At 42.9% G+C, this 109,698-nt stretch overlaps 4 protein-coding genes across 8 annotated transcripts; 2 read left to right on the top strand and 2 right to left on the bottom strand.

The window, feature by feature from the left end:
• Positions 1 to 12,220: 12,220 nt before the first annotated feature.
• LOC106604177 (THADA armadillo repeat containing) lies at positions 12,221 to 28,283 on the bottom strand. Its single transcript, XM_045695744.1, has 7 exons — positions 28,214 to 28,283; positions 27,137 to 27,276; positions 15,552 to 15,679; positions 13,720 to 13,825; positions 12,860 to 13,110; positions 12,580 to 12,649; positions 12,221 to 12,417 (listed from the first exon to the last, which is right to left on the bottom strand). The coding sequence occupies exons 1-7, from the start codon at positions 28,281 to 28,283 to the stop codon at positions 12,247 to 12,249; spliced, it is 936 nt and encodes a 311-aa protein (XP_045551700.1). The 3' UTR covers positions 12,221 to 12,246.
• Positions 28,284 to 49,685: 21,402 nt separating this feature from the next.
• On the top strand, positions 49,686 to 98,950 carry LOC106605150 (adhesion G protein-coupled receptor E2). Of its 5 annotated transcripts, none has more exons than XM_045719882.1 (16): positions 49,686 to 50,263; positions 50,609 to 50,738; positions 81,872 to 81,958; positions 84,783 to 84,827; positions 86,598 to 86,731; positions 86,945 to 87,086; positions 87,192 to 88,047; positions 89,071 to 89,171; positions 89,987 to 90,190; positions 93,941 to 94,213; positions 95,028 to 95,174; positions 95,256 to 95,413; positions 96,041 to 96,159; positions 96,337 to 96,442; positions 97,425 to 97,620; positions 98,868 to 98,950. In XM_045719882.1, the coding sequence occupies exons 9-14, from the start codon at positions 89,989 to 89,991 to the stop codon at positions 96,344 to 96,346; spliced, it is 909 nt and encodes a 302-aa protein (XP_045575838.1). In that variant the 5' UTR covers positions 49,686 to 50,263; positions 50,609 to 50,738; positions 81,872 to 81,958; positions 84,783 to 84,827; positions 86,598 to 86,731; positions 86,945 to 87,086; positions 87,192 to 88,047; positions 89,071 to 89,171; positions 89,987 to 89,988; the 3' UTR covers positions 96,347 to 96,442; positions 97,425 to 97,620; positions 98,868 to 98,950. The 5 variants fall into 5 exon arrangements, with proteins under 5 accessions (XP_045575838.1, XP_045575855.1, XP_045575861.1 ...); XM_045719899.1 differs by having other exon boundaries at positions 97,553 to 97,620; positions 98,868 to 98,925; XM_045719905.1 differs by lacking the exon at positions 98,868 to 98,950 and having other exon boundaries at positions 95,028 to 95,069; positions 97,425 to 98,042.
• Positions 62,824 to 66,015, bottom strand: tacd2 (Tumor-associated calcium signal transducer 2). Its single transcript, NM_001141460.1, has 7 exons — positions 65,806 to 66,015; positions 64,827 to 64,928; positions 64,365 to 64,623; positions 64,073 to 64,138; positions 63,807 to 63,969; positions 63,414 to 63,653; positions 62,824 to 63,215 (listed from the first exon to the last, which is right to left on the bottom strand). The coding sequence occupies exons 1-7, from the start codon at positions 65,861 to 65,863 to the stop codon at positions 63,192 to 63,194; spliced, it is 912 nt and encodes a 303-aa protein (NP_001134932.1). The 5' UTR covers positions 65,864 to 66,015; the 3' UTR covers positions 62,824 to 63,191.
• Positions 98,951 to 105,043: 6,093 nt separating the features above from the next.
• Positions 105,044 to 109,164, top strand: LOC106605143 (calmodulin-1). The gene is made up of 6 exons (XM_014200496.2): positions 105,044 to 105,195; positions 106,018 to 106,048; positions 107,904 to 108,047; positions 108,140 to 108,246; positions 108,325 to 108,460; positions 108,554 to 109,164. Exons 1-6 carry the CDS (start codon positions 105,193 to 105,195, stop codon positions 108,580 to 108,582), a joined length of 450 nt encoding a protein of 149 aa, XP_014055971.1. The 5' UTR covers positions 105,044 to 105,192; the 3' UTR covers positions 108,583 to 109,164.
• The last annotated feature ends 534 nt before the right edge of the window (positions 109,165 to 109,698 follow it).

Below are 109,698 nucleotides of genomic sequence, written 5' to 3'. Positions count from 1 at the left end.
GCACTGGCACACGCAATTATCCCACCAGACATACCTACAGGGGTCTTTTCACAGTCCCCAGGTAAAGAACAAATTCAACGAAACATACAGTATTATACAGAGCCATCATATAGCACAAGTGAACAGCAAATCTGGTTTAAAAAATAAAAAAAATAAAGCAAGCAACACCTCACGGCACAAGGCTTCTCCCCCTGTGACCTACGCGTTGTGTGCATGTACTGCAGTGGTGGCTGCTGAGGGGAGGGCAACTCATAATAATGGCTGGAACAGAGCAAATGGAATAGCATTGAACACACGGAAGCCATGTATTTGATACAATTTCACTGATTCCGTTCCAGCCATCACCACGAGCCTGTCCTCGCCAATTGACCAACAACCTTTGATGTACTGACATGTATCTGTAACGGAGATGTAAACACACACACATACACTACATGTTTTACATTTATTTAAATTGTATAGTCTTTTGTCTGTAATGTCTTTTCGTTATGTGTCGGACCCATATAAGACTGTCGCCACTGGCATCGGCTAATGGATCCTAATAAAATTTTAAAAAGCAGGCAGGCCCAGAACAGCTGATTATTGGAAAATGATTGAAGTCATTTTTATATGCTTAAATTGACCAGATGCAGTTTAGATGCTCAAGAAGCGACGACAAGTCGCTGGTCTGAGGGTAAGGTAGGGTGTGTCTAAAGACAGAACAGGCTGTGTGGACAGGCAGAAGGTGGGTCTAGGGACTTTTTTGTGTTTACCTCTTCAGGGAGAGAGCGGTGGTGATGGAAGTGATTTTGAAAGAATGCGAGGCGAGTTGGGAAACCAAGGCAATTGTGGCCGTTAAACAGTGGGTCGGCCTAAAATGAAAGCTTTCCGCTAAACGAGGGCGGATGCTAATTGAAGACAGTTGCAGCGTGGTGACACACACATATTCACGTTGTTTTTCACTACAGTAGACACACAGTAAACATGCCATTCCTAAACACTACCTCCAGGCCCACATGCATGCTGGGAGCACTGAGGGACAGAGTGGGTTGGCATGTGTGTGCCTGGATGTTAACAAGAACGTACAATTAACTGGGAGTGTGTTTTACTGGTATTACGTTCAAACATGTATTCAGTGAGTGTGAGGTTGTGTTTACATATGTTTCTGAATCTCTCAAGTGAGGTGTAAGATGGACATTCCTAATTCCCAGGCGAGACGTTTGAAATGCTTTTCTCCCCCCCCTTTTGCAGAAATGCCTTCTTGAACATATGAACTTTCATGTGCCTTAATAACTGGCCACCCCTCATAGCCTGGTTCCTCTCTAGGTTTCTTCTACACCGGCATTGCTTGCCGTTTGGGGTTTTAGGCTGGGTTTCTGTACAGCACTTTGTGACGTCAGCTGATGTAAGAAGGGCTTTATAAATCCATTTGATTGATAGTAGGTGATCTGTAAAATCTCACAGAGAAACAATTGATTCTTTCTGGCTAGCCTTAATTGGCTGAGATCATGGAGGGGCTGCATGCTGAGAGATGAGTCCTGATTGGTCTGCCATGCCACAAGTTACTGTCTATAACATAATGGGGTGTTCCCTGATCAGTTTACAACAGATGCGATGATTCTTGGAATATTGAACACAGTCAATGTGAACTGGAGCGACATGACAAGGGCTGCGGCGGTCATGAAATGTTGTCAGCCAGCTATTGTCATGCAAAAAGACTGCAGGTCTCACAGTAACTGACCATTAATAAAACAAACACATTTAGCATCTCCAGGCCTCCACGCATACAAGCCGCTGATGCTCGCCTTTGGAACATCTACATTTAATAAAGTCTAATAATTTAATATACACCATCACAATAAATCCATTATTTTAGTCAGGTCTAAAGAAACATTATGATATGAAGGAAATGTATTTCAGAAGAACAGAATATGAGTTGGCCTACTGTATGTTATCTGGCTATGCACCATGCTGTAGGCTTGTTCATTTCACAGATAGCATTTGCTCATAAATTCCATGCCACTATATCATATGATTTTATATAATTGAATTTAGCTGAATAAAATAGAAAGGACATTTTTCCCCATTCAGGAGCGAGAGTGTGCGAATATGAAGTGGCTATGTTTGAAACAGGTTCTATACGGTTGATTGAGTTATTTGGCAACTTTAGTTGTGAATGATACAAGCCTTATATGTTTTCATTTCTAAGATATTCTATGGGCTGCATGATGTGACTATAGGCCATTGATGATTTGAGAAAAGCGTGTGCTCTGTTCCTTGCCTCAGGCTGCACATGCTGTTCTCTCATCAAGTGATCATATTTTCACACTTCAGACTATTCTCAATTTAATCTTGTCTTTACTAATATGTAAAATTAGTTTAGACTTAGAATGGCCCATTATCCAATGGGCAAGAACAAGGGCAAGACAAAAAAAAAGACAGGCCACTTTCCCTCCGGTACGTTTTTCACTAATGTCTTCCACTCATGTCGGTTAGGCTACTCCGATAATTTCACTGCCCAACAGGTAATAATTCTGCCCAAACTCTGTATGCCATGGGTCCTCCAACCCTGTTCCTGCAGCTACCCCATGCTTAATTTGGGAAACCAAGTGAAATCTGTTCATTAAACTGTTGACTGCCCCTCTCTCTGCACGCTGGAGAAAAGAATGACGGAGAGAGACGGAAACTCACTGTGGTGAGATATTCTGTAGCTAAAACGGCAATGTGTCAGTCTATTAATTATTATAGTAATTTTTTTAAAGGCCCTATTAGTAGGCTATTCGAAATAAAATACAAATTCACTATAATTGTAGACCAAATATGAATTTAATTTTTTTTTAGGTTAGACCAATTATATCTTAAATCAGTATTTTGTTAGTGTTTTTCTGAAACGTGTAATATGCAGTAGTCTTTGTATTTTATAACGTCACAAATCATTCATTTAATTCATATTTTTTTTTTTAAATGTGATTTGAATGCATTTGCATTGATGTCAGAGTGGTTAGAGGGACAATAGAGCTCTGAGCACCAGGCCATTAGTGATCTGATGAACATTAGCGAGTTGGGTACTACGAACGAACGCATGTCCAGAGTGCATAAGAGGAGATTACCGCGACTCAACAGTCACGTAGAACTTTACTGCGGCCATGACTCAACTGCCGGTGTGGCGGTAATACGGTCACCGCAACAGCCCTAGACATGACACAACGTCCCAAAAAAGCTGAGCAGACAAAACGCACACAACAGAGGACCTTTTACTTAGCCAAAGGAGTTCCAGTCTGCCGTGAAGCATTGATATGGGTAAGAGTCTAACATTGGCTTCATGTAAAGATAAAGATTCATATCTCATTTTGTTATAAAGTCATTTGCATTGCTAGTTAAAGCCAACCGTTAGCTAGCTGAATGGGTAGCTAACATTAGCTAGCCAACATTTAACCTAGCTAGCTAGCTAAAATCAGTTGCTTGGTATCCAACGCCAGCTAACGTTAAAAATCATCTCATTTTGTCAAAAATCTGTTTGCATTGCTAGTTATAGCCTACTGTTAGCTAGCTAGTTGGTTAGCTTTACATGCATATTAATACTACATCATTTCATGGTGGCTGGCTAGCTAAGTGTATGAGAAAGTTTATTGCTTAACTCTATTGGTTGGGATTATGGTTCATGAACTTGTTTAATTAGCTACAGTGCCTTCGGAAAGTATTCAGACCCCTTGACTTTTCCCACATTTTATTACGTTACAGCCTTATTCTAAAAGGGATTAAATAAATATATATCCTCAGCAATCTACACACAATACCCCATAATGACAATGCATAAACAGGTTTTTAGAAATTTAGCAAATGTATTCAAAATTAAAAAAACAGAAATACCTTATATACATAAGTATTCAGACCCTTTGCAATGAGATTTGAAATTGAACTCCGGTGCATCCTGTTTGCAGTTGACAGTGCATGTCAGAGCAAAAACCAAGACATGAGGTCGACGGAATTGTCCGTAGAGCTCAGAGACAGGATTGTGTCGAGGCACAGATCTGGGGAAGGGTACCAAAACATTTATGCAGCACTGAAGGTCCTCAATAACACGGTGGCCTTCATCATTCTTAAATGGAGGAGGTTTGGAACCACCAAGGCTCTTCCTAGAGCTGGCCGCTCCAAGACAAAAAGTTAGCAATCGGGGTAAAGGGCCTTGGTCAGGGAGGTGACCAAGAACCTGATGGCCACTCTGACAGAGCTCTAGAATTCCTCTGTGGAGATGGGGGAACCTTCCAGAAGGACAACCATCACTGCAGCACTCCACCAATCAGGCCTTTATGGTAAAGTGGCCAGACAGAAGCCACTTTTCAGTAAAAGGCACATGACAGCCCCCTTAGAGAGTTTGCCAAAAGGCATCTAAAGGAGTCTTAGACCATGAGAAAAAAGATTCTCTGGTCTGATGGATTGAACTCTTTGGCCTGAATGCCAAGCGTCACGTCTGGAGGAAAACTGGCACCATTCCTACGGTGAAGCACGTGGTGGCAGCATCATGCTGTGGGGATGTTTTTCAGCGGCAGGGACCTGGAGACTAGTCAGGATCGAGGCAAAGATGAACGGAGCAAACTACAGAGAGATCCTTGATGAAAACCTGCTCCAGAGTGCACAGGACCTCAGACTTGGTCGAAGGTTCACCTTCCAACAGGACAACGACCTTAAGCACACAGGCAAGACAACACAGGAGTGGCTTCGGGACAAGTCTCTGAATGTCCTTGAGTTGCCCAGCCAGAGTCTAGACATGAACCTGATCAATCATCTATGGAGAGAACTGAAAATAGCTGTGCAGCAACGCTCCCCATCCAACCTGACAGAGCTTGAGAGGATCTGCAGAGAAAAATGGGAGAAACTCTGCAAATACATGTGTGCCCAGCTTGTAGCGTCATACCCAAGAAGACTCGAGCCTAATCACTGCCAAAGGTGCTTCAACAAAGTACTGACTAGAGGGTCTGAATTCTTATGCAAATGTCATATTTCCACTTTTTATTTTTAATACATTTCCAAAAATGTAAAAGCTTTTGCTTTGTCATTATGGGGTATTTTGTGTAGATTGAAGAGGGGGAAAAAAACTATTTAATCAACTTTAGAATAAGACTGTAACCTATCAAAATGTGAAAAAAGTCATGACTACATGACCCATATATTTAGCCAGGTGTGTCTGGGGCTGATGTGGCCATCTATTGTAGTTCATGAACAGGTCTTGACAAGAGATTTGATATGTCGTGCGTTTACCAGAGACAAAGTTTAGAACATGTTAGAATATAGGCCATGGACTAGATAGTGTATTTTTACCTGTAGGTTTTCCTTATTGAAGGCTACTAATTTCAACACTAGACAACCTTAAAAAAAAAATCACACAATTAGCACATGGCCTCATCTGAATACTTAAAGAGATGGGTGGGGCTAAGGCTTAAGAGGGTGTGAACGATGCTGAATGAGCTCATCTACAAGGTGGAATAACAAGTTTATCACATTTAAAATATGTATAAATTAACCATGTTTCCCCAAACTGCAGTGTACGACATACTATTTTGAAGCGCTGAGTCTGTATTTTTCTAAAATGTACGAAAAAGCCAATCTTGGAAATGGTACATAAGACTCAATTGGTAAATGTAGTCACATATACTGCTCAAAAAAATAAAGGGAACACTTAAACAACACATCCTAGAACTGAAAGAAAGAAAAAATCTTATTAAATACTTTTTTCTTTACATAGTTGAATGTGCTGATAACAAAATCACACAAAAATAATCAATGGAAATCCAATTTATCAACCCATGGAGGTCTGGATTTGGAGTCACACTCAAAATTAAAGTGGAAAACCACACTACAGGCTGATCCAACTTTGATGTAATGTCCTTAAAACAAGTCAAAATGAGGCTCAGTAGTGTGTGTGGCCTCCACGTGCCTGTATGACCTCCCTACAACGCCTGGGCATGCTCCTGATGAGGTGGCAGATGGTCTCCTGAGGGATCTCCTCCCAGACCTGGACTAAAGTATCCGCATGTCATGAACAGTCTGTGGTGCAACGTGGCGTTGGTGGATGGAGCGAGACATGATGTCCCAGATGTGCTCAATTGGATTCAGGTCTGGGGAACGGGCGGGCCAGTCCATGGCATCAATGCCTTCCTCTTGGAGGAACTGCTGACACACTCCAGCCACATGAGGTCTAGCATTGTCTTGCATTAGGAGGAACCCAGGGCCAACCGCACCAGCATATGGTCTCACAAGGGGTCTGAGGATCTCATCTCGGTACCTAATGGCAGTCAGGCTACCTCTGGCGAGCACATGGAGGGCTGTGCGGCCCCCCAAAGAAATGCCACCCCACACCATGACTGACCCACCGCCAAACCGGTCATGCTGGAGGATGTTGCAGGCAGCAGAATGTTCTCCACGGCGTCTTCAGACTCTGTCACGTCTGTCACGTGCTCAGTGTGAACCTGCTTTCATCTGTGAAGAGCACAGGGCGCCAGTGGCGAATTTGCCAATCTTGGTGTTCTCTGGCAAATGCCAAACGTCCTGCACGGTGTTGGGCTGTAAGCACAACCCCCACCTGTGGACGTTGGGCCCTCATACCACCCTCATGGAGTCTGTTTCTGACCATTTGAGCAGACACATGCACATTTGTGGCCTGCTGGAGGTCATTTTGCAGGGCTCTGGCAGGGCTTCTCCTGCTCCTCCTTGCACAAAGGCGGAGGTAGCGGTCCTGCTGCTGGGTTGTTGCCCTCCTACGGCCTCCTCCATGTCTCCTGATGTACTGGCCTGTCTCCTGGTAGCGCCTCCATGCTCTGGACACTACGCTGACAGACACAGCAAACCTTCTTGCCACAGCTCGCATTGATGTGCCATCCTGGATGAGCTGCACTACCTGAGCCACTTGTGTGGGTTGTAGACTCCGTCTCATGCTACCATTAGAGTGAAAGCACCGCCAGCATTCAAAAGTGACCAAAACATCAGCCAGGAAGCATAGGAACTGATAAGTGGTCTGTGGTCCCCACCTGCAGAACCACTCCTTTTTTGGGGGTGTCTTGCTAATTGCCTATAATTTCCACCTGTTGTCTATTCCATTTGCACAACAGCATGTGAAATTTATTGTCAATCAGTGTTGCTTCCTAAGTGGACAGTTTGATTTCACAGAAGTGTGATTGACTTGGAGTTACATTGTGTTGTTTAAGTGTTCCCTTTATTTTTTTGAGCAGTGTATATTAATCGACATGGCCAAGGCTTTCGACTCTGTCAATCACCACATTCTTATCGGCAGACTCAACAGCCTTGGTTTCTCAAATGACTGCCTCACCTGGTTCACCAACTACTTCTCAGACAGAGTTCAGTGTGTGAAATCGGAGGGCCTGTTGTCCGGACCTCTGGCAGTCTCTATGGGGGTGCCACAGGGTTCAATTCTCGGGCCGACTCTTTTCTCTGTATATATCAACGATGTCGCTCTTGCTGCTGGTGATTCTCTGGTCCACCTCTATGCAGACGACACCATTCTGTTTACATCTGCCCCTTCTTTGGACACTGTGTTAACTAATCTCCAGACGAGCTTTAATGCCATACAACACTCCTTCCGTGGCCTCCAACTGCTCTTAAACGCAAGCAAAACCAAATGCATGCTCTTCAACCGATCGCTGCCCGCACCCGCCCGCCCGTCTAGCATCACTACTCTGGATGGTTCTGACTTAGAATATGTGGACAACTATCAATACCTAGGTGTCTGGTTAGACTGTAAACTCTCCTTCCAGACTCACATTAAGCATCTCCAATCCAAAATTAAATCTAGAATCGGCTTCCTATTTCGTAACAAAGCATCCTTCACTCATGCTGACAAACACACACTCGTAAAACTGACTATCCTACCGATCCTTGACTTCAGTGATGTCATTTACAAAATAGCCTCCAACAGTCTACTCAGAAAATTGGATGTAGTCTATCACAGTGCCATCCGTTTTGTCACCAAAGCCCCATATACCTCCCACCACTGCGACCTGTATGCTCTCGTTGGCTGGCCCTCACTTCATATTCGTCGCCAAACCCACACGCATCCACACGTAGCACGCACTCCAGCAGGTATATTTCACTGGTCACCCTCAAAGCCAACTCCTCCTTTGGCTGCCTTCCTTCCAGTTCTCTGCTGCCAATGACTGGAACGAATTGCAAAAATAAATAAATAAAATTACAACAACAACAAAAAAAATCACTGAAGCTGGAGACTTATATCTCCCTCACTAACTTTAAGCATCAGCTGTCAGAGCAACTTGCTGATCATTGCACCTGTACACAGCCCATCTGTAAATAGCCCACCCAACTACCTCATCCCCGTATTGTTATTTTTTTGCTCCTTTGCACCCCAGTATCTCTACTTGCATTCTTCTTCTGCACATCTATCACTCGTGTTTAATTGCTAAATTGTAATTATTTCGCCACTATGGCCTATTTATTGCCTTACCTCCCTAATCTTCCTACATTTGCACACACTGTATATATACACTTTTCTATTGTGTTGTTGATTGTACGTTTGTTTATCCCATGTGTAACTCTGTTGTGTCGCACTGCTTTGCTCTATCTTGGCCAGGTCGCAGTTGTAAATGAGAACTTGTTCTCAACTGGCCTACCTGGTTAAATAAAGGTGAAATCATTTTTTATTTTATTTTTTAAAACAGGGTAAAGGAGAGGGCACTGAGTTCATGTTTCTGTGTGTGTGTGTGTGTGTGTGTGTGTGTGTCACCTGCTCCTCTGTGATGAGCTCCTGGTCAGAGTGTGTCGGGGGTCTGTACAGGGCGGCTCTGACACACCATGGATACCTCCTTCATTCTGCTCCAGCAGCACACCAACATCATCTGAGCTGTCACCCTGTAGCCCTCGCAACTACCACCTACAACTCACACTAAACACCATCTCATTGTCAAATCCATAGGCATACAACTCACTATTTACAAAAAGCCTTCTAGAATGTGTCATGCCAAACAAATTGTTTTTTTCACTGTGCTTGTAAACATTGCCGCACGAGAGCGATGCGCGCCATGTTGGTGGTGAACCAGTATCTCTACGTTAAACCTCTCCATCGTCCAGAAAACTCCCATTCACCAGCTCTGTAAGCGTCATGTCAAAATAAGTTTGTTGATCACCAAATATGGTGTTTTGCTGAGCAACCATCTTAATTTGCTACTGTTACAGCCTGTATGTACTTCCAAAAAAAGGTCTAAATACAAATTTACAAGAAACCGAAAAAAATGCATATTTGACTGCATTTCACACTACTTTTGAATTATAATTAAAATGTAAGGCTCATATGAATGTCCTGCTTGACAAAATGTTTGTGTCATCATCGCAAATCAACTACATTATACTTAAAAACGTCTTCAACTAGTAAAATTGCTCTTTGGCTAGCTTTTGCTACAGCCTTTGTCAATGACTGGTACCATTCCAGCTAACAATTGCTGCTTCCAAAATAGGTATTTTGCAAAGATGACAAACAAATACAATCTTAGCAACTGGTCAAGCAATAACCAAAACAACATTGTAAGCATGTAAGAACCCCAAAAAGTGTTTTTGTTTAGAAGTAATAATTACGTAAATGGGGGCAGATTGGATGGCTGTCTTTCTGCATCCGTACTGATAAACTGTCAATATGGACTGTGTCGTGTAGTATCCACTCTAGTGCATAACACTTCAATATCATCAGTAGGCGGTGGTGAAACACTGACCGCATCAGGACATAACTGGTACTGCAGCTATAAAGCTGGCTACAGTACCGGTTCTGTCCTGATGGGGTCAGTGTTTCACCACTCGTCTACTGTTTCTGAGGTGTCAGGTTTAGGGAAAGTGGATACCTGGTCAGTTGCACAACTGAATGCATTCAACCGAAATTTGTCTTCCACATTTATCCCAAACCCTCTGAATCAGAGAGGTGCAGGGTAAGGCCTTAATCGACATCCATGTCATCGGCACCCAGGGAGCAGTTGTTGTTGTGGGTTGACTGCCTTGCTCAAGGGCAGAAGGGCAGAATCCCTGCCGGCTCAGGGATTCGAACCCCTGGCCCAACTCTCTCAACCTCTAGGCTACCTGCCGCCTCCTAACACAGCAGAAGTACAAGATTATGATATCATATATACTAGTTCAGTGAGTCAGTGAGGGGAGATGTGTTGACATGTGCTGTCATGCTGTGGTTTGTCTGTGGGAGCTGCAGGTCCGTTCTCCTGTCCAGACTGATGTGTGTCCAGCTTCCTGGTGCTGGTTTAAAAGTTGTTGGTGTCGTCAGGCTGGATCTCCTGCAGGATCCTCTGCAGACCAGCGGATGTCTCTGAGAAGACCCTTATGTAGGGCCAGGAGTTTTTCCTTACTAAGAAAAACTCTGGGCACTAGTTATGAGGCATCCTCACTCTAGTCTAGACCAATCAGAGGTGCTGACCTGAGTCAGTATCCATGGGGATGAGGCCTTCAGTGGAGGAGCTCTGGACAACAAATGACACTATGTCAGACATCCTATAGGACACTGTGATGAGCTCTGACAGCGCACTACTCCACTGGCCTTTCAGAGTTAAACACCTGGACACACAGAATGAACAATACACACCAAAGACTGGCATGAATGTGCATGTGTGTACTCAACTCACCTGGTGTTGAGCTGCAGTAAGGCAGCGGTGATACAGTCAGCTCAGCCGTAGGGAGGTGAGGAGGCTGCCACCAGCAGGGGAGACGACTCTGCCTTCACCTCCTCAGCCTTCAGACAACAAGAACTACACATCTGGACCTCGATTTGTGCACGGGGGCATTATCATGCTGAAACAGGAAAGGACCTTCCCCAAACTGTTGCCACAAAGTTGGAAGCACAGAATCGTCTAGAATGTCATTGTACGCTGTAGCGTTAAGATTTCCCTTCACTGGAACCAAGGTGCCTAGCCCGAACCATGAAAAACATCCCCAGACAATTATTCCTCCTCCACCAATTTTTTAAGTTGGCACTATGCTTTCGGGCAGGTAGCGTTCTCCTGGCATCCGCCAAACCCAGATATGTCTTACAGATGGTGAAGCAGGATTCATCACTCCAGAGAACGCGTTTCCACTGCACCAGAGTCCAATGGCGGCTAGCTTTACACCACTCCAGTCGACACTTGGCATTGCGCATGGTAGTCCCATTCTGTGAGCTTGTGTGGCCTACCACTTCGCAGCGGAGCCATTGTTGCTCCTAGATGTTTCCACTTCACAATAGCAGCACTTAACAGTTGACCGGGGTAGCAGGGCAGAAATTTGACGAACTGACTTGTTGGAAAGGTGGCATCCTATGACGGTGCTATGTTGAAAGTCACTGAGCTCTTCAGTAAGGCCATTCTTCTGCCAATGTTTGTCTATGGCGATTACATGGCTGTGTGCTCGATAATATACACCTGTCAGCAACGGTGTGGTTGAAATAGCCGAATCCACTCATTTGAAGTGGTGTCCACATACTTTTGTATACAGTGCATTTGGAAAATATTCAGACCACTTCCCCTTTTCCACATTTAGCTACATTACAGCTTTATTCTAAAATGGATTAAATAAAAAAATGTCATCAATCTACACACAATACCCCATAATGACAAAGCCATTTTTTTTCTCACATTTATAAAAAATAAGAAACAGAAATGTACTTAAGTATTCAGACCCTTTGCTACTCGAAATTGAGCTCAGGTGCCTCCTGTTTCCATTGATCATCTTTTAGATGTTTCTACAACTTGGAGTCCACCTGTGGTAAATTCATTTAATTGGACATGATTTGGAAAGGCAAACACCTGTCTATATAAGGTCCCACAGTTAACAGTGCATGTCAGAGCAAAAACAAAAAAATAAGGTCAAAGGACTTGTCCGTAGAGCTCAGAGACAGGATTGTGTTGAGGCACAGATCTGGGAAAGGTACCAAAACATTTGCCACATTGAAGGTCCCCAAGGACACAGTGGCCACCATCATTCTTAAATGGAAGAAGTTTGGAACAACCAAGGCTCTTCCTAGAGCTGTCTCCCGGCCAAACTGAGCAATCAGGTGAGAGGGGACTTGGTCAGGGAGGTGACCAAGAACCTGATGGTCACTCTGACAGAACTCCAGAGTGCCTCTGTTGACATGGGAGAACCTTCCAAAAGGACAACCATCTCTGCAGCACTCCACCAATCAGGCCTTTATGGTAGAGTGGCCAGACGGAAGTCACTCCTCAGTAAAAGGCACATGACAGCCCGCTTGGAATTTGCCAAAAGGCACCTAAAGGGCTCTCAGACCATGAGAAACAAGATTCTCCAGTTCAGCATAGCCAGGGCCCCGTGACACAGGTAGAGAAACAAACCCGTGGGACGGCCACTGTCATATAGCCCCGTACAGCTTTGTCTCAGCCACACGGGGGCGCACTCACCAACCTGTTCTGAACCTTGCAGGAGACCTGCCGCCTGGATAGGCAGATGGGCAGACAAAAACATACAGAAAGAGAGAGAGACAAAAAGTTCGCGAAATCAACATCATGGCCATTACTATCAATGAACAACGAAAATGAATCCAATCAAAATGAGTCATTCAGTGTACTTGTGAGTGTATGGGGTGTAGTCACTCACCCCTGTGGCCACTATCTCCACTCCCCATGACACACCTGGCCAACCATGCTCTGGACCGACTGCACAAATTCTATAGAGAAAAAGAGAGTGGCGGGGAGCCTACTCATTACTTAAAAGCTGAGTGCTCACACTTTATGAGCTAATGTTGAGTAACCTGGAGTGTATTCATTCAGACCAAACCATAGCAAACCGTGGCAAACAGTTGCAAAAGTTTTGCAACGGAAACCGTTTACTCCCAACGGAAATCATTTTACAATGAAAACGAGAGTTTCTATTGGACAAATTCAGGTCCCTCCCCGTTTCTGTTGGTTTCCTAGTGAACACACCCCTGGTGTAGCATACACGGTCCTCACCATCTGTGAGGATATGTGTGTAGCAGTCCAGTAGGCCACTAAGGGTCAGCTGCAGGGTGCAGTAAAGATGGGTAGCCTGTAGGGTGGCGCTGATGGGCTCCTGGGACCTCTGCACTACCAGCATGGAGGCCTTGGCCGCAGCTAGACACGAGCTAGGCCTGTAGCACATGGCTTCCTGCTAGCTAGACCACTAAGACAGCAGGGGGCGACATACACACACCGGTCAGTCAGTGGCCACGCAGCACACGTTTTTCCATCCTGAGACTTTGGTCCGGTGCCCTTTACACATTTAATTTAACTACCCAACTAATTAAGTCCTGGATTAGTTGAATCATGGGTGTTACTACCGAGCTGGAACAAAGGAATGCCGTCCTGTGGGTGCAGAGGACCAAGGTTTAAGAGCATAGGCTGTCTTAACTTTTCAGTTGGAGATATTCACTTAATAAGGCCTTCTGGAGGAACTGTAACACTGGAGAGAAGAACAGAGGTAGAGGCATATTATCTAAAGACATCAATGAACTCCGGGCAAAACGTTTCTGTGTTTGAGCTCATCGTCCTGAGCAGGTCTGATAATAACCTGAAGGAAAACAAAGCACTCACCTTCTGTTAGCAGACTGTGTACACCTGTGACCTGAAAAGCAATAGAGCATTCGGTATATAATGAACTGTGGATGAAGTGTATCTTCTAAAATATTATACCAAAACACAAGAGACAGCCTAAGTGAGGAGATTCCATACGTACCGGGAGGGAAGCCGCCTAGGCAAGATGTGATGGAGTCTATCAGGTATGGGTATGCGGTGTGGTCTGAGCCGAGAGTGGACAGACAGACAGGCACCCGGACAGCCAACCAACAGTCTGCTCCTGCAGCCAGTCTGGTACAGAGCTCAGGGCACTGCAGATTGCAGAGAGAACATGTAGATTAACCTGTTAGGGCTAGGGGGCAGTATTGACACGGCTGGATAAAAAACGTACCCGATTTAATCTGGTTCCTACTCCTGCCCAGTAACTAGAATATGCATATAATTATTGGCTTTGGATAGAAAACACCCTAAAGTTTCTAAAACTGTTTGAATGGTGTCTGTGAGTATAACAGAACTCATATGGCAGGCCAAAACCTGAGAAGATTCCATGCAGGAAGTGGCCTGTCTGACAATTTCTTCCCCTTCTTGATTATCTCTATCCATTACACAGGATCTCTGCTGTTACGTGACACTTCCTACGGCTCCCATGGGCTCTCAGAAGGCGGCAAAAAGCTGAATCGTGGCTTTGCAGGCTCTGGCTGAAAAAAAGTAGCGCGTTTGGGTAGTGGCTGGTTACAGTACTGTGAGACTCAGGCGCGTGCCCGCGTCGACCGAATGCTTTGTTTTCTTTCCTCTGTTTACCTAAACGCAGATTCCCGGTCGGAATATTATCGCTTTTTTATGAGAAAAATTGCATAAAAATGGATTTTAAACAGCGGTTGACATGCTTTGAAGTACGGTAATGGAATATTTAGAATTTTTTTGTCACGAATTGCGCCATGCTCGTGACCCTTATTTACACTTCGGATAGTGTCTTGAACGCACAAACAAAACGCCGCTATTTGGATATAACGATGGATTATTTTGGACCAAACCAACATTTGTTATTGAAGTAGCAGTACTGGGAGTGCATTCTGACGAAGAACATCAAAGGTAATCAAACTTTTCTAATAGTAAATCGGAGTTTGGTCAGGGCTAAACTTGGTGGGTGTCTAAATGGCTAGCCGTGATGGCTGGGCTATCTACTCAGAATATTGCAAAATGTGCTTTCACCGAAAAGCTATTTTAAAATCGGACACCTCGATTGCACAAAGGAGTTCTGTATCTATAATTCTTAAAATAATTGTTATGTTTTTTGTGAACGTTTATCGTGAGTAATTTAGCAAATTCACCGGAAGTGTTCGGTGGGAATGCTAGTTCTGAACGTCACATGCTAATGTAAAAAGCTGGTTTTTGATATAAATTATAACTTGATTGAACAAAACATGCATGTATTGTATAACATAATGTCCTAGGCGTGTCATCTGATGAAGATCAAAGGTTAGTGCTGCATTTAGCTGTGGTTTTGTTTTTTGTGACATTATATGCTAGCTTGAAAAATGGGTGTCTGATTATTTCTGGCTGGGTACTCTGCTGACATAATCTAATGTTTTGCTTTCGCTGTAAAGCCTTTTTGAAATCGGACAGTGTGGTTAGATAAAGGAGAGTCTTGTCTTTAAAATGCTGTAAAATAGTCATATGTTTGAAAAATTTAAGTTTTTGTATTTTTGAGGAATTTGTAATTCGCGCCACGCCTATCATTGGATATTGGAGCAGGTGTTCCGCTAGCGGAACGTCTAGATTTAAGAGAGTAGCAATTCTATAACATGTTCGCTAATCTACTGGAAAGACAGAGCTGTGGTCACAATCCCTGGTCCTGGATGTGCAGGCTTTGGTTCCACTTCCAACCCAGCCGTAACACCTGTTCAACTCATCAAGGTGTTGATCAGCAGTTGAGTAGTTGAATCAGGTGTGGTTGTGCTGGGCTGGAACAAAAGCCTGCACACCCTATGAGCCAGGGCAAGAGACCGAGGGAGAGGAGGAGGTGGTGAGATGTACCTGGCCCTACGGAGGGGGTTCTTGGCCTGCAGGGAGGTGTAGATGAGGGCCAGCATGTGCAGACAGTCCTGGAGGAGAGACCCATGGGAAGTTTCCACCTCACTCAGCTGCTCCACCTGAGACCCTGCCTGGAGAGACACAGACATAATTAGACCAGCCAGGAGAACATAAGCTGTACCTGCACTGCAACATATGGCTTACAATATCTCTACGCCGGGACAAAAAAAACAGCAATACTGTCATCCAATTACCTCCTCCACACACGTTCTAATTTATAATCAACCTCACACATTTGCTAGGGTTGGGCGTTAACCTGTTGGGGGTAGGGGGCAGTATTTACACGGCCGGATAAAAAACGTACCCAATTTAATCTGGTTATTACTACTGCCCAGAAACTAGAATATGCATATAATTATTGGCTTTGGATAGAAAACACCCTAAAGTTTCTAAAACTGTTTGAATGGTGTCTGTGAGTATAACAGAACTCATATGGCAGGCAAAAACCTGAGAAGATTCTGTACAGGAAGTGCCCTCTCTGACCATTCCTTGAGCTTCTTGACTCTGTTTATTGAAGACTGAGGATCTTTGCTGTAACGTGACACTTCCTACGGCTCCCATAGGCTCTCAGAAGGCGGGAAAAAGCTGACTGGCTGAAAAACATTAGCGCTTTTGGCAAGTGCTCTATCAGAGGACAATGGGCTGAGGCGCGTGCACGAGTCGACCCCATGTTTTATTTTCTTTCGTCTTTGAACCTAAACACGCTTTCCCGGTCGGAATATTATAGTTTTTTTACGAGAATAATGGCATAAAAATTGATTTTAAACAGAGGTTGACATGCTTCGAAGTACGGTAATGGAATATTTAGACATTTTTTGTCACGAAATGCGTTGTGCGCGTCACCCTTCTTTACCATTCGGATATTGTCTTGAACGCACGAACAAAACAGAGGATATTTGGATATAACTATGGATTATTTTGAACCAAACATACATTTGTTATTGAAGTAGAAGTCCTGGGAGTGCATTCTGACGAAGACAGCAAAGGTAATAACATTTTTCTTATAGTAAATCTGATTTTGGTGAGTGCTAAACTTGCTGGGTGTCTAAATAGCTAGCCCTGTGATGCCGGGCTATCTACTGAGAATATTGCAAAATGTGCTTTCACCGAAAAGCTATTTTAAAATCGGACATAGCGAGTGCATAGAGGAGTTCTGTATCTATAATTCTTAAAATAATTGTTATGCTTTTTGTGAACGTTTATCGTGAGTAATTTAGTAAATTCACCGGAAGTTTGCGGGGGGTATGCTAGTTCTGAACGTCACATGCTAATGTAAAAAGCTGGTTTTTGATATAAATATGAACTTGATTGAACAAAACATGCATGTATTGTATAACATAATGTCCTAGGGTTATCATCTGATGAAGATCATCAAAGGTTAGTGCTGCATTTAGCTGTGGTTTGGGTTTATGTGACATTATATGCTAGCTTGAAAAATGGGTGTCTGATTATTTCTGGCTGGGTACTCTGCTGACATAATCTAATGTTTTGCTTTCATTGTAAAGCCTTTTTGAAATCGGACAGTGTGGTTAGATTAACGAGAGTCTTGTCTTTAAAATGGTGTAAAATAGTAATATGTTTGAGAAATTGAAGTAATAGCATTTCTAAGGTATTTGAATAACGCACCACGGGATTCAACTGGCTGTTGAGTAGGTGGGACGATTTCGTCCCGCCGACCCTAGAGAGGTTAAATCATGGTGACAAACAAGAAAACTGTAAAAGTGGAGGCTGTGGTCTTGAGGTAAGCAGATGGAATTGGTGTTAGCGCCTGATTATTTTGCCTAAACACCAGACTGTTACCATGGCTACCAGTCTGATAGAAGTCACTGTAAAGAAGATGCAATAGTCTCTACAAGCCAGAATGTTGAATAAATAGATTTGAGTTTACTCTACCGGTTGTACATGCTGTTGGTCCTTTTGGCAGTAGGAGGTGGATATCGGGTATACACAGGAAAGTGTTGTTTACCCAACTTTTTGCGGCGCCGGTAGTTTCTGTCACTTGTATTTTCAATCTCTTGACTCATTGCACGTGATGCACAATATGTAAACAATAAGAAGCCCGTTTCTTCTCAATCAGCTGGAAGATTTTGCCATTTGGTCTGTGATTCGGTACAGACCAGCGTACATAAAGTCGGGTTAATTACACTACTCTGGATATTTAAGCAACATTTAGGGGGTTCGGTTGAGCTCGACTGCAGGATTGCGTGCCGCGCCACAGCTTATAACTAACTATATGTTAGACCGCTGTGGCACTCACTAGTTAAGGCACTGCATCAGTGCTAGAGGCGTCACTACAGACCCTGGTTAGATCACGGGCTGTACCACAATTGGCCGTGATCAGGAGTCCCATAGGGTGGAGCACAATGGCCCAGCGTCGTCGGTTTGACATTTCTTTATTTTACCTTTTATTTAACTAGGCAAGTCAGTTAAGAACACATTCTTATTTACAATGACGGCCTACCCTGGCCAAGCCCTAACTCAGACAACGCTGGGCAAATTCTGCGCCATCCTATGGGACTCACCTGATCAAGGTTCTTGGTTACAGCAGATACAATGAATCCCTTCCTGAATCAAGATCCATGCTGCCTAAATTAGATTTGTCTGTTTTAACATTTGGAAATACCGTATACCCCGTATGGTACTGGAATGATGGTATGAAAATCTGGTTAAACCTTTGACAACAACCAGGGTTTAGCGTGAGATATCAAGCTACAGAAGTTATACTGTTGGGAGCACAGTTGAGTAGTTGAATCAGGTGTGGTGGTGTTGGGCTGGAACAAAAGCCTGCACACCCTGGCTAAAGCGCTCCTGGAACAGGATTTGTGACTGGGGGTGTTGTGGTTGACCATATTACCGCCGGCGGTCGAGTCATGAAGGCAGTCAATTTCCACGTGACCGTTTAGTCACGGTAATTAGGCTTCTCCAAGCTCTGATGCTCCTGCTGGTCATTAGTAGCCTACCAAACTTGCTAACTGCCTGGTACTCAGCACTCGAATGTCACTTATGACCGACATTGCAAATGTAAATGTAAAATCTAATAAAACACTTAATGAGAACCCATGAGCTCATGTTGTACAACATTTCTACAGGCTATGCAATTGCGTGAGAAATCAGTGTGATGGCCTCTTAAGAAGAAGATCCCATCAGCTTTCTATAGGCTAGGCCTACTATATTTATTTCTCAACTTTCCTAATATTAAGCACATTGCTTCTCTTTACAACAGTAGTATGGCCTACATGGCTGGCATGAAAATTAACCACGGGAAAAGAGTCCTCCATTCGCTATTTATGTCACACCCTAATCTGTTTCACCTGTCTTTTGCTTGTCTCCACCCCCCTCCAGGTGTCGCCCATCTTCCCCAGTGTATTTATACCTGTGTTCTCTGTCTGTTGCCAGTTTGTTTTGTACATTTCAAGCCTAACAGTGGTTTTCCTGTGCGCCTGTCTTGCTCTAGTTCCTGCTCTCTAGTTTTCCAGGTTTTGACCATTCTGCCTGCCCTGACCATGCCTGCCGTTCTGTACCTTTCGGACTCTGCTCTGGAATATTGACCTCTGCCTGCCCTTGACCTGTCGTTTGCCTGCCCCCGTTTTTGAGCTTTGACAATTTAAGTGCATAGATGACATGTATTTTTCCCCCCTCTTTCGAGACAGGTGCATGATAACGGTCCATTCTAAATCAAAACAAATTTCACTCATATTATTTAGTATATCTAAAGACAAGATTAAATCAAGAATTGACTGATAGGTGACAATATTAGCTAATGGAACATTCGCGCTTATAGCCTACTGCCATGTGCGCATTGCCGCGCTTATAATGTGAAGAAATGGCCTAAATGATTATCAACATTTTACGCTAAATGTTCTGATCAGTTTTTTTTATGTATTCATTTGGGATCGACCGCATCCGACAACTGTCCCAGACTATGTTTGGAATATTTATTTTTCGCACAGAATAGGTATTTTGTACTATGGGGATAGTAGATTGATATAGGCTTGTGTTTTTGCTGTTCATTAGGCTTTCTCATCTTGTTGGCTGACAAAAAGTAAATATGGACAATTCTTCCAATATCTTCAATATATATGGAATTGGATAAGGACGTGCACAGTTGCGTCCCCGCTGTGTCTGTTTTCACTTGTAGCCTGTGAGAAAGACCCGATCACATGATGGAGAGCCATTTGAGTGAGAGGTGCTTCAGAGCACGCAGCACTCAGGGAGAAGGGAATTATAATTACTATATTTAGCCCAAGGGCACAACAGCCACTGGCCGCAAATGGCCTGGATTTTTTTAGGGTGCAACTCGGCCACGCAAAGGGGATGCCGCTGGGAAATTTGAGGCATTATCAAGTGCATGTCAAATTGTGAATGAGAGACTGATGAAGTGTGTACAGCCTGAAGAGAAAAAAAAGCAGAGCTCGCGACTTTTTTCAAATCAGAGTCGCATCATGCAATCTTCCAATGTATGAACAATCAAAACATACAGTGCATTTGGAAAGTATTCAGACCCCTTGACTTTTTACACATTTTCTTACATTACAACCTCATTTTAAAATGTGTTAAATTGTTTTGTTTTTTTTCTTCTCATCAATCTACACACAATACCCCTTAAAACTTCTCTAGGGTAGGGGGCAGTATTTTCACGGCCGGATGAAAAACGTACCCAAATTAAACAGCCTCCTACTCAGACTCAGAAGGTAGGATATGCATATTATTAGTAGATTTGGATAGAAAACACTCTGAAGTTTCTAAAACTGTTTGAATGATGTCTGTGAGTATAACAGAACTTATATGGCAGGCAAAAACCTGAGACAAATACAACTAGGAAATGGACATCTGATGCCCGTAGTCTTTTCAAGTCCTTGCCTTTCTAACACACAGTGACTTAGGGTTCATTTTACACTTCCTAAGGCTTCCACTAGATGTCAACAGTCTTTAGAAAGTTGTTTGAGGCTTCTATGGTGAACAGAGAGCCAACAAGAGGACATGGAAGTAGGTGACTCAGAAAATGACATGGGTTTCTGACGCTCGTTCATGTGAGAAGGTAGCTGTGTTCCAAAACGTTTTTCAAGAGATTGCAATCGTCCGGTTGGAATATTATTGAAGTTCTAAGATAAAAAGGCTCTAAAGATTGATGCTATACAACGTTTGACATGTTTGAATGAACGTAAATATAACTTATTTTTACTTTTCGTCGTGACATTTTCCACGCGCTTCCTACACTTGGAGTAGCTTACTGAACGCGTAAACAACAAGGGGCTATTTCGACATAAATTATGGACTTTATCGAACAAAACAACATTTATTGTGGACCTGGGATTCCTGGAAGTGCCTTCTGATGAAGATTATTAAAGGTAAGTGAATATTTCTAATGCTATTTAGGATTTTAGATGACTCCAAAATGGCGGGTATCTGTATCGCCTGATGTTTTTTTCTGAGCGCAGTACTCAGATAATTGCAAAGTGTGCTTTCCCCGTAAAGTTATTTTGAAATCTGTCAAAGCGGTTGCATTCAGGAGATGTTAATCTATAATTCTTTGAATAACAGTTTAATATTTTATCAACGTTTATAATGAGTATTTTTGTAAATTGATGTGCCCTTTCAGCGGAAGGTTTGGGGGAAATACATTTTCTGAACGTCACGCGCCAATGTAAAATGTGGTTTTTGGATATAAATATGAACTTGATAGAACAAAAAATGCATGTATTGTCTAACAATGTCATAGGAGTGTCATCTGATGAAGATTGTCAAAGGTTAGTGCATCATTTTAGCTGGTTTTCTGCTTTTGGTGACGCCTGTCCTTGCATTGAAAATGGCTGTGTGTAATTTTTTGTCTACGTACTCTCCTAACATAATCTAACTTTATGCTTTCGCCGTAAAGTCTTTTTGAAAATCGGACAACGTGGTTGGATTCAGGAGAGGTTTATCTTTCAAATGGTGTAAAATAGTCGTATGTTTGAGAACTTTGAATTATGACATGTTGTGGTTTTTGAATTTGGCGCTCTGATTTTTCACTGGCTGTTGAATCGTGTGTCCCGTGGGTGGGACGATAGTGTCCCACCTGCCCGAGAGAGGTTAATGACAAAGCAAAAACAAGATTTCAGAAGTTTTTGGTAATTTACACAAAAAATATATACATTTACATAATTATTCAGACTCTTAGTACTTTGTTGAAGCACCTTTGGCAGCGATTACTGCATCGAATCTTCTTGGGTACGACGCTACAAGCTTGGCACAACTGTATTTGGGGAGTTTCTCACATTATTCTCTGCAGATCTTCTCAAGATCTGTCAGGTTGGATGGGGAGCACTGCTGCACAGCTATTGTCAGGTCTCTCCAGAGATGTTTGATCGGGTTCAAGGCCGGGCTCTGGCTGGGCCACTCAAGGACATTTGTCCCGAAGCCACACCTGCGTTGTCTTGGCTGTGTGCTTAGCGGTCGTTGACCTGTTGGAAGGTGAACCTTAGGACCTCATACTGGGGCTGAGCGCTCTGGAGCAGTGTCTTATATCGGCTGAAAGCTTAAATTCTTGTTAACCTCTTGGCGTTCCCCTAGGATAGGGGGCGCTAAAGCGATTTTTGAAAAAAAATCGTGCCCATTTTAAACAGCCTCCTACTCAAACTCAGAAGCTAGGATATGCATATAATTAATACTTGTGGATAGAAAACACCCTAAAGTTTCTAAAACTGTTTGAATGGTGTCTGTGAGTATAACAGAACTCATATGGCAGTCAAAACCCCGAGACAGATGGAAACAGGAAGTGGAATTCTGAATTGCGAACTCAACTTCTTCACGTTGCCTATTAATCACACCGTGAGCTATGGTTCATTGAACACTTCCTATTGCTTCCACTAGATGTCCCCAGTCTTCACAAATTGGTTTGAGCCTTCTACTGTTAAAATTGAATGAATGAGACGCTGTGGAACATGGTCACACGGAGAGGGCCATCACCATTATGACGCCGGCGCCCCTGGTTACCCTCCCCTTTCGAAACGTTTTGAAACACAATGCAATCGTCCCCCTCGAATCTTATTGGCTCTCTTGTTGAAACAGGCCCTGAAGATTTATGTTATACAATGTTTGACATGTTTGAACGAACCTAAATGGGGAAAAAATGCTTTTTGTCGAAATGGCTGTCCCGTGGCCGACGGAGGATTTGAATCAGCCTTCAGACGCGCTAACAAGAACAAGCTAATGGAACATAATGGATGAACTTTTTCGAACGAAAATACATTTGTTGTGGACCTGGGATTCCTGGAAGTGCTTTCTGATGAAGACAACCAAAGGTAAGGGATTATTGACAATAGTATACAAGACTAGATGTGATATGCGATTGTTCCAAGATGGCGCTGACATGTAACGTTAGCCTATTTTTCAGAGTATCGCATCCCCTTTCATCGCAAAGTATGATTACCCAGTAAAGTTAATTTTAAATCTGGTATTACAGGTGCTTTCAAGAGATATTCATCTATAAATCTTAGAATGACAATATTACATTTTGAAAATGTTTTCGAATAGTAATTTAGTAAATTGTAGCTCTGTTTCATCGGATGCATTTGAGGGAAAATAGTTAGTCAACGTTACGCACCGATGTAAAATGCTGTTTTTATATATAAATATGAACTTTATCGAACAAAAGAATGCATGTATTGTGTAACATGATGTCCTAGATGTGTCATCTGATGAAGATTGTCAAAGGTAAGTGCTGCATTTAGATGTTTTTTGGTTATTTGTGATGCATGTGGTTGGTCGGAAAATGGCTATGTGGCTACTTTTACGATATACTCCTCTAACATAATCTAATGTTTTGCTTTTGCTGTAAAGCCTTTTTTAAATCGGACAACGTGGTTCGATTCAGGAGAGGTGCATCTATAAAACGATATAATTTGAAAAAAAAAAAAAAAAATTATTACATTTTGTTATGCTAATGGCGATATGATTTTTCGCTGGATGTCCGTCCTGCATACGGGACGGAGGCCGCACAGGGCTTAATCTAACAGCACTGCCCGATTTACAGTAGCTATTACAGCGAAAACATGCCTTGCGATTATTTGAGGATGGCGCCCCACATCAAAATATTTTTCCACCGGCACAGGGTTCATACATTCACATATAAAGACTAAATATTTCTTACTTTTTGAAAATCTTCCTCTGATTTGTCATCCAAAGGGTCCCAGCTATAATATGTAGAGTGGTTTTGTTAGATAAAATCCTTCTTTAAATCCCAAAAAGTCTGTTTAGTTGGCACCATCGATTTGAGTAATCCATTCATTCAACTTGCAGAGAAAGGAATCTGAAAATCTACCCCTAAACTGTTTCAACAAGTCAAAATACGTTTTTATTTACTCCTCAGACAGCCTAAAATGTAATCAAACTATAATATTTATTTCGGAAAGAAGTATGTTCAATAGGAAACGAAATTTAGCAGGTGCGCAACTTCCTCATGGTGCACAAAGACACAGATTTCCAAGACTGTGTCCTTGTACAAAAACTGTTACTTCTTATTCATTTTTGAAGTTACAAGCCTGAAACCTTGAACATAGACTGCTGATACCCTGTGGAAGCCATAGGGAGCTATTGTACAATATGAGCCTTCACTTGCATTTCTAAGAGGGTGGTCTCTCAAAAAGAAAAGTTCTGGTTGATTTTTCTTTGGATTTTCTCCTACCATATCTAGTGTGTTATATTCTCCTACATTATTTTAACATTTCTACAAACTTCAAAGTGTTTTCTTTCAAATGGTACCAAGTATATGCATATCCTGGTTTCAGGGCCTGAGCTACAGGCAGTTTACTTTGGGCACGTCATTCAGGCGGAAATGGAGAAAAAAAAAAGGGGCCCAGACAAGAAGTTCACATCAATTTGCAGCAGAGTAGTCAACCCTATGGCAAAAATTGATGTCCTGAAGGATGCCATTGATGGACATCTCAGTCCATCACCATACCTTGGGTACCTTTTCCAGAGCACGGTGTACCAACTCAGTCTTGCGCCAGAGGACGAAAAGGTCATTCGGAGACAGTGCATCAACTACATTGTTGCTTTAAGAACGGAGCTGTAAGCAAAGCTCCCAAACAACCTAGAAGCCTTGCGAAACATGGCCTTGTTCAGTGTTAAGGAAACGCTAAAGCACAATAAAGGCACCACTGAAATTATTAAAGGAGCTGAGCTACCGGGGTACCAGCCCCAAACAATTGATCAAATTGTTTCCCAATGGAGAAAAATCCATCTGTTTAGGTGGGACTCAACTGAAAATACAATCGAGTTTTGGAGTGAAGTGAATAACTACACGGACTCTTCCGGATCAAATCCATTTGAAGAACTGTGCAAAGCTGCACTCGCTGCCGCACAAATGAGGAGGTTGAACGGCTGTTCAGCCAAATGAGTGTGGTCAAGTCAAAGTTAAGAAATAGAATGTCACTGCACACTCAACTCCATACTCCTGGTGCGGTAAGGACTGAAGCTGGCTGGTGATACCTGTTACCAGCATAAACTACCAAGTGAAGTTCTGCAGCAGTTTGGCACCACAGCAGCATACAGCTTTAAGGCCACTCCATCCTCTTCTGCTGGTTCCAGCTCCGTGACAATGCAGTTGGACAGAGAAGATGTAGAGGATTTCCTTGCCAATCTATGATTCATCATATTAACAGTACGTATGCAAGTAGTGGACTTTCTGGAACTGGCGGAGACACACAGTTGATGGTAGCAGTCTGCACTGCCGTGTGAGTGAGAACAGTGGCAATATCTGGAGGAAACCATTGAGCACCTTGCCAGCCAAGCAGCACAACAAGCTGGAGAGAGATGCCTAGCACACACATCATTATTTGAGTTAAGTTGCTTGTTCAATAAGATAGCATATATATTGTACCTATAATTGTTGATCAGTTAGGTAGCATGTTAACTACCAATACACTGCTTAAAACTATAATTGTTCAGAATGTGTAGGTTTACTAGTTAAAAATAAAATAAATAAAAATGTCATTGTTCAATAATTGAATGTGTTTTGTTGAAAAATAAAAATATCCGAACATATAAAATATGTTGTGTTTATATTACTTTTACAAATAAAATATGTGATAATAAACAAACAAATCTAAACTAACAAATGTCAAATAATATTTTCCGCCGAGATGGCCAGTGAATTTGAGTAACGATATTGTGTATGCTACGTAATGATGCAGTTTTACGTTATTACGCAATGACGTCATCCCGTAATGACATCACAACGTCATTTAGCAACAAATCGATCTGCCTAGAGCAACTTCCCCTGAACATTAGTTGGCAACACTGGTCTGATAGCCTTGTCTTTTGGGTTGAGACATACTCGAAGCTTGCCTGTGCGTGGTTTGTCCACCACCGCTAACGCGTTTACCCAATCTGTCGTTCTGTAACCTTGGTGACTATGTCAGATTGCTCCATGCTCTCCAACTCTTTCTTCAGGCAGGCACGGAGCGCAAGGGGAAACTTTCTCAGTGGGTAGACCGCAGGGGTTGTGTCTGGGCCAAAGTGAATGTGGTACATTCTCCTGGGAATAGTCCTATTCCTGTAAAAACAAACTCCTCCAGTACATTTTCTGTCTCTACTGGTGCTGTCACTGATAAAACTAGCTTGATGAGGTCTATGTCTAAAACATGCTGTAAGACCTAGCACTGCAGGTGCTCGAGTGTCAACAATGTAAAAGTCCAACATCATGTCACTTTCCTTGTATTTGCATATAAATGTGCCGTTTACTGGGAGCTGCTCACCACCATAACCAGTCAGTCTGCGCATGGTGGGCTGTTGCTCGCACTCAGATGTCAAACTGCGGTACTTATTCAGAGGAATAATGTTTACTTGTGCACCAGGGTCTAGTTTAAACTTTAGCTCTGTGCCTTGTGTTCCTATCTCAATGTCAGCAAAGGCTTGTTATGTCTCTGATATTTGATTTCTCTGTGTCACTGAATCAATAAACAGTTCATGAGCATTTTACTCTTTGATTGACATTTCATCTTCACTCACTGCGTGTACTGTTTTTTTCCATGGTAAGCTCTGCACACTCGTGCAAAGTTATTCCATTTTCCACATTTAGACAGTTGGGCAATTTCCCTGTTCGCCATGCACTTTGTATCCACAATATCCACATGTTTTGGAGTTAAGTCTCTCTCCGTTCTGAAGCGCGCTCCCTGGGCACCGGAGGTGTGCTTTGATGTCTGCGCTCAGTGCTTGTTCACGTGATGCCGCCCGAAATGGTTTTCATCTGAACCTGTTCTAGCTCATGAGATCTGGCTATGTCAATATCATTGTCCAGCGTTAGCTCAGAACCAACATTCAAAAAAAGTTTCTCACTCGCGGTGAGTGTATTCCAAATACAATACGGTCCCTGACCATCTATCTCATCGTTGTTTGCATAATCACAATATTTCACAAACAGACGCAGCTCAGTCACGAACGATTCGCTAGCTCCCTGTACTTTCTCATGGAATTTGTAACTTAGCGATAATCATATTGGTCTTCGGCACAACATGTGCTTCAAAACGATCGTAGTATGTTTTCAGTACCTTTGATTCAGCCTCGGTAAGTGTCCATGGGTTGTACGTCTCTCCCTTTTTCACCGATCCAGAGGAGCAGGTAGCTGCACCTTTCCTTTTTCTCTTTCTTGCAGAGGACCCGCGAACATCAGCTCCACATGCTGTTTGTACTTAACGCCATGCATTGGATAAGTTTGTAGACCCTCAGTCCATTCGAGGTGAAGGAACTCCAGCAAAATCCATATTTTAGTCCTTTTACTCTGACACCATGTCTTGCTTTGAACAAAATAATAAAATGCAGTAAGACAGGATATTTCTTCACGTAGTTCTTTATTAGCTAGCTATAATTGGCATGTTCACGTGTCTCATTCCGTGATCCCCTGACCATGACCTCACCACCTGGGTGGTCTTAACCAATCATGGCGTAATATGATACAGCGGTAAAATGCATAAACTTACAATTCAGTATGTTCCAGACAAACTAAACACATTCGTTGCCCTTTTTGAGGATAATACAGTGCCACCGATGCGGCCCGGTAACAAGGATTGCGTCCACCCTCCTCTTCTCAGTGGCTGACGTGAGTAAGACATTTAACCCTTGCAAGGTTGCTGGCCCAGACGGCATCCCTAGCTGCTTCCTTAGACCAGCTGGCTGGTGTGTTTACAGAGATTTTCAATCGCTCCCTATCCCAGTCTGCTGTCCCCACATGATTCAAGATGGCCACCATTGCTCCTGTACCCAAGAAGGCAAAGATAACTGAACTAAATGACTATTGCCCCGTAGCACTCACTTCTGTCATCAGAGAGACTTGTCAAGGATCATATCGCCTCCACCTTACCTGCCACCCTAGACCCACTTCAGTTTGCATCCTGCCCCAACAGGTCCACAGATGATGCAATCGGCATCACACTGCCCTATCCCATCTGGACAAGAGGAATACCTATGTAAGAATGCTGTTCATTAATTACAGCTCAGAATTCAACAGTACCCTCCAAGCTCATCATTCAGCTGGAGGCCCTGGGTCTCAACCCCGCCCTGTGCAATTGGGTCCTGGACTTTCTGACGGGCTGCCCCCAGGTAGTGAAGGTAGGAAACAACATTTCTACTTCGTTGACCCTCAACACTGGGGCCCCACAAGGTTGCGTACTCAGCCTCCTGTACTCCCTGTTCACCCATGACTATGTGGCCATGCACGCCATGAACTCAATCATCAAGTTTGCAGACGACACAACAGTAGTTGGCTTGATTACCAACAACGACGAGACAGCCTACAGGGAGGAGGTGAGGGCACTCGTAGTGTGGTGTTAGGAAAACAACCTCTCGCTCAACGTCAACAAAACAAAGGAGATGATCGTGGACTTCAGGAAACAGCAGAGGGAGCGCCCTATCCACATCGAAGGGACAGTACTGGAGAAGGTGGAAAGTTTTAAGTTCCTTGGCATACACATCACAGACAAACTGAAATGGTCCACCCACACAGACAGCGTGGTGAAAAAGGCACAACAGCGCCTCTTCAACCTCAGGAGGATGAAGAAATTTGGCTTGTCACCTAAAACCCTGACAAACTTTTACAGATGCACAATTGAGAGCATCCTGTCAGGCTGTATCACTGCCTGGTACGGCAACTGCACCGCCCTCAACCGCAAGGCTCTCCAGAAGGTGGTGCGGTCTGCACAATGAATCACCAGAGGCAAACTACCTGCCCTCCATGACACCTACAGTACCCGATGTCACAGGAAGGCCAAAAAGATCCTCAAGGACAACAACCACCCGAGCCACTGCCTGTTCACCCCGCTACCATCCAGAAGGTGAGGTCAGTACAGGTGCATCAAAGCTGGGACTGAGAGACTGAAAAACAGCCTCTATCTCAAAGCCATCACTTGCTAAACAGCAATCACTAACTCAGAGAGGCTGCTGCCTACATAATGCCACTTTAATAATGTTTACATATCTTACATTACTCATCTCATATGTATATACTGTATTTTATACCATCTATTGCATCTTGCCAATGCCGCTCGGCCATCGCTCATCCATATATTTAGATGTACATATTCTTATTCAATCCATTTAGATTTGAATGTATTAGGTTGTTGTTGGGGAATTGTTAGATTACTTGTTAGATATTACTGCACTGTCGGAACTAGAAGCGCAAGCATTTCACTACATTCGCATTAACATCTGCTAACCATGAGTATGTGACCAGTAACATTTGATTTGATTTATTGGCCAATCATTTTGTTGATCTAAATTGTCAGTGTTCATTGGTTAAAAAAATATGTCATCACATTGAATAGTTTCCATATTTGAATTTACATGGCCACGCCTTTACGACAATTTGATTGGAGGAAGTTGCTTGAAAACACACCTTCTAAGCAGAGCCAGCCCAAACCTCTTTCAATTTAGTGCAGAAATGAAAACTTTTGGATTTTATGAACAAGAAGGGGAATATGGATGGAATAACTGAAATTAATTAACATCGTTTTCACCATCTGTCTGTCTTTGAACCATTTTCAGGGTAAGACTATAATAAATAAATATTGATGCCTTTTTCTGTTTATTGGAGAGATGTAGGGAGAGCTATCAATCTGAGTGGCATTTGAAGTGTGTTGTATGCTGTTTTGCTCTAGAATATCTGAAATGATAGAACTGTAGTGTAGGAATTAAGTTTTGAATCTTGTGTCTGTAGTCTACAGCATAATAAGATACAACTATATATCACTCAAACAGCTATAATTTTAACTGGGTTTAAATACCCTAAAACAAAAGTGATTTGACATGATCTGTGAATGTATGAGAGTATCTAAACACCTAAACATTCTTACACTTTTGACATTTGTAAATGGGTATTGCTAGTGTTTTTTGACCTACTGTAGGAGACCTATATTATAGATCCAATATAGATTAAATCGTCATCACAGTCAACACATTGCCATAGAGAACTTTAAAATACTAATGTTATGTCAACAAACTTTTATTGTATGATACTTGAAGTCAAATATATTGGTGTTCTTCAAGTGATGTTTTGGATCAATGTAATCACTAGGTCTCCAACTGAAAACTATGAACAAGACCTCAGTATGTGCAGTGATGTCACCAATGGTGTACTACTGTGGTGGTTCATTTCTTTACTATCAAATGAGGAGACAAACTTATCACACAAGTCAGAGTTATACTTAAACTAAATCTTTAATAATGAGAGCTTTGCAATAGCAATGGCATTTCTACGAATCACCGTTTCTGATGATCCGTTGAAAAATCCCCAAGACAAAAGTACAAAGGTCTTTTATAGCCAAGATACACCCCTTTCAACCTACTTGACGAACAACAGATATATAGAATGGGTCACAAGGTGAGACTTTTTAAATGAGAAAGGAGTATCCCGTAGCCAGATAGCATTCGCTATAAATTATCGTTCAGTTTGGTCCCTAAGACGAGGTTCCAATCTCGTTCCTGGTACTTCATAGCACAAAAACACCAACTCGACCAATGGCATAAATCAATTGTCAACTCCAGACACTACCACACACATCCCCCAAGGCCAAAGGAGGGAGTGACTGGCGCACAGACATTGTGGAAACCAGTAATTGGTTCCCCATTAATCACGCCATCCCTTCACATGGTTTAAGAATAGGTAAAGACACATTCACATATGAAGACAATGTTCCCTCCTGTCCTCTTCCCTTTCTGATATTCTGCATAGCACCCGGGACATGTGAAAGACAAGCCTGACCTCTCCCCTCTCTGGGCCCCAGGTGACTGAGCCCCAGCTGAGGGAAGAAGTGCAACTGCCAACACCAGAGTCCAAAGGGATATATTCTAATGACAAGTATATCACATAAGCATATTATGCAGATAAGACATCTTAATTATCTATGTTACCCAACTAATTCTGATTCATCCGCCACACTACATCATCACAACTAGTGACATACAGAAACTGTACTCACACGCACACTTTCTCTGGGCTGCTCCGGCTTTCCTCACAGAAATCGAGTGGAGACAGAGGTACAGCTTTCCTCCCTTTCCCTGGGGCCGAGGGCCAAATGCCCTTTGATGTCGTCCTCTACCCACATCTCATCAAACACACACACACACACACACTGATGAATGAACAAGGGAGTGAAGGAGAGGGAGTGCAGGAGATAGCAAAGGAGTGAAAGAGAGAGAGACGGAGTGAAGGAGAGGCAGAATGAGTGAGAGGGAGTAAGAGTGATGGAGAGGAGGCAGACACATGATGGACAGATCTGTGATGTGATGTCAGATATGGGAAACGTCATAGCTACAGTACATTCGTAAAATATTCAGACCCCTTGACTTTATCCACATTTTGTTACTTTACAGCCTTATTCTAAAATTCCCTCATCAATCTACAGACAATACCACATAATGACAAAGCAAAAAACGATTTATATAAAAAAAAATACTGAAATATTACATTTACATACAGTGAGGGAAAAAAGTATTTGATCCCCTGCTGATTTTGTACAAAATCAGCAGGGGATCAATTACTTTTTTCCCTCACTGTAGGTATTCAGACCCTTTACTCAGTACTTTGTTGAAGCACCTTTAGCAGAGATTACAGCCTCAGGGCTTCTTAGGTATGACGCTACAAGGTTTGCACAACCGGATTTGGTGAGTTTTTCCCCATTCTTCTCTGCAGATCCTCTCTAGCTCTGTCAGGTTGGATGGGGAGTGTTGCTGCACAGCTATTTTCAGGTCTCTCCAGAGATGTTTGATCGGGTTCAAATACGGGCTCTGGCTGGGCCACTCAAGGACATTCAGAGACTTATCCTGAAGCCACTCCTGCGTTGTGTTGGCTGTGTGCGTAGGGTCATTGTCCTGTTTTGAAAGTGAACCTTCGCCCCAGTCTGATGTCTTAGGCGCTCTGGAGCAGGTTTTCATCAAGGATCTCTCTGTACTTTGCTCCTTTCATCTTTCCTTGATCCTGACTAGTCTCCCAGTCCCTGCCGCTGAAAAATATCCCCATAGCATAATACTGCCACCACCATGCTTCACCGTAGGGATGGTGCCAGGTTTCCTCCATACATGACGCTTGGCAGTCAGGCCAAAGATCATCAGACCAGATAATCTTGTTTATCATGGTCTGAGAATCCTTTACATTACTTTTGGCAAACTCCAAGTGGGCTGTCATGTGCTTTTTACTGCGGAGTGGCTTCTGTTTGGCCACTCTAACATAAAGGCCTGATTGTTGGAGTGCTGCAGAGATGGTTTTCCTTCTGGTAGGTTCTCCCATCTCCACAGAGGAACTCTGGAGCTCTGTCAGAGTGACCATCGGGTTCTTGGTCACCTCCCTGACCAAGGCCCTTCTCCCCCGATTGTTCAGTCTGGCCGAGCAGCCAGCTCTAGGAAGAGTCTAACAAACTTCTTCCACTTAAGAATGATGGAGGCCATTGTGTTCTTGGGGACCTTCAATGCTGCATAATTATTTTGGTACCTTTCCCCAGATCTGTGCCTCAACACAATCCTGTCTCTGAGCTTTATGGACAATTCCTTTGACCTCATGGCTGTGGGACCTTATATATACAGGTGTGTGCCTTTCCAAATCATGTCCAATCAAATGAATTTACCACAGGTGGAGTCCAATCAAGTTGTAGAAGCATCTCAAGGATGATCAAAGGAAACAGGATTCACCTGAGCTCAATTTCGAGTCTCATAGCAAAGGGTCTGAATACTTATGTAAATAAGGTATTTCTGTTTTTTATTTTTAATACATTTGCAAAATGTCTAAAAACCTGTTTTTGCTTCATCATTATGGGGTATTGTGTGTAGAATGTTGAGGCAAAAAATGTATTTAATAAATTTTTGAATAAGGCTGTAATGTAACAGAATGTGGAAAGAAATCACGGGGTCTGAATACTTCAGGCTCATCAGAAAGTATAACCACGCGAGAACCAAGTGAAGGCCAAGGATAGTTTGGGATTGTTTTAAGAGCCTATGAGATAATAGGATTTAGAATTTTCAGTAAGGGCTTTTATGAGGGTTTAGATGTTGGTAATACACACTTGTTTTTCTTCTTTGATACAGAATAATAGAACTGTTGTGTCATCTTTCCATTTTCTTTCACTGTCACATTACGTTGTTTTCTATCAGACTGATACGGAACCAAAGTTCTGGTCTTAGTCATTGTTGACCACAACATACACCCAACAAAAACAGCCAGTGGAAACTATTTCATTGTCTTCCACACATGTTTGTGCTCCCTTTGTGTGGAGGCCAAGGCTATAATGAGAGGTTATTATAGTATAAAAGTTACTTCCTCTTTCTCCCTCTCTTTGTCCCACTCCCAGTATCTCCCCATCTCTCTCTTTCTCTCTCTCTCCCTCTCTCTTGTTTATCCCACTAACATGTGTTTATCATGATACACGTTTCTCTCACAATAGAAAAATGTATGGAGTCCATCTCATCTGAATCAATGTTTGCGAGAGCTTCCACTGTTTGGCTACCACCAGTAGTGTCCAGTCCAGACTAGTTCAGTGGTTTAACAGAAGGACAATTCTGCCATTTTTATCAGAATTCCCAAGTAACAATACTAAATAGAGGTGTATTGGTTATTTACCATTGTCTTTCATGTATCTTTCTCTGTGTTCCACAGAGAACGGGACAGGGGGCATGGTGAAGGCAGAGGAGGCCCTAGGACAGGAGGACTGGAAGGAGAAGTGTTTTGTCCTGGCTGCTCATGAAGTTCCGGGTACAGATAATCAAAATCAGAGAGCTAACGGCAGACAAGGTTGGTCTTAAGTAACAAGTTGTACCAAATTAGAACAAATTGAACGTGTACGTTGTTGAATGATCCCAAGTAGCCTTACATCCCAGGCTCTCCTATAGGATGCAAACTAAAGCAAACGCATCAGCAGTAACGCATCACCTAAATAACATGACTGTAACAAGTATCAACTCATGAATTATGGACTCATGAACTAGAGTGTAAAACATGTTTTGATTCAACTCATGTATTATATTGAATGTAGGCTACCTGTTCTGTGTGTGTTCATGTGTGTAAAACTGCCTCGGCTGAGAGTTTAGGCTATCGGCAGTAGTGTAGGCCTGGTGGAGGGTAAACGCAAGTAAACACCATTTATTCACCTTTTTTCAGAAATGCGTTTCAAGTATAGGAGGCGTTTTTTTTGTGCAACCGACAATCAGATAAAAATATTTTACCACTACATCACTGGCTACCGGTATGCCCATTTGAAGTTCATGGGAATACACCTTGTAGCCTAGTCTAGTATGTTGACCGTGTGTGCTAGGGTGACAATTACGTTTCAGACCAATTTCTGGTGTCCCGACTTTTCAGGCTACAAAAAAGGTACATTTGTCAGCAAGACACATCAATTAATCTAGGCCTAATCAATGGCAATCGCTGAATGTCATTAGGCACACTGTTTGACGTTTCATAACAGACGTCTATTTCCATTCATCGAATGGAGCGAGTATACACGGGGGGGGGGGGCAATTTTGGACCCCCTTGTGGCCCCCCTAAATGTGGAGTATGAAATCATTTCTACATAACACATTTTTGCTATCGTTCTTTTTTTACATCCGTTATTAGACAGTGGCAACGCGGAACACTAATTTAACCCTCACATTTTCTAGAGGGACGGCATTAGGCGGAACACAACAGTTTCGTACAACGTGCATCTGCATAATGAACATGGTCTTTTGCCTGCTAATGCCTGCAATGCAGTGAAGAAAATTATATGGCAATAATAACGTCTAATGTAACTGGCCCCTCTAACAGTACAACTGGCCCCAGCTTGGCCCCCCCAGTTGAAATGGTCTAGAACCGCCACTGCAAACCTGCACAGGTAGAATACTTTGTTTTGAAGTGATTTGTTTGGCAATCAGATGAAAATATCAAAACTGGTTGTGTTTATGCCACATTAAAAAGTCATACATTTTTACAGTTTAACAGGTTAAATGATGTCTTTATTATTAGCATTATCTTTTTTTGTGCACCCCCCCGAATGTCATGGTGTAATTCTCACTCTGTTCAGCACAATCCTCCCTCTCACTAGTAGTCAAGTGTCTGCTGTGTGGAAGTATAATCTGATGGAACCACTGCATGGATATCAGTTGTTACTACTAGAGATGTAGTGTAGGCCTGGTGGCTACAGAGGAGGGCTTTAGGAGCTGGCTAGGTAGTGGATAGAGGGTTGTGTGTGGGGTGCGTGCTGGCTGGCTGACCACAACGAGGCAGGCCTGGAATTCCAGGCAAACTGGAGTTTGGATCCAGTGGAGAGGTTGCAGGGTAGAGTGGGCAGAGGGGCAGAGGGGCACCTAAGTTGGGCATTGATGTATTTTGTTGAGCCTTTTTTTGTGCTTCAATTGTGTAAACCTTTTGTGTTTATGTTGACATTGTTTTGTTTTTTGTTTTTTTTCACCTTTATTTAACTAGGCAAATCAGTTAAGAACAAATTCTTATTTACAATGATGGCCTAGGAACAGTGGGTTGACTGCCTTGTTCAGGGGCAGAACGACAGATTTTTTCCATTGTCAGCTCGGGGATTCGATCGAGCAACCTTTCGGTTACTGGCCCAATGCTCTAACCACTAGGCTACCTGCCGCCCCAGGTAGACGTTGGATGGCGAAGACATAGCCTACAGTCGGAGACAGGAGGAGTGGTTGTCTGACTGGAACTGGGACTTGCTAATGGGCCATAACACAGATTACCAAACTACTCCAGTAACTATCATTAACAATGTCCCATCAGAGCTTTTCACGAAACGATGGACAGTGATTCAGCCTTGAAGACCGAGATGGCAGTGTGTGCATGTGTGTCATTTCTCCCTTTCTCCAGCTGTACTCTCTATGATTACAGTTATGTTCTCTGCCTGATGCTATATGTGTGAATTGACAGAAAGCTGTGGTTTGTCATTTGTGGATGACCTTGGGCTGTAGAGAATTATTTCTAAGAAGATGTGGCTAAGTGTGTGCCTGCGTCTCTGCGTGCAGGTGCGTGCATTTGTGTTCATGTGTGTGTGCGTGTGTGTGGTGACGTATTTGCAGGTTTCATGTGTGTTTTGGATCAGAACACACCCTTTGGTCCAGCTGGCACACCACTGGCCACAGTTAGGGTAGTGTGTGTGTACAGTCTGCCTCTACTCTCTGCTGTGAATAGGCCCAAGGCCTTCCCTCCCTCAGCCAGAGTTGGAAGACAGAGTGGACTAGACCAGTTCAGACAGGATTTGCTGTGTACCACTGACTTCACTGCCCTTATAAAATATATCACTAGGCAGGTTTACTGAAATGCCCATATAACAACTTCCTTGATCCGTACTCCCTATGGCCATACACACTAACAGAAAAACACACAAAACCCATACGTACACTTTTGATCCAAATCGTCTTCCAAACGTATTATCGTCCTGCAATGTGTTTCAAATCAAATGTATTTATAAAGCCCTTCTTACATCAGCTGATATCTCAAAGTGCTGTACAGAAACCCAGCCTAAAACCCTAAACAGCAAGCAATGCAGGTGTAGAAGCAAGGAAAAACTCCCTAGAAAGGCCAGAACCTAGGAAGAAACCTAGAGAGGAACCAGGCAATGAGGGGTGGCCAGTCCTCTTCTGGCTGTGCCGGGTGGAGATTATAACAGAACATGGCCCAGATGTTCAAATGTTCATAGAAGACCAGCAGGGTCAAATAATAATAATCACAGTGGATGTCGAGGGTGCGACAGGTCAGCGCCTCAGGAGTAAATGTCAGTTGGCTTTTCATAGCCGATCATTCAGAGTACCTCTACCGCTCCTGCTGTCTCTAAAGAGTTGAAAACAGCAGGTCTGGGACAGGTGGCACGTCCGGTGAACAGGTCAGGGTTCCATAGCCGCAGGCAGAACAGTTGAAACTGGAGCAGCAGCACGGCCAGGTGGACTGGGGATTGCAAGGAGTCATCAGGCCAGGTAGTCCTGAGGCATGGTCTTAGGGCTCAGGTCCTCCGAGAGAGAGAGAGAGAGAGAGAGAGAGAAAGAAAGAAAGAATTAGAGAGAGCATACTTAAATTCACACAGGACACCAGATAAAACAGGAGAAATAATCCAGATATAACAGACTGACCCTAGCCCCCGAACACATAAACTACTGCAGCATAAATACTGGAGGCTGAGACAGGAGGGGTCGGGAGACACTGTGGCCCAATCCGACGATACCCCCGGACAGGGCCAAACAGGCAGGATATAACCCCACCCACTTTGCCAAAGCACAGCCCCCACACTACTAGAGGGATATCTTCAACCACCAACTTACCCTCCTGAGACAAGGCCGAGTATAGCCCACAAAGATCTCCGCCACGGCACAACCCAAGGCGGGGCGCCAACCCAGACAGGAAGATCACATCAGTGACTCAACCCACTCAAGTGACACACCCCTCCTAGGGACGGCATGGAAGAGCACCAGTAAGCCCCTGTAATAGGGTTAGAGGCAGAGATTCCCTGTGGAGAGAGGGGAACCGGCCAGGCAGAGACAGCAAGGGCGGTTTGTTGCTCCAGTGCCTTTCCATTCACCTTCACACTCCTGGGCCAGACTACACTCAATCATAGGACCTACTGAAGAGATGAGTCTTCAATAAAGACTTAAAGTTTGAGACCGAGTCTGCGTCTCTCACATGGGTAGGCAGACCATTCCATAAAAATGGAGCTCTATATAAAAAAGCCCTGCCTCCAGCTGTTTGCTTAGAAATTCTAGGGACAGTTAGGAGGCCTGCGTCTTGTGACCGTAGCGTACGTGTAGGTATGTACGGCAGGACCAAATCGGAAAGATAGGTAGGAGCCATCCCATGTAATGCTTTGTAGGTTAGCAGTAAAACCTTGAAATCAGCCCTTGCCTTAACAGAAAGCCAGTGTAGAGAGGCTAGCACTGGAGTAATATGATCCATTTTTATTGGTTCTAGTTAAGATTCTATCAGCCGTGTTTAGCACTAACTGAAGTTTATTTAGTGCTTTATCCGGGTAGCCGGAAAGTAGAGCATTGCAGCAGTCTAACCTAGAAGTGACTAAAGCATGGATACATTTTTCTGCATCATTTTTGGACAGAAAGTTTCTGATTTTTGCAATGTTACGTAGATGGAAAAAAAGCTGTCCTTGAAACAGTCTTGATATGTTCGTCAAAAGAGAGATCAGGGTCCAGAGTAACGCCGAGGTCCTTCACAGTTTTATTTGAGACGACTGTACAACCATCAATATTAATTGTCAGATTCAACAGAAGATCTTTTTGTTTCTTGGGACCTAGAACAAGCATCTCTGTTTTGTCCGAGTTTAAAAGTAGAACATTTGCAGCCATCCACTTCCTTATGTCTGAAACACAGGCTTCCAACGAGGGCAATTTCATCGAAATGTACAGCTGTGTGTCATCCGCATAGCAGTGAAATTTAACATTATGTTTCCGAATGACATCACCAAGAGGTAAAATATATAGTGAAAACAATAGTGGTCCTAAAACGGAACTTTGAGGAACACCAAAATGTATAGTTGATTTGTCAGAGGACAAACCATCCACAGAGACAAACTGATATCTTTCCGACAGATAAGATCTAAACCAGTCCAGAACTTGTCCGTGTAGACCAATTTGGCGTGACCCTGGACAACACCCTGTCATTTTCTGCAAACATCAAAGCAGTGACTCGCTCCTGCAGGTTCATGCTCTACAACATCCGTAGAGTACGACCCTACCTCACACAGGAAGAGGCGGCTCTTGTCATCTCCCGTCTGGACTATTAAAACTCAATGTTGGCTAGGCTCCCAGCTTGTGCCATCAAACCCCTGCAATTTATCCAGAATGCTGCAGCCCGCCTGGTGTTCAACCTTCCAAAATTCTCCCATTCCACTCCACTGTCTTCCAGTCGAAGCTCGCATCCACTACAAGACCATGGTGCTTACCTACGGAGCAGCAAGAGGATCTGCTCCTTCTTACCTTCAGGCTACTCTGAAATCTGACACCCCAAGCTGAGCACTCTGTTCTGCCACATCAGGTCTTTTGGCCCTCCCACCCAACAAGAGGACAGCTCCCGCTAAGCCCAGTCCAAGCGCTTCTCTGTCCTGGCACCCCAATGGTGGAACCAGCTTCCCCCTGAAGCTAGGACAGAAGAGTCCCTGGCCAGCTACTGAAAACAACTGAAATTTTACCTCCTTCAAAGAGTATCTTAAATGTTGCTGCACATTCAAAGGCAGTGTTTGTCAGAGGGCGTGGGATTTTCCAGTGCCTCCTCAGAAGACATTGGTTTCCGTGTCGTTTCCGCCACTTTGAGCCAAGGAATTTGAGAGGAATGGTACTCATAAAGTAACCTTGCACATTCCCCATTCCCACAAAGCTGTGTCTGTGTGCGCGCGTGTGCGTTCTTGCCTTTGTGTGTGTGTGTATGTGTGTGCGTGCCTGTGTGGGCGTGCCTGTGTGTGCGTACTGTGTTTGTGTTGGTGCATGTGTGTCCTCTGTAATTGTGACAAAGTGGCACGTGAAGTCCGCTGGCGCCGTTAGGCGTCTCATTGCAGGACACACAAAGGACCGGCAGTAACCGATAGACTTGACACCTGTACACCTTAACGTCCAACCAGACTTCCGTGGAACAAACTGTAGCCGTAACCAAGAGGAGGCAGTACAACAGGAGTCAAGTCTCACTTGAGTTAGTGAATGAGTTAGTCTTTACTGTACAGGGTTGGCAGTTACGAGTGATAGCATACAACATACATGTATGACCAATAAATAAATAACTTGTTTACATTTGATTTTAAATGTATTTGACAATGGATGCTCAATGCAAGAGCATTTGAGGAATATATCTGTTCCCTTTTCTATGTAGGAACATAAATCAGTCAGTATTATCAGTAATGGCACTCTCACTGTGTCTAGCATGCAACATTCTCCCATTCTTTGTTTGGATGTATTTGCTGCATTTGGGTTTGGGCGGAGGTTGATATTTCTCCTCTACGACTGTATAAACATTGTTTTAGTGGGTTAGAATAAGAGGGGAATGAAAGGTCTCATTCAGGTAATTCAGTGCAAGTGAGGATAGTGGGACTGAGGATGTAGTCTGACTGTACACGAAAGAATGGCGCCTGAGGGGATGGCTGCTGTTTTACGGGCTCCTAACCAATTGTGCTATTTTGTGTGTTTTTTCACATTGTTTGTAACTTATTTTGTACATAATGTTGATGATACTGGATCTTTTGACCTAAAATAGCTTATGGATATCAGAACAGCGATTATTCACCTCGAACTGGACAAAGATTTTTTTCTTTAATGAGTCTGACGCAAAGGATATAATGCTGCTCCCAGACAAGGTCCAAATCCTCGTCATTCGCATGACGAAAATAAGGAAATACAGGGGGCGGAGATCAGGGTGCCTTGTGAGAATTTGACGGCGAGTGGGTAACCCGCCTCTACCATCCGATCTATTGGCCAATGTGCAATCACTGAAGAATAAACTGGATGAGCTCCGTTCGAGACTATCCTACCAACGGGACATTAAAAACTGTAATATCTTATGTTTCACCGAGTCGTGGCTGAACGACGACACAGATAATATACAGTTGGCTGGTTTACTGTGCATCAGTAGGACAGAACAGCTACATCCGGTAAGACGAGGGGTGGGGGTGTCTATTTGTCAATAACAGCTGGTGCGCAATTTATAATATTAAGGTAGTCTCAAGGTATTTCTCTCCTGAGGTGATGATGATAAGCTGTAGACCACACTATCTACCAAGACAGTTTTCATCTATATTTTTCGTAAACGTCTATTTACCACCACAAACCAACACTGGCACTAAGACCGCATTCAACAAGCTGTATAAGGCCATAAGCAAACAAGAAAACGCTAATCCAGAAGCGGCACTCCTAGTGGCCGGGGACTTTCATACAGACAAACTTAAATCCGTTTTACCTCATTTCTACTAGCATGTCACATGTGTAACCAAAGGACAAAAAACTCTAGACCACCTTTACTCCACACACAGAGACGCGTACAAAGCTCTCCCTCGCCCTCCATTTGGAAAATTTGACCATAACTCTGTCCTCCTGATTCCTCCTACAAGCAAAAACTATAGCAGGAAGTACGAATGACTCGCACAATACGGAAGTGGTCAGATGACGCGGATGCTACGCTACAGGACTGTTTTGCTAGCACAGACTGGAATATGTTCCGGGATTCATCCAATGGCATTGAGGAGTATACCACCTCAGTCACCGGCTTCATCAATAAGAGCATCGACAACGTTGTCCCCACAGTGACTGTACATACATATCCCAACCAGAAGCCATGGATTACAGTTAACATCCGCCGCTTCCAAGGAGCAGGACACTAATCTGGACGCTTATAAGAAATCCCGCTATGCCCTCAGACAAACAATCAAACAGGCAAAGCCTCAATACAGGACTAAGATTGAATCGTACTACATCGGCTCTGACGCTCGTCAGATGTGTCAGGGCTTGCAAACTATTACACACTACAAAGGGAAACCCAGCCACGAGCTGCCCAGTGATGCGTGCTTACCAGATGGGCTAAATGCCTTTTATGCTCGCTTTGAGGCAAGCAACACTGAAGCATGCATGAGAGCACCAGCTGTTCCAGACGACTGTGGGATCAAGCTCTCAGTCGCTGATGTGAGCAAGACCTTTAAAAAGGTCAACATTCACAAGGTCGCGGGGCCAAACGGATTACCAGGAAGTGTACTCAGAGCCTACGCACACCGACTGACATGTGTCTTCACTGACATTTTCAACCTCTCCCTGACTGAATCTGTAATACCTACATGTGTCAAGCAGACCACCACAGTCCCTGTGCCCAAGAAAGCAAAGGTAACCTGCCTAAATGACTACCGCTCCGTAGCACTCATGTCGGTAGCCAGGAAATGCTTTGAGAGGCTGGTCATGGTTCACATCAACACCATCATCCTGGAAAACCTAGACCCACTCCAATTCGCATACCGCCCTAACAGATCCACAGATGACACAAATTAAATCGCACTCCACACTGCCCTTTCCCCCCTTCCCACCAAAAGAAACACCTATGTTCGAATGCTGTTCATTGACTACAGCGCAGCGTTCAACACCATAGTGCCCACAAAGCTCATCACTAAGCTAAGGACCCTGGGACTAAACACCGCCCTCTGCAACTGGATCCTGGACTTCCTGTTCGGCCGCCCCAGGTGATAAGTGCAGGCAACAACACATCTGCCACGCTGATCCTCAACACCCTCCCCCATGGGTGCGTTTTTAGTCCCCTCCTGTACTCCCTGTTCATCCAGGCCTGCGTGGCCAAGCATGACTCCAACACCATCATTACGTTTGCAGACGACACAACAGTGGTAGGCCTGATCACCGACAACAATAAGACAGCCTATAGTTAGGAGGTCAGAGACCTGGTAGTGTGGTAGCAGGACAACAACTCTCCCTCAACGTGAGCAAGACAAAGGAGATGGTCGTGGACTACAGGAAAAGGAGGGCCGAACACACCCCCATTCACATTGACGGGTCTGTAGTGGAGCGGATCGAGAGTTTCAAGTTCCTTGGTGTCCACATCATCAACAAACTATCATGGTCCAAACAAACCAAGAAAGTCGTGAAGAGGGCACGACAACGCCTTTTCCTTCTCAGGAGACTGAAAAGATTTGGCATAGGTCCCCAGATCCTCAAAAAGTTCTACAGCTGCACCATCGAGAGCATCCTGACCGGTTGCATCACCGCCTGGTATGGCAACTGTTCGGCATCCGACCATAAGGTGTTACAGAGGGTAGTGCGTACAGCCCAGTACATCACTGGGGCCAAGCTTCCTGCCATCCAGGACCTATATACTAGGCGGTGTCAGAGGAAGGCCCAAAAAATTGTCAAAGACTCCAGTCATCCAAGTCATAGACTGTTCTCTACCGTACGGCAAGTAGTACCGGAGCGCCTAGTCCAAGTCCAAAAGGCTCCTTAACAGCTTCTACCCCCAAGTCATAAGACTGCGGAACAATAAATCAAATGGCCACCCGGACTATTAGCATTGACCCCCCCCCCCCCCCTTTGTTTTTACACTGCTGCTACTCGCTGTTTATTATCTATGCATAGTCACTTTACCCCTACATACATGTACAAACTACCTTGACTAACCTGTACCCCCACACATTGACTCGGTACCCCCTGTATATAGCCTCATTATTGTTATTTTGTGTTACTTTTTTATTTTTTACTTATGTTTATTTAGTAAATATTTTCTTAGCTGTATTTTCTTAACTGCATTGTTGGTTAAGGGCTTGTTAGTAAGCATTTCATGGTAAGGTCTACACCTGTTGTATTCGGCGCATGTGACAAATAATATTTGATTTGATTTGACTGTGTGCAAACAAATCATTTTTATTATATACACTACCGTTCAAAAGTTTGGGGTCACTTAGAAATGTCCTTGTTTTTGAAAGAAAAGTACATTTTTGGTCCATTAAAATAACATCAAATTGATCAGAAATACAGTGTATTGTTAATTTTTGTATTGTATTGTAAATGACTATTGTAGCTGGAAACGGCAGATTTTTTATGTAATGTCGGGGGTCAGAGAGAGGAAGCTTTAGGACTGATCCTCGGACAGACTCGACAAAACACTTCCAGTCTCAAAGACTAGACTCCTCGTCCTCTTCCAGTGACCCCTCCGTCAACCCCAGCCCCATCCTCACCCCAGCCCTCACTCCCAAGAATCCCACCCAGAACCTTCCAGAAGGACAACCATATCTGCAGCACTACACCAATCAGGCCTTTATGGTAGAGTGGCCAGATGGAAGGCACTCCTCAGTAAAAGGCACATGACAGTCCGCTTAGAGTTTGCCAAAAGGCACCTAAAGGACTCAGACCATGAGAAACAAGATTCTCAGGTCTGATGAAACCAAGATTGAACTCTTTGGCCTGAATGCCAAGCATCCCGCCTGGAGGAAACCTGGCACCATCTCTACGGTGAAGCATGGTGGTGGCAGCATCATGCTGTGAGGATGTCTTTCAACGGCATTGGATTGGGAGACTAGTCAGGATCGAGGGGAAGATGAAGGGAGCAAACTACAGAGAGATCCTTGATGAAAACCTGCTCCAAGGTGCTCAAGACCTTAGACTGGGGCAAAGGTTCATGTTCCAACAGGACAACGACCCTAAGCACACAGCCAAGACAACGCAAAAGTGGCTCGGGACAAGTCTCTGAATGTCCTTGTCACGCCCTGATCTGTTTCACCTGTCCTTGTGATTGTCTCCACCCCCTCCAGGTGTCGCTTATTTTCCCCAGTGTATTTATCCCTGTGTTTCCTGTCTCTCTGTGCCAGTTCGTCTTGTATGTTCAAGTCAACCAGCGTGTTTTCCCATAACTCCGGTGTCTGGTTGCCAGTAACCCCACCACCTGGAGTCAGCAACTGGTCTGGGTGGAATATGCCAGGAACACTCTCCCTTGCTCGGTTACTGAACTATTCCCTTTCGAATGCTCCTTGGGGTATCAGCCCCCGCTCTTCCCAGAGCAAGAAGTTGAGGTAAACGTACCTTCAGCCCAGATGTTCATCCGCCATCGGCGTACCTGGAAAAGAGCTAGGCTCTTCTCAAGACCACCTCCAGGGAGCTCGGGTGGCAAGCGGACTGCCACCGGACTCTGGCTCCTTGCTATCGGGTCGGGCAGAGAAAATGCCTGTCCACTCGGGACCTACCCCTCCAGGTAGAATCCCAAAAACTTTCCCCCCGTTTCATTGGTCCTTTTCCCATTTCTAGAGTCATTAGTCCCACTGCTGTGCGTCTGCTGTTGCCCCATACCCTCGGTGTTCACCCTACTTTTCATGTTTCCAGGATTAAACCATTGGCTCACTGTCCTCTGTCTTCTGCTTCTAGGCCCATCCCTCCTCCCTGTGTCATCACGTCTCTGGAGAGACCTGAAAATAGCTGTGCAGTGATGCTCCCCATCCAACCTGACATAGATTGAGAGGATCTGCAGAGAAGAATGGGATAAACTCCTCAAATACAGGTGTGCCAAGCTTGTAGCATCATACAAAAAAAGACTCAAGGCTGTAATCGCAGCCAAAGGTGCATCAACAAAGTACTGAGTAAAGGGTCTGAATACTTATGTAAATGTATTATTCCAGGGTTTTTATTTAATACATTTGCAAAACATTTCTAGAAACCTGTTTTTGTTTTGTCATTATGGGGTATTGTGTGTAGATTGATGAGGGGAAGAAACAATTTAATCCATTTTAGAATAAGGCTGTAACATAACAACATGTGGAAAAAGTCAAGGGGTCTGAATACTTTCTGAGAGCACTGTATGCCGTATACCCACTTATTTTTCAGTGGGAATTGCGTATACTCACTTCTTAATCCCCACGATGCGTATCAAAGGAGTGTAGTGGATGTACAGTGGCAAGAAAAAGTATGTGAACCCTTTGGAATTACCTGGATTTCTGCATAAGCCGGTCATCAAATTTGATCTGATCTTCATCTAAGTCACAACTATAAGGGCACAGGGCGAGACCCAGATGCAGACACTGGAGGCAGATGGTTCGAGTCTCTGATATTTATTATAATCCAAGCGGCAGGCAAGAGAATGGTCATGGACAGGCAAAAGATCATAAACAAGGTCAGAGTCCAGGAGGTACAGAGTGGCAGGCAGGCTTGAGGTCAGGGCAGGCAGTATGGTCAGGCAGGCGGGTTCAGAGTCAAGGCAGGCAAGGGTCAAAACCGGGAGGACTAGCAAAAGAGGGATAAGAAAAAGCAGGCGCACGGAAAAACACGCTGGGTGACTTGTCGAGACAAACTGGCAGACAAACAGAGAACACCGGAATAAATTCCCAGGGACTAATGGGGAAAACGGTGACACCTGGAGGTGGGTGGAGACAATCACAAAGACAGGTGAAACAGATCAGGATGTGACACACAACAATAGACAAACATCGTGTGCTTAAACTAATAACACACAAATTATTGTATTTTTCTTGTCTATATTGAATATGTCATTTAAACATTCACAATGTAGGTTGGAAAAAGTATGTGAACCCCTAGGCTAATGACTTCTCCAAAAGCTAATTGGAGTCAGGAGTCAGCTAACCTGGAGTCCAATCAATGAGACCAGATTGGAGATTTTGGTTAGAGCTGCCTAGCCCTATAAAAAACACTCACAAAATTTGAGTTCGCTATTCACAAGAAGCATTGCCTGATGTGAACCATGCCTCGAACAAAAGAAGACTTAAGATTAAGAATAGTTGACTTTCATAAAGCTGGAAAAGGTTACAAAAGTATCTCTAAAAGCCTTGATGTTCATCAGTCCACGGAAAGACAAATTGTCTATAAATGGAGAAAGTTCAGCACTGTTGCTACTCTCCCTAGGAGTGGCCGTCCTGCAAAGATGACTGCAAGAGCACAGCGCAGAATGCTCAATGAGGTTAAGAAGAATCCTAGAATGTCAGCTAAGGACTTATAGAAATCTCTGGAACATGCTAACATCTCTGTTGACGAGTCTACGATACTTAAATCACTAAACAAGAATGGTGTTCATGGGAGGACACCATGGAAGAAGCCATTGCTGTCCAAAAAAACATTGCTGCACGTCTGAAGTTTACAAAAGTACAACTGGATGTTCCACAGCGCTACTGGCAAAATATTATGTGGACAGATGAAACTACAGTTGAGTTGTTTGGAAGGAACACACAACACTATGTGTGGAGAAAAAAAGGCACAGCACTCCAACATCAAAACCTCATCCCAACTGTAAAGTATGGTGAAGAGAGCATCATGGTTTGGGGCTGCCTCAGGGCCTGGACAGCTTGCTATCATCGCCGGATAAAGGAATTCCCAAGTATATCAAGACATTTTGCTGGAGAGTGTTAGACTATCTCCAATTGAGCTCAACAGAAGTTGGGTGATGCAACAGGACAACGACCCAAAACACAGAAGTAAATCAACAACAGAATGGCTTCAACAGAAGAAAATACGCCTTCTGGAGTGGCCCAGTCAGTCTTGACCTCAACCTGATTGAGATGCTGTGGCATGACCTCAAGAGAGAAGTTCACACCAGACATCAAAATAATTTTGCTGAACTGAAACAGTTTTGTAAAGAGGACTGGTCCAAAATTCCTCCTGACTATTGTGCAGGTCTGATCCGCAACTACCGAAAACGTTTGGTTGAGGTTATTGCTGCCAAAGGAGGGTCAACCAGTTATTAAATCCAAGGGTTCACATACTTTTTCCACCCTGCACTGTGAATGTTTACATGGTGTGTTCAATAAAGACATGAAAACATATTGTTTGTTATTAGTTTAAGCAGACTGTGTTTGTCTATTGTTGTGATCTAGATGAAGATTTATGCAGAAATCCAGGTATTTCCGAAGGGTTCACACACGTTTACTTGCCACTGTATATGCGGTATCAATTAATAAGGCTGATGGAACAGATATTATATTCTTATTGGCAGACTCAACAGCCTTGGTTTCTCAAATGATTGTCTCGTCTGGTTCACCAACTACTTCTCTGACAGAGTTCAGTGTGTCAAATCGGAGGGCCTGTTGTCCGGGCCTCTGGCAGTCTCTATGGGGGTGCCACAGGGTTCAATTCTTGGGCCGACTCTCTTCTCTGTATACATCAATGATGTCGCTCTTGCTGCTGGTGATTCTCAGATCCACCTCTACGCAGTCGACACCATTCTGTATACTTCTGGCCCTTCTTTGGACACTGTGTTAACTAATCTCCAGACGAGCTTCAATGCCATACAACTCTCCTTCCGTGTCCTCCAACTGCTCTTAAATGCAAGTAAAACTAAATACATGCTCTTCAACCGATAACTGCCCGCACCTGCCCGCCCGTCCAGCATCACTACTCTGGACGGTTCTGACTTAGAATATATGGACAACTACAAATACCTAGGTGTCTGGCTAGACTGTAAACTCTCCTTCCAGACTCACATTAAGCATCTCCAATCCCAAATTAAATCTAGAATCGGCTTCCTATTTCGCAACAAAGCATCCTTCACTCATGCTGCCAAACATACCCTCGTAAAACTGACCATCCTACCGATCCTCAACTTCGGCAATGTCATTTATAAAATAGCCTCCAACACTCTACTCAACAAATTGGATGCAGTCTATCACAGTGCCATCCGTTTTGTCACCAAAGCCCCATATATTTCCCACCACTGTGACCTGTACGCTCTCGTTGGCTGGCCATCGCTTCATACTCGTTGCCAAACCCACTGGCTCCAGGTCATCTACAAGTCTCTGCTAGGTAAAGCCCTGCCTTATCTCAGCTCACTGGTCACCATAGCAGCACCCACCCGTAGCAAGTGCTCCAGCAGGTATATCTCACTGGTCACCCCCAAAGCCAATTCCTCCTTTGGCCGCCTTTCCTTCCAGTTCTCCGCTGCCAATGACTGGAACGAACTGCAAGAATCATTGAAGCTGGAGACTCATATCTCCCTCACTAGCTTTAAGCACCAGCTGTCAGAGCAGCTCACAGATCACTGCACCTGTATATAGCCCATCTGTAAACAGCCCATCCAACTACCTCATCCCCATACTGTATTTATTTATCTTGCCCCTATGCAACCCAGTATCTCTACTTACACATTCATCTTCTGCACATCTACCATTCAAGTGTTTAATTGCTATATTGTAGTACTTCGCCACCATGGCCTATTTATTGCCTTACCTCCCTTATCTTACCTCATTTGCACTCACTGTATATAGACTTTTCTTTTTTTCTACTGTATTATTGACTGTATGTTTGTTTATTCCATGTGTAACTCTGTGTTGTTGTATGTGTCGAACTGCTGTGCTTTATCTTGGCCAGGTCACAATTGTAAATGAAAACTCTCCCTGGTCTTTGTGATTGAATTTGTGCTTGAAATTCATTACTTGACTGATGGACCTTACAGATTATCTGTATGTGTTGGGTACCGAGTTGGGGTAGTATTAAAAATATATATTATTGCACACAGAGTGAGTCCATGCAACTTTTTATGAGATTTGCACATTTTTACTCCTGAACTTATTTAGGCTTGCCATAACAAAAGTGGGTGAATACTTCTATTTAAAAAATGTATTAATTTGTCAACATTTATAGAATTATATTGTCACTTTGACATTCGCCTCTCTCCCTCTCTTCCAGACATGCCAGCTCTTCATCAATGTGGTCATTGATGCTCCAGGGATTGACTAGCACATGTCCCTAGCCCAGAGTGCTTTGCAGGTGTGCCTGACCAACCCAGAGCTACAGAACGAGTTCTTCTGTCAGCTCATCAAATAGACACTCAAGAGACAGCCCCAACAGCCCAGACCCTTGCTGGCGCACATGCACACTCTACACCACAGGGGGGCAGCATGAGTACATGTAAAACTACAAACATTCCACATCTGACAAATGCAATGACTTGTGACGGTCATGAATAGACTGTTGTGAATGCATTATGCCTGCACTAAACAGGAACATGCAGAGTATGTATTTGAACTTGCACATGTGAACTACAATGGATTTAAACAGTTTGCCCTTATCTAGTGTGGATGTATAGGGAGATGACCCAAAACAACAAAGGCATGGAGACTCCAGGTGAGCACACACTCACACATGCACGCATGCAAATTTTCCCTAGTCTGACTTCCTAGTCTCTCATTTGGTAACACAATGCAGAATTTGTCTGCAATTTGACTGTACTTTTCCGTGTCTCGCTCAGGACAGAGGTGAGTAAGTACGCCATCTACTGTCAGTGGTCGGTAGAGCAGACGCAGCTGAAGGGTGACGGAGATCCTGTCTATCCTTAGGAACCCCCTACCACCACTCTACCCTTCAGTCTACCTGTTCATTTCCTCAACAACACAAACCAGGTCTCTTTACCAGTTAGTGTACACAGAGAGAGAGAGAGAGAGCGAGAGCGAGAAATACGAAACTCGTATGGTCCAGACGGCGTCAGTAGCAAGGCACTTCAGGCATGCGCAGACCAGCTCGCATTACCGACCTTTTCTATTGTATTATTGACTGCGTGTTTGTTTATTCCATGTGTAACTCTGTGTTGTTGTTTGTGTCGCACTGCTTTGCTTTATCTTGGCCAGGTCGCAGTTGTAAATGAGAACTTGTTCTCGACTAGCCTACCTGGTTAAATAAAGGTGAAATTAAAAAAAGAAATAAAAATACCCGAAACACTGCCGTAAGACCTCCACTGAGGAACAGCTCGGGTAAGCTGCTGGAATGTGTTCTATTATAAAGACCTGGGTTCAAATACTTTTAGCTGGGTTTGATTTAGGTTTCCTGGCGCAATGGAACCAATAGAATAGTTTTAAAAGTGCGAAGCTCGCTCATCTGGCACTCAGAGGAGGCTAAAGCAAACACTGAAAGTATTTTAAAGATTTGAAATAGTATTTGGACACAGATCTGGTATTATATCCTTCTTTACCCAAGTTTCACACACCATTCTAGGTGGATTTCTATTCTCTCTCGGTCTGACTCTCACATACTTCCTGTTATTTATTAATCCCCTCACATACTCTGTCAATGATGAATGACCTTCTCCCACCCCCCAGGCAACTGTACCGGTGTCTGTCAACCCGATGGGCATCACTCAGGGGTCGAAGTTCATCCGAGTGTGTATACATCTACCTGACTGTGGCCAGGAAGTGGCCTTTCTTCGGGGCCAAGCTGTTTGAAACTGAGGTATGTGCGTGCGTACTGGACAAAGACAATTAAGTTCTTTAAAAATACTTCTGCAATCACACTTACCTATTGGACATTAATAACTTATTTGTTGACATTTTGGCTTACATCATCATTGACCACTCAGCATTGTGTGATTTTTCTATTACCTGCACCACAAAGAGACAAGATGCGGTGGTGCACGTATTAATATTTGCTCTCATAGAAACAAAGAGAACCACAGAAATGGTTGTGTGTTGTGTGTTCTGGTACAAAAGGAAACCCTAAATCACCCACAAGACTACATGCCCAAAAGTATGTGGACACCTGTTCGTCGAACATCTCATTCCAAAATCATGGACATTAATATGGAGTTGATTCCCCCCCCTTTGCTGCTATGACAGCCTCCACTTGGAAGACTCCTGACTAGTTAAATAAACGTTAAATAAATAAATATAAATAAAAAAATATTGGAACATTGCTGCGGGGACTTGCTTCCATTCAGCCACAAGAGCATTAGTGAGGTCGGGCACTGATGTTGGACGATTATCCCAGGCTCGCGATTGCCGTTCCAATTCATCCCAAAGGTGTTCGATGGGGTTGTCAGGGCTCTGTGCAGGCCAGTCAAGTTCTTCCACAATGATCTCTACAAACTTTTTCTGTATAGACCTCGCTTTGTGCAAGGGGACATTATTATACTAAAACAGGAAAGGGCCTTCCCCAAACTGTTGCCACAAATTTGGAAGCACATAATTGTCTAAAATGTCATTGTATAATGTAGCGTTAAGATTTCAATTCACTGGAACTAAGGAGCCTAGCCCAAACCATGAAAAACACCATCAGAACATTATTCCTTTTCCACCAAACTTTACATTTGGCACTATGCATTGGAGCAGGTAGTGTTCTCCTGACATCCGTCAAACCCAGATTTGTCTGTCGGACTGCCATGGAAACCCATTTCAAGAAGCTCCCGACAAACAGTTATTGTGCTGACGTGGTTTCCAGAGGCAGTTTGGAACTCGGTAGTGAGTGTTGCAACTGAGGAGAGACGATTTTTACGTGCTACGTGCTTCAGCACTCGGCAGTCCCGTTCTGTGAGCTCGTGTAGCCTACCGCTTTGCGGCTGAGACAGTTTCCAGTTCACAATAAAAGCACTTACAGTTGACCTGTGGCAGATCTAGCAGGGTAGAAATTTGATGAACTGACTTTTTGGAAAGGTGGCACTATGACGGTGCCACGTTGAATGTCACTGAGCTCTTCAGCAAGGCCATTCTACTGCTAATGTTTGTCTACAGAGATTGTATGGCTGTGTGCTCGATTTTATACACCTGTTAGCAATGGGCGTGGCTGAAATAGCCAAATCCACTAATTTGAAGGGTTAGGGTCCACATACTTTTATATACAGTGCATTCGGAAAGTATTCAGACCCCTTGACTTTTGTTATGATACAGCTTTATCCTAAAAAAAATTCCCCTCATTAATCTACACAAAATACCCCATAGTGACAAAGCAAAAACTATTTTTTACTTTTGTTAATTTATTAAAAATATAAATGTACATTGTTGAAGCACCTTTGACAGCGATTACAGCCTTGAGTCTTACTGGGTATAACGCTACAAGCTTAGCACACCTGTATTTGGGGAGTTTCTCCCATTCTTCTCTGCAAATCCTCTCAAGCTCTGTCAGGTTGGATGGGGAGTGTTGCTATACAACTATTTTCAGGTCTCTCCAGAGATGTTCTATCGGGTTCAAGTCCGGGTTCTGGCTGGGCCACTTAAGGACATTCAGAGACTTGTCCCGAAGCCACTCCTGCATTGTCTTGGCTGTGTGCTTAGGGTTGTTGTCCTGTTGGAAGGTGAACCTTCATCCTAGTCTGAGCACTCTGGAGCAGGTTTTCATCAAGGATCTCTCTTTACTTTGCTCCGTTCATCTTTGCCTCATATCCTGACTAGTCTCCAGGTCCCTGCTGCTGAAAAACATTGCCACAGCATGAGGCTGCCACCACCATGCTTCACCGTAGGGATGGTGCCAGGGTTCCTCCAGACTTGACGCTTAGCATTCAGGCCAAGCAGGCTGTCGTGTGCATTTTACTGAGGAGTGGCTTCCGTCTGGCCACTCTACCATAAAGGCCTGATTGGTGGAGTGCTGCAGAGATGGTTTTCCTTCTGAAAGGTTCTCCCATCTCCACAGAGGAACTCTAGAGCTCTATTAGAGTAGAGTGACCATCGAGTTCTTGGTCACCTCCCTGACCAAGGCCCTTCTCCCTCGATTGCTCAGTTTAGGATGAGTCTTGGTGGTTCCAAACTTCTTCCATTTAAGAATGATGGTAGCCACTGTGTTCTTGGGGACCTTTAATGTAGCAGACAATTTTTGGTACCCTTCCCCCTCAGATCTGTGCCTCGACACAATCCTGTCTCAGAGCTTTACAGACAATTCCTTTGACCTCATGGCTTCGTTTTTGCTCTGACATGCACTGTCAACTGTGGGACCTTATATACAGTACCAGTAAAAAGTTTGGACACACCTACTAATTCAAGGGTTTTTCTTTATTTTCACTATTTTCTACATTGTAAAATAATAGTGAAGACATCAAAACTAGGAAATAACACATGGAATCATGTAGTAACCAAAAAAAAGTGCTAAACAAATCAAAATATATTTTACATTCTTCAAAGTAGCCACCCTTTGCCTTGATGACAGCTTTGCACACTCTTGGCGTTTTCTCAACCAGCTTCATGAGGTAGTCACCTGGGATGCATTTTAATTAACAGGTGTGCCTTGTTAAGTTAATTTGTGGAATTTCTTTGCTTCTTAATGTGTTTGAGCCAATCAGTTGTGTTGTGACAAGGTAGGGTTGGTATACAGAAGATAGCCCTACTTGGTAAAAGACCAAGTCCATATTATGTCAAGAACAGCTCAAATAAGCAAAGAGAAACGACAGTCCATCATTACTTTAAGACATGAAGGTCAGTCAATCCGGAAAATGTCAAGTTTTTCCAAGTGCAGTCGCAAAAACCATTAAGCGCTATGATGAAACTGGCTCTCATGAGGACCGCCACAGGAAAGGAAGACCCAGAGTTACATCTGCTGCAGGGGATAAGTTAAATAGAGTTAACTGCACCTCAGATTGCAGCCCAAATAAATGCTTCACTGAGTTCAAGTAACAGATGCATCTCAACATCAACTGTTCAGAGGAGACTGCGTGAATCAGGCCTTCATGGACAAATTACTACAACAACAAAAAAAACACTACTAAAGGACACCAATTAGAAGAAGAGACTTGCTTTGGCCAAGAAACACGAGCAATGGACATTAGACCGGTGGAAATCTGTCCTTTGGTCTGATGAGTCCAAATTTCAGATTTTTGGTTCCAACCGCCATGTGAGTAGGTGAACGGATGATCTCCACGTGTGGTTCCCACCATGAAGCATGGAGGAGGAGCTGTGATGGTGTGGGGGTGCTTTGCTGATGACACTCTCAGTGATTTATTTAGAATTCAAGGCACACTTAACCAGCGTGGCTACCACAGCATTCTGCAGCGATACGCCATCCCATCTGGTTTGTGCTTAGCGGGACTTTAATTTGTTTTTCAACAGGACAATGACCCAAAACACCCCTCCAGGCTGTGTAAGGGCTATTTGACCAAAAAGGAGAGTTTTGGAATGCTGCATCAGATGACCTGGCCTCCACGGTCACCCGACCTCAACCCAATTGAGATGGTTTGGGATGAGTTGGACCGCAGAGTGAAGGAAACTCAGCTAACAAGTGCTCAGCACATGTGGGAACTCCTTCAAGACTGTTGGAAAAGCATTCCTCATGAAGCTGGTTGAGAGATTGCCAAGAGTGTAAAAAGATGTCATCAAGGCAAATGCTGGCTACTTTGAAGAATATAAAATATATTTTGATTTGTTTAATACTTTTTTGGTTACTACATGATTCCATATGTGTTATTTCATAGTTTTGATGTCTTCACTATTATTCTACAATGTAGAAAATAGTAAAAATCAAGAAAAACCCTTGAATGAGTAGCTGTGTCCAAACTTTTGACTGGTACTGTAGACAGGTGTGTGCCTTTCCAAATCATGTCCAATCAATTGAAATTATGACAGATGGACTGCAATCAAGTTGTTGAAACATATCAAGGATGATCAATGAAAACAGGATGCAGCCTAGTACAATTTTGAGTTTCATAGCAAAGGGTCTGAAGACTTATGTAAAGAAGGTATTTCATTTATTTATTTTGCAAAAATAAAAAAAAACAGTTTTCACTTTGTCATTATGGGGTATTGTGTGTAGTTTTCTGAGGAATTTTTTTTATTTAATCAATTTTAGAATAAGGCTGTAACGTAACAAAATGTGTAAAAAGTCTAGGGGTCTGAATACTTTCCAAAGGCACTGTATCGTGTACTTCCGGTACACACTAGTAACAGATGTGATTTACTTCATCTTAGAGTTAGCCTTTATGAAGCCATGATTGTTATCGTTTAATGTCATAGAGCGGGCCCGCAGGTAGCCTAGTGGTTAGAGCGTTGGGCCAGTAACCAAAAGGTTGCTAGATCGAATCCCTGTGCTGATAAGGTAAAAATCTGTCGTTCTGCCTCTGAACAAGGCAGTTAACCCAACAATTCCTAGGCCGTCATTGTAAATAAGAATTTGTTCTTAACTGACTAGTTAAATAAAGGTTAAATGAGAAAAAAAAATTGATATGCATGTATGTATTATTTGCATTGAATGGCATAGAGATGTTCACCTGTTGTTATTTCTCTGTGCTCTCCCCTGATTTGTCTCTCTGTCCATGTGATTGTTCACTCCACCATGCCCTCTTCAGTGCAGGATGCCTGCCTGTTGTGGCAGGCAGTGCATGAGGATGGCATTAGCTCATTTATATGTCTGTCTTTACCTGTGGAGTCTGTATTCGTCTTTGGGTTTATGCATGGTTTCCTGTGGTTTCCTGCTTGTCTTTCTTCTCACTACGCCTATCACTCTCCATGTTCCATTTGACTGTGTAGAAACTACTGGTGTCCCACCCTTATAAGAACCTGATAATGTTTGGAGCCTGCAGACAGGACTTTATGCTAATAGTAAGCCAGAGCATCGGCAGTAATGCTACCAAAGACAAGCCCACAGAGAAACACCTGTTCACCATGGTCACCTCCAGGGTAAGTGTGTGTGAGGCACACAGACATAGACACACACACTCTCTCTCTCTCTCTCTCTCTCTTTCTCGTGCATTTTCACTCTCCTACTCTCTCACCGCAGCCACTTCCAGAGTCAGAGGCTCAAATTAGCTGTGCATGTTGATTTGCACTCATGTGAGGAGGTCCCATTTTGTTTGGCAGATCAGAAAGATGAACCTTCTCATCTCCAGCTACATCAACAGCGCCCATCAACAAACAGAAAGCCACTCCCCACCACCTCTCTGCCCTCGTCTTACTGGTGGCTCAGCCTGTCAATCTCAAGAGCAAAACGCTAAGGAGCAAGTCAACACTTGCTCCTTAGCGGTCCCGTGTGGCTCAGTTGGTAGAGCATGGTGTTTGCAACGCCAGGGTTGTGGGTTCGATTCCCACGGGGGACCAGTACGGGGGAAAAAAGAAAAAAGAATGTATGTATGAAATGTATTCACTACTGTAAGTCGCTCTGGATAACAGCGTCTGCTAAATGACTAAAAATGTAAATGTAAACACCAGCGGTGGGCAGACCTAGCAGGGCACCACCGCTACTCAAATCAAATGTATTTATATAGCCCTTCGTACATCAGCTGATATCTCAAAGTGCTGTACAGAAACCCAAACCCAGCCTATCTTCTATTGCTTGTTTTATATTCTTTGTAACTCTACTCTCCTGTGATCACCTCCAAGGTTAGTGTGTGATAAACACACACTCACTCACCCTCTCTCTTGTGAGCTCTCGCTCTCCTCCTGTGATCGTCCCCTACAGGCTGTAAGTACAACCACATATATCCGGCCAGGGTATCAGCAGCGTACGTGGAATTAGTGTTGTGTTCAGTAGGTACAAAATGGATTGAAACAGGGAGGCACAATCTTAACCTGTCCAATGAGAAACAACCATTTTCTTTTTACGTTGTGGCTTAATGAACACCACCCAGTCTCTTCTCTGTTCTCATGACAGGGGACTGAGGAACTCCAGTGCAGAGACTTATGACATGGTACAATGGTCAATAGTGAGCCATGTCTCATCACAGGACACTTTCATTAATTCAGCTGTTGATTATTCTCTTCACGTACCAAAGAGCAATGTCAGTATTATTTATTGACAGACAGCCTTAAACTCCAAAGCCTTCTGTGGTTTAAGCTTTTCAGTATCTTCTATTGCTTGTTTTATATTCTTTGTAACTCTGTAGACAATTTACTTCCTGCCTTTTAACTTTTGTACCTCTGGATACTTTTCTTATTGTATTACTGTGACTTATAATGCAAATGTCCAACAGAGGAGCTTTCTGTGTTATTTCTGGGTGTGAAATAACTAAAGGAAACCAAAATGATCAGTGTTTGTATGATATAGCCTTAAAGGGCCAATCCGGAGCTCAAACAATAACAAAGTGTTGTGAAGCTAAACAGTGTTTGTTTACATTGACTTTGTTTACAAACATTTGAGTAAAACAACATTATATCTGGGTTCTGATGGGGTATGATAGTTGAAGTTCATTTATAAGTAATATTCTTCAATAATCAATGGCTATATATACATATAAAGATATATACACTACCGTTCAAAAGTTTGGGGTCACTTAGAAATGTCCTTGTTTTTGAAAGAAAAAATTTGGTACATTAAAATAACATCAAATTGATCAGAAATACAGTGTAGACATTGTTAATTAATGTTGTAAATGACTATTGTAGCTGGAAACGACAGATTTGTTATTGAATATCTACATAGGCGTTCAGAGGCCCATTATCAGCAACCATCACTCCTGTGTTCCAATGGCACATGTGTTAGCTAATCCAAGTTTATAATTTTGAAAGGCTAATTGATCATTAGAAAACGCTTTTGCAATTACGTTAGCACAGCTGAAAACTGTTGTTCTGATTAAAGAAGCAATAAAACTGGTCTTCTTTAGACTGGTTGAGTATCTGGAGCTTCAGCATTTGTCGGTTCGATTACAGGCTCAAAATGGCCAGAAACAAATAACTTTCCTCTAAAACTAGACAGTCTATTCTAGTTCTGAGAAATGAAGGCTATTCCATGTGAGAAATTGCCAAAAAACGGAAGATCTCGTACAACGCTGTGTACTACTCCCTTCACAGAAAAGTGCAGACTGGCTCTAACCAGAATAGAAAGATGAGTGGGAGGCCCCGGTGCACAACTGAGCAAGAGGACAAGTACATTAGTGTCTAGTTTGAGAAACAGATGCCTCACAAATCCTCAACTGGCAGCTTCATTAAATAGTACCCGCAAAACACCAGTCTTAACGTCAACAGTGAAGAGGCGACTCCAGGATGCTGGCCTTCTAGGCAGAGTTGCAAAGAAAAAGCCATATCTCAGACTGGCCAATAAAAAGAAAAGATTAAGATGGGCAAAAGAACACCGACACTGGACAGAGATTGTTTTTTTTCTTTGCAACTCTGCCTAGAAGGCAAAAACAAGGACTTTTCTAGGTGACCCCAAACTTTTGAACTGTAGTGTGTGTGTATATATATACTCTCAGTTGAAGTCGGAAGTTTACATACACCTTAGCCAAATACATTTCAACTCAGTTTTTCACAATTCCTGACATTTAATCCTAGTAAAAATTCCCCGTCTTAGGTCAGTTAGGATAACCACTTTATTTTAAGAATGTGAAATGTGAGAATAATAGTAGAGTGAGTTTTTCGAGCATTTTATTTCTTTCATCACATTCCCAGTGGGTCAGAAGTTTACATACACTCAGTTAGTATTTGGTAGCATTGCCTTTAAATTGTTTAACTTGGGTCAAACGTTTCGGGTAGCCTTCCACAAGCTTCACACAATAAGTTGGGTGAATTTTGGCCCATTCCTCCTGACAGAGCTGGTGTAACCGAGTCAGGTTTGTAGGCCTCCTTGCTTGCACATGCCTTTTCAGTTCTGCCCACAAATTGTCTATAGGATTGAGGTCAGGGCTTTGTGATGGCAACTCCAATACGTTGACTTTGTTGTCCACAACTTTGGAAGTATGCTTGGGGTTATTGTCCATTTGGAAGACCCGTTTGCGACCAAGCTTTAACTTCCTAACTGGAATGTCTTGAGATGTTACTTCAATATATGCACATAATTTTCCTCCCTCATGATGCCATCTATTTTGTGAAGTGCACAAGCCTCCACCTTTTTCCTCCAAACAACGATGGTCATTATGGCCAAACAGTTCTTTTTTTGTTTCATCAGACCAGAGGACATTTCTCATAAAAGTACGATCTTTGTCCCCATGTGCAGTTGCAAACCATAGTCTGTCTTTTTTATGGCGGTTTTGGAGCAGTGGCTTCTTCCTTGCTGAGCGGCCTTTCAGGTTATGTCGATATACAGTAGGACTCGTTTTACTGTGGATTTAGATACTTTTGTACCTGTTTTCTCCAGCATCTTCGCAAGGTCCTTTGCTGTTGTTCTGGGATTTATTTGCACTTTTCGCATCAAAGTACGTTCATCTCTAGGAGACAGAACGCGTTTCCTTCCTGAGCGGTATGATGCGTGGTCCCATGGTGTTTATACTTGCGTGCTATTGTTGGTACAGATGAACGTGGTACCTTCAGGCGTTTGGAAATTTCTCCCAAGGATGAACCAGACTTGTGGAGGTCTACAATTTTTTCTGAGGTCTTGGCTGATTTCTTTTGATTTTCCCATGATGTCAAGCAAAGAGGCAGTGAGTTTGAAGGAAGGCCTTGATATACATCCACAGGTACACCTCCAATTGACTCAAATGGTGTCAATTAGCCTATCAGAAGCTTCTAAAGCCATGACATCATTTTCTGGAATTTTCCAAGCTGTTTAAAGGCACAGTCTGTAAACAATTGTTGGAAAAATTACTTGTGTCATGCGCAAAGTAGATTTGCCAAAACTATAGTTTGTTAACAACAAATTTGTGGAGTGGTTGAAAAACGAGTTTTAATGACTCTAACCTAAGTGGATGTAAACTTCCGACTTCAACTTTATATTCATATTTATCATTCATTTAACAGTCCAAAAATGGATGTAGTCATTCCTTATTGGTTCTTTAAAAACAAGTGCCATGTAGGATATGATTATTTAGTGGATATGGGATAACGTAGGATGTTGTTTTAGCTAGTTAGGCTGCTGTTTTAGCAAACTGGCCTTACGGTTGGATAGATGAAGAGGATTATTTTATGATAGTTAGTTGTATGTGCATAGATTAAGGAAAGGTTAGTGGTGTAAGTGACTAGTTTGTGGAGACATCGGAAAGTATGCAATGGAAGTGAGTGATGCACGGTACTGTGGAAGTGGTACAGTACAGTATTGAGAAAGACTGCTTTATGAACAGAGTAGTTGGTATGTTATGATATGGTCGTGCCCTCTGGGTTACTGAGTGGCGTGTAGTGTGGTGAAACTGAAATGGTCCGAAACTCAACCTACTAGATTACTGCTAGGTGACCAGTGACCACCATGTTTTCACTTATTCTTTCAGATCAGCCAAGATTAAGAAATAGGAACATAGAACCTGTTTTTTTGTCTTAAAGACATCCTCCAGCGATTTAAAGAAAAAAACGACATCCTACGTGTGTGTATATATACAGTAAAGTACACAAACTAAAGCATAAAAAAAAATGTTTTGAGCAAAATAGTGTTAAGCAAATCAGGTGTTAAATGAGGTGAAAAGGAGACTGTAGTGCCACAAAGAGGCTGTTGTTCAGTGATAGGATGTGGTGTTTGAGAGAGTGGATTGATGGAATAATATTGGACAGTGATTGAAAAGCATGTGCGCTGTTTCACAAGAGTTGTGGGCCTGTGAGGGCAAAGAGACATCTAAGAAAGTAAAGCAGTGGTGTTACAGTGGAAGTGGGAGGAGTTTGGGAAGGTGTGACAGTTGACAAGTTCCCTCAGAGGACAGGAATTTAAACCAAAGCATGACTATTTATTCAATTTTGAATAACTGGAAAGCATATTTTTAGATCAGTATGATAATTTATTAGAATTTTGAACTGCTTGTTTCCTATGTGAGTTCTTGCTGTATGTCATTCCCAAATGCAAGCTTATAATGCACCATCGAGAGCATTCTGACCAGTTGCATCTCCACTTGGTATGAAAACTGCTCGGAATCTGACCGTAAGGCACTACAGAGGGTAGTGCGTACTGGGGTCAAGCTTCCAACCATCCAGGACCTATACACAAGGCGGTGTCAGGAAGGCCCAAAAAATTGTCACTCCAGTTACCCAAGTCATAGACTGTTCTCTCTGCTACCGCACGGCAATCGGTACCGGAGCTTCAAGTCTAGGACCAAAAGGCACTTTAACTTCCCATGATAGGCTGTTCTGTGGTAGATGCTGTGGAGCTTAATAGGGCCTGCCGGGAACTGACACACCCTCATTCCAGGTACGGAGGAGTAGGGGGAAAGGGGACATACAACACCCAAACCTGTCTAAACTAGTTAGAGGCACTTTGTGTTGCTTATGAGAGGGGGAAACAATGAGATAAAAGGAAGAAGAGTTTGAAAGGGAAACATAGGCAAAGCAATTGGTAATGACTATTGAAAATGCCTATTATTTATTCCTTGATAAAGCTATTTTTGTATATGTGTGTATTTTAGTTCTTATTTAAAGAAAAAAGAGAAACTCCAGTAAGAAAGTCCTTTGTCATTAATGTACCAAATGTATGATGACAGTGATTTTACAGTAAGGTGCCCGATTCATTGGTCCAATAATGTAACACCTGGAAACACTCAGACACATCCCAAAATGCTACCTAGTTGTACTGCTTGTAAAAAATTCCAGAACCAAACAATGTGAGCAAGCTGGGACAGGTTATCCGTGGATAGCTTCTGGTGTTAATGCGGTAATGACTGCCTGTCTGGTACCTTTTCAAATACAATACTGTTTAAAAAGGTGAATCTTAACCTGACAATATGGCTAATAATCTTTCTCTGTATAACTGCTGATATAAACTATTAACCAGTCTCGCTACAGAATTCCACTGATGCGCTATGACCTTGTACTTTGATTTAACTTTCTAACACTAAGGGCCTTATATACAGGTTGGCATGCCACCTCCTAATAACATGGCTCTCTGTAGACTTGAGTATTATGAGGACCTCAACTTGACAAACAGGTTTGACGTAATGCCAAATGGTTTCAGAGCAGAGGTTGACTAACCACATCCCTCACGAAATAGGTGGGGTCATAGTATCTACACGCAGGCCCTTCTCAGTCGACTGACATACATTCTCAAAGTTATTTTAGTTCACGTGAACAAGCTCAATGAGATCTTTCATTAAAAATCCCCACATTCAAGGTCGTAATTCATCTACCTGAAAAAGACATACATTAACATAATGATCCCATGACCGTAAGGTCCATGAAGACACCGGTAGCATTTCCAGAGTATCACAGATACTGAACAGGTGAACACACCCTAGTCTCTTCACCAGTATATCCAAATACAAACGGAATACATTGGTTTGGAGTGTTGAAACTGGTTCTGAAGCATACATTGTGGTTACTGTTTCCACCCTAACCGAGCTCATCTGGGATCAAGTCAAGAGTTGTGTAACTAGGCATGTCATGAAGTACCTCATTTACCTGCACTGTTGGGAGCTAGGGACAAGCATTTAGCTACATCTGCTAAATGTTTGTGACCAAATAATTAGTTACAATACATGGATGTGTATCACTCAAGACCAATACTAGCCATAAACTTGTTTAGGGGTGACCATGTTAGTTTAGATATGTTTTTTTTATAGACTTGATTTGAGTATATTCCTCATTAGTTAGCCAGGCTGGGAAACAAAGTAATTTCATGCCAATTGTTCCCCTCCCCCATTAGTGTGACTCTGCACAGTAATTTTCCATTGAGCAACCTTAAAGGTATACCTGGCTCTAATGCTGAACACCATTAAACTCAGTTTAAGAACCCCCTTGTCATTTTAGAGGCAAATAAATGGATTGTAACAAAATTAAGGCAAAGGATATATTTGAAGACACTTTATTAAAAACAGACAATCCATCAAAACAAAATGCATATGAAACTGTACAGTCTGCAGCATTCAGACTTCATTTAATAAAAATATTGATGCATTTAAATCAACCTGGACATGTATCCTGTGTTTCTGAAGCACTGTAGCTTTGCCATTTTACAGACATTAGGATTTAAATGACAACCGTTTATATACAAAGACGCTTGTGGTAGTAACAGTGCCAAATAAAAAGACCAGTCCTTTAAAAACGGCATCCCTCAAGTAACATTATTAAAAACAGCACAATTGCAAACAATGTTTTGTTAAAGGGCTATATACAAGCTGTTAATATTCCAGCGTAGAACTGACTGGTGAAGGGTTGTCTACAGGGCCTCCATCTCTCTGGGCTGAAAGTGAAAGCAACCAAACAAAACATTACGCATCACGGGGCAATTGGTTTTTCAATGTGCCAGTATGGTTTTAAAATGTGGTTAATGTCCTTACTGTATACATAAAACCATGACCACAACAGGAACAGCTTATAGATGCAGTGTTTCAAATGCTTCCTTAACCTCGTTATCAGAGGAACATGTTGGACCACTCACCTCGGCCTTGCTGTACTTCTGCTCTCGCTTCCTCGCAAAGAAAAGGACCAGCAGTCCGGCGACCACGGCCAGGATGACCACCACGATGACTGCGATAATGCCCCCAGTCAGTTTCTTCATGGTGAAGGTGGGAGCCTCCTCATCCACATAGTACACCAAGATGTTCTCCATCTCCAGCTTCTGACCGTCCACACTGGGCGCAAACTTTTCTTGGTTCGCGAACAGGGGCAGCACCTTGACCTGGGAATAACATGGAATATTCGCAGGTCAATAATCTGGGTTTTGATTTTAGTATGTTTTATTTAACTGAGGTCAGAAGACATATGCCAAGGGAGACCATGATATGCGTCACTGAAGTGAAACAGCAAAGGGAGGGGAGAGGTCATGACTTACGTCTTTCTCCATGTAGTAGGCCATACGCGATAGGTCGGCTTTACGGTCTCCCTTCGCCTTCTGGACATCGACAATGATCATGCGAGCGTCGGGGTCATACTCCACCTCCTTCACAAGGGTCTTGTCAAAGCTGTAACGCGTCTCGATGGCATTTGCAATGGCACTGCAGGAGGACAAAGTTCAGTGAGTAGTTTCATGCACGTGTTATTATAGCACTCGTGAAATGTGAAGTTGACCCCAATATCATGAAACGGACAAATACTTACGCCTGCAACTTAGAAGCATCCACGGCTTTGCTCACTTCCTTGTGCTTGAGCTCCAGGCGAACCCAACTGGAGGAGAGAGGGACGGGGTTAGATTTCAATACCCAGTACAATTGCCTAGTCATCAGAATTTAGATTCATCCTATCACTTACCTTTTCTTAATCATCCTGAATTGATGTTTCACTAGCATAATACGTGTGCCCCGTCTGTACACAAGTTAAAGCTGAAGCCACATCCTGCACGAATGATGGCAACCCATGATTCTTAATCTCTAGACACATGATATAAACTTACTAGGTCTCCACGAGCTTCTCACACTTGAGGCTCTTGTCTCCCTTGTCGGTTCTGCGCACGCCAGCACTGTTGACACACCAACACTCCTCAGTGTTGTTGCACTGTTTGGCACGGAAGGCACCAGTGGCCTCACAGACCGGGTCATAGATACCATCATTGTCCACAAAGGCGGTCTCAACTGGCTTTCCTCCAGTACGAGTGGACAGGTTGTTCTTAGCACGGTACATCTCTGCCTTCATCAGGTAGCATTTGGGGATCACTAACAGAGGGATAAGAGACTATAAGAATCATTCATAGGCAAAATAACACTGGACACACCAGTCCCAGAAAACAGTTTCTACCCACAAACCCCTTTTTAATAAAATGGATGTAGGCTAGTTGTAATACTTATATCAGGAAGTATTAAAAAGTTACCCAAATGAGATTAATGTTGCTTGACATAGTAATGAGAGAGGTACTTGCATGTAGAGCAGTTCAGGTTTTGTGCCATACCAGCTTCAACCATAATGCTACACGTGCAAGGGGTGCCATCGCATGTAGCCCACTTCATACTGTCACATTTGCCTGTGGAAGACAAATTAAACATGAGGCTAGTCTGAAATACACAATTGGTACAGCCTGAAACTAATACTTGCAAAGTCGTGTACATTTCTTTACAAGCCAGAACGTATTTTTATTTTTTTACATTTAAAAAAGTATGACTTGGTTCTCTGTGCGGTTTGGCCAACAGTTGCCCGATATGAGACGAAATATCCACACGAAAGTGTTGTTTACCCGACTTAAATAGAGACCCGGTAGGTAGCGGTTATATGGTTCGTTAAAGTTAGGAACATTTACACGAGTTTGCAAACATTCGTTTTAGGCTGTATTTACACCAATTAAAAAGTGTATTACAGGCTGACTAATCAGACTACCATGAGGCCAACAACAGGCGATGTAATGGAGTAATAAATAGCCCTGTTTATTAGAGCGGAAGCAGTTAAAAACAACAGGAATTCCCATAGAGGGTGTAGGCCTACAGGTAACGTTAGAGAGCTCGAACTGGGCGTTGGTTACACACAACAATACCTCCCGACCCCCACTCTTTAACACACCGAAACTAGTCTCGTTGGAAGAGAATTATGTCCAATGTATAAAGGAAACATACAAATTGTGTAACATGCAACGTCATTGTAATATTTTGGCCATAAACAAATTGGTTTATCATACCGAAATGCTTGATTTGAGCTGGCTGTTTAGGGCTAGGCAGCGAAACGCAGAGGTCAATAACAAAAAAAAAAGTTAACTTGTTAGCTATCAATTTTGGGACGGACTGCCTCGAACTATCAAAATTGGCTAGAGATTATGGCTACTTAAATATGTATTCTCATAAAAATAAAAAAAACGACATGCTAATAAACACTTCCCATTGTTAAAATGCTTAAATTAAAAATGAACTTACATTGAGCTGAGGCACCCACTGCGAAAGTCGCAAGAAGAAGTGCAATCCAAATCGTCATGGTTGAAACCTTGAGAACAAACGAAATGTCCTTTAGTAAGCGTTGTGACCGTCCAGCACAAAGCACCAAGATGGAGTAAACACCTGAGCGACACCAGGGTCCTTTTCTTTCCACGGGTGCGGCTCGTCCAACCAGTTGAGATTAACTCCAATGAGATCTTGTTCACCAAACAAGCACTGATACGGATTGGTGAGCAATGGTGTTTGTGTAATTCCTTAAACAATTCGATATCACCTGTGAAGACACTTAAGCCATCGAATTTATAAAATGTAATACTGTATCTGATACTGACAGCTGTAGTTGAAAAATACTTTGATTTCCAAGAACAGAGTCAGTCTCATGACGTCGGCTAATTTAAATAATGAGGACTGTGTGTGGCGTTTTACCTGACTCGCCTTTTTTCCTTCACGACCATAGGAAACAATCTCTCTCTCTCTCTCTATTCAAAGAGGCTTTATTGGCATGGGAAATATTTGTTTTACTATTAGCAATGTGCAAATAGTTGGAAGATAAATCATGGGAAGTAGTGGGAAGATAAATCATGTTTTCCAAAACTTGGTCTTTGGGACAACAATGGGGTGCACATTTTGCCCTAGTATTACACAGATGATTCAAACAATCAACTAATCATCAAGCTTTCTTCTCTTGAGAGCCAGGTCTGGTATGTTGACCTCTCAATATCAAGGCTATGCTCACTGAGTCTACATAGTATCTCTCTCTTGTGTATGTGTGATGTAAACATATGTTTCCCATGCAAATAAAGCCCTTTGAATATAATTAAGAGAGAAAGATAGGAAGGGCAAGAGAGAAAGAGGGCGAGAAAGATGGAGAACAATCTAATTTAGAAAAGACAAAAATGTATATAATCAAACTACTGCCAATGAAAGATGAGGTAGAGTTTTTCTCAGATCCCAAAATTGAGATCCGAACCAAATCCGTTAAATTCATACCTGACCCCAACTGGATCCGGTCTTTAAAAAACAAAATGTATATCCAAGGTGGACCAGATCCGACCCAAACATGTCCGAGCTGAGAGAGAATTGGATCCAAATGGGATTGGGTCTGTATCACATAAAATGCAGATTTATTGCCTCGCAAGCCAGCGAAATAGTTTTTACTTGTCTGACAGTAAACTTTAACTGTGCATTTTCAGTTGTATCTAAAATAATTTATTTGTGCTCTACAGCTTAGCATTTTAATGATGACATCCCAATAGTTAGATGTAGAACATTGAGGTTTTCAGAAATGTTTGCCTTATTTCTGTTGACCAAATATTTTAGTAGGATTGTTTTATGTGATAGTGTGCCAGACTGCAAGCATGCTGCAAATAGTTAACTTTTGTCTGTAACCTAATATTCCGTAGGCCTATTCTTTTACTGAGCAATATTACAAACTATCCCATTTAACTGTTTTGATCAACATTGATTTAGACTAAAGGTAGGCTATAGCCTGTTTGACCAATTCAAAATCAAATTTGAATAGGCTATGGAAGGCTTGAGTCTCCCATCTGCATTCCTGTGTCATTTTCAACAATTGGGATTTATAGGTCAAGGTTAGTGGGCTATTCCCACTATGACAAAGCTATACTTGGATGTAGAATATAGAGTTTATCAGAGATCTGTTCTTTTGTTTCTGTTGACGGAATTTTTGAGATTAGAATACTTTTATTTTGTGAGTTTAGGATGCTAGTGAGTGTTGTGTGTTAGACATGTTTTGGTAGGCTTTAACTCAGGTCTAACTCAATATAATAATCTAATAAGTTTTGTTCTAAATGAAATTTAGGCCTGCAGAATCAGCCTATACAGCCTGAGATTGTTTTGGTTGCGGGTTTGACAGAAAAGTCATCCATGCCACAGCTGTGTAGGTCTACTGTCCAAGAGAGTTAATAAAATATTAATCAGTAGCTCTGTTTCCATCCAATTGGCAACAGATTTTCATGGGAAATTTCTAAAATCTGCATATAAACAATATGCTCATTTTCCCACCAGATATGTTTCCATCAAATTGACTTGTTGTAGATAAAAGGCTATGCGTTATGTACAAAAAAAAGCTAATTTTATTTGTCAAATGGCAGCCAAGTATCAATTATCATGTCACCAGAATAAGACCCTCAGTATTTATTGGGAAGGAGCAATCAAGCTCATCACCTTGCACTTTCACCACCCTGAAGTTCATCATTTATTTCATCTGTAGCTTATTAATAAACTGCATACTTTCCCGACCAGTCATATACACAACATTGTCATCCTGTGACTCCAAGTTTACTTCAATATGGTTATTATATCAATATTTGGGCATAAAAGCGTTTCCACCGACATTTCTCGTATAATTCATTTTACCGCAACCTGGTCTCAGAGCATTTACTATTATACTCAATGGAGTGTCTCATATTTACATACAGAATAATACGAAATCCTCTGAGACCAGGAAGTTAACCAACAAAAATACCCCACCTTGTCTAGCATATTTTGTTTTGTCAACATTTGGAAAGTTTACCAAAACATTTTCTGTTTCCATCAGCCCTGTCATGATTTTTTTTTTATCTGACATGTAGGCCTACTAAAAATAAAAAGGTTGGATGGAAACCTGCTTAGTGAAGAGAGACGTCCTGATATGTCTTACGCCACAGGTGTCAAACTCATTCCATGGAGGATCGATTGGCTGTGGGAATTTATTTCATATTGACTGATTTCCTTATATGAACTGTAACTCGGTAAAAGCTTTGAAATTGTTTCATGTTGCATTTATATTTTTTCTCAGTGTAATTTTGGACAGGTCAATAGGCTGTTTCACATATTCACACAGATCCGAGGCCCGTGGCCACTGAGCGGGATCTAACCCTTGATTCAAGAGTTAACTACAAAATGTCTCAGGTAATCGGGTTCAGGTAGATCCGTGAAGACCTCTAATGAGAGGTAATCAGAATATGTATTAACGGTAGGCTATTTTGAGATAATCAAAATGTATAAATGAGATATTTTCCCTACAATGATTACACCCTGCTGTTATATATATTCTAAAATCTGCATATAAACAATATGCTCATATATATACACATACACACAGTATCATTTGAACAACCCAGGTAAAAAAAAAAATCTCAGGAAACCAAAACCAAAGGTAGAAACAACACTAATCAGTTTTGCTGATGCACTGACGGAAGTCTCCATGGTGATGACTAATTTGGCTATGAGTCATATTTCTCAGATGGATCAGATAAGGCAGTGTGGAAAATCATTTAGGCTACTCATCTACCAGTGGAAAATGTATCGTACAACATGACTAAACATGAGTTTTATCTGAAATACGATCATTTCAAAGATGTTTGATCAGAAAATAAAAAAGGCATATCAAAACTCTATCCAGGTTCCACCTGGGCACTAAAATGATAAACCAGACAGGTAGTTTACCTTTAACTGGCCTTATCAACACAGTAGTACTTTATTACCTATATTATCTACCTGTAGCCTTTATCTCACCACACAGCTGATTAGCAGGTCTGCCAGTGAATAGCCTCTGCCAAATTCCCAACAACCTGATATTCCGGTTTTCAGAGGAAGTGGAGAGAGAGCCTGTGACTAAACATCCACTTTTGGACGTTAACAAGGCGACACTCCATCTTAACTCCTCCTCCACATTTACTGGATTGGTTAAACAGTGTAGAAGAGAAACTCACCCGAATGTTTTTTTTCTTCTGGTCAAGACCAGTAGTCCAATGTAAGGGATCTAATTTCAGACCTTTATTTTATGCCAGCTATGTTATGTTAACAAGTGAAGTACCTACAATGAGACCACAAAGCGTCTCAGATTAGAAGGGCTGATCTAGGATCAGATTCTCCTTGTAGACCATAATGAATAAGAAGACAGACTTGATCCTAGATCAGCGCTCCTACTCTGAGACGCTTTGTGAATGCAGGCCCTGATTCTTAGTGCCGATTTTAGCATGTAAATCTTGGTGGGGCAAACTTTTGTTTGTTGTTGATGCATGCCAGCAAAGCCGCTACACAACACAAAACTAAACAATACATTAACTGCAGTATAACGGTGACAAATGGTGCCCACAAACAGTTAGGGGCTACATAAAGCAGTCCCAACAACAGAGCTTTCTTTTCAGCACCATGGAGTGAATCCTTACCACTGCTAAACATGGCTATCAGCGGAGACTTTTCTGGCAGCGAAACAGTTAATTCAGCCTCATTTACTGCCTTTTTAAAAAACATAGCTGATATGACTGACTTGCTTGAAGAAATCTGGTTTCTACTCACAATTGAGATGTACAAACTATGGCATAAGGGAACGATGAGCAGATAAGAGACAGTCCGTAATTTTGATTAAGACATTAATGAGCGAGCTAAGACGGACGTAGTCAATTTAACTATATGTTCAGCACTTTTGAAATGTACAGCGACATAATTCAAAACATGGCCCGTTCTTACAGTATTCTTCCTGTACACCAAGTCAGAACTGTAGGATAAATAAAGGGGCATACAGTATAAGCAGACAATGAAAGCTCTTACAATATTTGAAGATTACATTTCTCTAAAACAGGATATAGGCTACATGTGCACCACCAAGTCAGAACAGTAGGTTAAGTTGTGAAGGGGAAAGGGACAACATTATTAGGGTGAGGCACATGGGCTGCTAACAGCGTACTACACAACATACACTTAGTAGTACTTTCTTAGCTACAGACAGTATACATATCTCCCTGGCATATTACACAATTTATGCAGCAGCATACAAGACATTTTTGGACTTACTGTTGTTGTGCTATGCTCAGTTGAACAGGAAGGCGGTGTGGCTGTCCTTCTTGTGGGCAGATTTTGTCATGAAACTTTGTCATCAAAGTCTGGCATTCTCTGGATTTGTGGTGCTTTCAAGACAACTGGGAACTCAGAAAAAACAAGGTCGAGTCATGACATCAGTGATCTTCAGGTCAGAGCTCTAGAAAAGGGCCCGAGTTCACGACTTGGAATTCCGAGTTGGATTACCGTTCAAAACGTATTTTCCCAGTCGGAGCTCGTTTTTGTCTAAGTTCCCAGGTGTCTTGAACTCACTGAAGTCTGAGATTTCCCAGTTCCGAGTTTACAGTTGTTTTGAATGCGGCAAAAGTCATGTTGGATTGACAGCATGGCCAATGTATTCAACATTTTCTGGCTCATGGTGTTACGTGTGAATGTTTATCCTTTTAAGCTTGGATAAGAGGCCCTTAATAGCAAGCAGGGGAAGCAAAATAATGATTCCTTCCCAACCACTCATTGTTGAATTTGCAATTTCCAACATGTTGTGTAATGTTTATGTCCAATGGCCGATGAGCACTGATACGTTTTTACCTATAATTTCTCTTCAAAGGACAAGGGTTGAAAAGGATTTGCCAGTAGATTGTCAACATTTGTTATGATGATGACTGCTTGTCTAGCTTGCTAGCTAAGATTTTGAAAGTATAATGTTGACATGATCAGTCCAAACAAAGCTATGTCATTTTATCTGTGTCCAATGACCTTGAGCCTTCTTGGATGGGCCCTTTTAATGTAAATCTATGGCAGCACCCAATGGGGCTTGAACTGCCTAGCTCTCCCTGTAGATTCTGCAGTGATGTAGTATCCCCATGAGTGACAGAACACTGAGCCAATCAAATCAAATGTTATTAGTCACATGCTCCAAATACAACAGGTGTAGACCTTACAGTGAAATGCTTACTTACGAGCCCCTAACCAACAATGCAGTTTAAAAATAAATATAGATAAGAATAAGAGATAAAAGTAACAAGTAATTAAAGAGCAATTTTATTTTTATTTTACCTTTATTTAGGAGCAATCATGGCAATCATGGCGCAAGTAGATAAGATTACCAATACCTACGCTCTGTATTTTCCGCTGGCTGCCCCTTCACCACAGAAAGCACTGAGCTAGGCGGAAACACCTGCATTTTGGAGCTACTTTACTCAAAAAAGCAAAAAAGAGACCATGTTAAACATTTTTTTTTACATTTTTTGCAAACTGATATGTGACACGCATTAATGTCAAAATAACATGTAAAACAGGCAACACATTTTATTTGATTCTAAATATAATATATAAAATATGCTAAATTGAGATAAACAGGTGGGGCTCAAAACAGGGGGGGCTGCCCAACCTGCCCTGAATGACAGGTCGCAACTGCACACTGTATAGTTTATGCAAAGGCATACTTCCTGTTAAACAATAAGCAGCCATGATACATGAAGAATGGAAGCCAACTATTAAAGGCTTACATCAGATAATTATGAACTACTGTATTCTCAGAATAGCACTGTAAAACACTTCCAACGCTTATTTGTAGATGAATCCATCCTGACCAGTGTCCCTTGTCTATTTGGCTCTATCCCTTTACAGTGAGGAGGACAAATGAATGCATCAGGGGACTAGTCCAGTTATTGTGAGAGGAACGATACATAAAGGAGAGTAATATCGGTGTTCCCCTTCTCAGCGGTTTCAGGTGTCAGAGAGCTCTCAGATATGGTAGATGTCCTATTGTTTTGGGTCCCTAAGAGAGACAAGAGACAGCAGTGGAGGAACTGAACTGGCACACAGCCTGGGAAAGAAAGGAGGAGAGGACATAGTCACATCCACCTCAGAGAGACGGAAAGACACACACTTTATATTCGAGAGAAGCCCTGCACTCTCAGCCCCAATGAAAGCCTCCTAGACACCGAGAATTTCGAAAAATATGTGGTGAGTAAATCTCTGCTATGATCATAGCCGCGCAAGTAGCGGTGCTGAGGGTGCTGCAGCACCCACTGATAAATCGAAAAATAAATATATGCAGACGTGCTGAAATTTGTTGGTACCCTTACAGCTCATTGAAATATTGCTTCATTCCTCCTGACAAGTAATTAAATTAAAAGCTATTTTATCATGTATACTTGCATGCCTTTGGTATGTCATAGAATAAAGCAAATAAGCTGTGAAAAGAGATGAATTATTGCTTATTCTACAAATAGATTCTAAAATGTCCTGGACACATTTGTTGGTACACCTTAGAAAAGATAAAAAATAATTGGATTATAGTGACATTTCAAACTAATTTGTTTCTTTAATTAGTATCACTCGTCTCCAATCTTGTAATCAGTCATTCAGCCTATTTAAATGGAGAAAAGTAGTCAATATGCTGTTTGGTATCATTGTGTGCACCACACTGAACATGGACCAGAGAAAGCAAAGCAGAGATTTGTCTGAGGAGATCAGAAATAAAATAATAGACAAGCATGGTAAATGTAAAGGCTACAAGACAATATCCAAGCAGCTTGATCTTCCTGTGTCAACAGTTGCAAATATTTAGAAGTTTAAGGTCCATGGAACTGTAGCCAACCTCCCTGGTGCGCGGCCGCAAGAGGAAAATCGACCCCAGATTGGACAGAAGGATAGTGCGAATGGTAGAAAAAGAACCAAGAATAACTGCCAAAGAGATACAAGCTGAGCTCCAAGGTGAAGGTACGTCAGTTTCTGATCGCACCATCCGTCGCTTTTTGAGCGAAAGTGGGCTCCATGGAAAAAGACCCAGGAGGACTCCACTTTTGAAAGAAAAACATAAAAAAGCCGGACTGGAATTTGCTAAAATGCATATTGACAAGCCACAATCCTCCTGGAAGAATGTCCTTTGGACAGATTAGTCAAAACTGGAGCTTTTTGGCAAGTCACATCAGCTCTATGTTCACAGATGAAAAAATTTAGCTTTCAAAGAAAAGAACACCATACCTACAGTGAAACATGTAGGAGGCTCGGTTATGTTTTGGGGCTGCTTTGCAGCGCCTGGCACAGGGTGCCTTGAATGTGTGCAGGGCACAATGAAATCTCAAGACTATCAAGGCATTCTGGAGCGAAACGTACTGCCCAGTGTCAGAAAGCTCTGTCTCAGTCCCAGGTCATGGATCCTCCAACAGGATAATGACCCAAAACACACAGCTAAAATCACCCAAGAATGGATAAGAACAAAACATTGGACTATTCTGATGTGGCCTTCTATGAGTACTGATCTGCATCCTATCAAACATCTATGGAAAGAGCTGAAACTTGCAGTCTGGAGAAGGCATCCATCAAACCTGAGACAGCTGGAGCAGTTTGCTCAGGAAGAGTGGGCCAAACTACTTGTTAACAAGTGCAGAAGTATCATCGAGAGCTACAGAAAATGTTTGATTGCAGTGATTGCTTCTAAAGGTTGTGCAACAAAATATTAGTTTAAGGGTCCTATCATTTTTTTGTCCATGTCTCTTTCATTTGTTTTATTATTTACAATATTATGTTGAGTAAAAAATCTAAAGCAAAGTCTGCTTTCTATTAAATATGGAATAAACAAACAATGGTGGATGCCAATTACTTTTGTCAGTTTCAAGTTATTTGATCAAATTGTGCGTTCTTTGTTTTTTATGTAGGGGTACCAACAAATTTGAGCACATCTGTGTGTGTGTGTGTGTATATATATATAAACTCAACAGCACCCCCAATCCAAACATCATCCCGTGGACATGGCTATGATACCTGTAGCTACAAATGTCTAGTGGCCTTTTTGAGTCACATTCACATATCATTTTTTTCTGTGACTTGTTGGTGCACACTAACTGACTTACAGACAGATGAGGGTTACTTAATGATACATTTTGAAATAGTTCCAAATTGGTAATTTAATACTAATTTTCTGTGGTTTTGGGGGGGGGATCATTTTCCAATTCTTCATGTACTCCGATGTCTATGTGATACTGAGCAACAAATGTAAATATAAAGACATTGTCTGATGACAAACTTTTCCCTGTCAAGGGGAACAAAACATTTCCAAAGGGAATCCTTACATCACAGATCATTGTACCTTGGCCATATTATTTTCATATCTATAGTCTTTGAGAATTAAAAAAAATCTATACAAAATCTTTACCTTATCTGTAAGTGAAGGCAATGAATGGTATGTCTCTTTCACCTTCTTCATTTGCCAAGTTGTGATATAGCCTTGGCCATATCATTTGGGTTTTCAACATTGAAACTGGAATGTTGTATTAGATCAATTCTAATCTAATAGATTTGAATTTGAAATATTTCTGGACCTGAAAACAAATAGCCTACTTACTCTTCATGGCCCATACTGTGCTTAATGTTGAAATGTCAGGGTTTGGTAGGAGGCAAACATGACCTTTAGTTTACTGAAACTGTATGACTTTAACTCTACCTACATGTTACCCCAATTACCGAGACAATGTTTTATTTATCAAATTTTTACTTTAACACTTATCTTTACTTATCTAATTTTTACTTAACACTTTTTTTTCTTAAAACTGCATTGTTGAGGCTTGTAAGTAAGCATTTCACTGTTGTATTCGGCGCATGTGACAAAGACAATTTGATTTGATTTACTGTGCAGAATAAGGTCCTATGGGACTGGCAGTAGATTGTATTCTTACGTAAAAACTCACCACCACCCAGGTTCATATGGAGCTCTGTCCCCACAGGCCCCACAGGCCCCCACATAGACACACAATAATTGAACCTGGCCTAGAGGGAATCTTAGCATTTAGCTTGTAAATCCTATCAGAAAACAGGGATTGTTTTTTATCAGTTTCCTCTAATCAGTGCTTTCAGGGGATGTTTATTTCCAAAATTTCTGGACATACAAGTCTCATCTATTTGGATGCTCAACAATACAGTCCAAGGCATTATGGGCACATTCTTTGAACAAACAATAAGGGATTCCAATAGTGTCCTTTTTTCTCAGGTTGTTCATTTTGTGGCCTAATCAAAGGAACAGCAGTTACTGCCAAATGATTAGTTAAAACATTTTATCAAATACCTTTTTGGAATTGTCCTTTTTTCCAACCCAAATATGAATAGCAACTACCACTCTATCATTTATTTCAGTTTCCTCCCTGTTTTATCCTATCAATGCTTAGCAACATTCCAGTTATAATTGGAGATAGCCTTCCCTGTAGCTCAGTTGGTAGAGCATGGTGTTTGCAACACCAGGGTTGTGGGTTCGATTCCCACGGGGGGCCAGCACAGAAAAACAATGTATGAAATTGTATGAAATGTATGCATTCACTACTGTAAGTCGCTCTGGATAAGAGCGTCTGCTAAATGTGTAAAATGTAAATGTAAAAATGGAGAACAATATCAGTACTTTTTCAGTGATCTCCTGTGGTGGGTTGATTCTTGTCTCAAAAATAGGCTTCATGTTAAGGTAATAGTAGGCCCTGCGCTAATGTTTGGAGTGGAAGTGGGTACGGAAACAAAAAGGACCCTAAGAAATGGAACAAATAATCTACCACCATTAACTTCACTAGTGTAGGGGGCAGCATTCGGAATTTTGGATGAAAAGCATGCCCAAATTAAACTGCCTGATACTCAGGCCCAGAAGCTTGGATATGCATATAATTGGTAGATTTGGATAGAAAACACTGTAACGTTTACAAAACGGTTAAAATAATGTATGTGAGTATAACAGGACTGATATGGCAGGCGAAAACCTGAGGAAAATCCATCCAGGAAGTACTATTATTTTGAAAGGCTGTTTTTCCATTGAAAGCCTATCCACCATACAAAGACTTAGGACCCAGTTCACAATTGCTATGAATTATTTTACATGTGGCCAGTCTTTAGGCATTGTTTCAGGCTTTTACTCTGAAAAATGAGGGAGATACAGCACTTTCAGTGAGTGGACAGTGGAAATTTCCAGACATGAGTCCAGCGCGTGATCGGGAGCACGCCTTTCTTGTTTCTCCTTTTCTATTGACGAAGCTTTTGTCCGGTTGAAATATTATTGATTATTTATGACAAAAACAACCTGAGGATTGATTTTAAACATCGTTTGACATGTTTCTACAAACTGTTATTGTACTTTTTTGACTTTTCGTCTGGATGTTGAGAGCGCGCTTTGTGCCTTTGGATTACTGAACAAAATGCACCAACAAAACTGAGGTTTTTGGACATAAAAAGGGACATTATCAAACAAAACAAACATTTATTGTGTAACATTGTAATGGTTTTTCTTTAGAGAAGTAGAGGAGTCAGGTGCAGGACACAGGGATCAATGTAAACAAACGTGCTTACTTGAAAAATTCAATAAATCTTCTCATAGAAAAATACATATCGCGGATAAACACTTCCAACCACACAAAACAGGAAACAATCACCGACAAGACAAACAGGAAATGCAGAGGTTTAAATAATGAACATAATTAGGGAAAATCAAAAACAGGTGTACACAATAAAGACAAAACCAAACAAACAGTGAAACATCGATCGGTGGCAACTAGTAAGCCGGTGACGTCGACCGCCGAACACCGCCCGAACAAGGAGAGGGGCCGACTTCGGCGGGAGTCGTGACAAACATGGAGTCCTGGGAGTGTCACCAGATGAAGATCATCAAAGGTTAGTGATTCATTTAATCGCTATTTCTGACTTTTGTGAGTCCTCCTTGGCTGGAAAATGTCTGTATGGTGTTTTGTGGCTTGGCGCTGTCCTAACATAATTGCATGGTGTGCTTTCGCAGTAAAGCCTTTTTGAAATCTGACACAGCGGCTGGATTAACAAGAAGTGTATCTTTAATCCTATGTATAACGCTTGTATCTTTCATGAATGTTTATGATGAGTATTTCTGTAATTTCATTTGGCTCCCTGGAATTTCACCGGATGTTATTTGAGACAATGCATTACTGAACATAACGCGCCAATTTAAACATTTAAACTGAGGTTTTTGTACATAAAAGGGACTTTATTGAACAAAACAAACATTTATTGTGTAACATGGAGTCCTGGGAGTGCCACCAGATAAAGATCATCAAAGGTTAGTGATTCATTTAATCGCTATTTCTGACTTTTGTGAGTCCTCTCCTTGGCTGGAAAATGTCTGTATGGTTTCTTGTGGCTAGGCGCTGTCCTAACAAAATCGCATGGTGTGCTTTCGCCGTAAAGCCTTTTTGAAATCGGACACTGTGGTTGGATTAACAAGAAGTTTATCTTTAAAATGGTGTATAATACTTGTATGTTTGAGGAATTAGGGGATTTCTGTTGTTTGAATTTGGCGCCCTGCAATTTCACTGGCTGTTGTCGAGGTGGGACGCTAGCGTCCCAATGATACCAGAGAGGTTAAGCACAAGAAGGAATTGGGGCCGGAACAACAACCTCTCCCTCAATGTCAGTAAGACCAAAGAGCTGATCGTCGACTACACATAGACAGGGCTATGTATTTTCACTGTACTCTTTTTCTTGCATGTTACCACTGCTAAGACTGGTGTGTCTTTGTGCAGTGCTGGGATACTGCTCTGTAGGCGAGTCTGTCCACGATCTGGTTGTGTAATGAGGTCTGTGTGGAGCTTGTGTAGAGGAGTCAGGCGCAGGACAGCAGATATGAGTAAATAAACGTAATTTACTCAAAATAGGAAAATACAATACAATAAAGCAAGCCCACATAACGGACCATAAATACATACAAACAATCACTCACAAAAAAAACATGGGGGAACAGAGGGTTAAATAATGAACAAGTAATTGGGGAAGTGAAACCAGGTGTGTAAGACAAAACAAATGAAAAGTGGATCGGCGATGGCTAGAAGGCCGGTGACGTCGAACGCCGAACGCCGCCCGAACAAGGAGAGGGACCGACTTCGGCGGAAGTCGTGACAGGTTGCATGTCATCTTGACTATAGTCGTCTCTCTCTTTATCAATTACATTTTGTTTTGGTCTAGTATAGTATATGAGTTCTAAAGTTATAGACAGTTTTTTCTGCTACCGCACGGCAAGCGGTACCGGAGCACCAAGTATGGGAGCAAAAGGCTTCTGAACAGCTTCTACCCCCAATCCATAAGACTGCTGAACAGTTGATCAAATGGTCACTGACTATTTACATTGACCCCCTTTTTTTTGTTGCGCTAACACTCTTGCACCGGCCCTATGCACACTCACTGGACTCTACCCATACACACTACACTGACACTCCAACACACCGTACGCTCACACACACAAAATACATACGCATATTGACGCCACACAGACACAATTTCACATACGCTGCTGCTATTCTGTTTATTTTCTATCCTGATTACCTAGTCACTTTTACCCCACCTACATGTACATATTACCTCAATTACCTCAACTACCTCATACCCCTGCTGTAACATATATGCTAGGAGTCAGGAAGCAGGTGCAGAAGGAGAGTTTAATAATGAGAATAAGCAAATAAGCAAAACAGGAGAAGCGTACTGAACGTGAACAAAACCAATACTGACTGAGGCTGCTGAGAGCTAAATAAAGGGAAAGTAATAAAGGTAATGATGAAGTCCAGGTGTGCATAACGATGGGGAGCAGGTGTGCGTAATGATAGTTCCCAGGTGTGCGTAATGTGGGTTGCCAGGACCGGTGGTTAGTAAATCGGCGACATCGAGCGCCGGAGAGAGAGAACGGGAGTAGGCGTGACACCTGCACATTGACTTGATACCGGTACTCCTTGTATATAACCTTGTTATTGTTCTTATATTGGGTTACTACTTCCTTTTGTATTTTTTTTGTACAAATTTTTCTTACTTTTTAAGTCTGTACTGTTGGGAAAAGGCTCGTAAGTAAGCATTTCACGGTAAAGTTGTATTCGGCGCATGTGACAAATAAAATTTGATCTGTTACTAGCAGCTCCTATGTGTGCATCTGTAACACAGGCTTTCAGGGCAATGGGAACTACCTTTGTCTGGATATACATTTACTTGACGTTGTAGTCATTTAGTAGACACTCTTATACAGAGCAATAAGGGTTAAGTGCCTTGCTCAAGAGCACATCGGCAGATTTTTCACCTAGTCATCTTGGGGATTCGAACCAGCAACTTTTCAGTTACTGGCCAAACGCTCTTAACTGCTAGGCTACCAGTTCAGAGACTCCCAGTTCAGAGTCTCTTCGATGACTGTGTCAACATGCTGGGCTCGTACCGCTGCACATGCTTCGATGAATTTAATGGGAATGGGCTGACCTGTAGGGCCATCAATTAGTGTAATTGGCAGAATAAATGTGATCTCAACACTCTGTATCAATGTGCTGGGCAGCTATGACTGCTCCTGCCGCTCCGGATATCTAAGGGATGGAAGAGAGTGTGCCATCCCTAATATCTGCCCTGCTTCGGCCGGGTCTGTCAACACCGTAGGTCCGTTCTACTGCAACTGTGGCACCGGCTACATGACATTCAATAACTCCAAGTGCACGAACCTGGATGAGTGTGCCATTGGGCACTGTAGCCCCTTCTTCACCTGTGCCAACTTCCCAGGCTCCTTCACCTGTAAGTTCAGGGCAGGGTACAGGTGCAACGGCATCACCTGTGAGGACCTGGACAAGTGCTCCATGGCACAGCAGTGCAACCCCAATGCCCTCTGCACCAACCTGGCGGGCATGTTCATTTTCAGCTGCCAGGTGGATTACTCCGGGGATGGGGTGATCCAGTGTCCAGATGTGAACTGGTGGACAACGGAGGCTGCTGGAACAAAGCCACCTGCGTCAACAGTAAAGGATCCTTCTCCTGTCTGTGTCCACCCTGGTTCGACCTGGTCAGCCGCACCATCTGCCAGGATATACACTGAGTGTACAAAACATCAGGAACACCTGCTCTTTCCATGCCAGACGGACCAGGTGAATCCAGGTGAAAGCTATGATCCCTTATTGATGTCACCTGTTAAATCCACTTCAGTTGGTGTAGATGAATGGGGGAGACAGGTTAAAGAATGATTTTTAAGCCTTGAGCCAATTGAGACATGGATTGTGTATGTGTGCCATTCAGAGGGCGAATAGGCAAAATATTTAAGTGCCCTTGAACAGGGTATGGTAGCTGCCAGGCACACCGGTTCGAGTATGTCAAGAACTGCAACACTGCAGGGTTTTTCACTCTCAACAGTTTACCATGTGTATCCAGAATAGTCCACCATCCAAAGGACATCCAGCCAACTTGACACAACTGTGGGAGACATTGGAGTCAACATGGGCCAGCATCCCTGTGGAACGCTTTCGACACCTTGTAGAGTCCATGCCCCGACAAATTGGGGCTGTTCTAAGGGCAAAAGGGGGTCCAACTCAATATTAGGAAGGTGGTCCTAATGTTCTGTACACTCATTGTAGATGAGTCCCAGGCCTTGGAGGAGCCGTGCCACCTCAATGAGCGCTGCTCCAACACTTTGGGGGCATACGGGTGCCCTGGCCAGGTGACCATGGCCTGTACGGATATCAACGAGTGCAAAGTGGACAAACCCTGGCACGTCAATGCCACCTGTTTGAACACAGTGGGCTCCCATACCTGTACCTGTAAGCACGGATTCACAGGCAACGGCTCCAAGTGTGAGGATGTGGACGAGTGCGTTGCAAATGGCTCCTGCCTTCGTGGGTACTGTGTGCTAATGTGCACGGCGACTTCTCCTGCTCTTGCCAGCAGGGCTTCACCGGGGATGGCTTCTGGTGCCAGGATGTGGATGAGTGTGCCTTCTGCAATGCCGCCACCTGTCCCCCCCATGTCAGAGTTTGTCAACTCCCCCGGAGTCTACGTTTGTTCCTGTATGAACAAGACAGTGACCTATAATGACACCCGTGTGGCCCCCAGTTGCTAGTGTGCCTCTGCCTGCCATCTTCATGGGCTCTGCCAATCCTCATCTGCTGGCTACCTAGGCTTTGAGGGGGATGGACTCACCTGCTCTGACTTAAGTGAGTGACGGGAGAATGTGTGCTCCCAGAATGAGACTGTGTGAATATCCCAGGCTCTTTTGCCTGCCTCTGCAAAGTGGGCTACAGACAGAACAAGACAAACTGCGCTGGTAAGAAGACTTGATTTAGTCACAAAAACTACCAGAACCACTCAATATTTCTCAATAACCATTCAATTGCAAAGTCCTATCTTTCCTTATTCAAAATCTGGTGTTTGATTTTACTTAGAATATGTTGTTCTGTAAAATTGATAATGTGGTAAGACTGTATTCAGGGGACTAATTCTCTCTCTCTCCCTCTCTCTTTTCCGATATGGATGAAAGTGAATCTGGAGAAAAGGAGTGCAGTATGTTTTCCCACCTCTTGTTTCTGTCGCCGTGGCTTCACTGGCGATGGGAAGAATTGTTCTGGTAAGCGTACCATTTCTCTTATCATTTTTATCATCAGTATACATTACATGACTTTGTTTAGACTGTTCATCTATACCCTACCTGCCCTGCTTTTGTGTGGATTTGCTTGTGAGCTTTCTTTTAGCAATTTACGGGGCTGTTTACTTGGCACTGTCCCATTTTGGATGAATTATAGACATTGATGAGTGCCAAACCCAAAATGGAGGATGCCACCCTGTTGCCAGGTGCTACAACATGGCACCGAGGGCACTGGCTATGAGTCCCAGGATGTTGACGAGTGTCCCGACAACTCCACCCAGCCCCACAACTGCAGCTGCCTGACCCTTTCCAACAACACAAACGGTTCCTCTGTCGGTGCCAGGAGGGGTACATGGGGGACGGGTTCGTCTGTGAGGATGTGGATGAATGTCTCTCACCCTCTACCTGTGGGGGGGGGGAACATGACGTGCCACAACACCCCCAGGAGGTACGACTGCACCTGCATCCGGGGCCTAGCTTACGGAGCAGGCACGTGTGTGTCTGAGGAGGACTGCCTGAATACCAGCAGTATGTGGCACCCTCACGCAGCGTGCCTACCCCACCAAGGGCTCCTTCTACTGCCACTGCCAGGACAGTTTCCACGGCAACGTGGCGGCGTGCTGGGACGTGGACAAGTTTTGCCAAATGGGGCGGGAGTACTGCCCGGAGTTCTCCTACTGCTTCAACACAGAGGGTTCCTATACGTGCGACTGTTGGGGCGGGACACACTCCACGGGACACACTGCGTGGACGTGGACGAGTGTGAGGCGGGGAACTTCACCTGTCCAGACAACAGCACCTCTACCAACTCTGAGGGTAGCTACTGCTGCCCCTGTGACATGGACTACCAGGCTAGTAACAACTCTCTGTGTCTAGATATTAACGAGAGTGCCGTGGGGCTGGCACAGTGCCCGAACACCTCCGATTGCCAGAACACACCCGGCTCGTTTGTCTGTGACAGCTGGGAAGGCTACTAGGGCAATGGCTCAGGCTGTGAGGACATCAACGAATTCCTGGACAATTCCACTTGTCCTGAGAACAGCACCTGCGTCAACACCTATGGCAGATTCCTGTGTCCCTGTAATGTAGGATTCCTCAGCATAAATGATCAGTGTGAGGATGTCGAGGAGTGCTCAGGCCGCTCTGCACCAACGGAACGTGCATGAACCCCATTGGTTCATTCTTCTGCTTGTGCTACAAGGGTTTATGGAGCAATGATATTGAGTGTGTGGACGTGGACGAGTGTTCTGAGGAGTATTGCAACTCCTCTACCTCCGTCTCTGTCTGCCAGCCCTACTTGACCTGTCTCAACCTCCGTGGCTCCTGTAATAGCGGGTTCCTCCTGTCCCGAGGTCTCCTTGTGCAACAACACTAGTGTCCCAGTGTGGACGGGTATGAGTTATGGGCACAAGGCAATGAATGACACGGTGTGCGACGATATTGACAAAGGTCTCTAAAACACCACATATCACGGTCGTACCACTGTGACTGTCCTGGGGGGTACCATGAGGACGAGGGAGCGTGTGTGGATATGGATGAATGTGGGAACAGTAATGGTACGAAGGTGTGTCACCCCTTGGCACGGTGTTGGAACACTCCAGGCCCACTGCCCACTGGGCCCACGCGGGCAATGGCACCTGGTGGAGGGCGTTGACCAGTGGCGACCGGTAATTCAGTTTTTAGCTCTACCTGTTTAGCAAAAAATGTATAATATATATTTTTTTGTTGCCTGTTTTGCATGTTATTTTGGCATTAATGTGTCACATATTAGCTTGCAAACAATGTAAAATAAAAACAATTATTGAGTTAATAAGCTGCATAGAAACATGGTCTCTTTTTTGCTTTCTTGAGTAAGGCAGCTCCAACATGCAGGCGTTTCAGCCTAGCTCAGTGCTTTCTGTAGTGGTGTTGGGGCAGCCAGCGGAAAATACAGAGGGTAGGGGTTGGTTATGTTCTCTAGTTGAACCGTGATTGGCACAGTGTTCACTCACTCACACTACGTCACTGCAAAATCTACGAAGAGAGCTCGAAAATTAAAGCCCCTTGGATGCTGCCATAGAGTTACACTAGAAGTGCCATCCAAGAAGACTCAAGGTCATTGGCCACAGATAAAATGTTGTCAAATCAGATTAAATCTACGGTAGCTTTGATTGGACTGATCATGTCAACATCATACTTGCAAAATCTTAGCTAGCAGTCATCATCATGAATCAAGTTGACAATCTATCAATCCATGTCATATGAAGAGAAATTATAGATAAAAACGTATCGGTGCTCATCGGCCATTGGACATAAACATTACACAACAAGTTGGAAATCACAAAATTCAACAATAAGGGGTTTGGAAGGAATCAGTGGCTAACTGCAAGCATTGCAAAGCAATCACTAGCCTGCTATTCAGTGGAGTGGGCGTGTGGTCCAAGTCTGGGTTTAAGGGTCTTTTTTCCATGCTTAAAAGGATAAACATTGGCCATTCAACATTGGCCATGCTGTCAATCCAACATGACTTCTGCTGCATTCAAAACAACTGGAAACTCGGAACTGGGAAATCTCAGACTTCAGTGAGGTCAAGACAACTGGGAACTCTGGAAAAAAAACGAGCTCCGACTGGGAGAATACATTTTGAACGGTCATCCAACTCGGAATTCCAAGTCAGAAACTCTGGCCTCTTTCTAGAGATGAAGATCACTGACGTCATGATTTGACCATGTTTTTTTCAGAGTTCCCAGTTGTCTTGAAAGCACCATAAATCCAGAGAATGACTGATTTTGATGACAAAGTTTAATGACAAAATTTTCCCACGAAGGACCGACGCGCCATCTTCCTGTTCAAGTGAGCACAGCACAACAAGGTGAGTCCAAAAATGTATTGTATGCTGCTGCATTAATTATGTAATATGCCAACGAGATATGTATACTGTAGCTAAGAAAGTAATACTAAGTGTATGTTGTGTAGTAAGCTGTTAGTAGCCCATGTGCCTCACCCTAATAATTTGGTCCCTTTTCCCCTCATAACTTTCCCCTCATAACTCACTGTTCTGACTTGGTAATGCACATGTAGCCTATAGCCTGTTTTAGAGATATCATCATCAAATATTGTAAGAGCTTTCATTGTTTGCTTATATGCCCCCTTTATTTATCCTACGGTTCTGACTTGGTGTACAGGGAGAATACTGTAAGAAGGGCCCATGTTCTGAATTCTGTCGCTGTACATTTCAAAAGTGCTTGTAACGGTTGTCGTCGGGAATATAGGACCAAAATGCAGCAGGAATGTGGATGCTCATCTTGTATTTATTTTAAATAAAGAGAACACCAAAATAACAAACGAAGAACGCACGAACAACAAATGCAGCCGATGCAGCCGAAACGCGTCGGTTTTTTACAAACATTGTTTCTATTGAACATGCCATACTAATAAAGGCATTTTAATCAATTATATGAAGAGTGCCTTGGTCCTCCTTTCTTTTTGAAGACCAACTCAACCCTTTTACCAAAGAGCACCTTCTGTCTACCAACATTTACTATTGTGTACCTTAGTAGCGCTTCCCTTCCTCCTCTTTCTATTAGCAAAACAGTCTTGTCAGGCACACAGCAAAACAAGAAACAATCTCCCACAAACACTTAACCAAACACATACCCATATATAGGACTCTCAATCAGAGGCAACTAGAAAACACCTGCCTCCAATTGAGAGTCCAACCCCAATAAACTAGACATAGAAATACAAAAGACTAGAGACCACATAGAAATACAAACATAGAACATAAACCCGGAAATAATAAATCAAACACCCTACTACATAAATCACCACCCCGAACCACATAAACAAAATACCCTCTGCCACGACCTGACCAAACTACAATAACAAATAACCCTTATACTGGTCAGGACGTGACAGTGCTGAACAAATAGTTTTAAAGACTACATCTGTGCTAGCTTGTCATTTATGTCTTAATCGAAATTACGGATTGCCTCTTATCCGCTCATTGTCCCTTTATGCTATAGTTTGTACATCTTAATTGTCAGTAGAAACCAGATTTGTTCAAGCAAGTCAGCCATATCAGCTATGTTTTTTAATAAGGCAGTAAAATGAGGCTGAATGAAAATAAATTCTGCCAGACAAGGCTCCGCTGATAGCCGGGTATAGTAGTGGTAAGGTGTTCGGACTTCTGTTGGGACTTCTGTAGGCCCTAACAGTTTGTGGGCACCATTTGTCACAGTTATAGTGTAATTAATGTATTGTGTTGTGTAGTGGCTTTGCTGGCATGCATCTAAAACAATTTGGGGGAGTTTGCCCCACCAATATTTACATGATAAAATGGATGAATGTTTCATCCTGACGGCGCCCTGTCACAAACATGCCCTCTGCCACAACAGGCCCAGGTCGATCCTGTGTGTGTGGGAGCCAGGCCTCCGGGGCATAAGGCCCGGTGTGTGAACCTGGATTTGTGCCAACAGAACAACGGAGTATGACACACTGCTGCCACCTATTCTATTCCCCTTTACCTTCCAATCCCTAAATCTGTGTGTGTGTGTGTGTGGGGGGGGGGTGACGTTTATCATAATGTCATAATTATAATGTGGTGTGCCACCTTTTGACTAACTGTGCGTTTCATTCACAGAGTGTGATTTGTACACGTTTGGTGACCAGGTGGAAGATTGAGGATTGTGGTTGGACACAGAAGGTGGGATCTCTCCTTACATCACACCAATTATGGATTTCCGCTTCATGTGCAAGCTGTTTGATCGGATCTAGGTAAGTATCCACATCTTTACTCACAACTCTGACACTGGAAACCCCGAACTAAAGAGAGCAAGATAATAAGTGATGAGTACTATTTACATTTTTAGTACAATTCTATTTTTCCTCTATTTTGCAGTTGGAAGAAAATGTACATCACTGTAATTCTTTTCTGAAATGGCCTTTGCTGTAGACTTTTAGTAAAACATTACTCTCTATCCTGCTTAGTTCTCAGATAATGGACTTATCCAGTTCGTCAGTCAGAACTAGTTCCTGCTTCCTGTCCCCTTCCCTAAGGGTTTCCGCCATGCTGGCAGTGTACTGGTACGATGCTGACCTCACCCAGGGGGAGGGGAAGCTGCTCTATCAGGTGAGAGGTTGAAGGGTCAGGGGTGAGAGTTGAGTTTGGGTCAAAGTGGAATCAAAGTGGGGATGGATTAATCTCATCTTCTCTTAATTATTTTCTCTCTCCTAGGAATACCACCAGCTGAATATGTCTGATATATATTCCCAAATTGTCTTCAATCGTACAGCGGAGGATGTTACACGGTACAAAAGGGCAAACCTGCGTTCACCCCAGCCTGAATTCTAAAGATCACCTGGGATCATGTGATGGCTGTCTACTACCAGGAAATCAACCAGTCAGAGTATTGGTCTAATGTTTTCAATGTCCATGTTCCAGTTATGTCATACTCCAATAGAGGCATATACTGTAGGTGTCTATTGGTGTTGGACATGATTGCATGTCTAGCAGGAAAGTGGGTTATTGGATGGTACAGGGTGTGGTATGGTTTGCTCTGATGTTTGTCCTAGTTTGGCATCCATTGTTGTGTGCAATGTGAGAACCTCAAGTGTTAGCTGAGAGAATGTAACCTATGACAGTTCTCTCCTATTCTTTTTATTCCTGTGGTGCCACCTTGTGCCCACTTCCAGACTAACACCTTCTAGTACATCCTCATGACCTACGGGGAGCACTCCTTTGCCCTGCTACGCTTCGGGGAGTTGGGCTCCTGGCCAAAGGCTCCACCATGAGCCTCTCCACCATCACAGGCTACTGCAACGGTGGAGCCCACTTTTTCAACGAGATCACAAATTAAATTAATCTGTTTGGCCCAGGGTGGCGATACAGGCCTTAGGAGGTGAGGGGAAATATAAGTCAGAGCCCAAACGGGACCCCCAGAAGAGGTGCCAGGTGTGGGCCATAAAGGAGCCTGAGCCGAAGGAGCGGGCCAAGGGGGTGTCGTCGTGCCCCTGTATCCACGCCCAAGCACTGGACGATCTGGCATACAGGCCTGAGACCCTGTCCCCCCAACCAGCAGGATCGGATACAGGTAAGGGAGCTACGGGGACTGCGCTGGGGGGGCTGTTGGGGTGACGTCTTCCAGTCCATCCTGTCCAATGTATGTATGACCCACAAGGTCCCCTGTTGGCTGGATACTGCGAACGCTATTTCACTAGAGCCACTGCACAGAAACACATACAGTGAGAACCAACAGTATTGGGACAGTGACAGTTTTTTGTTATTTTGGCTCTGTACTCCAGCACTTTACTTAAAATTTAAAAAAAAGAATAGAAGATGTTTCTAAACACTTCTACATTAATGTGGATGCTACCATGATTTTGGATAGTCAGACGCACAAACGGGATGTTAGCAATTTTGGAGGGTATGATATTTATGCCTCTAACCTTCTCACTCATCATTATTCAAGATTCGTTCATGATTATCCGTAATCATGGTAGCATCCACATGAATGTAGAAATGTTTAGAAACATATTCTATTCTTATTTACAATAAAAGTGATTCCAAAATAACACAATACATAATTTACCATGCATTTCTATTGGGCACAACATAATCCGAAACACAACCAAAACAAACAGCAAATGCATGCAACAAGTTTGTAGAGTCAGAAGCTTGATGTAGTCATTGCGTGCTAGGAATATGGGACCAAATAATACACTTTTGACTACTTCAATACACATATAAGTGAATTTGTCTTAATACTTGTGGTCCCCAAAAATGGGGGGACATGTACAAAAAGTGCTGTAATTTCTAAACGGGTCACCTGACTTGAATGAAAATACTCTCAAATTAAAGCTGACTGCATGCACTTTAACATCACAGCGATTGTATCATTTCAAATCCAAATTACTGGAGTATAGAGCCAAATACTTCTGGAGCTCACTGTAGGTAACGTCTCATTTAAGTCATATAGTGAAAGCTCAACCTGCCATTTGGAATGTTGTTCAAATCAATAATACCATTCAATGATGTAATCACTAACTGCGTGTCTTTTAAACTAGCAAACTCATTCTTATTGCCTAACGATAGTTTCGTCTTTTATCATTTCTAGTTGAGGATCTCCTTCCGTTCCAGTGGTGTTGTATCCTGTCTCCTCTGTGCCACCTCTATCTGGACATGACGCCCCTGGACCGTTGCCAAGGTTATGGCTGGGTGAGCGACTGCTGCATAAAAGCAGCCAAGGCAACACGCAGCATTGGTGATCGCTTACCTCTACTCAGCGCAATGGGGTTCATTTACTTTCAACTCCTGTCAACTCGTTGAATTAATTATTTACTTGGATCATAATATATTTAAGCAATAAGGCCCGAGGGGGTGTGGTATATGGCCAATATACCACGGCTAAGGGCTGTTCGTACGCACAACGCAATGCAGAGTGCCTGGACACAGCCCTTAGCCTATCACATGAGACAGGAACAGCGTCAGTAAACAGGAAAAACAATCAATGCAGCAGTGGGGAACAAAGCTGGGGAACTGACAAATATAGGGGAGGAAATTAACAGGTGATAAGTGAGTCCAGGTCCAATAACGCTGATGCACGTGACGAGGGAAGGCAGGTGTACGTGATGGATTGCAGGAGTGCCTGATGCAGGGCAACCTGGCGCCCTCAAGCGCCAGGGGGAGGGAACAGCAGGAGCAGACGTGACATAGCCTTGGTATATTGGCCATATAACACAAACCCCCGAGGTGCCTTATTGCTATTATAAACTGGTTACAAATGTAATTAGAGTAGTAACAAGAAATGTTTAGTCATATTCGTGGTATACGGTCTGATATACCACAGCTGTCAGCCAATCAGAGTTCAGGGCTCGACCCAGCCAGTTTATAATAATATATAGCCCACATGTTTGGCCCCATTATGTGATAATAGACAGATCCATCGCACCGTGCCTGTCAGTGTAAATGTACTGTATACAGCCTTGGTTAGTGAATGGTTTCCTAGTTATGTGTATCTGTTATGTCTCCAGGCATGGTGTACTGTAGCCTTCATTTCATCACCTTCAACGGGCCTGAGTATTCCTTCAAGGCCCTGCGGCAAGTTTGTCATTGTGCACCTCACCTCCTACACCAGCTCCAATATCTTCACGCTGCAGGGCGAGAAGGACTAGCTGGAGACAGATGGACAGGCCAGACGGGTCCCCGCGGTGGTGACGATGGCTGCTTTCCACAAGGTCAGTGTGTGTGCGTGCATGTGCATGTGTGTGTGCCTTATGGGTTTTATTATGGGCTGTAAATCTCATGTGGTTAATTATCCTTACCTCGGTGTGAATGTGTGTGCATAGTCAGGAGATGGACTGGAGGTCCTGGTGTGGATGATGTGGAGGTCTCTGTCGGTAAGGTTTGATCACCGGCTATATTCGTATTTATTATGGATCCCCATTAGCTGCTGCCACGGATCCAGCAAAATAAGGCAGTTTATACTATTTAGAAAACATTAAAATACATTCACAGATTTTACAACACACTGTGTGCCCTCAGGCCCCTACTCCACCACTACCACCACATATATACAGTACAAAATCTGTGTGTATAGTGCGTATGTTATCGTGTGTGTGTATGCACAGGTCTGTGCCTATGTTTGTGTTGCTTCACAGTCCCCGCTGTTCCATAAGGTGTATTTTTATCAGGTTTTTTTTATCTAATTTTAGTGCTTGCCTCAGTTACTTGATGTGGAATAGAGTTCCATGGCTCTATGTAACACTGTGCGCCTCCCATAGTCTGTTCTGGGACTGTGAAGAGACCTCTTGTGGCATGTTTTGTGGGGTATGCATATGTGTTAAGCTGTGCGCTAGTAATTCAAACAGACAGCTCGGTGCATTCAACATGTCAATACCTCTCATAAATACAAGTAGTGATGAAGTCAATCTCTCCTCCACTTTGAGCCAGGAGAGATTGTGAAGAGAAAGAATCCTGCTAAAGCGTTCAGTGCCACGATTCAGAGATGGCACAGGGCCGGATATGATGGGTCTTTTGTTCATGTTTAGCAGAGAGTCAATCAGCTCTTTAAAATCCAGTTTCAACTGTTCAGAGCTGCCCTTCATAATGTCATTAAAACCCACATGAACTATGATAGAATCAATTTCCATGTCCTGATGTAGTACATTCGGGAGCAGCTTAGGCATTGTTTTTGCACCAGGAACGGTCACATTTCTTACAATGGAGTAGAGGTCGACAGATTCATCGCCATGGTTGATTAATTAGGGCCGATTTCAAGTTTTCATAACAATCGGTAATCGGCCTTTTTGGACGCCGATTATGGCCGATTACATTGCAATCCACGAGGAGACTGCGTGGCAGGCTGACCACATGTTACGTGAGTGCAGCATCAAAGGACCTTGTGGCTGCAAGGAGGTATGGTAAGTTGCTAGCTAGCATTAAACTTATCTTATAAAAAACAATCAATCTTCACATAATCACTAGTTAACTACACATGGTTGATGATATTACGAGGTTAACTAGCTTGTCCTGCGTTGCATATAATCAATGCGGTGCCTGTTAATTTATCATCAAATCACAGCCTACTTCAACTTCGCCAAAAGGGTGATGATTTAACAAAAGCGCATTTGCGAAAAAAGCACAAGTCTATTTTTTAAACCTGCATATTTAGTTAAAATACATTTATTTTTGTAGGCATTATTAACTAGGGAAATTGTGTCACTTCTTGCGTTCAGTGCAAGCAGAGTCAGGGTATATGCAGCAGTTTGGGCCGCCTGGCTCGTTGCGAACTGTGAAGACCATTTCTTCCTAACAAAGACCGTAATTCATTTGCCAAATTTTACATAATTATGACATAACATTGAAGGTTGTGCAATGTAACAGCAATATTTACACTTAGGGTTGCCACCCGTTCGATAAAATACGGAAAGGTTCCGTATTTCACTGAAAGAATAAACGTTTTGTTTTCGAAATTATAGTTTCTGGATTAGACCCTATTAATGACCAAAGGCTCGTATATTCTGTGTTTATTATAATTAAGTTTATGATTTGATATTTGATAGAGCAGTCTGACTGCAGGGTGGTAAGCACGAGCAAGCTTATAAGCATTCATTCAAAAAGCTCTTTACTGTGTTTGCCAGCAGCTCTTAGCAATGCTTGAAACACAGCGCTGTTTATGACGTCAAGCCTATCAACTCCCAAGATTAGGCTGGCAATACTAAAGTGCCTATAAGAACATCCAATAGTCAAAGGTATATGAAATACAAATGGTACAGAGAGAAATAGTCAACACGTCATAATTCCTATAATAACTACAACCTAAAACTTCTTAACTGGGAATATTGAAGACTCATGTTAAAAGGAACCACTAGCTTTCATATGTTCTCATGTTCTGAGCAAGGAACTTAAACATTTGCTTTTTTACATGGCACATATTGCACTTTTACTTTCTTCTCCAACACTGTGTTTTTGCACTATTTAAAACAAATTGAGCATGTTTCATTATTTATTTGAGACTAAATTGATTTTATTAAAGGATTATACTAAGGTCAAATAATAGTGCTCATTGTTCATTCAGTATTGTTGCAATTGTCATTATTATGTATGTATGTATGTATGTATGTATGTATGTAATCGGTATCGGTGTTGAAAAATCATAATCGGTCGACCTCTACAATGGCGCTGGCCAAAACCCTTGCTGGCGAGTAGCCAGGAGAACCCTTTATGGATGGGCGAGAGGCAGGAGAACTTGAGCCCGTTGCTCCCGGCGCCTGGTGCAGGCCTCCGACAGATGGAGAAGCCCTGCTTGATCCAGAAAAGGGATGGAAGGTTGCCGACGTCGACTTCGAAATCGTAGGAGTAGGCACTGCGACTGCAGACACCCCCAGCGACAAAGGTGCAGGAAGATCAGTCTCCAGGACAACAAAACTATTTGTTGTTTGTATCTACTCCGGGCCTCTAGTTGGGAGTATAGACTGTGGCCGCTGTCTTCAGCTTCCACGGCTCGTGAGATGCGACCATCGTTGATTGCCTTGTTCCTCTTGCTGTGTTCCTTCCACTCCGCTATTGCCCGGCCAGCCTGATAATGACAAACGACAAGGCGGAGATGCATTCAACAAGCGCGAACGCTGTCCAGCCACCGGCGTAGAAAAGGTAATCATTCCACTCTGCGTTTTCCCCAGTTTCTTACGTAGGCTGGCGACCTGCGTGATCAAGGAAGCCACCTCAAGCCTATAATCATTGGCAAGCAAACAATTGCCGGATTGGAACTCTGAGTGATCTGGTTTGTCCCGAAACTAAGCTCCTACAGCGCTGGAACAGTTCATATATATCTCCAGACAAAGAGCGCTCCATTGCAAAGCTCATCTGGTATCATCTTCGTTAGCTTGATGGCTAGCAGCTTAGCATCTCTGTCAAGCAGGCTTCAACCTGTCTGCTAAGCGGGATTCCGGGACAAGAAATAGCAGTCCTAGTCGTTAAAAGCTAACCGCGTCGCGAAATCCACGCCTAAATACCAAGTTTGGTATTCGTATTTAAAGAATATTTGTTTAAAGAATATTGGTTATGTTTTAATCAAACATTTCCAGCAAACTGTTGTATTACAACCGGCCGTGATCGGGAGACCCATAGGGCAACGCACAATTGGCCCAGCATCATCCGGGTTAGGGGGGGCTTTACTCTAGTGACTCCTTGTGGCGGGCCGGACACCTGCAGGCTGACCCCGGTCGTCAGGTGAACAGTGTTTCCTCTGACACATTGGTGCGGCTGTCTTCCGGGTTAAGCGGGTGAGTGTTAAGAAGCGCGGTTAGGCGGGTCATGTTTTGGAGGATGCATGACTCCACCTTCACCTCCCGAGACCTTTGGGGAGTTGCAGCGATGAGACAAGACTGAAATTGGGGAGAAAAAAGGGGGCAAAGTAAAACAAACAAACGCAATCCTCATATCACCTTGAGGTGACATAACAGTGCCCTCTGCTGTCCTTGTAGATGAGGTGCACTGTACTTCAGTCAGTCGCTGTGCGGCGGTGTACGCCTGGGGGCTACACGTGGTGGTGTGGAGGGTGCATGGAGGTGATGGTGGACAGCAGCTGGCTGCTCTGGTGGAGGTCCCCCAGACCTTCTGCAACCACGCGGTGGGCCTGCTGGGCCTCTGGAGCTCCAACCACACCGATGACTTCCTGCAGTCTGACGGGAAGCTGATGATCTTCCCCAACAACAACCCTCCCCCGGAGGAGAGCCTGCACCCCTTTGGCCTGTCCTGTGAGTGAGGCTTAAGTCAATAAATCACATTGAAGGAGTTTGAGCCATATTGAATGTACATACTAACATACCACTTAGAATGCATGTCCAATACATTGCTTTATTCTAAGTAGTGTTCTAGTGTGGTCTCTCTCCCCTAATATAGTGGATCACACAGATGAATTACCCCTAACTCCACTCAGTCACACGCGGAGTGCCAGGTATTAGTAGCCATTCACAGATATTGCTAGGTGTTTAAAGGAGCGGTCTTTCACCCTATCAGCTTTGGTCTGACATGTGGGTAAAAATACACACAGAGCCCCTCGGTTACATGTACGGTCCTATCTGTTCAGTCAGTGTATGATGCAGTCAGTTTGCAGTGTGTTCATGACATACTGTCTTCTAACAACACTGGCCTAGGTCTGGAGTCCCAAGGGCTGTACCTCAACCTGGCTATGGTGTTTGGTGACTCAACTGTTACGTTAGCCAAAGGTCCAAGAATTTCTATCTTTATTCTACATGTTGGTCCTTCCTCTTTGAGTCCCATACTGTTGCATGCGCTGTGAAAAAGTTACCCCCTGGACAAATATCTAGGAGCAGCTTACTCTCCCCCAATTACAGACTCTAATCTTAATTATTACCCTAATTGGGCTGGTTTAGCGGGATAAACACAAAATGGACCTTAGATTAGCCTCTATGTGCAACTTCATCCTACTCCAACGCATTCTACCACCCATTGTGTAAGAATTCATCAAATGCGGTGTAGTGGTGATTGAGGTCAATTGGCATGCCTCTCTATAGGCCATTGACAAGCTCCAATTTCTCTCCTATGTAGGTAACATGCCTCCCATCGTGACTGAGCCCACAGTGATCCGCTGTAAGTTCAAATCCACTGTTCACGTGCAGATCAGCACTCAAGATGCCTACAATATAAGCTTCTCAATGCTCTTCCCCAGACCACCACAAGCCTCTGTTGGGAAAAGTGAGCTACAAACACACACACACATGCAACTCCCCTCTTAGCGAAGTTACCTATAATTCCCTCCTGTATCTCTCCCTATAGGTGATGGCATATTGACCTGGACACCACTCGACATCCAGCCTGTCTACCTGACCATCAGAGTTAATGACCAGCTGTTCAGCTCTCAGTTCGCCCACATCCTGCAGTTTACCTGCCAATACGACAGCATAGTGGACAACCATCTGCAGGGGAGATTTCAGGTAAACAAATACAGACATACATAGACAGACAGACACAAAACAATATGGGGAGCACTTCTATATGGACTTGGGTGTTTTCCCCAGAGCGCAGTATAGTCCTGGGTTTTGAGTGTGAGATGATATTCCCATGCCAATTAACCCACACACCCTTCCTTTGTGCCTTGTCCTCCCAGGTGGTAGGGTGTCTGTGGCCTAATTCTGTGGGAATACCACTGAAGTGTGTAAAGGGAAGCCTAGCTTCCCAGGAGTGCAGTGCCAGTCCCAGTCTCAATCCCAGGGAGAGACAGACCAGTTCACCTGTGGATAGTGCCCCCTACTCACCGTCTATGATGACAGGCAGGGATACAAGTGCTTTGAGGATGGTTAGTGTGCTTAGGATAACAAGGGTTGTGTTCATTGGGCACAAAACGGGGTAGAAAACAGGGAGGGACTGCCTGGAGCTCGTTTTCGTTTCCAGTCGCGAAACATTTTCAAACGTTTCCGTTGCGTGCCCTAATGAACAAGACTTAGCTAGCAACCCCTCACCTGGATTCAGGAATTGATTCATTACCCGCGAAGATAAACTCCTGGCCCTATTCATTACCATTGAGTTGTCCTCATTCATGTCTCTCATTCTTTTCCTCTCAGACTTCTGCCTCCCTCCCTTCCGCTTTCGGCATCACAAGATGGCTGACAGCATCAGCTCAGGGTACAACTACACCTGCAGGTGCAAGCCTGGCTTTATGGGGACAGATGCCACTGTACAGGTACCGACCCTTGACCCCTAGATGGAGTTTTGTCTGAAATCTGACAAATTTCTAATATGGCTGCCAAACTCTGTATATACACATATAAAGACAATGTAATAAATCTATAGGCCGTATGTTACAGTTGTATTTATGGAGAGATGACTGTACATAATAGTCATTTTCCTCCTAATGCAGACATAGATGAGTGCCTGGACCACTCGGCCTGTCCCAAAGCCAAATTTTAGGGTTAGGTCCATCCGATGCTCCTGTCGCTACTGTACTGAGGAAACCGATATCTGTGGTACGTACACAGTATTAGCCTGTTATAACTGTTCCAGCATTAGCACTGCATGAAAGAGTGTCTATGTAGGGCATTATGACCCTGTCATGCATATAAAGGCTTTATTAAAGGCCCAGTGCAGTCAAAATTATGTTATTAAATCAATCAATCAATCAAATTGATTTATAAAGCCCTTTTTACATCAGCCGATGGACAGAAACCCAGCCTAAAACCCCAAACAACAAGCAATGCAGATGTAGAAGCACAGTGGCTAGGAAAATCTCCCTAGAAAGGCCAGAACCAAGGAAGAAACCTTTGAGAGGAACCAAGCTCTGAGGGGTGGCCAGTCCTCTTCTGGCTGTGCCGGGTGGAGATTATAACAGAACATGGCCAAGATGTTCAAACGTCCATAGATGACCAGCAGGGTCAGATTATAATAATCACAGTGGTTGTAGAGGATGCAACAGGTCAGCACCTCAGGAGTAAATGTCAGTTGGCTTTTCATAGCCGATCATTCATAGCCGATTATTCCTGTGCTTTGTATCATTATTATAAATGAACACTGTAAAAGTGTGAAAACATTTGATCAGTGTTATATCCTGATAGTTGCTGTCTGAAAATACAATCTACACAGGACCATCTATCAGCAGGTTTTCCATGGGTGGGATTTTGGCTTGCCTGGTGACCTCGCCAAGCGGTAAATAAATGAATAGACCAATAACAAAGAGCGTTCCAAACCTCTCTGCCAATAAAAGCTAGTTTTCAGTTTCCACTCCTCATTCAGACCACACCCAGACAGTCCTAGTAAAATTATTTATTGAGAAATAGTTTTTTGCTAAAAAGCTATTTTTGTTTATTTTTGACCATTTTAATGAAAAATATTACAGTAAAGCATTTAATTGTTACCCACTTTTTTAAATACATATATATTGGGCCTTTAAGTAAAGTGTTAACCAGATTGTTTTTGTATAATGATGGTAACATTTATTTTGTTCCTTTGCAGGGGACTCTATATTCTCAAATGAATCCCCAAATACTACCCACATGACACTGCTGTGCCAGTGTTACCATGGTGATCATGACCACATCGTAGAATATGAGGTCATCTGATGGCCTTGTTGTTGTTGGCAGGGTACAATGTCTTCAACGTCTCCATGGGATAGAAGAACCAGGGTGCTGGAGGAGAGCGACTGAGACAGGTGAGAGCGTGTGGGCAGCCTGTCTAGTCAAACAATTTTAACATAGGCCTATATTTGTGTGTGTGACATAAAACAAGCTGAAGGATCATTTGTTTTTTTCCTGATGAGGAAAAACTCAGGTCCTGAAACGCCCCAGTTCTTTCTCTCTGCATTGTTGGGAAGGGCCCGTAAGCATTTCACTGTTATTCGACACCTGCCGTTTACGTAGCATGTGACAAATAACATTTGATTTGATTTAGTTTGCAGTTATAGGCTATAACTATAGGGTCTACAGATTTTCCTGGGAATGGGTGTGTAAATTTAGATAATGGCAGAAGGAGTTTTGCTGCTGGGTCATGTTCATTAGGCAGCAAATGGAGGAAAACAGATTGAAAAAGGGAGGGACTTGTCACGTCCTGGCCAGTATAAGGGTTAATTGGTATTGTAGTTTGGTCAGGACATGGCAGAGGGTATTTGTTTTATGTGGTTCGGGGTGGTGTTTTGGAAAAAGGGTGTTTGATTTAGTATTTCCGGGTTTGTGGGTTATGATCTTTGTTTATGTATTTCTATGTTTATCTAGTTAGTTGTATGTCTATGTTTGGTTAATTGGGGTGGACTTCCAATTGAAGGCAGCTGTGTGGTGTTGCCTTTGATTGGAAGTCCTATATTACTCGGGTGTGTTTGTTTGTTTAATTGTGGGAGATTGTTCTGTGTTTAGCCTTGTGCCTTGCCAGACTGTCGATATATCGTTCGGTCGCTTGTTTTGTTATTTTTGTACGTTCATTTCGGGAAGTTAATAAATGTTCAAAATGAACAAACACAGTCCTGCATTTTGGTCCTCCTTCACCGACGATAACCGTGACAGGACTACTTGGACCTAAACCGTTTAAGCCTATATTTGTGTATGGGACATACACTACCGGTCAAAAGTTTTAGAACACCTACTCATTGAAAGGATTTTCTTTATTTTTTCTATTTTCTACATTTTAGAATTATAGTGAAGACATCACAAATATGAAATAACACATGGAATCATGTAGAAATTAAAAAAGTGTTAAACAAATATATTTTATATTTGAGATTCTTCAAATAGCCACTATTTGCCTTGATGACAGCTTTGCACCCTGTTGGCATTCTCTCAACCAGCTTCACCTGGAATGTTTTTCCAACAGTCTTGAAGGAGTTCCCACATATGCTGAGCACTTGTTGGCTGTGTTTTTTCTTCACTCTGCGGTCTGACTCATCCCAAACTTTTCAATTTGGTTTAGGTTGGGTGATTGTGGAGGCCAGGTCATCTGATGCAGCACTCCATCACTATCCTTATTGGTCAAATAGCCCTTACACAGCCTGGAGGTGTGTTAGGTCATTGTCCTGTTGAAAAACAAATAATAGTCCCACTAAGCCAAAACCAGATGGGGTGGCGTATCGCTACAGAATGCTGTGGTAGCCATGCTGGTTAAGTGTGCCTTGAATTCTAAATAAATCACAGACAGTGTCACCAGCAAAGCACCCCCACACCATAACACCTCCTCCTCCATGCTTCATGGTGGGAAACACATGCAGAGATCATCCGTTCACCTACTATGCGTCTTACAAAGACACAGCGGTTGGAACCAAAAATCAAATTTGGACTCATCAGACCAAAGGACAGATTTCCACCGGTCTAATGTCTATTGCTCGTGTTTCTTGGCCCAAGCAAGTCTCTTCTTATTATTGGCGTCCTTTAGTAGTGTTTTTTTGTTGCAGCAATTTTAACATGAAGGCCTGATTCACCAGTCTCCTCTGAACAGTTGATGTTGAGATGTGTCTGTTACTTGAACTCTGTAGCATTTATTTGGGCTGCGGTTTCTGAGGCTGGTAACTCTAATGAACTTATCCTCTGCAGCAGAGGTAACTCTGGGTCTTCCTTTTCTGTGGCGGTCCTCATGAGAGCCAGTTTCATCAAAACGCTGGATGTCTTTTGCGAAGTCCAATGTATTTCATAAAATGAAAAAACTGGACACAGAAATGGATATGGACTCTAGAGAGAAGCAGCGCATACTTGGTGCTGTGATTCTGACAAACACTCCTAGCAAGTACACTGAATTAATGGCGAGACGGCTCTGGGCGACGGGAACTTGATAAACAGGTGAACAAACAAACACAGAGCCGTTCATGTGCCTTAACTCTTTCCCCTGTGAAACCTCATGCTTTCTGTTCGTTGTTTTTATTATAGTTATTATATTCATGTGTAAAGCACATTGCATTATTATTACAGAGTGAGCATTGTCACATATTTGCACATACAATGTAAAGCAATGGATTCATCATTTGATTTATCAGACAACAGGTTGTGGGATCCTCTATTTAACCGTCAGTCCATCTACTGTTGTACTTCAGAGTGTAATGTCCACAGCTTCGTGTTGGACTTAGCTTTGTGGTGGAGGGTATTGTCGGACTCTGAGTCTTGATGGCTATGAAGATACAGAGAACAAACGACAAACACTTGAATCCAATTGAAGGTTTTATAACTACCGGTCGGTAAGAGTAGTACACACGTAGCATGCCAACTTTGTCATACAGGGGAGTCTCCTTTGCCTTAAACCTATGGAATGCATACAACAGTAATCATAATACATCTCAGTGTTACAAAATAAACTAAATGCATAATGATATCCCTTGGCCGAGACGTTCTAATCACTGAAGTCATGAACCAGACAATGACCTGCCCTCTAGTCAATAAGAAAACAAAGAGGGTAGCATGTTTAAAGGGGAAGCATGTTTCACGATTGCCATCCATGTTACAGAGAGGTACAGATGGTGGAAATATATATATATATATATATCTGCTCGGCTATAGTTTTTAATACCCATCAGTATTTACAGTACCACCATACTTTGACCATTCTAGCTTTAAGCACCAGCTGTCAGAGCAGCTCACAGATCACTGCACCTGTACATAGCCCATCTATAATTTAGCCCCAACAACTACCCTCTTCCCCTACGGTATTTATTTATTTATTTATATTGTTCCTTTGCGCCCCATTATTTCTATTTCTACTTTGCACTTTCTTCTACTACAAATCTACCATTCCAGTGTTTTACTTGCTATATTGTATTTACTTTGCCACCATGGCCTTTTTTTTGCCTTTACCTCCCTTATCTCACCTCATTTGCTCACATTGTATATAGACTTATTTTTCTACTATATTATTGACTGTATGTTTGTTTTACTCCATGTGTAATTCTGTGTTGTTGTATGTGTCAAACTGCTTGCTTTATCTTGGCCAGGTCGCAATTGTAAATGAGAACTTGTTCTCAACTTGCCAACCTGGTTAAATAAAGGTGAAATAAATAAATAAAAATTCCCATCATGTGTAGGTGTTATACCCTTTTCAATCAATAGGTGTCAGCGGTGAGTCACCCACACAGGGGCAGCAGAGAGGCTGATCAATCACATTTGTTTGTGGGTGGCTGAGCTGAACTGAATAGCACAGCAGCCACCTGCTCAGACTGCAGCCCTTGTTCCTTAGGAAGTGGCTGCAGCGTGCAGTGTGTTGCCCCCTGCAAGATGAGATCACCTGAGTCCCACAGGTCCCAGCACTGCAGAGAGGCCTGGCCCACACAGAGGCAGCTACGCTAGGGTCAAGGGCAGGGCCCTGCCACTGCACTCCCCTACCTACTTCCTGAATGTGGATCCCCCCCCACTACCCCTGCATAACCTCTGCGCAGCCACAGTTCCTCTTGTTTACATCCTCTGGAGGAAGCAAACACAGATAATGTCGAAGTCCTGTTCAGAATATTTATAGGAAAGAGCTATAAAGAGTAATTTGAGATATTACATGGCAAGCAACACTACTGACACCTGAGTGAAGAAACATCAAGTTCTAGTAAAGAAATACCAGAAAAACTCTATTTGTAATAAAGGAATTAAGCGTTGAAGATGAAAATATGACAAGTACCTTGATAGCCTACTTTTATCCTGCACAGTATAATCTGGTACTGAACTGAAGGCTGCAGTCTTTGAACAGGAATACTACTCAGACTGCAGCAGACACCTGGAGCCACGCCAGGAAGAGGGAGAGGGGGGAGAGAGAAAGTGAGAACGAGAGATCAAGAGATCGAAAGAGCTGAGTGCCCAAGATCAACAGCAGGAATTCCGTTTGACAGTTTCTAAGTGGTGGTGTCCTTCTGATCGCCTCAAATAAAAAGGCCAGCAGGTGACTTGAGCTACAAAAGACACTCACAGATCGAGAAAGGTCCAGAGTAGACGGAATTAGAAGGATTCAAAGGATTCAACACTGAGCATGTACTGTATGTTCATATCCATTTCATCAGAGCATGATTGAAATAGCTTGGGAATACCAGCAATACTAAATCCTCTTATCAGATTGGAAGGCATTAATCATATTTGGCTCATGATTATGTAATTGTGAACACAACAAGTCATTGCTCTGTAACGTGTGGCTATTTAGGCCTGTGTTGGTCGGCTGGTTTCTGCCATAAGCCTGTTGTGTTGAACCTTAGTTACATGGATAATGCTGTTATCACACATCCATAAAACCATAAAGAGACGCATCTCTGAAGTAACCATTCATACTCACTGGGAGTATACTTCTCCTCCACATCACCTTTGACCAATGGAGACCTTCTGGCAGGATCACCAATTGCAATTAGGAACTCTCCAAGGAGACGTCTCTCTTAGACACAGCCAAATTGCCTCCAGTCATAAAAAATACATGCCTTTTACATTCATACAACACACAAACACACACAAAAAAAACACACATGCATGCTCATACACACACACACACCTACAAATTATAATACCTATTCACATCCATTCTACGCACACTACAACTATTCACCATCATGAAAGGTGACCCTCCCTCCTGGCATGGAGCCAACAGGTGCATTACAAAGCCCTCATACATGAATGATGACAGCATCCTCTCGTATGTGTCACCTGCTTTGACCTCTGGAACTCCTCACATGCCACTTGTGCCAGTGAAACTGTAGAGCTTGTATAGAAGAACAATACCAACTCGTATCTAGGCATGATGTCACAGTGGCGCTAATGAAGATGGAGTGGAGGACACAGTACCAGAGTCCCTGACTACGTCCCTGCCTCCTCTACACATGACCCTTGACCTTATGGTGTGAGACCAAGAGCAGCTATCTGGAGGAGTGTGTTCTGGGATGGGTTGCCTGTTGCAGATAAGGTCTGACTCTCGTTCCACACATTCATACCATGCAGAGTAGAAGTGACATGACATGAATGTGGAGATTACTGGGCTAGCACATAGGGATATATGTGCACGTGTGCACACAAAATGAGTAAACTAGTCCATGTAAATGTAATGAAACCAAAAAACATAAACCCATACATATTCTGTATTCTGTGTACACACATCCCCCCTCCCACAAACCCCTCACAACTTACATTACAGAGATTGCTTTCACATTTTATAGACCATGAACTCATTTCTCCAGGGTTATTTATTTGACCCTAACCAAGTCCCCAGGGACCCAGGGAGAATGAGAGGGCATGTCATCAACCATACAGCTGATTCTGCAAATGTATGGAAAGCACCATAATAGATAGATATGTAATGGTGGGCCCATATTGTGGCAGTTTATGACATATCACAAATCTTTGGTTTACAATAACATAATTGCAGGATTATAAATGAAACAATGCATTATCAGAATCAGAAAATGCTTTCAGTCACACCAAGTGTATTTAAATACAGAGACACAAACATTTACAACACGAAGTTGGTTCCTACATAAACATTGTATAACACCTCATACGCCTCATATATGGTGGATTTTGCCACGGAAACACACACACAGATCCCAGTTTATCTAGTCCCTGTGACAGATTTAGGCATTTGTGCCATCTCCTTCAGACTAATATAATCTGCACTGGAAGTAAAATCCTGATGCAGAAAAACAGATTTCATTGAATAGACTCCAGTGTGTTCCATATTAGGTGGAGAAAAACCCGGGAGGTGACATTGAATCTTCTTACAAGCTTCTGCTTTCATTTATAGTATGTCACCAACACAAAGTGCCTAACAGAACAATATTAGAAACAACAGGCAGTTTATGTTCACAAGGAAATTATCTCAAGTTCTCTCCAGGAAGAGGAAATTTCACTAGACCTTTGACCGTCAGTCAAAGAGACAGAGCGAGGTGACTTGGGGTAGAGAGATAGAGATGCTGTTACATCTTCACTGGTTCTTCAAATCCTCCTCAGCCTAAGTTTCCATCCTCCCCTTGCCCTGTGGCTCAAGTGGGACAGAGACAGGTGGCAAGTGGGAGAAAGGAGAGCAGCCAAACATAAGAAATCAGGCTATCAGATACTACCATCCTCACTACCAACTCAATTAGACCTGAGAATCTAGTAAGCCGCATAAGTGACATAAGCGGCCGCTTAGGGACCCAGATCGCTAGAGGGCCTCAATTTACTAGTCAGGGTCTCAACTTACTGTTGAGAGTTAGAATAGTAGAATGCACAATGTGCAAGTTCGAAATTTGGTTGTGCATCAGTAATTTTTCTCTTGTTATGTCTGTCACTTAATAAACCATGTCAGCTAACAATAATCATGGCCGAATACCGACTAGTCACGCAGGGCACATGCCCAGGTGTCCTGATCACTACGGGTCTCCCATTGATTTTGTTAGTCACTCTCACTCAGATACTGTATCATGGCATAAATCATGGCAAAATGTGTAGAGGGCCAACCAAATCTCACTTAGGGCCCCCAAAATGCTAGAGCTGGCCCTGCTCATGACATTAACCCCCCTCCCCCCAACTCTATGATCTTCATTGTAGCTTGTCATAAAATAACATCCAGAATATATATATATACTTTTTTTTTTAAGTAATAGAACTTGGTGTGGCATATGTGCCACAACATGAAGATTGAAGACAATGTGTTGAAGGCTGTGGCAGTGGCACTCCCTTTTTTTGAAAACTGTCCCCACCAGGAAAAGTGGATCATGGAGTCTGTGCTATGTATACTTTGAGCTCTCTGAAACGGAATGCATGTACTTTCCATCTGCTATGTATGATATTCCATCTACGAAATGATTCCTACACTACAGAGAGGTACAATTATGTGCTTATTGCAAATGCGATGTATGTGTGGACTACAATGCAGCGGCAATGCAAGACCAAGGGAGTGACGCATTGCAGGTACAAACACACCAATCAGAGATCGCTATTTCATCCCTCTACGTCTTGTGCCGCGCAAGGCATATCACTGACTAGCAGAAAGTATACATGCGCAGCTGGCCAGTCCATCTTCTAAAGCCACTTTTATGTTTAAATATGGCATATAAATTAATGTCGGTTAAATATTAACAGAGTTTAGGTAATTTTACAATTCATTTTACAATTAATCTCAATAAATGTGTGTTTGTACTAATTTAGTAAATTACGAGAAAGGAAGTTGGCGGAGGGATCGCAAATGGAGGAGGAGTTAAAGTACAACGGTTAAAGGCGCGTCAAACTGTCTGCTAGTGCATTCCGTGAGGTTGCAACTTTAAGGTGCGTCTATATCTCCTTGCGAAGCGTCGTAATAAACCTGCTGCTACTATATCGCAATGGTAAGTGAACCGAATTCAGTTTTTCTCCCTCGCTTTATGTTTCAGAATTGGTCATCCTTCAGTTTTTTTTCTCTCGACAAAAGTAGCTAGTTGCTTGACGTTACTGGGGCTTGACAGCCATGCTGTCTGAATAGGCGAACCTGTGTGCTGGCGCAGAAATCTTGCTGGCCATCGTCCTGAGTTGGATACTTTAGCATTATTTCATATCTTGCAGTAACAGTTAATATAATAACTTAGCTAGCTAGTGACTGTAAATTGTTGTTAGCTTGTTACACTAGTTAACGTCATATAGAAAGCAGCTGACTAACGTTAATAAGCAAGACGTTACTGTACGTAGCCGAAGTTGGGTAGTTAAGATTACCGCCAATTTGCGGTTGGCTAGGAACATTCAATAGCTAGTTTGAAGTTAGAATAGGTCACGTTAGCCAGCTAGCTACATGGCTTAGCGTTACTGTAATGTATTGGCTAGTAGCTAGCCATCAAAGTGGTGATCTCCAGTAGTTTAAAGAGCATTCTCGAGTTTCCTGAAATTTGCTTCCGGTACTTGCTGTCTTGTCTGTGTAACGTTTGTTGACGTTATGTATTTGTGTTGGCTAATTTGACTCGCTGACGTTAAAGCTAAAACTGCTAGGGTAGGTTCACTAACTACTGTAGTTAACGTTAGCTAACTCTACTGTAGCTGGTCAGTTGATGATGCATTCAGAAAGCTAACGTTTATGTTAATACAAGCCAGTTGCCATCACCACTAACGTTAGTCGGTTAGTTGACATATGTTAAGTGATGGCTCATCTGTTATAATTATTATAACCTCTATCCCCCCAGGCTGATCAACTGACAGAGGAGCAGATTGCCGGTAAGACAGCATTGCACTCGTCTGTCCCCTACCCTGGAACGTGGCCCACTGTGGATGCCCCCCACCTACTCGGCATTGGATTTATATTTTTTGCCTTTTAAGGCTTGCATCGGGACAAGCTGGTCATAAAACGATAATGAATGGGCAGGCTTTCTAACCTCGGGTCTAAAGGACTCCCTCATGGAAAGCAACACAACATGCATTTTTATTATGTCATAAATGATGAAATCTTAACGTGATCATCTGGTCCCACCTCTTGCTCAACTGCTGGTTGCAGCCTTTGACCTGGGTGTGTCCTCTCCTTGTTGGATGGAATTCTGCTAGCTAGTTCATGGCAGGAAGGCTGGCAAGCAAAGTGAGACTGTTCAATCGGGATCTTGAGTCTAACATGACCCAGTGTATGCAAAACCTTTTCTCCAGTAAAAAAAAAAAAACATTAACTCATGGATAAGTTGGCAAGTTCACTATGGGTGGTTTTCCCCCTCCAGGACAGTGGTCAGTTAACCCAAGTTGACTTGACATCTTTTTGTATTTTCTTTCATTAGTTTACTGTTAGTCCCAACATGTTTTGCATGTCAGCAGTCAAGTTTTCGAGATGTAACATTTTCAAAAAGCAGTGTCACTTGCCACCATGTGTTTTGCATCATGATGTAGAAAGTGACGCTTTGCTTCTGGAGAACTTGACTAATGACACTCCCAACATGTTTTGTATTTCAACAGGGGACTGGCAAACATATCTTTTAGATTTGTCTTTACCTTTTCACAATGCTGACTGTTGCGGTCTTTCAGTGGTGTAAGCTTTCAATGTGTAAAGCCTAGTTCAGACAGGGGTTGCTGACAACATGCATCTCAGCTAGTGTGTGGTTTGAATATTGTAGGAAAATATCCCCTGAGTGTTTTGTACAGAGGATTTCAAACTTTTGCTAAAAGAGCTAGACTGTGGCCTAGCTGGCTGACCCATGTTTTCAACGTAATCTACTGCATGTGACATTTCGTGGTTGCCATCTTTCTACACTCGGGTTTTACTGGGTCGCCTGCGCACGGGACAGACCGCAATATCTTGTGAACATGCTCTGGGAAATCTTGGGTGGGGGACTCTGCCTCAGGGATGTTTTATTTAATGCAATGGGAGTTTTGTGCATGAAGGTGACTAGTGTCTTATTAGGAATTTAAATGTGACTTTTCTATGGGAATTGTCTTTCTGGGCTGGACTCTTGTTAAACTGCAATACTGATGCTGTCCTCTGGGAATTTGAAAGTGTTCTTCCAAACTGGAACCTTTTATTTTATTCCAAAGGGCGTCTTCACTAGTTGTAGACTAGTTTTTTTTTTTTTGTGGGGGCCCATCTGTTAGGGCTTTGGTAAAGTGGAGGCAATTGATGCGTTGTCATGGTTATTTTTGTTTGACCCCTGTGAGGGTTTCCTGACACTGGCAGGTCTATTTATTACACAGTACTCCTGCAACAAAGGAAGTTCCTCTTTATAGCAAAGGATCCTCAACTGCAGGCCTAATTGTGGTTTTCACTATGCTGACAAGCTGTTGCAAGCCATGACTAATTGCAGACTTTGCACAGCAAGACCCCTGGCTATCACGGTAGACTGCTTGTCATTCATTCTGTTCCAAGTCGGAAACTCTTTCTAGAGCTCTGACTCGTTCCCAGATGTCTTGAAATCACAATTTTATAGCAGGTTAGAGTTTAGTGTGGGGTATATTGCTAGAGAATTTCACAGGCAATAGTTATTTCATTGTGCAACACCTTTTTTGGACTAGCCTTTGGGTTTCCTGTATCTGAGGAGTCACTTCCCCTTTTGGCAGTTCAAGAGGAAGGCCTCAGTTTCTGTTTATCTCTCTGCAGAGTTCAAAGAGGCTTTCTCGCTCTTTGACAAGGATGGCGATGGCACTATCACCACCAAAGAGCTGGGCACTGTCATGCGCTCTCTTGGCCAAAACCCCACAGAGGCTGAGCTGCAGGACATGATCAACGAGGTGGATGCTGATGGTGAGAAGCCAGCTCTTTCACAACTTCCTGTCAAGACTAGATGTGTGCAGTCACTGAAGAGATGTCCTAAACATGTTTCTTCTCCCTCCCAGGTAATGGAACGATAGACTTCCCAGAGTTCCTAACCATGATGGCGAGGAAGATGAAGGACACCGACAGTGAGGAGGAGATCAGAGAAGCATTCCGTGTCTTTGACAAGGTAACGCACATCTGCATTCATCCTGACAAGGTGTTTGGGTGTGGGGCAGTACTCTAACGGACGTGTGCTCTGCTCTAGGATGGGAACGGTTACATCAGTGCTGCTGAGCTGCGCCACGTGATGACAAACCTTGGGGAGAAGCTAACTGATGAAGAGGTTGATGAGATGATTAGAGAAGCAGACATTGATGGTGATGGCCAGGTCAACTATGAAGGTTGGTACAAAATATTATTTAACATTTCCTCAATTTAGATTTTCTTTGTTCTTGGCTGGTGTCAAACTAACATTGGCTTTTTATCATTTGCAGAGTTCGTACAAATGATGACGGCGAAGTGAAGGCCTTGTACAGATATTTCTTATATAAATAACTTGCCTTTTTTTCTTTGTAATTTATCTGTAAAATCTTAATAGCCCTCCCTGCTGTCCAAAGGAACTGCATGTAAACTGCATAGGCTCTGAGTCCCCATGTCCCTTTCTTTTGCTGTCATCGTGTTTTGGAGTGACGGCACAGTTGTAATAAGGAATGCCCGTCGCAGCCCCAGGGATTGGCCAGAGCTTAGAACCGTCACGTCTGCTCAGCTCCAGATGCGTGGTGACGGTGGAGACCTGTCAGCTGGTTGTCACTTGGCAACACTGTTGGAATGGAAACAGTGTAGAGGAGTCAACACTGCATGGACTACGGACAAAGTATATGAAATCTCTCAGCATTGCACTACTGCAAAAAATGACTGGTGTATCTTCTAGATACTCATACAAACTCTTTTGTATCTGCTGTTCTATACCAGAAAACAACTTTTAATCTTACTATGCTTTTTAATGTTTTACTCACTTTTCTTTTATGGCCTTTGGCCATGCTTCAACTAATTCATTCCAAGTTGTATATTTTTGTTTTCCAATAAAATTTACAATTTACCCAGATTTGAAAATTGTCTTTTCTCAGCTGTAATAGTTTAAGTTAAATTTGTCTATGAAAGATTCTCCTTTTGCAAAGAGACAGACATGAAAGCTGTTTACTAATGTTCCCATGTAAGGTCCCTGAGCAGTGAAAATGAGCATCAGCCAATGCCTTGTAACATTCAGCTCTAATTCCTATTGTCCTTTAAATAAAAGGACTGAATGGGATCAAAAGCTTGTATTTTTAATAGTACTCCATTAGGTTAACACTAATGTCCAGACCCTTTGCTAAATAGATGCATCGTGTGATGTTGGCTCAGTACCCGGCAGAAGCTGACTGCCTCATCTTATTTGGCGTGAGTTTGCCTGAATAATGCTTCATGTCAAAACGCCAAGACAGTAAAATGAACTGAAAGTTATTTTTAGGTTTAATATTGTGTTTGCAGATATGCCAAGTGTTATTTTAAAGATGAAATAAAGCTCATTGTGGAACTCTCCCATGCTTCCTGAGCCTCTCTACCCCGTCACCCTGCATAGTGAAATGCTAGCTACTAGTCA

The sequence above is a fragment of the Salmo salar genome, chromosome ssa01 (assembly GCF_905237065.1).
Source record: "Salmo salar chromosome ssa01, Ssal_v3.1, whole genome shotgun sequence".
Lineage (NCBI taxonomy): Eukaryota > Metazoa > Chordata > Actinopteri > Salmoniformes > Salmonidae > Salmo > Salmo salar.
The sequence above is the reverse complement of the archived record's forward strand: the minus strand, read 5'-3'. Positions and strand labels throughout refer to the sequence as shown.

Excerpts from the sequence above, each read along its gene's own strand:
- LOC106604177 (XM_045695744.1), bottom strand. The coding sequence starts at position 28,283 with ATGGGTGAACAGGGAGTACAGGAGGCTGAGTACGCAACCTTGTGGGGC. Across the intron at positions 13,826-15,551 it reads AACCCCCTCCGTAGGGCCAG|TGCCCTGAGCTCTGTACCAG; the intron begins GTACATCTCACC and ends TGCAATCTGCAG. Across the intron at positions 13,111-13,719 it reads AGACCACACCGCATACCCAT|CAGGAAGCCATGTGCTACAG; the intron begins ACCTGATAGACT and ends TGGTCTAGCTAG.
- tacd2 (NM_001141460.1), bottom strand. The coding sequence starts at position 65,863 with ATGACGATTTGGATTGCACTTCTTCTTGCGACTTTCGCAGTGGGTGCC. Across the intron at positions 63,970-64,072 it reads GATGCTTCTAAGTTGCAGGC|TGCCATTGCAAATGCCATCG; the intron begins GTAAGTATTTGT and ends GTCCTCCTGCAG. Across the intron at positions 63,216-63,413 it reads AGAAGTACAGCAAGGCCGAG|CCCAGAGAGATGGAGGCCCT; the intron begins GTGAGTGGTCCA and ends TTTCACTTTCAG.
- LOC106605150 (XM_045719882.1), top strand. The coding sequence starts at position 89,989 with ATGGTGTACTGTAGCCTTCATTTCATCACCTTCAACGGGCCTGAGTAT. Across the intron at positions 94,214-95,027 it reads GCACCCCTTTGGCCTGTCCT|GTAACATGCCTCCCATCGTG; the intron begins GTGAGTGAGGCT and ends TCTCCTATGTAG. Across the intron at positions 95,414-96,040 it reads ATCTGCAGGGGAGATTTCAG|ACTTCTGCCTCCCTCCCTTC; the intron begins GTAAACAAATAC and ends TTTTCCTCTCAG.
- LOC106605143 (XM_014200496.2), top strand. Across the intron at positions 108,048-108,139 it reads CAACGAGGTGGATGCTGATG|GTAATGGAACGATAGACTTC; the intron begins GTGAGAAGCCAG and ends TCTCCCTCCCAG. Across the intron at positions 108,247-108,324 it reads CATTCCGTGTCTTTGACAAG|GATGGGAACGGTTACATCAG; the intron begins GTAACGCACATC and ends GCTCTGCTCTAG.